We start from the raw sequence: 144,179 nt of genomic DNA on the forward strand, positions 1-144,179 counted from the left end.
GCACCCCAACCTCTCGTCTTTGAGTTTGGCGGCATGGCTCCTGAAATAGTGCAATATGGCCATCTGAATCTCCCAGAGGATTGTATGGGCATACTGAAGGAGGCTAAGCGACCTTCCACTAGGACTTCCTATGCTTACAAGTGGAAGAGGTTTTGCATCTGGTGCAAGTCTAAGAACTATGACCCTACGTCATGCAAGGAAGATGTCATCCTTCCATATCTGCTTCATCTGGCGCAGTCGGGCCTTAATGTCCATTCCATTAAGGTTCATCTGGCTGCTTTGACTGCCTACAGGAAAGGCCCTTCACAGACTTCCTTTTTCCAGATCCCTGTGATCAAAGATTTTTTGGAAGGCTTGAAGAAAGTGTTCCCTCCTGTCAGGCTTCCTTCGCCTTCATGGGACTTGAATGTGGTGCTGTCCAGATTGATGAAGGAGCCTTTTGAACCCATTCATAAGGCTTCGTTGCAGCACCTGTCCTGGAAGGCGGCGTTCCTCGTGGCCATTACATCGGCCCGCAGGGTGAGTGAGATTCAGGCATTGTGTTGCCAAGAACGTTATACTGTATTTCATAATGCTAAAGTTGTTATGCGTACTCACCCTAAGTTTCTTCCCAAGGTTGTTTCTGATTTTCATATCAATCAGACTATCACTTTGCCTACGTTCTTTCAGAATCCTTCATCTCCGGCGGAAAGGTCTTTACATTCCCTGGATGTGCGGAGGGTGCTGAAGTTTTATCTTGATAAGACTAAAGATATTCGTAGGTCAGACCAATTGTTCATCAATTATGGCTCAGTCAGGACGGGTCTTGCTACCTCTAAGCAGTCCATCTCTAGGTGGATTGTGTCCTGCATTCAGTTGTGTTACTGCAAAGCTAATAAGACCTTAGGGGGCAAACCTAAGGCTCATTCCACCAGGGGCAAGGCTGCTACGACAGCTATGCTCCGTAATGTTCCCATTGCAGAGATCTGCAAGGCGGCCACTTGGAAGTCGGTCCATACCTTTGCTAAGCATTACTGCCTGGACACTGATGCCAGGGCAGACGCTCAGGTTGGGCAGGCTTCGCTGCGGAATCTGTTCGCACAGTAGTGGCGTTATTTTATTCTCCACCGCCGCTTGGTGTGGGGATGGGCTTGCCATTCTATTCACTAGATTATGACTATACACAGAGATCCCCTACTACAGAAGGAGTAGTTTCTGTCCTGTAACTCCAGTTCTGTAGTAGGGGTATCTCTGTTATAGTCATAAGCGCCCTCCCGCCTCCCCGGTGGAGTGTTGTTCATGATCATAATGCTACAGGTCTGGCGTTTTCTGCGCCTTCAAAAAGAACTGAGGCTAAGTTGGACCTGCTATGCATTCTGGGATACTGAGAGAAGGTTCTGGAAGGTTCCTTAAAGGCACAGTATCCTAATTAAGCCACATAATGGCAGCCTATGGGGCTTGTCTGTCCAGGTTCTTCTCTCTATCATTCCTGAGGGATTTTGCTGTTAAGCAAGGGAAATCTGTACAGGCTTTGCTGTTTTGTGGATTTTATGGTGGAATTTCTAGTTGAAGTACTGGACAGTGTAGCCTTTTTGGCTGCATTATCTGTCTTTAAATTCTCTCTTAAGTGTCTATGCATTTTCTGCATTTTTTGACACTGTAAGAGATTATTTTTGATTGCTCCGGGGTCCACGCACATGGGCGGGACTATTCACTAGATTATGACTATAACAGAGATACCCCTACTACAGAACTGGAGTTACAGGACAGAAACTACTCCTTCTGGTGGTTCGCCGGGGAATGATGCACGATTTCCGGCCTTGGCCTTAGCTTTATTTGTAGTCTGTGTCCTACTTGGCAAAAGGCAGATCCGTTGCAAGGCATCCCTCTCACTAGGATGACCCCTCTCGTCGGTGTTCCCCTGCCACGGGATATCCTTGAGGTCCTCTTCTCGGATTCGCGCTGGGCTGGATGTGTCCACATCAGTTGTTCCTGCGCCGCCGTCAGTGGGGGTATGGAAGAGACGATGTGTCTCACCTCAGATTCCGCAGCCTCGTCCCAAGGTAGCTGTTGGTTTCTGTCTTTGCTTGCGATGTCTTCGCCCTCCCCGGACCTTTCGGATGGGCGTCGGAGGACCGTCTCTCGTCGCGGGGACTGCGTCCCGGAGGCCTCTGCCCCTGGGTCACCACGGCTGGCATGTGTCCAGTGTCCGTGTGACCCCAAAGGTGGATGTCACTAACGGTCTCGCTTGCTCCTCTCCGCAGATCCTGGGTGTGCGGAAACATCGTCTGTCAGCTGGTCTTCTTTGCCACTGGTGTTCTTCCGGCCTCGTGTTCCTCTCACCGTTGTCCTGGCACTTGTCACCTTACTTCTCTTCGGGAGTGAGCGGTCTTCGTCTTCCTGCACTCCTCTCTGTCTTTCCTTAGTTGTTTCCCTGTGAGGACGTTGCTTCGCACTGACTTCTCCTTCTACTCTTAATTGTGGCAACAGGCCACATGGATATGCTTCCTTCCTTTTCACGGTGGCAAACGTGCCACTCAGATCTCTCCTTTTCTTCCTTCCTTTTCACGGTGGCAAACGTGCCACTCAGATCTCTCCTTTTCTTCCTTCCTTTTCACGGTGGCAAACGTGCCACTCAGATCTCTCCTTTTCTTCCTTCCTTTTCGCAGTGGCAAACGTGCCACTCAGATCTCTCCTTTTCTTCCTTCCTTTTCACGGTGGCAAACGTGCCACTCAGATCTCTCCTTTTCTTCCTTCCTTTTCGCAGTGGCAAACGTGCCACTCAGATCTCTCCTTTTCTTCCTTCTGCATCGCGACATCACTTGGACCAATCTTGTGTCATCTCTTCTGACCTGGGTCCTCCATGCAGTGCGCGCACTCTGCATGTGCACCCCTGGTCTTGTCCTCGTCGGGGACACTTTCTCCTTCTTCCTCAGCAGCCAGAGTTGGTGTCGCGAACCTTCTTTTCTTGATGCTTTCTTTTCTTGATGGTTGTTGGTGACGTTCGGGGGTCCATGTTTGTAGACCTGTTCATGGTTGAACGTCCTGGACCGGTTGGTGGTCCACTTCTGCCGATGCCTGGCAGGTTGCTTTCGGTCGTCCTGTCGGACTTTGCGCTACAACAGTTCCTGAGGGACCCGTTGTGGGTCAGCACTTGATGGGCGATCATTCTGGGGATCGGCTCCTGGGAGGCGCCATGGATCTGTCGCGGGTCGGCACTTGAGGGGCGATCGCTCGCGAAGATTGTTCTGCGCGATGGCGCTGCATGCATTCTTCTTTCTGCTTGCGGTGGCTGTGCGTCGCCACGTGGCGCGTTGTTTGCGCACTTACTGTTCAGGGCTCTGGGACGCCTGTTGCAGGACGTTGGGTACTTGCTGCTTTGGCTATCGTCAGGTACTTGACGCTTTGGACCGTTGGCGGGAGTAGTTGATGCTGCGGTGAGCGCCTGTGGCCACAAGGCGTCGCTGCTCTCTCCGTCCTTTGATCGCGGCAGTCGTTTCCCTGGACGTTCTTTTAGTGCTTGGCAGTCGTTTCCTCCAAACGTCAGTGCTTGGATGCTTTCTGAGGCATTGGTGCCTTTTCCCACGTCGCGTTGGAAGTGGCAGTCGCCGACTCCTTGCTGGTGTGTGTGGGTGTCGCTGGCGCTGTTGCGCCGTTACTTGCTGCGTGAGGTTGGATGCTTTCTTGCTGCGGGAGTTTGGACGCTTTCGCTGTCACTTGCGCTGTGGAGAACTTACTTGCTGCGTGAGATTTCTTGCGTTGTGCAATGCTTGTTTCAGTTCATGTGGATGTAGGTGCACTTTTGCATTTGGCCACTGGGTGGCAGTGTTGCTGGATTTGTTAGCAGCCTGTCTTGTCTTCCCCTGATGTGCACTCTATTGTCACAGTGCACAGGGGGCTGGAGCTGCTGCTGCTGGGAGCTGGTGAGTCATCTTTTGTTTTTCACTTTTGGGGGCAGAAAGGCACAGGCGCCTCACAGTTGGTTGATTGCACCGGCACTTTCACTTTTAGAGATGTGGAACATAGGAGTGTCTGTGCGTGGCAGCCAGTGTCCCTAGGCACAGTTAGGGTTTCATTCAGCAGTGCTGGCCGCTTCTAAGCGTTTTCATTATTCTGGCAGGTGGGGGCATATTGGTGTCAGCGCCCGCGGCGTTCCGCTCCACTTTTCGCTTGCAGCCCACCCCCGCAGCTCCTCATTGCACACGCTGCGCGGGGCGGGGAAAGTCGACACTGTCCTCGGAGCTTACTGGCTCTGTTCCTAAGCCGTCCTGCTGCACTCCGGGGCTTGGGAGAGGGGCTGAAGATTGCGCCGGCAGTGTGGTGTGTCACTATGCGGGGTGAGCGCCCGCTTGTGGGGATGTTGGGGTGTAGATGCTTCCCTCAGGTGAGGGGGGGGGGGGAAAGCGCGTCGCTGCTCTCACTGTGCCTTCGGGCGGGGACGCTTGAGGCAGGCCGCGGGTAGGCTCCGCCGGCTCTGCTTGTTTACCGGCTGCTGCAGGCTCCACTTTCCGGTCTCCCGCCGCAGCAGCTTTTCCTCCCACACGCTGCGCGGCGGAGACTTGCCATTTCCCTCGCAGGCCGCGGGTAGGCTCCGCTGGCTCTGCAGTGTTCTTCGTCACTGGGGGTGCCGCCGGCAGGCCGCGGGTGGGCTCCGCTGGCGCTGCAGAGTCCTCCTTTGGGGTGTCGCTACCGGCGGGCCACGGGTGGGCTCCGCTGGCCCGGATCACATTGCGAGGGGGGTCGGGAGGCGGTTAGCTACTCCGCTCCCTCCCCCTCGTTGTTTCTGGTGATTGCGGGTCCGGCCGCACTGTCTCACACCGCCATTAGTCTCTGTGCCCCTGCCGCTTCCAAGCACACACGCGGCGGGGGACGACTCGGGCAGGCCGCGGGTAGGCTCCGCTGGCGCTGCTTATTGCTGGGCACAGTTCATGGCGGGCACTTCGCCCCTGGGGCTCACCTTCGGCCGGCGGGCCAGATGCTCCGTCGCGGTCGCGGCGGGTGGGCTCCGCCCGGCCCGTGCACCTCTCCGGTGGGGGTCCTCAGCCTCGCGGCCGTCGCAGGTGGGCTCTGGGCGGTCCGCAGCTGCTTGGTGGCACTCGGTGGTGACGGTCGACGCGGGTGGGCTCCGGTCGGCTTGCTGTGGGGCTCCCGGTCACTGCGGGGCTCCGACGTGCCCACCGGCTTCTCGGCGCGCTGCGCCTCGCCACAGGGGATGCCCTCTAGACGGGCAGCTCTCTTCCCCTTTTTCCTTGTTGATCAGCCAAGGGTAGTGGAACGCATGGGCTGCACTACCGGCCTCGTCGCCATTGTAGAGTTAGAGGTGGAGGGCCCTAGGCCCGCATGTTAGGCGCAGCAATGACCTGACACAGACACCAGATGAGGGTAGTGGGAATGGCCCCAAGCACGTGCGCTCGGCCCCTTTTATTGCCAGCGTCATGTGACACCATGACGTCTGTGGTGGGTGGGTGTAAAGTGTAATACAGACACTTGAACACTAGAACGTGTCCATGCTAGGACACTACAGGTGTGAGAGGGGGGGTTGTTTTCTTAAGTGTCCGTGGCACCTTTGCTAAGCCATTCTTCACTGTAAAGCAGTTTTAGAAAAGACAGATATATCGGGCGGTGTCGCCACTTGACCTCGAAGCACTGTAGATTTGAACCCCGAGGAAGGCAGCCAGGCATCTGAAAGTGCACGTGAACATCTGCACGTCTAAGGTGCTGCAGTGCCTGGTTCTCAGCTACAGCCCAGAGCCAAGCACAGCACCAAGGTTAGTTACAGGGTGGCAAAGGCAAGCATGCAGTTCAGGTCATTGGCACACTGGTGGATCGAGGTGCAGCGCTCTGCCCAAGCTGACGGAGTTCCCATGATGCAGTGATCACCTGGTAATGCAGCCTCTCCCTGGAAGAAATCAGGAATCTAATAGCCCTGTTTACGTTCCTTGATTTTCACTCAGCTTTATTTTCTTAGCCGCACAGCAGGAATTAAGTGACTTCTGTGGGGCTAAGAGTGGATGTAACCCTGCAATGGCAAAAGGATTGTGATGTCACCTTCACTACCCATAGCACTGGGGTGAATTAACAACCATAGATGTGAACATATAGGCTCAAGTCTCGGGTTTGCCTCACCATCCCATGATTCTGACCAAATCCCTTAATTTCCCAGTGTCTGTAAAAATGAAAAGGACCTTGTGTAATCAAACTGTTGCTCATGTTAAGCACTTCAGTACCTCTGGGGCAAAGTCACACTATAAAAAAACGGCAAAAAGTGTGCATTGTCTATTTAAATAAATGTGAAAAAATACAAGCTGCAGCGTCTTCTTTTACTTGCCACAGAAATAAATGCGGATAAATACAGATAAAATGATAAAAAAATAAATATGGATAAATACAGACGGAAATGTGTAAAAAATAAATACCATAAAACCGGGAGCCCTAAATATGAAGTAATTCGAGTGGTGGATATGTTATTCAGTTATTTGGATAGAGAAGGGTAGGTGGCGGGATAGAAGAGGGAAAGCGGTTTGTATTTATATAGCGCTTGCTAACCCTGATGGGGTTTTGAAGTACTTTTTTTGGGGAGTAGCACGCTACTCTGGAACCCATAAGGATTAGTGTTGAATTAGTATAGTGGAATATGAAAGTAATTTGAGTGGTGGCTATGTTAGTCAGGTATTTGAATTGATCAATCTATTATATTTAATAACTGCTGGGAGGGGTACAGTGATGAGAGGTCTGTACTGAAAATGCTGTTTCACTTGGCTGTGGCCAAGCAGTCTGTCCCTTCCCTTCTTTGTACACATTGGGGTTAGGCCTTTACCTTGCATGGATGGAGTGTGTGATTCTTGTTCACTTATTTATGGATTTTTTTTGGCTTTAGTAAGTGTGGCATGTAGATGGGGGCATCACTCACTTTCTGTAATAACATCCATCCCCGTCTTTGTTGCCCAGTTGTTGCAATAAGGCAACAATAGCAAACTGGCCATGAAGCCAGTCACTGCTCCATCTGAACATATTATAGGCCTGATGCTTCCCCAATTACCGCACAATTCTTTATTTATTTATTTATTTATATATTTTTTCAGGTTTTCACAATATTAGCCACTTCTGTCTGCAAATCCCATTTAGAACGTAGTTCTGTCTGTGAAGTGGTCACAGATGGGAGACAAGTTGACCTTTCTTAAAATGCCCTGTATTACCAATCTAAGCCTTCCAACCAATATCCTGCCCTTATGTTTTAGAATTCCATGACTTCATCCACCTTTAGTTGCTGTATCTATCTGTGGTGTCCACCAGGCTCTGTGAAGCAGAATGTTTTGCCCACCTTTAGAAACGGTGATGGCAGGGACAGCGTTGTGAATTTGTGCTCCATTCATGTAAAGCGATGCAAGATGCTGTGTTGAAATCTGCTGGCAGAGTATTCTATACAAACTGAGCAATCTGGCGCCTTGTTTTATTCACAAAGGTTCAGTGCATCAATGCCTGCCTACTTGAATCTGCAAAGGGAGTGTCATAAAGGTCCCCGCATTCGCTAAGCCATGAGTTATCACAACTACAGCTTTTCTGATGTGTTAAATTAATGTGGACAAAACGCAGTTAATGTGTTTTAAAAAAAGGGAACCTAGCAACCTTACCTCCTCCCTTATTAAGCTGCAGTAGGGAAGCAGTCCTCCATAAAATGATAGCCTTTGGCTTGTTAGAGGAGTTTAGTTAATTGAAAACCTAATGGCTTGGTGTTGATTATTGTAGGAGAGTAGGGTCTGCAATCCTATGATCACCCAGATTTTTGTTTTTTGCTGCACTGGTTTACGACTTTCCCTGGCTGTGGGCCTGCTAATCAGACCCACAGCCTAGCTGTTCTCTCTATCCAAATTGTACTCAGGTACTGAATTGGCACTGGGCCCTCTTCAAGTCCCTGTACCCAGGGCTGAGGTGTACTCAGAAGTCTCCCAGGGGCTGAAGCATGTATTATGCCACCCCTGGGCTGACTAACTAAACTGACACAACTGGCTGCACGACAGCTGGGGCAAGGTGGTGTACTCACCCTTTGCTTTAGATATAGTATACCTATATCTAACCCTAAAATGGACACACAGATCTCCTATCAGTCACTCCTATGGCAGGCCTTAACAATCCTGAAGGCAGAGTGCTTGGAATCGTGTGAGATGGTGCTCTGGCATGAGCCGAGCCTGTCTGCGGCTTTCGGGATCCATCCCTTAGCCGTTTCCATGATATCGCATACCATATACTCTTAAGTGCATTATAATCCTCGCGGTTATATGCCAACTCTGGTATCGCTTTATCAAAACATGTCGAGTAAGGTGTCATACGAATTGGAATACTAACCCCTCGCCAATTCTGGCGACGGGGTTAGCATTCCACCCTTCTAGAGGGACACGACATGTATGTAACCCCTAACCCCGGTTAAAGTCAGACAGAGCCTTAGCATCCACAAAATGGATGCTGCCACCGAGACACAAGTCTGCCCTCCTGCTGCTGGGAGTCCTCCCAGAGCAGGAGATAAGGACAAAGGGTTTCCTGCCAGGGGCGGTGCCAGCACCGTCCCAGACAGGATTTTGTGTATTGTAGGTAGGCAGGGCTTCAGAGGAAGGTGACTGCACGTGGCACCCCGGTGCTCACTGTGCATAGGCTGGCTTGAACCAGTTCCAGGGACACTCCAGACCCTGTGCTGGGGAAAAGCCCGCCAAGGAAGTGGGTGTAACCACCCCCCTCCTGGTCCCACCCCTAGGGCAGGACTTAGTCGCGTGCCAGCCCCCTTTTCCCAGATAAAGGTAGGGACTGGCCCCCTTCCAAATCAGATCATCTTTGAATCCTGAAACTACTTTCCACGAAAGGAACTCAAGACTTCTTCCTAAGATTTCGCCCTTGTGACTAAGGAGTAGTCACCCTGCATCCGCAGGCACCATCTAAAGAACACTGCGGTCTGCTGCAAGTCCTTCCTCCGGAATCCGACTGCCCAGCTCGACGAGAACCGGCTTCCCTGGCACCTCTGACCTCTACCCACCTCTACAGCCCAGCTGAGAACCGTGGGTGCGACGAGACCTCGAGGGACCGGCCATCTGCAAGACTGCACGACTTCTGCACAGCAAGCCCGCCGAGTAATTTCCTGGTGAGTGCTTTGGGGTCCGAGAAGCCCCGACCCTGAGCAGCTCCAGCACCGAAGTGCAGCCTCCCAGCATCTCCACGATCTGCGTGGGGCCCTTCTGCTTTTTGCTGCTCACCGCGTTGTTTGGCTACTAGCCCGCTGGCTTGTGGCCTTCTGAACGACGCCCGACGACATCACTGCTGCTGGTCTGGTTGCTCCAGACTGGCCCTTGCTCCCTTTCCGAAGAGGAGCGCCCCGGACCCTCCTGGTCCACTCAAGACGCCATTTTGAGTCCACCGCGTGGGCTTGAATTAGCCAAGGCTTGTTGCCCAATCCTGGGTAACTTCGACGCCGACAGCTTCATCCATCGTGGGACAGCTCGCCTCTCCATCCTGGTCGCCGACAACGCCTCCTGGTCCGTGAGATCTGCAGAGCCAGCGTCGCCCACTCACCTAGTCGAGGTGACTGCCATCCGGTGCCCTCCCGGTGCCCACTGACTACTGGCTAGTAGTCACGAACTTGGTCCCCTCTGCTTTCAGGTGTCATCCATCTTCCAGATCCAGGCTTGGATCAACTCGAACTATCTTCACTGGTCGCCTGCCAGCATCTTTTCTTCCAGGCTCCTGGTCCGGCAACGAGGATTCCCGACGTCTTTTGAGACCTATGCAGCTGCAGCCCCTGGGCTAGGTAACGTCGGCATTTCGGTGCCCCAGCATAGCCTCACTATCCAAGGGTCAGGATCCACTGTCGTTTTCTCCCTACCAGGTCGGGTTCGCCCGTGAACACTAACTTTAGCGTTACTAGCTTCCATAGACTTTGTCCCGCATCCCGCGTGAGAGTGCACACTCTGCACCCGAGTCCCCTAGGCTTCCTAGAAGTAATCTAACGATTCCATAGTCAAGTCCTAGCGATTCCAAAGCCTATTAGTACTGTACTTACCTGCTAGTAATTTCGCATTCCAGTTTTAGAGTATATGGTTTTTCGTGCCCCTCGGGCATTTGTGTATACCGTGCTAACTTAAGTATTTTCGTAAGAGTTTTGTTGTGTGCTTAGCACCCTGTCCTCATAAAGAGTACAGGGTTGTTGTGATTCTAATAAATACACTGTTTATTTTCATAACACTTGTGTGGTGTCCTTTCACTGGGTGTTCAAGGGGTAATGTGATGGTAAAACAGCTGGCTTAACACGCCCTCTAGAGTCTTAGCCTTAGACTGCTCGTATCCATGCTACTAGGATAGCTGGTCTATAAGGTTGACTTACAACCAATCATCAATAAGGGTTGTTTGGACTGATATATAGTGATCACTAGAATAGTGAACACTGCACATCAGGCCAACTTCTCACATTGGTGAGCAGCGGTTGGGATTTGAGCTTGCTGTTGTTTTACCACACATGCCCTAAGAATATCTTGTGAAAGATCACATAAGTACTAAAGGTACATATAACTTAGCTTAGAATACTCTGAGTTCTACTGAACCAGCTGTTGTAGCTCCTAGGGCCTAGCACACCCTAAACTACAACTCTAGCAAGGGATCAGTAGGCAAACACATAGTGTAGGTAAGTGCACCACTTACACCTCACTAGAAAAGCATGTCTACCCAGGGAGAATCTACTGAGACTCCCCTGGTCAGTGTTGACCCTCCACAGGTCACTTCAAGATATGCAGCTCTCAGTTTTCAGGAGATGAGACAAGTCTGTACCTCCAGGAAACTGAAGCAGGGGTCTAACCCCACCATTCCCTTTCTGATAGGTCTCTTAGAGACATATGATGCCAGAAAGATTTCTCAGTTACATGAGAATATGCCAGCCTTAGAGGGAACCTCTGGGGATCCAGACCTCCCCAACACTGCTACTGCAGTTGAGGAGGAGGATCAAGAGGAACTCTCTGGGGATGAGGTAGACAAAGGTCTTGAGGTAGTCAGAAGGCTAACCAGGGCCAACTTGGACTTACTTGGGCTAGGATCTGGGGGCCCCCCAGTACTAACCCGAAGTGGGCCTAACCTTGGAGTTAGGAGAGATAGATCTCTTTTTAGGGACTCCAATAGATCTCTGCACTCTAATGCCTCTTCCCAGAGGAGGAGAAACTCTCCACAGAGGAGAGTGACTTCCCCTCAGAGAATAGAGCATGAAGCTAGAATGAGACAGGCTGCTCTGAGGATTGAAAGGAAAGAACTTGCCCTGGCCAAAGAAAAGCTTGCTTTTGCTAGAGAGCAGCAGATGAGTGGGCTAGCTCCCACTGGTGGCAGCAATCTCCCAAGAGATAGAGAGAAGGATTTAGATACCAAACACCTGACTAAGATAGTGCCCCCCTTTAAGCAAGGGGATGATATCCAGAAATGGATGGCTGCTTTGGAGAGGGCCTGCACTGTGCAGTGCATTCCCCGAAGTCAGTGGGCAGCTATACTGTGGCTCTCCTTTGATGGTAAAGGTAGAGATAAGCGCCTCACTACAAGAGTGGAGGATGCTAATGATTACCAGGTCCTGAAAAATGCACTGATTGATGGGTTTGGTTTAACCACTGAGCAGTACAGGTTGCTGTTCAGAGACACCCAGAAAACTCAGTCTCAGGACTGGTCTGACTTTGTGGATAGTGCCACTAAGGCTTTGGAGGGCTGGTTGCTGGGTAGCAAGGTTACAGATTACACAGGATTGTATAATCTTATGGTGAGAGAACAGATTTTAAACAATTGTCAGAACCAGTTGTTGCACCAGCACCTTGTTGATTCAGATCTGACCTCTCCCCAAGAATTGGGAAAGAAGGCAGACAAATGGGTCAGGACAAGGATCAAGCAGAACCAGAACCAGGGTGGTCAGAAGAAAGCAGACCAGAAGGGTAATGCAAAGAGTGAACAAAATGACCAGAAGTCTTCACCAGGTCCCCAACAACCCAAAGAGGGTGGGGGTCAGGCTTCCCAGAAGAAGAAGACTCAAGAAGGCCAGTCAAAAAGGTGGTGCCAGTACTGCAAAAGTAAATCTCACTGGTTTAGTGAGTGCACCAAAAGAGGAGGACAAACTCCTGCCACTACAGCCCCTAAGGCAACTGCACCCCCTAGTACAGTCAGTAGTGGTAGTGTACCTCCCAAGGCATTAGTTGGGTTAACCCTGGGAACTGAGGGGTCTGACAACTTAGTTGGCACACTCACTCAGGCTGTCCTTGTCTGTACAGGGGATATGGATATATCCCCTGAGATAAGTCCCAATACTTTGGGCAAATACAGGCAGACGCCTTTAATTAATGGCAAAATGGCTCAGGCCTATAGGGACACTTGTGCCAGTGTCACCATGGTGACACCTAACTTTGTGGACCCTGGACAGATCATGCCAGGTACTGATTTCCTGGTGACCAATGCCAGCAATGTCACTACTAGTCATAGTGTGGCAATTGTGGCTTTCTCCTGGGGTGGAGTGAAGGGACAAAAGAAAGTTGTAGTCAGTTCAGACCTCCCAGTTGATTGTTTGTTGGGCAATACTTTGGAATCATCACAATGGTCAGAAGTGGAGCAGAGGACTCACATGGAAATGTTAGGCTTGCCAGCACATGTGCTTGCTGTGACTAGGTCACAGGCCAGAAAATGCCCCACTGAACAGGTGCTGGATCCTGAAATTATGGACCAGACACCTTCCAAGAAGAAGAGCAGTAAGGGTAAGGCTTTGCCTTCCCCCTTGCCCCAGGTTGAGGATCAAGTCTCTGAGGAGGCTGATCTGAGAGAACTGAGGGAAACTGAGCCTAAAGAGCTTGAACTTGATCAAGTTGAGTTTCTGGGCTCAGGGGGACCCTCCAGAGCAGACCTGGGGAAGGCACAGTTAGACTGCCCTTCCCTTGAACCCCTCAGACAGCAGGCTGCTGCTGAGGCTGCAGGGAATGCCACAGGTGCCCACAGGGTATACTGGGAAGATGGACTCCTGTACTCTGAGTCAAGAGACCCCAAGCCTGGTGCAACCAGGAGGCTGGTCATCCCCTTGTCTCTGAGAGGTTTCCTTCTCACCTTGGCCCATGAGATTCCCCTTGCAGGTCATTTAGGTCAGACAAAGACTTGGGACATGCTGGTCTCACACTTTCACTGGCCCCATATGAATGAGAATACCAAGGAGTTTTGTCGCTCCTGTGTCACTTGCCAAGCCAGTCGTAAGTCAGGTGGCACAACAAAGGCCCCCCTTATACCACTACCTGTGGTGGGGGTTCCCTTTGAAAGAGTGGGGATTGACATTGTTGGTCCAATGGAACCCCAGACAGCATCAGGGCACAAGTTTATACTGGTGGTAGTGGATCATGCCACCAGGTATCCTGAAGCTATACCACTTAGGACCACTACAGCACCTGTAGTGGCAAGAGCCCTAGTTGGAGTGTTCTCCAGAGTGGGTTTCCCTAAGGAGGTCGTTTCTGACAGAGGTACAAACTTCATGTCAGGATACCTGACTGCAATGTGGAAAGAGTGTGGTGTGAACTACAAGTTCACCACACCCTATCATCCACAATGCAATGGGCTTGTTGAGAGATTCAACAGGACCCTCAAAGGGATGATTCATGGGCTACCTGAAACTCTTAGGAGAAGATGGGATGTCCTGATCCCCTGCCTCTTGTTTGCTTACAGAGAGGTCCCACAGAAGGGGGTTGGCTACAGCCCTTTTGAGCTTCTGTATGGGCATCCTGTAAGAGGACCCCTGTGTTTGGTGAATGAAGGATGGGAGAGACCTCTCAAAAAGCCTGCAACCAACATAGTGGACTATGTACTTGGTCTCCGCTCCAGGATGGCTGAGTATATGGAAAAGGCATCCAAAAACCTTGAGGCCAGCCAAGAACTTCAAAAAGCTTGGCATGACCAAAAGTCTGTTCTGACTGTGTACCAGCCAGGACAGAAGGTGTGGGTGCTGGAGCCAGTGGCCCCAGCAGCTCTGAAAGACAAATGGTCTGGGCCCCACACCATCATTGAGCAAAAGGGAGAGGTTACCTACTTGGTGGACCTTGGAACTCCCAGGAGCCCTCTCAGAGTGCTCCATGTTAACAGGCTCAAGGCATATGTTGACAGGAAGGACATGAGCTTGCTCATGGCCACAGATGAGGGACAGGAGGAAGAGAGTGACCCTCTCCCAGACCTGCTCACTCAGAATCCTGATGATGGATCAGTTGATGGTGTTGTCTTTTGTGGCAGCCTCACTGAACATCAGCAACAGGATTGCAGGCAAGTTCTGCAATCCTTCAGACATATGTTCTCTCTGACACCCAGCCAAACTGATTGGTGTACCCATGATGTTGACACTGGAGACAGTCTGCCTGTCAAGAGTAAAATCTACAGACAGCCTGATCATGTTAGAGACTGCATCAAAACTGAAGTGCAGAAAATGTTGGAGCTGGGAGTCATTGAGCCCTCAGATAGCCCTTGGGCTAGCCCAGTAGTTCTAGTGCCAAAGCCTCACACCCAGGGTGGTAAGAAAGAGATGAGGTTTTGCGTAGACTACAGAGGCCTCAATGCAGTCACTAAGACTGATGCCCACCCAATACCAAGAGCAGATGAACTTATAGATAAATTGGCTTCTGCCAACTTCTTAAGTACATTTGATTTGACAGCTGGGTATTGGCAAATCAGGTTAGCTGAGGAGGCCAAACCCAAGACAGCATTTTCTACCCCTGGAGGGCATTATCAGTTTGTGGTAATGCCCTTTGGACTGAAAAATGCACCTGCCACCTTCCAAAGGTTGGTGAATCAAGTCCTCACTGGGCTGGATGACTTCTGTGCAGCATATCTAGACGATATTGCTGTCTTTAGCTCCACCTGGGAGGATCACCTGGTCCACCTGAGGAAAGTGTTAGAGGCTCTGCAAAAGGCAGGCCTCACTATCAAGGCCACAAAGTGCCAGATAGGGCAGACACAGGTTGTATACCTGGGCCACCTTGTAGGTGGAGGCCAGGTTCAGCCACTGGAGAGTAAGATACAGGCCATCAAGGACTGGACTCCTCCAATCACCCAGACTCAGGTTCGAGCTTTCTTGGGCCTGACTGGGTACTATAGGAAGTTTGTCAGAAATTATGGGTCCATAGTGACCCCTCTTAATGACCTGACAAGCAAAAAGATGCCAAAGAAAGTTCAGTGGACAGCAAGCTGTCAGAAAGCATTCAATGACCTAAAGCAGGCCATGTGCACAGCACCTATCCTAAAGAGTCCAGATTACTCCAAGCCATTCATTGTCCAAACAGATGCTTCTGAGTTGGGTGTGGGGGCTGTTCTGTCTCAACTGAATGTTGATGGTAATGATCAGCCTATTGCTTTCATTAGTAGGAGGTTGACACCCAGAGAGAAAAATTGGTCAGCTATTGAGAGGGAGGCCTTTGCTGTGGTCTGGGCCCTGAAGAAGCTGAGGGCCTACTTGTTTGGCACTCACTTCACCATTCAGACAGACCATAAGCCCCTCTTGTGGCTAAATCAGATGAAGGGTGAAAACCCCAAACTGCTTAGGTGGTCCATTTCCCTACAGGGGATGGATTTTACAGTGGAGCATAGACCTGGTACTGATCACAGCAATGCTGATGGGCTCTCCAGGTATTTCCACTTAGAGCAAGAAGACTCACCTGGTCAAGGTTAGTTTATTGTCCCAAAGTTTGGGGGGGGGGTCATGTAGGAGAGTAGGGTCTGCAATCCTATGATCACCCAGATTTTTGCTTTTTGCTGCACTGGTTTACGACTTTCCCTGGCTGTGGGCCTGCTAATCAGACCCACAGCCTAGCTGTTCTCTCTATCCAAATTGTACTCAGGTACTGAATTGGCACTGGGCCCTCTCCAAGTCCCTGTACCCAGGGCTGAGGTGTACTCAGAAGTCTCCCAGGGGCTGAAGCATGTATTATGCCACCCCTGGGCTGACTAACTAAACTGACACAACTGGCTGCACGACAGCTGGGGCAAGGTGGTGTACTCACCCTTTGCTTTAGATATAGTATACCTATATCTAACCCTAAAATGGACACACAGATCTCCTATCAGTCACTCCTATGGCAGGCCTTAACAATCCTGAAGGCAGAGTGCTTGGAATCGTGTGAGATGGTGCTCTGGCATGAGCTGAGCCTGTCTGCGGCTTTCGGGATCCATCCCTTAGCCGTTTCCATGATATCGCATACCATATACTCTTAAGTGCATTATAATCCTCGCGGTTATATGCCAACTCTGGTATCGCTTTATCAAAACATGTCGAGTAAGGTGTCATACGAATTGGAATACTAACCCCTCGCCAATTCTGGCGACGGGGTTAGCATTCCACCCTTCTAGAGGGACACGACATGTATGTAACCCCTAACCCCGGTTAAAGTCAGACAGAGCCTTAGCATCCACAAAATGGATGCTGCCACCGAGACACAAGTCTGCCCTCCTGCTGCTGGGAGTCCTCCCAGAGCAGGAGATAAGGACAAAGGGTTTCCTGCCAGGGGCGGTGCCAGCACCGTCCCAGACAGGATTTTGTGTATTGTAGGTAGGCAGGGCTTCAGAGGAAGGTGACTGCACGTGGCACCCCGGTGCTCACTGTGCATAGGCTGGCTTGAACCAGTTCCAGGGACACTCCAGACCCTGTGCTGGGGAAAAGCCCGCCAAGGAAGTGGGTGTAACCACCCCCCTCCTGGTCCCACCCCTAGGGCAGGACTTAGTCGCGTGCCAGCCCCCTTTTCCCAGATAAAGGTAGGGACTGGCCCCCTTCCAAATCAGATCATCTTTGAATCCTGAAACTACTTTCCACGAAAGGAACTCAAGACTTCTTCCTAAGATTTCTCCCTTGTGACTAAGGAGTAGTCACCCTGCATCCGCAGGCACCATCTAAAGAACACTGCGGTCTGCTGCAAGTCCTTCCTCCGGAATCCGACTGCCCAGCTCGACGAGAACCGGCTTCCCTGGCACCTCTGACCTCTACAGCCCAGCTGAGAACCGTGGGTGCGACGAGACCTCGAGGGACCGGCCATCTGCAAGACTGCACGACTTCTGCACAGCAAGCCCGCCGAGTAATTTCCTGGTGAGTGCTTTGGGGTCCGAGAAGCCCCGACCCTGAGCAGCTCCAGCACCGAAGTGCAGCCTCCCAGCATCTCCACGATCTGCGTGGGGCCCTTCTGCTTTTTGCTGCTCACCGCGTTGTTTGGCTACTAGCCCGCTGGCTTGTGGCCTTCTGAACGACGCCCGACGACATCACTGCTGCTGGTCTGGTTGCTCCAGACTGGCCCTTGCTCCCTTTCCGAAGAGGAGCGCCCCGTACCCTCCTGGTCCACTCAAGACGCCATTTTGAGTCCACCGCGTGGGCTTGAATTAGCCAAAGCTTGTTGCCCAATCCTGGGTAACTTCGACGCCGACAGCTTCATCCATCGTGGGACAGCTCGCCTCTCCATCCTGGTCGCCGACAACGCCTCCTGGTCCGTGAGATCTGCAGAGCCAGCGTCGCCCACTCACCTAGTCGAGGTGACTGCCATCCGGTGCCCTCCCGGTGCCCACTGACTACTGGCTAGTAGTCACGAACTTGGTCCCCTCTGCTTTCAGGTGTCATCCATCTTCCAGATCCAGGCTTGGATCAACTCGAACTATCTTCACTGGTCGCCTGCCAGCATCTTTTCTTCCAGGCTCCTGGTCCGGCAACGAGGATTCCCGACGTCTTTTGAGACCTATGCAGCTGCAGCCCCTGGGCTAGGTAACGTCGGCATTTCGGTGCCCCAGCATAGCCTCACTATCCAAGGGTCAGGATCCACTGTCGTTTTCTCCCTACCAGGTCGGGTTCGCCCGTGAACACTAACTTTAGCGTTACTAGCTTCCATAGACTTTGTCCCGCATCCCGCGTGAGAGTGCACACTCTGCACCCGAGTCCCCTAGGCTTCCTAGAGGTAATCTAACGATTCCATAGTCAAGTCCTAGCGATTCCAAAGCCTATTAGTACTGTACTTACCTGCTAGTAATTTCGCATTCCAGTTTTAGAGTATATGGTTTTTTGTGCCCCTCGGGCATTTGTGTATACCATGCTAACTTAAGTATTTTCGTAAGAGTTTTGTTGTGTGCTTAGCACCCTGTCCTCATAAAGAGTACAGGGTTGTTGTGATTCTAATAAATACACTGTTTATTTTCATAACACTTGTGTGGTGTCCTTTCACTGGGTGTTCAAGGGGTAATGTGATGGTAAAACAGCTGGCTTAACACGCCCTCTAGAGTCTTGGCCTTAGACTGCTCGTATCCATGCTACTAGGATAGCTGGTCTATAAGGTTGACTTACAACCAATCATCAATAAGGGTTGTTTGGACTGATATATAGTGATCACTAGAATAGTGACCACTGCACATCAGGCCAACTTCTCACAATTATCCTCAGATCTGAACTGTTCGCAAAATGAATATCACTTTCCATAAGTTATTAGTAATAGCATGAACAACTGTTCTGTAGTAGGGAATCTCTGTGTATAGTCATAATCTAGTGAATAGTCCCGCCCATGTGCGCGTACCCCGGAGCAATCAAAAATAATCTCTTAAGTTGTCAAAACATGCAGAACTGCACAGACACTTAAGAGAGAATTTAAAGACAGATAATGCAGCCTATATCCACAGGCTACACTGTCCAGTACTTCATCTAGGAATTCCACCAAAATCCACAAACAGCACAGCCTGTCCAGGGTTTTCTACAGAGAAAACCTTGCCTTTAACAGCAAAACCCTCTGGAATGATTGAGAGGAAGAAGTGGACAGACAAGCCCCATAGGCTGCCATTATGTGGCTCAAAACAGGATACTGTGCCTTTAAGAGAACTTTCCAGAAGCCTCACAGTATCCCAGAATGCACTGCAGGTCCCTTTTACTTTCAGTTCTTTTTTCCGGCTCCTGCTAGCAGGACCCTGGAGCATTAGCTCTTCTTTTCTGAGCTTTTTCTATATTATTTTTGTGATAAATTTGGATTTTTACAGCTTCACTCGATGTCTTTGGCCTTTATCTACATTCTGCTGTGTTTTTTTGGCAGAATTTCTGCAGTATTCTTGTCTTATACTACTTCTAGTCTGACAAGTGCTTTGTCTGCAGCTGTACTAAAGACCAAAGCTGGAGCTCACAGGTTTGTATTCTGTGTTTGCCTGTGTCTTTTGACACCTGTCTTCTCTGTGACTTCTTTTCTGGGAAGCTTCGGCTCCCAGGTTTAGAACAGAGGAGTTTGAAGGCATCTTCAGCCTCTGGGTAAGGAGAGGGTGGGTCCTCTACCGAGTCCCATGCTGTAACCTCTGGGGTTCTCCCCGGTAAGGGCACGTCTGAGCTATGACGCGGTTCCGGTCGGCTTCGAGGACGTTGTGTGCCTCGACGTCATGGAGTGCCTCGACGTCATGGAGTGCCTCGACGTCATGGAGATGCCTCGACGTCATGGAGATGCCTCGACGTCGATGGAGTGCCTCGACGTCGAGGCACTCCATCGACGTCGAGGCACTCCATCGACGTGCCTCGACGTCATGGAGTGCCTCGACGTCGATGGAGTGCCTCGACGTCGTTGGAGTGCCTCGACGTCGTGGAGTGCCTCGACGTCGTGGAGTGCCTCGACGTCATGGAGCGGTGATGCTCGACGTCATGGAGCGGTGATGCTCGACGTCATGGAGCGGTGATGCTCGACGTCATGGAGCGGTGATGCTCGACGTCATGGAGCGGTGATGCTCGACGTCATGGAGCGGTGATGCTCGACGTCATGGAGCGGTGATGCTCGACGTCATGGAGCGGTGATGCTCGACGTCAGGGAGCGGTGATGCTCGAAGTCAGGGAGCGGTGATGCTCGAAGTCAGGGAGCGGTGATGCTCGAAGTCAGGGAGCGGTGATGCTCGAAGTCAGGGAGCAGTGATGCTCGACGTCAGGGAGCGGTGATGCTCAACGTCATGGAGCGGTGAGGCTCGACGTCATGGAGCGGTGAGGCTCGACGTCATGGAGCGGTGAGGCTCGACGTCATGGAGCGGTGAGGCTCGACGTCATGGAGCAGTGATGCTCCTTTTGGGGCGTTGATAGCTTGGGCTCCGCTATCTTCCGTTGGGTCCAGACGTCACCGTTATGGATGGCTCGGCGTCTCGGTGGTTGACACCGTAGTGACATTTTGACGTCGGAGTGTTGGTTGTCGTAGAGACAGTCACTGTCTTAGTGATGGTGACGTCGTAGTGAGGTCGACGTCATGGGCCGGCGCTTGACGCCTGGGTCTTGTTCCAGGCCTCGCCCCTTGGTGAGCCTCTCTTCGTAGGAAGGGACTTTGTGTTCCCGGCACCGTCCACTCACGACGCCGAGCAGTTGATCAGCGTCGAGGAACCCTTCTGATGGGGAGTCTGTGGCTACTCACCTTGTGTAAGCGAGGGACGTTTGTCCTTTTGCTTAGTTTTGAGTATTCGCATACCTACTCATCGGCTAGGTCGCCTCCTGCTCTGCCACCACTGGTGAGACCACCGGGGATGTTTCGGAATTCTCTAGCTTTCCTCTCCCACCTATCACCCCGGGGGCCTTTGGCCCCTCAGTCTGCAAACCCCCGTGCCTTGATGCCAGGGATGTGTCTTCCATGAGTACGGGGAGTCTCTCTCCAACTCTTAACTGGTTGGCTGTACTTAACTTTCGTCCACTACCACCTGCCAGGAGGTTCTGGCTTCGAACGTACTCCTGACTTGGTCGCAGGGGTGGTGGCATGTAGACACCATGCTGTGGCCCGCTGTTGCTGGGCCGTTGTGGTAAGATCCCTGTGTGGGGGTGTTTTCTTCACAAATTAATGGTTCTCCTGCTGAGAGACAGGAGGGAAGCCTTACAAGAGATAGTCTAAAGGGACTGATAGTTTCAGATCTAAGCATCGGTGTCGGAGCGGAGTTTTCTCTCCTGCCGACCCCCAGGTATGGTGGGTTTGTCCTACGTTGCCGTACTTGTATTCGTCGGGCGTCTCTGCAGCCTGCGGCTCAGCAGTGTGCTTCTACTCTCCCGTTCTTTGGGCAACCCTTGGGCTGCCATGAGGGTAGTGAGTGACCTGCAAGAAGTCTGAATCGGAGACTTTTGGAAGGCTGTAGGTTTGGGGCGTGGAAAACGGCTTGAGGCCTTCTGCCCTTTATAGCGGCGTTTATCCTCCCAGGATTTGTCTGTGGTCCCGGGCCGCCATTTACTACTTTACAAATATATTGTGCGCATACGCGGGAGAGCTTGATGCTCCTCGGCGAACAAAGGCCGGCCGGGTCTAAGTCAGTCTTCGGTTCATCAGCCCTCTGCCAGCAATTCCTCCGGTCAGCTCGCGGTTTCAGCTGCGCGAGCTCCAGGCGGGGGCCGATATCGGGACCGGCCATCTTCACGACTGCACGACGCTTGCCCAGCACGACCACCGAGTGACCCTCGCCTAAGTGCTTTGGGGACCGAGAAGCCCCAACCCTGAGCAGCTCCAGCACCAAAGTACAGCCCCCTTGCATCCACGAGATCTGCGTGGGGCCCTTCTGCTCTTTGCTACTCACTGCGTTGTCCAGGTCACTTGCCCGTTGGCTAGTGGCCCTCCTGACGACGAACTACGACGACAACACCGCTGGTCTGGTTGCTCCAGACTGGCCCTTGCTCCCCTCCAACAGAGGAGCACCCCGGACCCTCCTGGTCCACTCCAGACGCCATTTTGAGTCCACCGCGTGGGCTTGCATTTGCCAAGAGTTGTTGCCCCAATCCTGGGTCCAGCGACGTCGACAGTAGATACCTTCGTGGGACAGCTCGCACCTCCATCCTGGTTGCCGACAACGGCTCCTGGTCCGAGAGACTGCAGAGCCCAGCGTCGCCCACTCACCTGGTCGAGGTGACTTCGTCCGGTGCCACTCTGGTGCCCACCTAATCACTGGCTAGTGATTCAGAACTTGGTCCCCTCTGCTTACAGGTCTCCTTCTTCATCGATCCAGGCTTGGATCACCACGAACTTCTTCACTGGTCGCCTGCCAGCAACTTCTTCTTTCAGGCTCCATAGACTGCAAAGAGGATTCCCAACGTCTTTTCAGACCTATGCAGCCGCAGCCCCTGGGCTAGGTAACCTAAGCATTTCGGTGCTCCAGCATAGCTTGACTATCTAAGTGTCAGGATCCTTTGTCGTTTCAGCTCTACCTAGTCGGGTTCGCCCGAGAACACTAACTTTGCTTTTACTAGCCTCCATAGACTTTTTCCCGCCTTACGCGTGAGAGTTCCCACTCTGCACACGACGTCCCTAGGCCTCCTGCTTATAATCTAAAGGTTCAGTAGTCCAGTCCTAGCGATCCCAAAGCCTATGAGAATAGTTACTTACCTGCTAGTAATTCGCATTCCACTTTTGTAGTATATGGTTTTTCGTGCCCCTCGGGCATTTGTGTAAATTGTGCGACTTTCAGTATTTCTTTAAGAGTTTTGTATTGTGCTTAGCTCCCTGACTCATAAAGAGTTCAGGGTAGTCTTGTTATAAAAAAATATACTTTATTTTCATAACAACTTGTGTGGTGTCCTTTCACTTGGTGTTCAAGGGGTAAATGTGATGGTAAAACAGCTGGCTTAACACGCCCTCTAGAGTTTAGCCTAAAGACTGCACGTGTCCATGCTACTAGGATAGCTGGTCTATCAGGTTGACTTACAACCAAACATCAATAAGGGTTGTTTGGACTGATACAAAGTGTTCACTAGAATAGTGAACATTATATATCAGGCCAACTTCTCACACGAGGGTGTCTCTGATAGATGACATTGGCACTTTCCAGGAGGTTCTCCTGAGGGGGGCGGCGAAGTTGGGGATCAAGGTGACGGCCCCTACGCCGACGACTTCTGTGATCTTCGAGACTTTGCACAAGAAGCACCTGTCTCGCCCCCTACTGCCTTTGGTGCCAGGACTGGTTGAGCCTGCTGAACAGCTCTTCCTTACACCGGCGGTGGTGAAAGCCGCTCCCTCCAAGCTTGTCAAGAAGTACAGGGCGCCAGAGTCAGACCCAGCCTTCTTACGGATGGACCCAGTGCCTGATTCGGTGATTGTGACGGCGGCTAGGAAACTACATGCTACCTCCCCGTCCTCCACTGTGCCTCCGGATAAGGAGAGCCGCTGGATTGATTCAGCTGGACGGAAGGCGTGTGGGACGTCTTCCACGACGATGAAGGCCTCCAGCGACTCGGCGTTGCTGGGGCGGTACGACCGTGCGCTGTGGGACTCCATGGAACAGTTTGCGGACCTTGTCCCGCGGGACAGGAAAGAGGACTTCATGGAGATCGTCCAGGAGGGGATGCTGGTTTCGAACCAAGCCATCAGCGCCGCGGCGGATATCTCCCTTTTGGCCGCACATGGATACTGCCACGGTATCAATCAGAGACGCCATGCTTGGCTCCGGCTGACGTCGCTCAAGCCTGAAGCGCAACAGCGAGTTGCAAATCTGCCGTTTTCCGGCAACACCCTCTTCGGGAAACACGCAGATGACGAAATGGCCAGGATGAAGGCCGAGGCTGAAACCCTGACGGCCGTGGGCTTGAAGAAGCCCAAAGACAAGAAACCCTACCGCCAGTTCCAACGACGGTTCGGGTCGCAGGGTAGAGGAAGGGGACAGTCTTCTGGGCAACAGCAGCAGCAGCAACAACAGCAGCAATACAGAAGACCCTTCCAGAAACGTCAGAGGGGTAGAGGTGGACAACAGTCCTCTACCGCGAACAAGGGCCCGGCTGGGTCTCGACCCTGAGCGGTTACTTCCCCTTCGTCCGTTACCCGCTCCGGTGGGGGGAAGCGTTCAATTTTTTCTGACAGAGTGGAGAAAAATTACTCAGGACAAGTGGGTGCTGAATATTGTTTGCAATGGATACAGTCTTCGGTTCATCAGCCCTCCTCCATCGATTCCGCCGGTCAGCTCGCGGTATCAGCTGCCCGAGCTCCAGGCGGAGGCAGACATCCTGTTAAGGAAAAGGGCGATAGAAGATGTACCTCTGTCTCAAAGAGGAAGAGGTCTGTACTCCCGGTTCTTTCTGGTTCGCAAGAAGGACAAGAACGAGTTCAGGCCCATTCTGGACTTGCGGCAGGCAAACAAATGGATTCGCAGAGAAAAGTTTTGCATGCTGTCGTTGCATCAGATTTATCCTCAGCTGCAACAGGGGGACTGGCTTTGCGCCATCGACCTACAGGATGCATACTTCCATGTGCCCATTGCACACAAACACAGGAAGTTCCTGCGATTTCAAGTCGGCACCAATCATTATCAGTACACGGTACTTCCGTTCGGGCTGAAGTCTGCGCCCAGAACGTTCTCGAAGTGCATGGCAGTGGTAGCTGCACACCTGAGGAAGAACAAGGTGTTTGTCTACCCGTACCTGGACGATTGGTTGATCAAGGCCTCCTCCTTCTCGGAAGCTCAAGCACACTTCTGGATGACGTGCGTTCTGCTGAACAAGCTGGGGTTGCACATCAACATGTCCAAGTCGGTTCCGACTCCGGTCCAGTGCATTCAGTACTTGGGAGCCTCCATCAATACGCTGTCCGCAAGCGTGTCTCCTTCGGAGGAGCGACGGTTATCACTCCTTCGGAAGGCTCAGGCTCTCATGTCCACTCCATCTACTACAGTGAGGACGGTGTCTTCTCTACTGGGATCGATGGCCTCTTGTATCTTCCTGACGCCACATGCGCGGCTGCACATGAGACCGCTGCAGGAGTGCTTGGAGGATCAGTGGGACCAGAGGAGAGGATCTTGGGACGACAAGATACGACTGTCTCTACATGCTCTTCAGTCTCTGAAGTGGTGGTGTTCAGCGGAGAATCTCCTCAAAGGGGTTCCCTTCCACAAGGACATTCCCACTCAGACTATCGTGACGGATGCCTCTCTCCAGGGCTGGGGAGCGCACTCCGAAGACCTACAGATTCAAGGGACGTGGTTCCCGACGGAGTCCACGTACCACATCAATTTCCTGGAACTCAGAGCTGTTCACTTGGCACTGAAGGCCTTTCATCCGTCCTTTCAGACCAACTCGCTGCTTGTACAGACGGACAACACGACAACGATGTATTACCTCAACAAGCAGGGGGGCTCGAGATCCTGCACTCTGTCACAGGAGGCGCAGGCGATCTGGCACTGGCTTCTGGCCCGAGGACTGTCGATAACGGCCACCCATCTGCCAGGTGTGCAGAATGTTCAGGCAGACGAACTGAGCAGACTGATTCAGGAAAACCACGAATGGGTCATAAACGACGAAGTACTAGGAGAAGTCTTCGCAAGGTGGGGAACTCCAGACGTGGATCTGTTCGCCACCGCCGAAAACAGCAAATGCCGAGACTTCGCCTCCAGGTACTACCAGCCAGGGACGCTGGGGAACGCGTTATGGATCGACTGGTCGAACAGCTTTCTGTACGCTTTTCCACCCATTCCCCTGATTCCGACGGTTCTCATAAAGCTGTCCCAGTCCAGGGCGTGGATGATACTGATTGCCCCGGAATGGCCCAGACAGTGGTGGTTCACGGACCTGCTTCACCGGTCGCTCCTTCCTCACATGAAGCTGCCGTGCAGACCGGACCTTCCCACGAAGTTCGGGGGTCGGATGGTGCACCCCAACCTCTCGTCTTTGAGTTTGGCGGCATGGCTCCTGAAATAGTGCAATATGGCCATCTGAATCTCCCAGAGGATTGTATGGACATACTGAAGGAGGCTAAGCGACCTTCCACTAGGACTTCTTATGCTTACAAGTGGAAGAGGTTTTGCATCTGGTGCAAGTCCAAGAACTATGACCCTACGACATGCAAGGAGGATGTCATCCTTCCATATCTACTGCATCTGGCGCAGTCTGGCCTTAATGTTCATTCCATTAAGGTTCATCTGGCTGCTTTGACTGCCTACAGGAAATGCCCTTCACAGACTTCCTTCTTTCAGATCCCTGTGATCAAGGATTTTTTGGAAGGCTTGAAGAAAGTGTTCCCTCCTGTCAGGCTTCCTTCGCCTTCGTGCGACTTGAATGTGGTGCTGTCCAGATTGATGAAGGAGCCTTTTGAACCTATTCATAAGGCTTCGTTGCAGCACCTGTCCTGGAAGGCGGCGTTCCTCGTGGCCATTACATCGGCCCGTAGGGTGAGTGAAATTCAGGCGTTGTGTTGCCAAGAACCGTATACTGTATTTCATGCTGCTCAGGTTGTTATGCGTACTCACCCTAAGTTTCTTCCCAAGGTTGTTTCTGATTTTCATATCAACCAGACTATAACTTTACCTACGTTCTTTCAGAATCCTTAATCTCCAGCGGAACGGTCTTTGCATTCCCTGGATGTTAGGAGGGTGCTGAAATTTTATCTGGATAAAACCAGTGATATTCGTAGGTCAGACCAATTGTTCATCAATTATGGATCGGTCAGGACGGGTCTTGCGACCTCTAAGCAGTCCATCTCTAGGTGGATTGTGTCCTGCATACAGCTGTGTTACCAAAAAGCTAATAAGACCTTAGGAGGTAAGCCTAAGGCTCATTCCACCAGGGGCAAGGCTGCCATGACAGCATTGCTCCGTAATGTTCCGATTGCAGAAATCTGCAAGGCGGCCACTTGGAAGTCGGTTCATACCTTTGCTAAGCATTACTGCCTGGACACTGATGCTAGGGCAGATGCTCAGGTTAGACAGGCTTCACTGCGAAATCTGTTCGCAAAATAGTGGTGTTGATTCTCTTTTCTCTACCGCCGCTTTGGTGTGGGGATGGGCTTGCCATTCTATTCACTAGATTATGACTATACACAGAGATCCCCTACTACAGAAGGAGTAGTTTCTGTCCTGTAACTCCAGTTCTGTAGTAGGGGTATCTCTGTTATAGTCATAAGCGCCCTCCCTCCTCCCCGGTGGAGAGAGACATATTCCTTTAAGGAATGCTACAGGTCTGGCGTGTTACGCCTTCAAAAAGAACTGAAAGTAAGTTGGACCTGCTATGCATTCTGGGATACTGGGAGAAGGTTCTGGAAGATTCTCTTAAAGGCACAGTATCCTGTTCTGAGCCACATAATGGCAGCCTATGGGGCTTGTCTGTCCAGGTTCTTCTCTCTATCATTCCTGAGGGAGTTTGCTGTTAAAGCAATGGAAATCTGTACAGGCTTTTGCTGTTTTGTGGATTTTATGGTGGAATTTCTAGTTGAAGTACTGGACAGTGTAGCCTTTTAGGCTGCATTATCTGTCTTTAAATCCTCTCTTAAGTGTCTATGCATTTCTGCATTTTTTGACACTGTAAGAGATTATTTTTGATTGCTCCGGGGTCCGCGCACATGGGCGGGACTATTCACTAGATTATGACTATAACAGAGATACCCCTACTACAGAACTGGAGTTACAGGACAGAAACTACTCCTTATCACTCCTTCGGAAGGCTCAGGCTCTTATGACCGCTCCATCTACAACAGTGAGGAAGGTGTCTTCTCTACTGGGGTCGATGGGCTCTTGTATCCTCCTCACGCCACACGCACGGCTGCACATGTGACCTTTGCAGGGGTGCTTGGAGGATCAGTGGGATCAGAGGAAAGGATCTTGGGACGACAAGATACGACTGTCTCTGCGTGCTCTTCCGTCTCTGAAGTGGTGGGGTTCAGCGGAGAATCTCCTCAGAGGGGTTCCCTTTCACAAGGACATTCCCACACAGACTATCGTGACGGATGCGTCTCTCCATGGCTGGGGGGCGCGTTCCGGAGAACTGACAGATACAAGGAACGTGGTCCCCGATGGAGTCCACGTATCACATCAATTTCCTGGAACTCAGAGCTTTTCACTTGGCACTGAAGGCGTTTCTTCCGTCCTTCCAGACCAACTCTCTACTTGTACAGACGGACAATACGACCACGATGTATTACCTCAACAAGCAGGGGGGTTCGAGATCGTGCACTCTGTCGCAGGAGGCGCAGGCGATCTGGCGCTGGCTTCTAGCCAGAGGACTGACGATAACGGCTACCCATCTGCCAGGTATGCAGAATGTTCAGACAGACGCACTGGGCAGACTGATTCAGGAAAACCACAAATGGGTCATAAACGACGAAGTACTAGGAGGAGTCTTCGGAAGGTGGGGGACTCCAGACGTAGATCTGTTCTCCACCGCCGAAAACAGCGAATGCCGAGACTTCGCCTCCAGGTACTACCAGCGGGGGACGCTGGGGAATACGTTATGGATTAACTGGCGAGCAGCTTTCTGTACGCTTCTCCACCCATTCCCCTGATTCCGGCGGTACTCATCGAGCTGTCCCAGTCCAGGGCGCGGATGATCCTGATTGCCCCGGAATGGCCCAGGCAGTGGTGGTTCACGGACCTGCTTCACCGGTCTCTCCTTCCTCACATACGGCTGCCATGCAGGTCGGACCTTCTCTCGAAGTTCGGGGGGGGCAGATGTTGCCCCCCGACTTCTCGTCTTTGAGTTTGGCGGCATGGCTCCAGAGATAGTGCAATATGGCCATTTGAATCTACCAGAAGATTGTATGGACATACTGGAGGAGGCTAAGCGACCTTCCACTAGGACTTCTTATGCTTACGAGTGGAAGAGGTTTTGCATCTGGTGCAAGTCCAAGGATTATGACCCAACGACGTGTAGGGAAGATGTCATCCTTCCGTATCTTCTACACCTGGCGCAGTCTGGCCTTAATGTCCATTTCATTAAGGTTCATTTTGCTGCGCTGACTGCCTACAGGAAATGGCCTTCGCAGACTTCCTTCTTTCAGATCCCTGTGATCAAACGTTTTTTGGAAGGCTTGAAGATAGTGTTCCCTCCTGTCCGGCTTCCTTCGCCTTCATGGGAATTGAACGTGGTGCTGTCCAGATTGATGAAGGAGCCTTTTGAACCTTTTCATAAGGCTTCGTTGCAGCACCTGTCCTGGAAGGCGGCGTTCCCCGTGGCCATTACATCGGCCCGCAGGGTGAGGGAGATTCAGGCGTTGTGTTGTCAAGCACCTTATACTGTATTTCATGCTGATAAGGTTGTTATGCGTACTCGCCCTAAATTTCTTCCAAAGGTTATATCTGATTTCCATGTTAACCAGACTATGACTTTACCTATGTTTTTCTCAGAATCCTTCATCTCCAGCGGAAAGATCTCTGCATTCCTTGGATGTTAGGAGAGTGTTGAAATTTTATCTGGATAGAACCAAGGATGTTCGTAGGTCAGACCAATTGTTTATCAATTAGGGATCAGTCAGGACCGGTCTCGCTACCTCTAAACATTCCATCTCGAGGTGGATTGTGTCCTATATACAATTGTGTTACCAAAAGGCTAATAAGACCTTAGGGGGTAAACCTAAGGCTCATTCCACCAGAGGCAAAGCTGCCACGACTGCTTTGCTCCGTAATGTTCCAATTGCAGAAATCTGCAAGGCGGCCTCTTGCACGTCGGTCCATACCTTTGTTAAGCATTACTGTCTGGACACTGATGCCAGGGCAGATGCTCAGGTTGGGCAGGCTTCGCTGCGTAATCTGTTCGCACGGTAGTGGTGTTATTTCTCTGTTCTCCACCGCCGCTTTGGTGTGGGGATGGGCTTGCCATTCTATTCACTAGATTATGACTATACACAGAGATCCCCTACTACAGAAGGAGTAGTTTCTGTCCTGTAACTCCAGTTCTGTAGTAGGGGTATCTCTGTTATAGTCATAAGCACCCGCCCTCCTCCCCGGTGGAGAGAGATATTCATGTAAGGAATGCTACAGGTCTGGCGTGTTACGCCTTCAAAAAGAACTGAAAGTAAAAGGGACCTGCAGTGCATTCTGGGATACTGTGAGGCTTCTGGAAAGTTCTCTTAAAGGCACAGTATCCTGTTTTGAGCCACATAATGGCAGCCTATGGGGCTTGTCTGTCCACTTCTTCCTCTCTATCATTCCAGAGGGTTTTGCTGTTAAAGGCAAGGTTTTCTCTGTAGAAATCCCTGGACAGGCTGTGCTGTTTGTGGATTTTGGTGGAATTCCTAGTTGAAGTACTGGACAGTGTAGCCTGTGGATATAGGCTGCATTATCTGTCTTTAAATTCTCTCTTAAGTGTCTGTGCAGTTCTGCATGTTTTGACAACTTAAGAGATTATTTTTGATTGCTCCGGGGTCCGCGCACATGGGCGGGACTATTCACTAGATTATGACTATAACAGAGATACCCCTACTACAGAACTGGAGTTACAGGACAGAAACTACTCCTTCTTTCTGGTCCGCAAGAAGGACAAGAACGAGTTCAGGCCCATTCTGGACTTAGGACAAGCAAACAAGTGGATTCGCAGAGAAACGTTTCGCATGCTGTCGTTGCATCAGATTTACCCTCAGTTGCAACAGGGAGGCTGGCTATGTGCAATAGACCTACAGGATGCGTACTTTCATGCGCCCATTGCACACAAACACAGGAAGTTCCTGCGATTTCTAGTCGGCACCAATCACTATCAGTACACGGTACTTCCATTCGGGCTGAAGTCCGCTCCCACGACTTTCTCGAAGTGCATGGCAGTTTTAGCGGCACACCTAAGGAAGAACAAGGTGTTTGTCTACCCGTACCTGGACGATTGGTTGATCAAGGCCTCCTCCTTCTCGGAAGCTCAAGCGCACTTCCGGAAGACGTGCGTTCTGTTGAACAAGCTGGGGTTGCACATCAACATGTCCAAGTCTGTCCCGACTCCGGTCCAGTGCATTCAGTACTTGGGGGCCACCATCGATACGATGTCTGCAAGCGTGTCTCCTTCGGAGGAGCGACGATTATCACTCCTTCAGAAGGCTCAGGCTCTTATGACTTATTTATTAATCAGCAAATGTCATCATTTCTGGAGACCTCTAACTCACTTCATCCCTCCCAGACTGGCTTTCGCCCGGGTCAAGGGACGGAGACGGCACTACTCAGGGTGGTAGAAGAGTCTAGGAGGATAATGGACACGGGTGGCAACGTGGCCATCATCCTCCTGGACCTCAGTGCCGCCTTCGATACGGTCAGTCACCGTATCCTCCTGTCCCGCCTTAAAGAAACTGGAGTCTCGGGAAAAGCTCTTTCCTGGCTCAGGGACAGATTTTTTCAAAGTATTTGAAGGAGATTGTCACTCTTCACCATTCCCTCTGCAGTGTGGGGTTCCTCAGGGCTCCTCCCTTAGCCCCACACTTTTTAACGTTTACATGGCCCCCCTTGCTAAGATTGTGGCCCCTTTTGTAATCGAATTCATCAGCTATGCTGATGATACTCAGCTTGTGGTGTCCCTCAATCAGGCTGAGTCATCGCACTCTAGTCTGAGTAGTTGCCTCGAAGAGGTATCAAAGTGGATGGGCCAGTCCCAGCTAAAACTAAACAGTCAAAAAACTGAACTGATGCTACTGGGAAGGAAGGCCTCGTTCAATTCCCCGACGCTGTGGCCCCCATCCATGGGTGCCAGCCCAACCCCAAAAAAAGCGATTAAAAGCCTGGGCTTCTGGCTAGATGATAACCTCACTTTCAAAGTACAAGCCAGAAAAACCGTGGCCACTTGCTTTGGGTTGCTTAAAACTACTCGCAAAATCCTCCCTCAACTCCCCGAAAAAGCCCAAAAAATTCTGATCCAGGCCATGATTCTATCAAGGCTGGATTACGGCAACGCGCTCTACTTGGGAGCCCCGATCTCCGTAATCCAAAAACTCCAGGTGGTGCAGAACTCCGCCGCCAGATTGCTGACAAACACCAGTCATCGCTCTTCAGCCAAACCAGCTCTGAGATCTCTTCATTGGTTACCCATAAAAGAACGGGTACACTTTAAGGCCCTCTGCATTGCCCATAGAAACCTTCAGGGCAATGGCCCTCCCATCTTGGCCAACCTAATTAAAAGGCACAAGGCCTCCAGAAATCTTCGCTCCAACAACCAGAATTTGGCTCAAGTCAGCAGAATTAATAAGGCCCGCACGGGTGGTCGCCTTTTTTCTCACAACACCGCGAGGCTGTGGAACTCTATGCCCTTCTCCCTTCGACAGGAGCCCAATCATCTCGTTTTCCGTAAGAAAATAAAAACCTGGCTTTTTCCTATCAATTAATCTATCTTTTCTGATTTACTTCGGTAGCTGCAAGCGCTGGGATGCCTCCGGGTAGCCATGCGCTATAAAAGTGATGTTTCATTCATTTCATTTCATGACCACTCCATCTACGACAGTGAGGACGGTGTCCTCTCTACTGGGATCGATGGCCTCTTGTATCTTCCTGACGCCACATGCGCGGCTGCACATGAGACCGCTGCAGGAGTGCTTGGAGGATCAGTGGGACCAGAGGAGAGGATCTTGGGACGACAAGATACGACTGTCTCTGCATGCTCTTCAGTCTCTGAAGTGGTGGTGTTCAGCGGAGAATCTCCTCAGAGGGGTTCCCTTCCACAAGGACATTCCCACTCAGACTATCGTGACGGATGCTTCTCTCCAGGGCTGGGGAGCGCACTCCGGAGACTTACAGATTCAAGGGATGTGGTCCCCGACGGATTCCACGTACCACATCAATTTCCTGGAACTCAGAGCTGTTCACTTGGCACTGAAGGCCTTTCACCCGTCCTTCCAGACCAACTCTCTGCTTGTACAGACGGACAATACGACCACGATGTATCACCTCAACAAGCAGGGGGGCTCGAGATCACGCACCCTGTCGCAGGAGGCGCAGGCGATCTGGCACTGGCTTCTGGCCCGAGGACTGACGATAACGGCTACCCATCTGCCAGGTGTGCAGAATGTTCAGGCAGACGCACTGAGCAGACTGATTCAGGAAAACCATGAATGGGTCATAAACGACGAAGTACTAGGAGAAGTCTTCGCAAGGTGGGGGACTCCAGACGTAGATCTGTTCGCCACCGCAGAAAACAGCAAATGCCGAGACTTCGCCTCCAGGTACTACCAGCCGGGGACGCTGGGGAATGCGTTATGGATCAACTGGTCGAACAGCTTTCTGTACGCTTTTCCACCCATTCCCCTGATTCCAACGGTTCTCATCATCCTGTCCCAGTCCAGGGCGCGGATGATACTGATTGCCCCGGAATGGCCCAGGCAGTGATGGTTCACGGACCTGCTTCACCGGTCGCTCCTTCCTCACATGAAGTTGCCGTGCAGGCCGGACCTTCTCACGAAGTTCGGGGGGCGGATGTTGCACCCCAACCTCTCGTCTTTGAGTTTGGCGGCATGGCTCCTGAGATAGTGCAATATGGCCATCTTAATCTCCCAGAAGATTGCATGGACATACTGAAGGAGGCTAAGCGACCTTCCACTAGGACTTCTTATGCTTACAAGTGGAAGAGGTTTTGCATCTGGTGCAAGTCCAAGAACTATGATCCGACGACATGCAAGGAAGATGTTATCCTTCCATATCTTCTACATCTGGCGCAGTCTGGCCTTAATGTCCATTCCATTAAGGTTCATCTGGCTGCATTGACTGCCTACAGGAAATGCCCTTCACAGACTTCCTTCTTCCAGAGCCCTGTGATCAAAGACTTTTTGGAAGGCTTGAAGAAAGTGTTCCCTCCTGTCAGGCTTCCTTCGCCTTCATGGGAATTGAATGTGGTGCTGTCCAGATTGATGAAGGAGCCTTTTGAACCTATTCATAAGGCTTCGTTGCAGCACCTGTCCTGGAAGGCGGCGTTCCTCGTGGCCATTACATCGGCCCGCAGGGTGAGTGAAATTCAGGCGTTGTGTTGCCAAGAACCTTATACTGTATTTCATGCTGCTAAGGTTGTTATGCGTACTCACCCTAAATTTCTTCCCAAGGTTATTTCTGATTTTCATGTCAACCAGACTATAACTTTGCATACGTTTTTTCAGAATCCTTCATCTCCAGCGGAAAGGTCTTTACATTCCCTGGATGTGCGGAGGGTGTTGAAATTTTATCTGGATAAAACCAAAGATATTCGTAGGTCGGACCAATTGTTTATCAATTATGGATCAGTCAGGACAGGTCTTGCTACCTCTAAGCAGTCCATCTCGAGGTGGATTGTGTCCTGCATACAATTGTGTTACCAAAAAGCTAATAAGACCTTAGGAGGTAAACCTAAGGCTCATTCCACCAGGGGCAAAGCTGCCACGACTGCTTTGCTCCGTAATGTTCCTATTGCAGAAATCTGCAAGGCGGCCACTTGGAAGTCGGTCCATACATTTGCTAAGCATTACTGCCTGGACACTGATGCCAGAGCAGACGCTCGGGTTGGGCAGGCTTCGCTGCGAAATCTGTTTGCACAATAGTGGTGTTATTTCTCGTTTCTCCACCGCCGCTTTGGTGTGGGGATGGGCTTGCCATTCTATTCACTAGATTATGACTATACACAGAGATCCCCTACTACAGAAGGAGTAGTTTCTGTCCTGTAACTCCAGTTCTGTAGTAGGGGTATCTCTGTTATAGTCATAAGCGTCAGCCCTCCTCCCCGGTGGAGAGAGATATTCATGTAAGGAATGCTACAGGTCTGGCGTGTTACGCCTTCAAAAAGAACTGAAAGTAAAAGGGACCTGCAGTGCATTCTGGGATACTGTGAAGTTCTGGAAAGTTCTCTTAAAGGCACAGTATCCTGTTCTGAGCCACATAATGGCAGCCTATGGGGCTTGTCTGTCCAGATCTTCCTCTCTATCATTCCAGAGGGTTTTGCTGCTGAAGCAAGGGAAATCTGTACAGGCTTTGCTGTTTTGTGGATTTTTTGGTGGAATTTCTAGTTGAAGTACTGGACAGTGTAGCCTGTGTTATAGGCTGCATTATCTGTCTTTAATTCTCTCTTAGGTGTCTGTGCAGGTCTGCATTTTTCGACACTTTAAGAGATTATTTTTGATTGCTCCGGGGTCCACGCACATGGGCGGGACTATTCACTAGATTATGACTATAACAGAGATACCCCTACTACAGAACTGGAGTAACAGGACAGAAACTACTCCTACTCTGAGTCCTACTCTCGCTCATTTCCATTACTGCCCTCCCTCCCTCCCGGTTGTCAGGCCAACTGTGTCTATGGTGGCTTGGGATGAACAGGAGATGTAAGGGGGACGTGAATATTTTATAATGGTAGGGGGTGTGTCTATGAGGCACAGGGGCCTCACGATGTAATGGAAATGAGGGAGAGTAGGACTCAGAGTAATGCAAATACCAGTAAGTAATAGAAGCATTGCAAGTTTTATGCAGATACCTCGATTTGATCAGAGGACGTAGAAGACTTTTGAAGTCCATTTTTAACAGAATCTGGGTCAGGCATCAATCTCCCTTTGTCTTGAGACCCGTAGCAGATTAAGATCAGGGACACAGATTTCAAGAGTTTTGTACAGCAACTCCGCTTTTTAATTATTTCAGATTGGTTTGAACATTTTAGGTTGAAGATTAATATGCAATGAACTGAAAAACTTATAATGTCCTGAACACGCTTTCCAATGGTTAATAATTTCACTTGTCAGTGCCCTCTTCAGCGGCTGATGAGTGATTCTTTGTATTCTGATTTTATTGTTTTTAGGTCTCGCCTACGCAGCGCTTGCGGGAGGGGACCTTTAGCAATCGATCAGCACTATTTCCTACAAGCGTGCATGTTTTGCATTGCTTTCTATTGCCACGCGTGCATGTTTGGCATTTCCTTTGCGGAAGCGAGCATCGGCGCCATCTGTTTGTAATTACCTTCAAACAGATGGAGCCGCTGCCGCAAGGGAAACGCTGTGTGTGTAAGCACTTTTGTTTCCCTGTGCCAGTCTCTTCCCTATACCCCTTCCCAACCCCCTCTTCTCCGTACACTCCCTGATCCTTGTATTTGTAAGAGGATAGGAGCGGGAGGGCTCAGCCGGGATTTCACCCTGGGCTCAAGATTTCCACTCAAAATGTCTGCTACTGCGAGTGATGCTCACAGGGAGAGCAGGTTTTCATAAACAGGAAGCAGACATTTATTTATGACCATCATTTGACTGTGGAAGTTGGTTGGAGCCCTCTCTTCAAAATCCGAAAGCGGACGTGTATTTCTGACCATCCCGTGATGCTGTGACTTCGAAGGCCACCGTCGGCGTCAGCACGAAGTCCTCACCCATGGCGGTGTCTCACAGGAGATGCCACGCGGGAGGTGCTAACACTGCAGATTCACGCGATTTCAGCAGGGAGCTGGGATCGCCCACTCACTGATTTTGTTACAGATCATGTTTGGGGCGTGCAGCCCAGTGTTACCTGCTTTGAACTACAAACATGCAGAGTCGTACGTTCGTCTTATTTAAAGATTGTTTCTTAATCTAAAAAAAATCTTAAATTTTTTTTTTTATTTAGCCTATATGATGACTTTTGATATTTAACTAATGTCAAAAGCTGAGACAGTTTGATGTAAACCGGGAATAGAGGAGAGTTCTTAAAATCGGCGTCATACGTGGAGACAATCAGCGGTCGATGTGCGTTACAAGTTTGGGAACTGTGATACTGTGCACAATGGGTGTGGGGTGAGTGTGGGGGCGGGGTCAAAGGCTTTGCTACAAAAAATCCAAATATTCGGTATCCTTTTTAGTATTTCACCTTCAGGTAACTACATGGATAGCGCCCTCAGAGAAATAATTTGGTTCACCCGCTGCTGCTGGTGAATAAAACCAGGCACCAGAGAGTCACTTTTGTATTCAGAGATCAGTGCCCGGCTGATTGCGTCAGACTTGCGACTTGTCTCTGAATACACACACACACAGGGCTTTAAGTAGGATGAAAAAACTGAGGTGTCTCTCAAAAGGGTGTGGATTAAAAACAACAAGCTAAAAATCTGTGCTTAGCATAGAGTGTGGCCCGACTGGTATTTTGGTGCTTCTGTCATTGCATCGAGATATGTAATACAACTTTTAAAATTACACCTACAACAAGTCAGGACTATGGACTTTGTCAGTGGCTGTTAGTTGCATAAGATAACAAGCATTGGCATAGCCAATGCCCGGTTACTCACCGGTAATAACCATTACTCCGAGTCCTGGACTCCCCGTCCCATTCCTGATACGTGAGCAGCTAGTCTGCTCTACAGAACCCCTACCTAGCTGAGCTGTTGGCACTTCCCCCTAGGATGACGTTACCATCACGTGACTACAAAAGGGGGAAGTGCCGGAAGAATCATCCTGAAAATACCAAAGACAACAGAACGAAACACATACAATCACCCACAGAAAACCCAAACCAGGGAGGGAGGGAAGGGCTCAGGAATGGGACGGGGAGTCCAGGACTCGGAGTAATGGTTATTACCGGTGAGTAACCGGGCATTACCTCCTCGTCCTGGACTCCCCGTCCCATTCCTGATACGTGAGCTCATACCCAAGCACATGGTGATTGTAAGAAAAAAACAGACCAGAAGAATGTCAGAAAAACAGGTCCATTTTAATCAATGTAAACAGTACAAAACTACAAATCAAGCACTGCAGACAGGACACTAGACCCAAAAGCAGCGGAGGCCGCCATCCCCAACTCCAGACGATAATGGGCAACAAAAGTGTGGGGAGAAGCCCACGTAGCAGCATTGCAAATGTCACGCAAAGAGGCACCCCTGAACATGGCCCAGGAGGACGAAACGCTCCGAGTCGACCGACCCTGAACAGAAGAAGGCAGGGGACATTGGACCGAATCATAAGCAGAAACCACTGCGCCCTTGACCCAACGAGATAAGGTGGACAAAGAAGGGCGAAGCCCCAGACCCGACAGGCCGTAGGTGACGAACAGGGAATCAACCTTACGGAAACCAGCCGTACGCTCCAAGTAGATGCGGAGAGCCCTCAACACATCCAAAGAATGGAGAAGCTCCTCCTCAGGAGAGGCAGGAGCCGGAAAAAACACAGGGAGAACAATATCCTCCTGACAGTGAAAAGTTGAAATCAGCTTAGGGAGAAAAAACTGACTCGGACAGAGAACGACTTTGTCAGCGCAGAAGCGCAAGAAGGGGGGAGAAGCCATCAGCGCACCAATCTCACCAACCCTACGCCCAGAGGTAATGGCCACCAGGAAGATAACCTTGGCAGAAAGGAACTTCAGGGCCACGGAGTCCAAAGGCTCAAACGGGGGACCCGTCAAAGCCCGTAGAACCAAGGGCAGATCCCAAGGAGGCACAGGGGAACGGGAGACAGGACGTTGAAGCAAGAAACTCCTCAGAAGGCGAGCCACCAACGGGGAGACAGATGAAACAGAGGAACCCCGAAAGGCAAGAACGGCAGCCCATTGCGCCCGCAGGGAAGAAACCGCCAGTCCCAAGACAAAACCATCCCGTAAGAAGTCCAACACCCGCACGGCCTCACAGGAGGCAGGAGAGAGACCCCTCCCAAGACACCAGGAGGAAAAATTCTTCCAGTGACGGGCATAAGACTTCAAGGTGGAAGGACGCCGGGAAAGCTGAAGACACTGGGCAACCTCTAACGAGCAACCCAGACCCAGCAAACTCAACCTCTCAAGTGCCAAACCCCCAGCCGGAGGCGACGCAGGGAGGCAAGACTGAGAAGAGGAGCCCGCAGGGGGGAGGGAGACAGGGGAAACCTCCAATGAGGGCAAACGGCAAAAGTCAGCAGAAGGGGAAACCAAGACTGCCGAGACCACTCTGGAACCACCAGGAGAACCTCCGCCCGATCCAAACGAATCTTCCGGAGGACCCTCGGAATTAAGGCAAAGGAAGGGAAGGCAAACAGCAGACCCCCCGACCAAGGAATCGAGAAAGCATCGGTCGCCCAAGCCAATGGAGACGGAATGATGCTGCAAAACAGAGGAAGAAGGGCGGAATCCTCCGAGGCAAAAAGATCCAGCCAAGGAAGGTGGAATCGGAGGACAATCTGCCCGAACAGAACCGGGGACAGACAGAGGGACACCGAGGAGGGGAACACCCTGCTCAAAGTATCCGCAGGCCCATTCTCCTTCCCCGGAAGATAGACCGCCGTCAGAGACAACAGATTCGACTCGGCCCAAAGGCCGATCTCCCGGGACAGGAGAAAGAGAGAATGACACATGCCCCCCAGGTGATTCACATAGGAGCGAACCACCTGATTGTCCGTCTGCACAGAGATCGCCCGACCCCGAAGGAGAGGAGCGAACCAAAGGAGAGCAAGCCAGACCGCCCTCAACTCCTTCCAGTTCGAGGACTGGAGGGACTCGAATCGGGACCACCGACCCTGACCCTTGGAAGAACCCAGAACAGCCCCCCATCCCAATGCACTCGCATCCGTGGACAACACGACCACAGGCTGAGGGGGAAGGAGATCGAACCCCCCCGGAAAGGGAGAGAGGAGACAACCACCACTGGAGATCCGCCCGAATCCCCGGAGTGACAGGGATCAGAGTCTCGTAGTCCAAGGAGGCGGGATCCCAGTGAGACAGGACATGATGCAACAGGGGGTACAGATGCAGTCTGGCCCAAGGAAGGAGATGTAGAGTGGACGCCATCTCCCCCTGACTCCGCAACCAGAGACGGGCAGACACCTGCGACTGGGAAAGAAGCCATGAAAGGTGGCGAAACAAAGTCAACTGGCGCTCCTGGGAGAGGAACACCATGCCCAGGTCCATCCGGAAGAAAGCCCCCAGGAACTTCAGGGACTGAGAGGGTACCAGGGAGGACTTCCGGTGGTTGATAAGGAACCCAAAGGAACCCAGCAGATGACACACCTGGGCCACATCCGACAGAGCCTGCGAAAAAGAGGGAGAGACAATCAACCAGTCATCCAGATATGGAAACACCAGCAGCCCCCTGGAATGAAGAATAGCCACCAGAGGGGCCAGGAGCTTGGTGAACACCCTGGGCGCAGAGGACAGGCCGAAAGGCAGCACCCGGAACTGGTAGTGATGGGTCCCCACAGCAAAGCGCAGAAAACGCTGGTCGGCAGGATGGACAGGAACATGCAGGTACGCATCCATCAAATCCAGGGACGCCAGGAAGCCACCCGGAAGGACCAGAGGCAGGATGGACTGGAGGGTCACCATCTTGAAAGGGCGATGGACGATGAAGCGGTTGACACGCTTCAGATCCAGAACAGGACGAAGATCCGAAGTGTCCTTCTTGGAAACCAGAAAGAGGATTGAGTAGCAACCCTCGCCCCTTTCCAGCGGTGGAACCTCCACAATAGCCATTTTCTCCAACAGGAGTCGAACACCTGCCAACAAAGACACTCTTCGAAAAGGAAGATGGGGCAGGGGAGTCTGAACAAAACCCGGAGGAGGAGGAGAGGAAAACTCTATCCGGCAACCCTCCGAAACAGTCTGAACCGCCCAGGCATCCGGAACCGACAACCACTGGGCGCGGAAGCACTGGAGTCGACCACCAACGGGTAAAGGCAGACAGTCATTGTGAAGAGGAGGAAGCGGGGGTGGCAACACCGGCAGCGGCCCGGGGCTTGGCACTTCCACGACCCCTGCCTCGAAAGGGCTGAGAAGCGCCACGAGCAGGAGGCCCAAAAGTGCGACGATAACCAAATCCACGCCCCCGAGCAGGAGGACGGATCGGAGCCACCAGCTAGCGGTTCTCCTTGACCGCTTGACCATGCCCTCCAGCCGAGGACCGAACACCTTAGAACCTTCAAAAGGCAACTTAAGGAGGACCGACTTCTGCGAAGAGTCCGCCTTCCAGGAACGCATCCAAATATGACGCCGGGCAGCAATGGAAGCACCAGAAGCGGCGGCCGCCGCCCCCAAATTGTCGAAGGAAATGTCCGACAGGAAACGCACCTGCAGCTCCATCAAAGACAGAAGAGGAGTGGCATCCTCGCCGTCGTTCAGCAGAACAGACAGAGACTGGAAGTCTTTAAGGAGTGACTGAACCATATAGTTGGAATATGCAGTCGCCCGGACAGAGAAATTAGAAGCAGCATAGGAACGCTTCACCACCCCCTCAACACGCTTATCCACAGCGTCCGCAGGAAGGGCGTCCTCAGAAACAACCAAACCCTGAGAGGAAAGGCCAGCCATTAAATTGTCCACTTTCACAGCCTGAGGGAATTCATCAGCAAAACCCTCAAGAGGGTAACGTCTGGACAGGAAACGAGGAAAAGAAGACTTGTCCACCTCCTTCCATTCGTGAGACAGCACATTACGCACAGCACCATGCAAAGGCAAAGAATCCGGAGCAGGCAGGACATACTGCGTAAAAAAGTCATCCTCAACAACAGCATCCGCAGGAGGAGAAAAACCCAAGTTGGACCTCACATGGGCAAACAGTTCAGTGAGCTCAGCACCCTGAACAAAACGACTACGGACACCCTCATCCTCATCAGGACCAAAGTCTTCCACAGGATCATCCTGCGCATCCAAAGAAACACGAGGCACCTTGGGAGGAGGCCCAGCCGCGTCCCTAGCCAGGAAAGCAGCAGCCACAGCCTCATTAATAATGAGGCGCAGGGCATCCAGAGGGGCCGCAGAAGAAGAAGCATCCGAATCCATAGCGGAAGCAAAAAAGGCCAAAGAACACTCCCAATCAGGCACAAACAAGGACAAAAAAGAACCCAACAAGGACCCCAGATATAGCTGAGGACCCGAACACCAGTGGGAGGAGAAAAAACTGGGCCGGTATAAGAAGCCCAGCCAGCTGCCAAAATCGCCCCTTGAAAACGATGCAGGACACCAAACTCCATAGAAAAGCCCCTGCCCGCTAGAGCAGGGCGAAATGGACCGGAGAATGCCCAGGAACGGCCGCTGGAGCAGGCCAACCCAAGCCAGGTGAGCACCACAAAGCACAGAAACGGCCGCTAACGCGAGCCGCGTGCAACAAAGCACCCCCAAAACAAAGCCGGCCGCTAACGCGAGCCGTGAGTAACAAAAATGCCCCCATGAGTAAAGGAAGCCTAATGTAGCTCGGGGGAAGCGGCAGTGAAAACAAAACAGAGGCGGCCGCTAGAGCAGGCCGCCGCATAAAACAAACAAACAGCAGGGAGACTTACCCGAGAAAAAGGAAGCCTCCAGGAAACAGCCCAGCCAGGAACGCGGTCGTAGACTGCAGAAAAAAGAAAACAGGATGATTCTTCCGGCACTTCCCCCTTTTGTAGTCACGTGATGGTGACGTCATCCTAGGGGGAAGTGCCAACAGCTCAGCTAGGTAGGGGTTCTGTAGAGCAGACTAGCTGCTCACGTATCAGGAATGGGGCGGGGAGTCCAGGACGAGGAGGTAATAGGTCTTGCCTTTGGGACCTTATAAGTGTTTAGCCATGCAATTGATGATGTTGTTGCACCAAGGATATTGTGCTGCATAACTAAATACTTATAAGGTCCCAAAAGCGAGACCTATTAGCTATGCCAATGCTTGTTTAAGTAACCGCACAATAAAGATTTGATGTGACATGTTCTCAATTTATATTGTTACCTGATATCAAATTAAACATTATCCGTTTCAAGTTTTCCATTTTCGAATCTCCAGTATACCATTTATAACTGTGCCCCATTTCATTTATTATTCTTTAGGTATTGTTGGTTACATTTATTGTGAGGGTCTGGCGTATTTTTTAAAGTGTTCAATTTTGTGGGAAATAATTCTGTAAGTGAAGAGGTGGCGCTAGAGTAGCAGTGCAGTCAATACGTGCGATAACGGAACCCGAATTTATCGATTAAGGAAGTAGGTTACCTTGAACTGACACATAGTACGAGAGCAGCTGCACATGCGTTCTACAAAGCCTGACTCGGTGGCGGAAATGACGTACGCAACCCGGAAGCGTTTCTGACCAGATTCTAGTCGTACCGTGAGCGGAATAGGATGGCGGACCCGGCGCGATGGAACCACGTGTGGGTAGGAACCGAGACCGGTATCTTAAAGGGTAAGAGGAGCAGTAGTTAGTTACATCATTGCAGCTGCGGCCAATTCTGTGCTCGGAATGCACACAGAAGGTGTTTCCACAGTTCAACTATTGTAATTGCATTTGTATGGAGCTTACACCAACGTAACAGGGGTTGAGCCATTTTTTTAGGCGAACTCTGTTTTAGTTGTTACTCTGGTATTTAATTAACGCCATCACACGTGGTCGATAGCTGTTCTCCAAATTGGTTAAAATATTGAAAGTTCTTTCATTGGTCACTAGAACTTTGGAAAGTGCGATTGGGCGAAGGTTACATATAAACTATGTGTAGTGACTTGGTGTATCGGCGGCAACATACATGGGCAAGTTGTAGAATGCTTAGTGTGGAGGCGGTGAGAACCTAGTGATTCATGGCATGTGTGTGCTGGATGATGCCTGGAAGTGGATTTAAGTTAGAGATATAATGCATGCAGCCTTCACAGGACCTGTCGGGCTATTCACTGCCCGTCAACTAAAACTTTTAATAAACCCCACGTTGACTTGTAGCAGGACTTTGGCAACATTGGGACCCTGGTCCTGACCGAGGAGGAGGGCTGCATAGTGATGGAGTGAGACCCTGTGAGCATGGAGGAGTGGTGTAGGGTCGCCCACTCTCCGATCCACCTGCTAGTGGTGTCAGATCTGGCTGCTGGGTAGGATGCACCCAGTAAGGAAGGTGGGCATGGCAAGATATCAGTTTAACAGAGTGAATACTGAGCTTCAGTTTCCAAAGGGCAGGGAGCAAGTGTTAAGGACTAGGAGCAAAGGAAGTGATGTATTCCCTTTACCACAGTGCCTTCATGAGCAGCAGCCCCTGTAGAGGCAACTGTAGCGGGAAAAGAAGCCATGAATCTGTTTTGACAAGCAGCATTGAAGCAGACGGAAGGTGCTACTGGTCTGTATATTTCAATGAATTTACGTTTACAGCGGAATGATGAGGCAGTGGAGTAAGCGTCCAAGATTAGGTAGCTCAGCTCTGGTGGAACAGCATTTGATTCTACATGTGTTTAGTATACTTGTGAGTCGCACCCAATGAATTGCCAAAGACAACTCTTTTGTTGGAATGGTTGGTGCACCGAAGCTACTCGCCATGTCAGTTTGTTCTTGTCAATGGTGTGATCTTGGGCAAGAATGTGTCGTGTTCTGCGCCTGCCCCGGATCCCAGAGACCACACAAGGACACGGGTAGGGATCTGCGCTTTGTTTATTGTTAGTCTTTGGCTCGTAGGCACGTCCTCGCTCTTCCATGGTCTCCCAATACTGCCCCTTCCCAAACCGGAAGTTGTGTCCGGAGGTTGGCCCCTCCCTTCATTCTTGTGCAGTGTCCTAGTGCCCTCTGCACCTTGGTACGACATCTCCCCCTTTTGTGGAATAGAGAGAGAAAAGAAAACCACAGGCAGGACGCGGGACAGAAGAAAACACTGTCATCATCATCATCCTGCTACACTCTGATGGTCCTTCTTTGCTTTGCTGCTGCTGATTGTTGCTTGCTGCCCCCGTCACTATAGTTCCTCGATAAGTCTCTTTGGCTTTCTGCTCACTCTCTTTGGGCAAGACATTTCGGTTCCCTCTTTCGGTATCTCTTCAACCTTGTCTTGTCTCTCACTTCTGTGTGGTATCCCTTCCATCGCTTCCTCTTTGATGGATGTTGCGTTGCTCTTAGGCGTTGTCTTCTTCCTCATCTGATGTCCTTAGTCCCTTGAAATGTGAGCTGTTTCTGGTGATCCGGTAGGGGCCTGCTGCATCAGTTATTATTGGCCCCTTGATTGTTATTATTGTTAGTGTTTCACTTGAGAAAGGGCTGTCCGACTTACTTGCTTGCTGTTGACGCACCAACACTGAATCTCCTTGCTCCAGCTTGGATGGTGTGGCATGTCGCTGTGCGTCTGCATACTGTTTCATTTTCCCCATTGATCTCTTTCAGCAATGGTGCTGTGTTCGGGTGGCGCTTTTGTCTCCAGCTGGGGCAATCTTGTCCTGCTTGTTCTTCTCAACATCAGTTCTGCTGGCTATCGTCCCGTGGAACTGTGTGGGGTGTTTCGGTAGGCTCTCAGTATTTGGCACAGTGCCTGTCCAGCTGAAATCTGCGCAAATTCGGCACGTTCAACTGATTTCTTGATGTTTCCCATGAATCTTTCCAGCATGCCGTTTGCTTGTGGCCACAGAGGCGTTATTTTCCTGAGATGTATGCCCAGGTACGCAATGAATCTGCAAAACTCCTCCCCTGAGAATGGTGGCCCATTGTCAGTCTCCATCGTTTGTGGGGAGCCCCATGCTTCAAATACGTCATCAAATATCAGCAAGGTCGCTACGGCTGACGATGACACTTGTCGGACTGTGTGGAACCTGGAGTATCCATCAATCACTACAAGCAAGTAGTTGCCAGTTTCCCGTGGCCCATTGAAGTCAGCTGCCAATGTCGTCCACACTGCCCAGTGGCGGTCGGACATATGTAGTTGTTCTGGCTTTGCTGCCCTTCCCGTTATTTGGCATGGGTGATAGTCAATTTTTGTGTCTTCCACCAGTCGATCCAGACCCGGGACCATACTTTTTTACTTGGCAACTTTTTTGTTGCCACTATGCCCACGTGGGACTCGTGAGATAGATTCACCGTCTGCCGCCGTAGTGTTATTGGTATTATTGTCCTTGTTCCTCGCAGGAGAACTCCTCTTTCTGTTTCCAACAGCTCTTCTTGTATGTGTTTAAACACTAGCATTTTCTCCCTTCTTATTCCTTCGCCCATGGGGCTGCTGTTGTTTACGTCTAATCCTTTGTTGTTGTTTTGACTGCTTGTAGTGTTACTCCTCCTGTTGTCTCTTGCTCCAGTTCTTCAAGTGTTATTGGAGCAGGGGTGTTTTATTGTAACATGAAGTTTAGGTACTCCTCCACCATGGACGTGTTCTCTGGTGCCCGTGGTAAGGGATGCTGTGATATGTAGTCAGCGTGGTTGTGTTCCTTTCCAGGTTTATGCACGATCTTAAAATCATAGTCCATGAGGCGTGTTCCCCACCTCTCAATGTGTGGCGGAAATTTAGGGTTGGGGTTCCCGTATATTGTTACTAGTGCCTGGTGGTCCGTCAAATTGTTGCCCATACTACTGCTAAGCTTTTCTTCTCTAGTTGCCAGTATGTCTTTCTATGTCCGATAGGCTCTTACTTGCATACACAACAATATGCCTGGGGGAGTCTCTTCCTGGTGTGTGTTGTGCTAGAATGGCTCCTAACCCCAATAGGCTGGCGTCAACAGTGAGCTCAGTGCATAGCAAAGGGTTGAAGTAGACGAGGTGGTCAACTGCTGTGACTGATTGTCTGATTGCTTAAAACGCCCTGTCGCATTCGACGGTCCAGAGAAATTTCTGACCCTGCGTTTTTAGTTCCCGAAATGGGGTGCTTACTGTGGCAAAGTCCTCGATTTATCGAGCCCAGTAGCTTGCAAGCCCAAACGCGCTCATTTTTCAATACATACAAAGTAAGCCCAAGCACATTTATTAACTGCTGTTATCAATTCAAGAATCATAGTGCAGCATGTGCTGAAGGTACAACTGCGAGAACCATACTTCGCAGCATGTGTATATGGTGATGGTGGTGATGTGTTGAATCATGGTTGTCAGTCTTACACTACAGCAGAACCTAGGTATAGCTGGCATAGTTTGAGAATTGTATGGCAAATGTAATCCAGTTTTCAAGTCAATCCTGCTTCCATGCTGTATGCTCTCACCTACAAACAAAAAACAACTGTGTGGGAGCGTCTATAGTGGAAACAAATTTAAAGACCTACTGAGTATCCTATCCCCCAATCTAACTGTAACAAACACACCAGGGATACTGTAGGTCTATAATGGGCTCAATATTGTGTGCCAATTCAAAAATGAAGCATGTATGAACAAGTGTCTGATCAGTGAAGAAAGAATAAAGTATGAGAGCAAGACAGAAAATACTCTTATCAGCCCACCGCTTGGCGGAAAATCGTCATCTGGGATTTTTTGTACATAAACTGGTATCTGTTAGGTCTCTCACCTGATGATATTGTGAGAAGACCTACAAACAGATCCTCCAGTGACTGAAAACAGCGATGCTCTCGCACACAAAAACACAAGGTTTAAAACTGGTAGGCAAGTAATTTTTAACACAAAATATATATAGCACAAGAAGGACAGATGCAGATTCTTGGATCTGTGTCTCAAGGTGGGTTGTTTAATAGGTCCACAAACGGCCTTATCAGTCCACAACCAGCCGACACGTGTTTCGTCGTGTGGAAATTGGTCACAACGACTCTTCAGGGCTTGTGGCACAGCCTGCACGTAAGCAGGTCTGGTAGAATAAAGAATCAATGTAGACACGATTCAGTATTTGCTGGATACTATTCAATCTCGCGGAAGGTGAATCAAAGTTAAGAGATCCAGAAAACAAGTGTATATGCCTCTGTCAAAGGTCAGCACCCCGTTTTGCCGGTTATTTGAGTAATACGCTTAATACGTGTAGGTATTAGGCAGTTACCGGGAGGGGATCCACTTCACATTCGTTTTGTAAAAGGAAATTATATCGCAGTCTTGTCGTTTCATTCAAATACGTGGTCTCCCTCCTCCGAAGTTTCCCGGTCGTTTTCGCAAAAAACCCTCATTGCTGCAGATCCTCCAGTGACAAAGAAAAAGTATGGATAACATGGCTAGATGGGAGGGGTTGCAGTGAAAAAAACAGTGAAAAGAAACAAATATTACTATCAATCAGATGGAGCTGGTCCATCTGATTGATAGTAATATTTGTTTAAATACTATCCACATACTGTTGCTTTTAATATTACCTCTGTGATGACCCCCCCTAATAAAGTACTTTGCCTTGGCATCACACTAGGTAATTTTATTTCTCTTTCTTTTCACTGTTTTTTTCACTGCAACCCCTCCCATCTAGCCATGTTATCCATACTTTTTCTTTGTCACTGGAGGATCTGTTTGTAGGTCTTCTCACAATATCATCAGGTGAGAGACCTAACAGATACCAGTTTATGTACAAAAAATCCCAGATGACGATTTTCCGCCAAGCGGTGGGCTGATGGGAGTATTTTCTGTCTTGCTCTCATACTTTATTCTTTCTTCACTGATCAGACACTTGTTCATACATGCTTCATTTTTGAATTGGCACACAATATTGAGCCCATTATAGACCTACAGTATCCCTGGTGTGTTTGTTGCTCTCACCTACAGACAAGTTCTGACAAGTTGAGGCTGCGAAAGTGGCTGTTTCTTTCGTGCCCTCTAGCCTTTTCATTGTTGTATCACTTGCTCCTTCAGCACTTCGGCGATATTGTAGTTTTGCACTTGTACCCATGTGCCCCTGTGCCCCTGACCCACTTCGGACCTGCTAACCCGCGGAGGACTCGCTCTCCTACCGCTTTGCAGTCTATTGCTGTTTCTCATTTGTTTGGCTGGCCGCCAGCATTTGGAAATTAGGAAATCTGCAGCTTTTGGAATGTAATATATGTAGTTCAAATCAACTAGGTCTTTCAAAGAGAAGAGTTAATGTTTGGATTTTAATCTGTTGGCTTAGACCATCTGGCATTGTTGTGGCTGGACTGTATGGATTTAATGGTGTGGATATGGATCCTGTTGTTGTTCTGCCCTGGTGTTCTGAAGGTCGAACTTGGACACCTGCAAGTGAAGGTGGCAACTGTGCAGCTTGAGGCTCCAGCATGGTAAATGGAATTGAATGGAAATGTAATTGGACCTGAGCTGTGCTTTTTTGGGAAATCTAATCTATTTTACTGAAATTATGTGGTGGCTTTAGCACAGTTTTCTGTTCCTTTATATAACTCTGCCTAGTGTTCTTGTGGCTGAATCATCGTGGTTGCTTTAGGTAACCTCTTCCCAGTCATTACATTCTTTATCTTGGAGTCGGTGACATGTCAGGCCTTTGCCAATTAGTTTTCAGTGACCCGTGGTCAACACATTTAAGGTTACTCCGCAAGTCATCCTGACATATCACACATTGATGTTCATTTTGATAGGAAAATGTGTTTTTAATTGTTACGTCCTGTCTTTTCATGAGCACTGTTATTCATATTGTTGGGAGTACATGTCCTGAAGTGTCACTGTGCTTCCATTCCTTCCAAATTAGGTGGGCAGGTGTTGCGAACCAGCAGCATGGGGCATATGGCCCTACTTCTTCTACTCTGTGAGCCCCAGGTCTTTATTCACTTCTCTCAAATTTCCAATTATGAATGTGTCTTGTTATCATGGAAGTACCCCTGTGATATATGGTAATCTAATATGATGTTTTGACCAAAGATCCAATGCACGTTTTCCAGTTTTTTTCAGAGAACATTATGCTTAATTCTACTAGGTTACTGTGAGAAAGTGCCATCTTTCTTGCATGGTATGCCCCCCACTTTTTGCTGAATTGCTGATGTGCTTTGACTGAGTGTGCCCTGGGCTCCTGCCAATCAGGTGCCCAGGTCCTGTGTTCCTTCCCTAAAACTGTATTGAAGCTAAAATCCAATTGACATCTCTGGCCACATGTCAACCCAATTGGCATCTCTGGCCACATGCCAGCCCCTGGTAAATGGTACCCTAGGTACCCAGGGCATTGTGACCAGAGAAGACCCCTAAGGGCTGCAGCACTTATTGTGCCAACCTTAGGGACCCTGCACCCTGACACCCACACTCTGCCTTTGCAGACTGAGTGTCCTGGCGCAGAACTAATCAAAGAGTCAACATGGCACACATCCCTGTGTGCCATGCCCACAAACCCACTGCCCAGGCATATATCAGTCACCCCTCTAGCTGGGTGCCCTATGCCAGTGGTGTGGGCACAGGTGCATGCACCCTGTGCCCCTACAGTACCCAGGGCCATTCCTGGGCAATGTAAGTGCAGTGATACCATTAAGAGTATATGGTGCTGGGAGGTTGTCATTACGAACTCCACAACACCATAATGGCTACACTGAAGACTGACAAGTTTGAAATCAAACTTCTCAGCACATTAAACCCACACTGATGCCAGTGTGGGATTTAATGTAAAATGCACCACAGAGGGCATCTTAGAGATGCCCCCTGAAACCTAAATTACAAACCACGTCCTGTCTGAGAGGCTGCCTATGCTGCCACACAGCAGACATGTTGCTGGACCCCTGGGTGGAGAGCCCCCCGCTCTCCTGGGCCTGCAACAATGCACATCCTGGGCGAGGTGCTAGGTCTCCTCCCCCAGGATGGGCAGGGGGACGCTTCATAGGCATGCCGCCTTTGTGAGCTTCTCCAGGCCACTTGCTGTACTCCGCAACTGGCCCCCACCAGTTCTGACCCCCACTCTGGCGGGAAACCCTATGTGAGGAAAGAGGGGTGTGCCAGCTTGTGCCAACTCCACCCCTCAGGTGGGAGAGGCGAGGTGAAGCACAACTTCGGGCTCCGGCCATCTTGAGGATGGGGAGCCCTGCCCAATCAGAGATAGGTTCCTGCACCCCTCCAACAGGAGAGGAGCAGGATAGGGTGTGTACTCACCCCAGGACAGGGACCTTTTGGACCCTGCCCTTCCCTACCTGTAACGCCCCTAAATTTAGTATTTAGGGGCACCCTGAACCTTCCTTACTCCGATCCCAATTTCGAAACAAGAAAGAAGACCAAGAAGAAGAAGACCTGTTGTGCAGCTGCTAACAAAAGGACGACACCAACTGACTTGGCCCCAGCCCTACCGGCCTGTTGATCCTTGAACCTGCTCCTTCTAAATCCTGGCGTTTTCTGCGAACAGCAGCCTCGAGAACCCCGGAGGACCTGCCTGCCATGACCCTCTTAGAGACTGGGACTCCCATGAGCAGTGGTTCTGTTCAAACAGCAATACCCCTGGTGCCAGCCAGGAACCGCAAATCCAGCCCACTCTGGACCCTCCGAGCCCGGCCTTTGCCTGAGTGGACAAAGACCCAGAGGACTTCCCCCCCCGGTGATTCTGACCTGGAATCCAGTGCCCAAGGACCCTCCTCGACGACCCAGACACCTGCCTGCAGCCTCAGAACCAGGAACCCCTGCAACCGCGACCAGCAGAGGGTAAGATTTCCCGACGTCCAAAGACACCCCTGCACCCGGCGCCCCCGGCCTCCTGTGCCCAACTCCGGGGTGCCTACCTATCCTCCAAGATCCCAACTTACCCCTCGAAGTTGTGGTCGCCCCTGAAGAATCTCCGTCCCGAGCCTGCAGCCTTTGTTCCCTTTTCAAGATCTCCATTGAATAACATTGAGCGCCCGCCGGCTCAAAAGCACCCTGCACCCAGCCACCCGAGTGCCTCTGGCAGTGCACCCTTTGCCCTAATCTACTTCCCCATTTGCCCTGAGCAAGTGACCAGGAGCCCAGCTCCCACAGCCGCGTGGCCTGCTAGCCAGCTGCCACCAACCGAAAGCCCCTGCTTCTCATTGGATAACATTGGGCCTAACTACCACTGCACCCGGCTGCCCCTGTGACGCTGAGTGTGTACCAACTGTACCTACCTGACCCTGGGAGACCCCTGAGTCTATGCCCAGAACTTTAACTCTGACAGTCGAGTACTTACCTAAAAGCCTATAACTCACTTTTCTTCCATAGGCTAACATTGACTTTCACTTGGCAATTCTTCTAAGTGTGTAGTTTTGGAACTTTAAAATATTCATCTAAGATCAGCCGAACAACGAATTCCGATTTACTCACCTGTTATCAGGAGAGACCTCAGTGCTCCATCTTGTAGCTCAGTACTGAACCTGAAAAGTAATTTTAACCGTACTTAGCAGTAACTTGAATTTCCTTCCATAGGATAACATTGGTAATTTCATCCAGAAAAGTTTTTAGGTGTCAACTTTTAATATACTATAATATTCCTTAGAAATCACTACTGTAACCATAACGTGTTTACTTAACTGTTTACAGCACATGTCCCGGGACTGAATCTAGGATCCAGTCCTGTGGTTAGAAAAGTAATCTACAAAGTAATTAATTGCATTTAACTAGAAATTCCCAATGAGCTCAATGTTGCATTGTGTTTGAAATTGTGTTGCCTATTGCAACAAACTGTATCTATTGTATTCAAAGAGTCTATTGCCTATTTGAAAAGTATTTAACCAAAGAAATTCATTCTGAGAAAGTATATTTTGATACCTTGCTGGTTCTAAAATAAAACAACTATATCTTCTGATACAAAACAATTGGCCTAGAGTTCAGTTCTTGAGTGTGTGAGACCATTTGCTGACTGAGTGTGTACAGCAAATGCTTTACACTGTCCTCTGATACTGCCTTCTGTAGTAGGGGATCTCTGTGTATAGTCATAATCTAGTGAATAGTCCCGCCCATGTGCGTGGACCCCGGAGCAATCAAAAATAATCTCTTACAGTGTCAAAAAATGCAGAAAATGCATAGACACTTAAGAGAGAATTTAAAGACAGATAATGCAGCCAAAAAGGCTACACTGTCCAGTACTTCAACTAGAAATTCCACCATAAAATCCACAAAACAGCAAAGCCTGTACAGATTTCCCTTGCTTAACAGCAAAATCCCTCAGGAATGATAGAGAGAAGAACCTGGACAGACAAGCCCCATAGGCTGCCATTATGTGGCTTAATTAGGATACTGTGCCTTTAAGGAACCTTCCAGAACCTTCTCTCAGTATCCCAGAATGCATTGCAGGTCCAACTTAGCCTCAGTTCTTTTTTCCGGCTCCTGCAAGCAGGACCCTGGAGCATTGAGCTCTCCCTTTTCAAGGGTTTTTTGTTAGTGTTTTACACTGATTTCGATTTTTGGTACTTTTAAAGTACTTTGGTGACTTTCTTTCTGTGTTTCTGCACTCTTTTTTGTCCATAATGCCTGCATTATTCGACAAATGCCCTGAGTGCTCAAGAAAGAAGGCCAGGTCAGACTCCCATGAGGTCTGTATTCTCTGCCTTCCCTCTTCCCACATTCCTGAGGAGTGTGTGATCTGCAGAAGCTTCTCTGGAAGGACCCTGAAGGAGAGGAAGAAGATCAGGCTTCAGGGACTTGAGGAGAGAAAGTTGAAGGCACGAGGTGGGTCAGGAGGGGCTCCTTCTACCCATGCTGAGGCCTCTGGGGGGCTCCCCAGGGGCAGGAAGACCAGCCCTCGCCCAAGGTCTCCGTCTGGGTCAGTTGCGCTGACCACGACGTCGAGGGGACGGTCAACGGCCAGTTCCAGGTCTCCCCAGGGCTCTGGGTCGAGAAAACGTCGCCCGTCGACGTCGAGGAACGTGTTCCGGCCGCCGTTGAAGCCGGTGTCGATATCCTCGTCGGCGTCGAGTGGTCGACATCGGAGGGCCCGGCGTCGGCGCTCGCCGTCGAGGCGACACCGCCGTTCGCCGTCGAGGGCATCGTCGTCGAGGGGATCCTCGTCGTCGAGGTCGCCGTCGAGACGGAAGGCGTCTCCGGCGCCGAAGAGGTCGACGTCGAAGCATTCCAAAAGACCGACGTCGAGACGGTCTAGGAGATCGACGTCGAGAAGGTCAGAGAGGTCGACGTCGAGAAGGTCCAAAGTGTCGACGTCGAAGCGATCCAAGAAGTCGACGTCGAGGCCGGCGAAGAGGTCGAGGTCGCCGTCGAGGCACCATCGCCCGTCGTCGAGGTTCCGTGGCTCGTCGATCTGGTCGGGGTCGACGTCGAGACGGAGACACGGTTCGACGTCGAGAAGTGTGATTCGGTCGACGCCGAAGGACCGTTCGACGTCGAGGGGACATCGGTCGTCGTCTGGACACCGGTCTTCAGCGTCTGGAGGTCCTAAGGACAGGCCCAGGACTGTGGGGGGCTCCCCACGCTCCGGAAGAGATGGTGGCTCGCCGGGAACGGCGCATTCCGGGGTGGATACTCCGATGAAGCCTTCTACGCCTCCTCCGCGGCCTGCTGTGCCGAAGGGCCCGCCTCCGAAGGCCCCTACCCCACCTCCGAAGCCGGCTCCGCAGAAACCGCGTCCGGTTGCTCCTCCACCCCCGGTCCAACCGAGGGCGGTGTCGATGCCTAAGTTTCCGACGCCTCCGAAGAAGACTCCTAAGAAGCCTAGGACTCCTGACCCTGGGAGGCCGAAGGAGCGCCCGAGGCCCAAGAGGTCTAGGTCTCGCTCGGGGAGACGGGACAGATCGAGGAGTGGCCGTGGATCTTCCTCACGATCCAGGCGTCATCACAAGAGACGTCGGTCCAGGTCACGTTCTCCATCTGGGACCCGTTCCTACTCGCCCACGCTGTCCGATTCGCCGGAGACTAGGGTGTCTCCGATAGACGATATAAGCACATTTCAGGAGGTTCTCCTGCGTGGAGCGGCGAAGTTGGGCATTGAAGTTGAAGCACCTACGGCTTCTACCTCGGTGATATTTGAGACATTACACAAAAGGCACTTGTCTCGCCCCCTGTTACCTCTGGTGCCGGGGCTCCTTGAGCCCGCCGAACAGCTATTCCTGACGCCGGCAACGGTGAAGTCTGTACCTTCCAGGATCCTAAAAAAGTACAGGGCTCCGGACTCAGACCCAGCCTTCTTGAGGAAGGACCCGGTACCGGATTCGGTCATCGTGACTGCTGCACGGAAGCTTCATGCCACCTCCCCTGCGTCCACGGTGCCTCCGGACAAGGAGAGCCGTTGGATCGATTCTGCTGGTCGCAAGGCGTGTGGGACATCCGCCTCGTCCATGAAGGCTGCCAGTGACTCGGCTTTGCTGGGACGTTACGACCGGTCCCTGTGGGACTCGATGGAGCAGTTCGCAGACCTTGTCCCTCGAGACCGCAAGGAGGACTTTGTGGAGATCGTCAAGGAGGGGATGCTGGTCTCTAATCAGGCCATCGGCGCCGCAGCGGACATCTCATTGCTGTCCGCGCACGGATATTGCCACGGGATTCACCAGAGACGCCACGCTTGGCTCAGGTTGACGTCCTTGAAACCGGAAGCACAGCAACGCGTGGCGAATCTCCCGTTTTCCGGAGATACCCTCTTCGGGAAACACGCGGATGATGAGATGGCCAGGATGAAGGCCGAAGCGGAGACCCTGACGGCAGTGGGCTTGGAGAAGCCCAAGGAAAAGAAACCCTTCCGACAGTACCAACGTCGGTTTGGGTCGCAGGGTCGTGGAAGGGGGCAGTCTGCTGGACAACATCAGCAGCAGTACAGGCGGCCCTTCCAGAAGCGACAGGGTGGTAGAGGTCGTCAACAGTCCTCTACCGCGACCAAGGGCCCGGCCGGGTCCCGTCCCTGAGCTGTTACTTCCCCCTCGTCCGTTACCCGCTCCGGTGGGGGGAAGCGTTCAATTTTTTCTGGCAGAGTGGAGAAAAATTACTCAGGACAAGTGGGTGCTGAATATTGTTTGCAATGGATACAGTCTACGTTTCACCAGCCCTCCTCCATCGATTCCTCCCGTCAGCTCGCAGTATCAACTGCGCGAGCTTCAGGCGGAGGCGGACATTCTGCTAAGGAAAAGGGCGATCGAAGACGTACCTCTGTCTCAAAGAGGAAGAGGTCTTTACTCTCGGTTCTTTCTTGTCCGCAAGAAGGACAAAAACGAGTTCAGGCCCATTCTGGATTTGCGACAGGCAAACAAGTGGATTCGCAGAGAAAAGTTTCGCATGCTGTCGTTGCATCAGATCTACCCTCAGCTGCAACGAGGAGATTGGATGTGTGCCATAGATCTACAGGACGCATACTTCCACGTGCCCATTGCATGCAAACACAGGAAATTTCTGCGCTTTCAAGTCAGCACCAATCATTATCAATACACGGTGCTACCCTTCGGACTGAAGTCTGCACCCAGGACATTCTCAAAATGTATGGCAGTGGTAGCGGCGCACCTGAGGAAGAACAAGGTGTTTGTCTACCCGTACCTGGACGATTGGTTGATCAAAGCCTCCTCCTTCTCGGAAGCTCAAGCACACTTCCAGAAGACGTGCGTTCTCTTGAACAAGCTGGGGTTGCACATCAACATGTCCAAGTCGGTCCCGATTCCGGTACAGTGCATCCAGTACTTGGGGGCCTCCATCGATACGCTGTCAGCAAGCGTGTCTCCTTCGGAAGAGCGACGTTTATCACTCGTTCGGAAGGCTCAGGCTCTCATGGAAACTCCGTCTACGACTGTGAGGACGGTGTCTTCTCTACTGGGATCGATGGCCTCTTGCATCTTTCTCACTCCACACGCACGGCTACAGATGAGACCTCTGCAGGAGTGCTTGGAGGATCAGTGGGACCAGAGGAGAGGTTCTTGGGACGACAGGATACGACTGTCTCTACATGCTCTTCAGTCTCTGAAGTGGTGGTGCTCGAAGGAGAATCTCCTCAGAGGCGTTCCCTTCCACAAGGACATTCCCACACAGACCATCGTGACGGATGCGTCTCTCCAAGGTTGGGGGGCGCATTCCGGAGACCTGCAGATTCAAGGGACGTGGTCCCCGACGGAGTCCACGTACCACATCAATTTCCTGGAACTGAGAGCTGTTCACTTGGCACTGAAGGCCTTTCATCCGTCCTTTCAGACCAACTCTCTGCTTGTTCAGACGGACAACACGACAACGATGTATTACCTCAACAAGCAGGGGGGCTCGAGATCGCGCACTCTGTCGCAGGAGGCGCAGGCGATCTGGCACTGGCTTCTGGCTCGAGGACTGTCGATAACGGCCACCCATCTGCCAGGTGTGCAGAATGTTCAGGCAGACGAACTGAGCAGAATCGTGCAGGAAAACCACGAATGGGTCATAAACGACGAAGTACTAGGAGAAGTCTTCGCAAGGTGGGGAACTCCAGACGTAGATCTGTTTGCCACCGCCGAAAACAGCAAATGCCGAGGCTTCGCCTCCAGGTACTACCAGCCGGGGACGCTGGGGAACGCGTTATGGATCAACTGGTCGAACAGCTTTCTGTACGCTTTTCCACCAATTCCCCTGATTCCGGCGGTTCTCATCAAGCTGTCTCAATCCAGGGCGAGGATGATTCTGATTGCCCCGGAATGGCCCAGACAGTGGTGGTTCACGGACCTACTTCACCGATCTCTCCTTCCTCACATGAAGCTGCCGTGCAGGCCGGACCTTCTCACGAAGTTCGGGGGGCGGATGGTGCACCCCAACCTCTCGTCTTTGAGTTTGGCGGCATGGCTCCTGAAATAGTGCAATATGGCCATCTGAATCTCCCAGAGGATTGTATGGGCATACTGAAGGAGGCTAAGCGACCTTCCACTAGGACTTCCTATGCTTACAAGTGGAAGAGGTTTTGCATCTGGTGCAAGTCTAAGAACTATGACCCTACGTCATGCAAGGAAGATGTCATCCTTCCATATCTGCTTCATCTAGCGCAGTCGGGCCTTAATGTCCATTCCATTAAGGTTCATCTGGCTGCTTTGACTGCCTACAGGAAAGGCCCTTCACAGACTTCCTTTTTCCAGATCCCTGTGATCAAAGATTTTTTGGAAGGCTTGAAGAAAGTGTTCCCTCCTGTCAGGCTTCCTTCGCCTTCATGGGACTTGAATGTGGTGCTGTCCAGATTGATGAAGGAGCCTTTTGAACCCATTCATAAGGCTTCGTTGCAGCACCTGTCCTGGAAGGCGGCGTTCCTCGTGGCCATTACATCGGCCCGCAGGGTGAGTGAGATTCAGGCATTGTGTTGCCAAGAACCTTATACTGTATTTCATAATGCTAAAGTTGTTATGCGTACTCACCCTAAGTTTCTTCCCAAGGTTGTTTCTGATTTTCATATCAATCAGACTATCACTTTGCCTACGTTCTTTCAGAATCCTTCATCTCCGGCGGAAAGGTCTTTACATTCCCTGGATGTGCGGAGGGTGCTGAAGTTTTATCTTGATAAGACTAAAGATATTCGTAGGTCAGACCAATTGTTCGTCAATTATGGCTCAGTCAGGACAGGTCTTGCTACCTCTAAACAGTCCATCTCGAGGTGGATTGTGTCCTGCATACAGTTGTGTTACTACAAAGCTAATAAGACCTTAGGAGGTAAGCCTAAGGCTCATTCCACCAGGGGCAAAGCTGCTACGACAGCTATGCTCCGTAATGTTCCCATTGCAGAGATCTGCAAGGCGGCCACTTGGAAGTCGGTCCATACCTTTGCTAAGCATTACTGCCTGGACACTGATGCCAGGGCAGACGCTCAGGTTGGGCAGGCTTCGCTGCGGAATCTGTTCGCACAGTAGTGGCGTTATTTTATTCTCCACCGCCGCTTGGTGTGGGGATGGGCTTGCCATTCTATTCACTAGATTATGACTATACACAGAGATCCCCTACTACAGAAGGAGTAGTTTCTGTCCTGTAACTCCAGTTCTGTAGTAGGGGTATCTCTGTTATAGTCATAAGCGCCCTCCCGCCTCCCCGGTGGAGTGTTGTTCATGATCATAATGCTACAGGTCTGGCGTTTTCTGCGCCTTCAAAAAGAACTGAGGCTAAGTTGGACCTGCAATGCATTCTGGGATACTGAGAGAAGGTTCTGGAAGGTTCCTTAAAGGCACAGTATCCTAATTAAGCCACATAATGGCAGCCTATGGGGCTTGTCTGTCCAGGTTCTTCTCTCTATCATTCCTGAGGGATTTTGCTGTTAAGCAAGGGAAATCTGTACAGGCTTTGCTGTTTTGTGGATTTTATGGTGGAATTTCTAGTTGAAGTACTGGACAGTGTAGCCTTTTTGGCTGCATTATCTGTCTTTAAATTCTCTCTTAAGTGTCTATGCATTTTCTGCATTTTTTGACACTGTAAGAGATTATTTTTGATTGCTCCGGGGTCCACGCACATGGGCGGGACTATTCACTAGATTATGACTATAACAGAGATACCCCTACTACAGAACTGGAGTTACAGGACAGAAACTACTCCTTACTGCTCGACCAAGCTACCACTTTAGAGAGTAAGGTTATATCTAACTTTAGCCTCTGCCAAACCTCTGGGCACTGTGGTCTCTGTACACACTGTACCTTACTATGGTCCAGTATATACCCAGTCACTTTCTTACAGTTACTGACACAAAATCTAAAGTAAAGTGAAGAGCAAACTATTCTAGATTACTTTTGTGGTCCTTTTGTATGTAATCCTTCCATAACTACGACCCCAACGACTGTCTGGGTAACTCAAAATGAAGTCTGAAATGAGGAACCAAAAGTTGGGATGATATTGAAACATCTAGTTAATATCAATGTCCCGACCTCGTCTTAGTTTTGGCAATGATGAACTTGATTTATCCCTGCAAAAAATAGTTACAGCTGAAGAAAATTCGGAATGGTCATCATTTGGTCTTAACTCCAGGTCTATCCTGCCTTCACTGAAATATGGGCTATCTGAGATGCATGAGGACATGTATCATTAACATATTTTCTCCATTCCTCAACCTGCAGTTTCTGATCCTCCCTTTTTGGTCTGGATTGCGACGATTCAAAACCTAATGGCCTCTGTGATAAAACTTCAGACGAAGCAACTCGCTTGCAAACTCACACTCTTGAAATGTTAACATCCATATTGCTCTCAGTTCCTACAAAGTGGCCTCTACACACAAATCTTAGAAAATCTATTTGGGCAAACGTTTATTGTCTGCGCATGAAGCCTTCACCACTTTTATTGAGCAAGCTTCAGAGTGCTCAGTTCATGATCCAGTGTGGGATTCAGTGGTTAAAGATGTTTGCACGTCGTTCCCTGATGTTATGTACCCTGCACAATCTCCAAATCTCTTTAGACAAGAATAAGACAAAGAATGGAAAAGTGTCGGGTAATTCAAAAATCTTACAGCAGAATTGAAGGGAGTTAAATGCCTCTAAGCAGATTAAAAGAGAAGAATAGCAGCCTATGGGTGAGCTATTAGCTTAGTCAGTGTAGTGTGTGGGAGTGGTGAATGGGAAGGCGGTGGGGGTGGTAAATGAGAAGGCGGGTGGGGGTGTTAAATGAGGAGGCGGGTAAACTGGTGGAGAGCAAACCGGTAAAAAAAAAAGCACTATTACGCGACCAGTGCTGGGCGAGTCCTGTCACTTTTTTAGGTCGAGCTTTGCCGGCGCATGCGCTGCTCTTCGAGGAATGCTGTATCTGGAATAGGGGCTTCCAGCATTTCCCATATTTTCCATTGGCCCCAGCTTCCGCTCTTCATAAATACCTGCTTTAGTTTGATCATTAACAGGCTTCGAAAAATGTACTCGCCCAGTAAAAGTTAATCACGTCGAGCTATATTTAGCACCTACTAGTCCCATCTGGCGAGTAAGCCAGGTCTGGAAAGGAACAGGTGTTCTGTTCATTCAGAAAGTGAATGAGCAATAAAGATGCCTTTAAATTTTGTTTTTATCTTTACACATTTTCTGTCTGTTTAAGGAAAGAGGTCAAATGTCAGTTTGTCTTTTAACTAATTGCTTCCTGGAAAATGAGGTTTATTTTTCTCTCTCTTACTAGAGTTAGATGTTTTTGTCAAGTGAGCTGTCTGAAGATATCAGTTATTTTTCTCTAACACATAACATTTATATAAATAGCCTGTAAATTAATATTACAAATATTTCAAAATATATCGGGAATTACAAAAGCACATTTTTTGGTAATTGAGTGTGACGCAAACAAGGAGTTAAATCCGAGCAAAACAAACCAGAACACTTTACTTAGTGATGTGTGAATGAGACACATTTGCAGAAACTCTATTTCCAGACATTATTGTTGGTACACTATATAGTTTTATCAGTAAAGCCCCATGTCAGTGGGAAAGTTTGTGGCCATATCAATGTAAAATCTGCTGATTACAAATGAGTGTGCTACCACTTCATGCTTATGCTATGTATTTATTAAAGGTGATAGATTTTAAAAGTGATTTGAGAAACATTCCTGCTCTGATGACAATGCTGTTAATGAACTAAGAGAGGTCATGTGTATGTTATATGTGACTAGATTTGTATTCTATAAATCAAACAAAAGTGTTTTTTGTACAGCACACATGCTGAACTGGCCCATTTGAAGGCGCTCTCATATGTGATAATGAAGAAAATGGCGGCTCAATGAATTAAAATATTTGCCCGCAATCACATCATTTGAGACCAGTTTATGGGTCAAGAGCATTGGAAATGGGTCAAGTAGAATACTTAAGTTAGTAGACCTGCAGGTTTAGTAAAATGTTTTTAGGATTTTTCGTGGCCTGTTTATGCTTAATTAGTTCTACCTTTTGGTCTTCCGCACCCTCCCAGGAGACTGCCCCTGTGACATTCTAGCGTACTCCTTCTTTATCATATTTTTATTTTTTTAGAGTGTTTCTCACTCTTTTATTGTTTGCCTCAGCTTGTGTGTCCGCACGGCCCACTCCTGTTTCCAATGGCTTGTATTTTGTTAAAATGTGGGCTTATGTATGTGTATGCACGTTCACCCGGTCCTGTATACATAATAATGTGCTGCATTGCTAAATACTTTTTTCCATTGACACCTAGCACTTCCAGCGGCACGCCACGTTTTTTTAGGCTCTTGCGGCGCCCGTTTCACAAGTGCCGCGCTTTAACCACTTTTTTTTCAATTATATACAGCTGGTTTTCCTGCAAAATGACGGCCCGGGACGCCCTGCTTTCGAGGCTCTTGCGTCGCCCGTTTCATGAGCGCCGCACTTTAACTACTTGTTTTAAATGCAAAGTGTCCTAATTGTGAAGCTCGCAACGTTTTTAAAGATAAATAGCGGAAAATATTGGCCCGGATGCAGATGAAACTTTCATGCTTATGCATGAAGCCTTGAGTGGCAGCTTAGTCTTAGTCTTCACTAGGGTCTCAGCCCTTTTCTGTTGCCCAAACCGAGAAGTCGCAAGATAAGACTCCCAGGATCGGGGAACAGAGGATTATGGCTATGAGTTTGCCTTTGTTTGCTTACTGACAGTCAAGTGACAGCGGGCAACAAATCGATGTAGACCTGATGCCCCATTCATGTTGTGTGCGTACTCCAACTGCACTGGGCTAGTTAATTAATTTTAAGTATTTCTCTCACCTCTCTTCCTTTCCCTTCTCCCCTTTCTCTTATGTCTTCGACTCTTGCTTGCTTCTTGTGTATTTCGGTCTATGTGCTTTTGATGGACTCGGCCTAATTTTTCCTGATTAGTTTTAACCAGCACACATCACAGATCAATATTATATGAACATACCAGTTGTTATAATCCTTACATGTGACAAATATTATATGTATATCCTGCAAATATTTAGTTCAAATTCTAGTACTTAAATATGTTTCACTTTCAGTTTTAAGTACAGCACTTTGCAACTCTGCTTTTTGAATTTCACGCTCATATATAAAGGAATACGAAGCGTGAAGTTCAGGCTGGAATACTATTCCCTCAACACACGTTTTCAGTGAGCACTGTGCTTGTATAACCCGAAGTAACCGATAACAGCAAACCCGAAGTAACCGATAACCGCAAACGCAGATGCTGACGAGAACAATGGCTGACTAACTGCAGTTGCATTTTCACATCTCTACTCCTGTATGGAAATGCGGAAGATTTACAATAAATGCATGCCACTGAACACAAGTTGAAGTGCTTTCAGTTCCTGCCCCCTCCTCGATATACTGCAGTGTCGTTACGACAAGGACTGTTAGGTAGAATATAATTATTCCACCCCCCTCTCCCCCAGTGTCGTTACGACAAGGAGTGTTAGGTAGAATCTAATTGTTCCACCCCCCCGTGAAGGAAACAGCTCTTCACTAACTGTACACTAGACACTGACAGTCCGGTACATACAGGAGACAGTAAGAGACCGAGTCTGAGTCTCATTGATAATAAACAGGCAGGAATTAAGGAAAGAGGGAACGCTTTGTGTGGTTTGTGCTGATGTGCCAACATCTGTGTTTTAGTGTAATATAAAAAGCCAAATTATGCAAGTACGTACTCAACGTGATGTTATATTACAACAGGGTTTTACACAGTAATTAAAGGATTGGCACCCCCTCTAAATGGAAAGTTTGAACAAGTGACACAACAATGCTCCTTTTTAGGGCTCGCCTGGCGTTGCAGCGCGAAGCGCTGCCGCTAGCGAGCCTTATTGTCGTTGTGTTTGCCTCCCAAGTGGTACAGCCGGGTGCACGAGCAGACTCCGGTCTGTGAACGCGCTTCAGCTTCCCAGAAACGGGCGAAGACTGCAGGCGCAGCCACTGGTACGAGCCGCAGGGAACGCCAACGTGCACGCTCACGGCGTCACGCTCCTGCCCTCCCGCATCTCTTCTGCGCTCCAGGCCGACTTGTCTGCTTCTGCTGCTGCTGGAGACCCAGCGAGTGCAGGGCCTCTGAAGACAAAGTGGCCCCTCTTTCCCAGCTCCGGGCTTTGGTGTCCGACGTAGAGGAGTACAGTTCCGATAACAGCTGCAGCAGGCGACAGGGTGAGCTCAAATATGAAGCCTCACTTTGAGTCACCACGCTCCCGTAAACTGCCCGCTCTCTGGAAGCAGCGGAGGTCCTTGCTGGCCCGGCCGCTCCACGGTAATCCCGCGCTGCAGCCCCCCGATGGACTCCGATACCATGTCAGAGTCAGATATGCTCTAAGGGGAGGCCGGACAGAAAGGTTGGATGCGAGGCTGTCTTTCCGGCAGCTCCGTCCATCCATGTCTTCTCTTCTTCTTCCGAGGAGCCGCATGTCTGTAGATTTCCGGCAGCTCCGTCCATCCATGTCTTCTCTTCTTCTTCCGAGGAGCCGCATGTCTGTAGATCACCATGCCCATTGCACTGCGCGTGGAGCCCAGACGGATTTGTGGGCATAAGTAAGTGTGTTGCTCTTACTTAGTCAAGATTGAAACAGCAGGTGCATTTTTTTCAGTATACGTTTGCTGGTTTCACTTTCATGATTACTTGCCCTGGGGCCGGTGATTTCTGCCCACCACGACTCTTTGAGGTAAAAAAAAAAAATGGAGCCCGGGTTAAAATGTTAAAAAGCGCCCCTCCTTATTTGTAACAGATATGCAAGATATTTAGGGTCAGAAATTGAAATTTGTGCATATAGGTTATATGTAAGGTAATTCATTCTAGCGGGAATGTAGGAGAACTGCACTTGTGTATGTGTTGCACGTGTGCTCATTCCACTTAGTTCCTGTAATCACCAGCAGGAACCACACAGAGCTAAGGCAGGGACTGCATGTAGCTCATGCAGGGACTACCCAAAGGTCACACATTGATTTAAAGAACTCACCCAGAATTGTGTAGAGCTTGTGCAATCAACACACAGAGCTCATGCAGGGACTACACGGAGCTTATGCAGAAATGACACTTCGTTCATGCAGGGACCGAACGAGCTAATGGAGGCCCCACACTGGGTCAGAGAGGGACTACACAGGGCTCATTCAAGCACCACATGGAGGTGAGGCAGGGATGACACAGACTTAACGCAGGCGCCACACTGTGCTCGTACCGAGACCACAAGGAGTTTGTGTAGAGACAGCTCAGACGCTCCAATAGTATCTTGTATTGGCCGAACTACGTTCCTGCTTCACCAGCAGAGGGTTAGGCAGGGCCTCCAGTGAGATCCTGCAGACATCCAATGCAGCTCGTAAGTGAGCACAGTTGAGCGCTGCAGGTACCCACTGAGCTCCTGCAGAAAGCGGCATCGGCTACAAGTGCTGCCAAGTACACAACACCTTCATTTCTTCACGCCTACTTTCTTAGTTCTGTCCAACTCTTTCCATTTACATACCGATTTCTTTGGTTTGATGTAGTATCCCTTCTCTACTGCTTTGTCTCTCTCTTCCCTCTTGTTGTGTCCAAGCTGATTTTCCAAAACTACATATTTCTTTCTCTCCTCCATATCTCTCAGCCTTTTCCCCTTCATGTTATTTCTCTTTTAAACACCCATCGTTCCTCCTTTTAACTATGCGCCTTTCTCTTTGTTTCTCATTCTGTGCCCTTCTGTTATATTGGGTTATAGTCAGTGTCACTGGAATGATGTGGTAGGGGAAGACCACATTATGCGGCAGGGTTGACTAAATTATGCAGCAAGAAAAGTCTATGGCTGCATGGATAATACTTGTAAGGTCCCAAAGGCGAGACCAGTTGCATTGCAAATGCTTGTTTAATTGGCTCACTAGTGATACGTGTTTGCCGTACAGGGAGAAAAAAAAAGAAAATATGATCTGCTTACGTAAAATTGCTTGAGGGCCCAAAAATATTTGTTTGTGGAAAAAGATGTCTAAAACAATCACATCATCATTTGTACGTTGTGCTTTTTCGGCCTCACCTGCAGACCGCTTTAACGTTTGCTTTTGCAAGAACTATTGTGGGCGGTACCAATACTGAAAGACTCATTTCAACTACTAACCCTTCGGATCAACCTATTACTTAGCACTAGTTGATTTTAATCTAAATCTCATTTAATTAGTTCTTATTAGATGGCTTTCCTTCCTCTTTCTCTCCTCTTCCCCCCACTTCCTATTCTTTTGATTAGATGACTTGTATCCTTCCATTGCTTACGTTTAGCAAACTACTTTTTAGGTCGAGCCTAGCAATGGGCATGCGCTGCTCTGCGAGGCATGCAGTATTCACTTCTACGGGCTTTGGCCACGCCCTTGCTGCTGATTGGTTAAAGATTGCGTCATTCTGAAAAGCTTTCTTCGCTATTGTTTCTTGTGGGTATATGTCCCACCTTCTCGTGACTTACTCATCCCCTGGAGTATTGGCCTATTACAGTATCCTTTCTCTGAAGTATTTTTCTGTAGTGTCTTGCACTCTTTGCATCTGCCTCCTCCTCCCTCCTGCTTTTTGTTTTGTGCTTTACAACTACTCCGTGCTTATGTAAATAAAAAAACAAAAGTAAAAAACATTGTCATTTTCAACGCCAATAGCGCTAACTTTCACAAATGTGAGACCGATTGCATTGCATATATCTGTTGGAAGAAGAAATGGATGGGGCTGGTGTTGGGAGGAGAAGAAACAGTGACTAGACAGGCGGGGATTAGGTGAAACGGGGACTGGGCAGGTGGGGGATAGAAGAAAGAGGTACAGTGCAGAAGAGAAGAAACTGGAACGGCCACAGACGGGAGGAGAAAAAACAGGGAATTTCTCCATTGTCTGCGCTTTGGGCATTTGAGAAGACCGCCCTGTTTAGAAGGTTGATCTCCTGAAAGCTGGCAAGTTCACATGATGTAAGAAAGTATCAGTCGTGTTAGAAATCCTCAGGCTGCTGGACATATGTAGATTAAGTTGAAAGATATAGTTAAACGCAGAAATTAGACCATCTGTTCATGGTTATTGGTGTAGTACATAAAGTGCAGCGGTCGAAAGTCTCCACCACATGTGCTCTGTCGTGAACCCTGCCTGGTCCTTGTGAAATTTGGCAGTAAAGAGATTTGAGGGGCAGCTTGATAAACTCCTGCTACATATTTATAGTAGAGAAAGTAGGCGCTGCTTCACGAAACCTGAAAAACTGGATGTTTCCTTTCTCCTGAGAGAGCTGGAAGTTGCTACCTTTGTGCTTTAATTATTTAGCAATGTTTGATTTCTCCAGTTGCCGTTTTTAATTGTGCACTTAAACAAGTGTTCTCTGCGGCGCGTAAATGATTTCCGAGGAATAACATGGGTAAAAATTGGTTGTGATTCTCTAAATTCTTTTATGCCAAACATCTGTATGACAAATGTTGCTTTCACCATGGTGAAGGGTAACAAGCGCAAGAAAACACGCACCCAGCTGCAATTAGGGAAATTAAAACAATGCTTCTCAGTACAGCAGAAATAACTACTTTTGCATATGCCATATTGGTGCAGCTCAAATCAGTGAAAGCACACTGAGCATATGCAAAATATCATAGTAACATTTGACAAAAAAACTACAATAAATGGTTCAGTGCCAAGGTCACAGGGTCCGTATTTAGTTAGAAATTCTAGTTCATCCATGATTTTGCCAACTAAGGCTCTCATTAGGATGGCGGCGGACTTTGCCCGCCCGCCATCCTCACGGTACTTGGGACCGCCCGCCATAAGTGCGGGGGTCCCGTGGGGGGGTATTAGGATGCGCCCGCTACAGTGGCGAGCGCATCCTGCATTATTAACATTGTGGCGGGCGATGCTCTCAGCACCGCCCGCCACAATGCTAAAAATGCATGTATGCATTTGCATACACAAAGCGGCAGGCACCACGCGGTGCCTGCCGCATTGTGCATGCAAATGCGGGGGGGTACCACAGGTACTCCCCATGTGCACCCCCCACCTCGCCTTCACTTCGGTGGCCCGCAGGGGCCACCCGAAGTGAAGACCGCCTGCCTGAAAGGCATCTGTTTCAGCCCATGCTAATATGGCTGGCGGTCTGATAGACACCGCCATCATATTAAACCTTTTCCTTGCGACCGGGGTGGAAAAGCGGCGGCCGGTCTTTCCGCCGTGCCCCCCCCCCGCCATGGTAATATGGCGGGGGGGAAATGGGTGGCGGGCGGACCAGGATGTCGGGCGGATCGCCACTGCCCGCATGGCGGTGGCGATCCGCCTGACATCCCAATGGGCCCCTAAGTTTGCAAGGTTGGTACTTTTCATTGTACACTGCCGATCTTCCACAGTGTGTTGAAACCTAAAATGAGTGGTAACAAATAAACGTATTCATGTATGTTGATGACTTTGTACTTTTCGGTCTCACCCCGGTTGGCCTCCAGAGCAAATTGTTTTTCAACTTATTTGGAAAATTTGCATTTGTTAATGTTTCCAAAATAAATATTATGATCTTTGAACATTCGTTCTCATTTAATCATTACAAATGGTCTGCTGATAATCATTTACAGAAAATAGTGACCCAATACCATAATTTAAGGGTCTTAATCAGAAGAAATCTTCCACAAAGAAGTTTGCTAAAAGCCAAGGCCACTGGTGTGGCTATTGGTTTACATTCATTCTTTAGCTTTATAGACATTCAAAAAAGTAAGCTCTCCTAAAGGTTTGCACCACTAAGGTCACCAGAATTTTACTGTATAAATTTGACATAAATCTATCTTTTATAGCACTGTAACAATGTGGCTACTAATCTAGCAATAGATCTAGATTTGTGGAATTACTAAATCATCTTTGAGGAATTGGATTTAAAAAGAACAATCAAAATTCAAAGCTGCATAAATGGTTTGATCACTGTGTAAGAATAAAGAGACTCACATTATTGTGTAGATTTTTCCCTAATTATTGTCTGAAATGTTATCCTGAAGTGAATGTTGACATTCATGGGCATCGTTTTTATATACATTTTAAAACTGGAGATCTACAGATTGTGGATAAGTAGTGGACTCATTTCTTCTTAGGACTGCAATCTTTGTTTCAGTTGTCTTCAAGATTTGATGCATCTACCCCATGCTAGCGAAACTAGGGACTGTGACTTGATTCTGGGGTTTTTTGCCAGTGAAAATTAATATTTCTTTTCGACATTGTATTTCAAAATTATTTTGATCTGTGAAATATTGAATTGTATTTCTGTGGAATATACAATGTTAATACATGAATAGAATATTCCATATGAATGAATCCATACGATCAGAGTGACTACATTAATTATACCAGATGGGAGAAAGACCTTACTCTTTTATATTTCCACAGATTGAAAACCAACATACAGTGTAATTGTTTTGCCAGGAATGCCCGTATCCACTGGAGGGCTTTGTGGTAATTGTCAAAATGGCGTAACCTGGTCTGGATGTCACCCTATACATTCTGACAGATCTTGGAGCACACCCTATAGGCCCACTCAAGATTATTGCACAGGTCAAAGTTGCAATGTTGTTCATTTCAGAATATTACGTTGCTTTTATTTAGAGCTTGCCACCCCCTACTTGCTATATTTTAGTTCCCAAGGCGGAAACGTCGGGCTAAGGGGGCAGTTGTGTGTGTAAGGGCAGCAGTGAATGCCTGGCATTGGGTATCTCCTTAAGCAGGACATCAGCAACTCACAGGTTTCATAGCGCCTTACTGTCCATGACCCAGGTGAAGGTTCCTGCTCTGTGCTGACAAGGTCTTTCAGATCCCAAAGGTAGTGAGGCAAGCCCCATAAAGATTTGCCCACCCACTGTATTTTAAATTGAGGTGTGGTTCTGTGGGAATTTTGTCAGAGCTAGGTTATTGTTAGAGTTGCACTGGTAACATGTAAGTCATACGGTGGCATCGCCTCACTCGGTATGTGAATGGGGCTTGTAAGACTGACAGATGATTAATGCTCAGAGGTCTCACTTTGCTATGGGGCCATGACTGCTGGCATACCAGAAAGTTGGTATTTTTTAATTATTTGCTTAAAACCTTTACAGAGTGCACCCTACACCACAAAGATGACCTTATGACACTAAGCAGAAGTAGGCTGGAAGAAAACACAAATTGTATTGCAAAGTTAGAAGTAAAGTCATGAAAGCTTTGTGCATGGGTAGGTAAACTCTAATGCCCTTGATAGACTGATGAGTTTTACAGGTGAATAATAAATATTGCGATTACATAACCGCAGCCCATTTTTAGTTGAAGTGTGGTACACAAATGAAGATAATTCACGGCCGAGTAGTGAGTGTGTTTATAGATGAAGAAAGAGGGGAGGGAATTGGTAGTAGATCTAGCGTCATACTTGGGTAGATAAATTGAGTTGGCTTGAAGGAAATTATCCAGGCAGTGTGATATTTTCATTGTTTCTTTAATTTCCAAAGGCTCCATATGAGCAGTGGAGGGAAATTGAGCTCGAGGTCTGGCTTTGAGAAGACACAGAAATTGACTTAGTTAAGGAAGGAGCCATTTGGCAGGCTGTGAGGAAGGCAAGAGTGACACCGTTCAGCACCAGGGAGAGGTTGGTGTTGAAACTCAAGCCAAAGACTTTGATCTCAGGGGAGGGTAGGAGGTGAGGCCTTTGGTATTTATGCCAGGTGAAAGAGTTACAAACATCAGTGCAGCTGTTGAAAATTACAATTTTCGTCTTCTCTCCATTAGACATGAATAGGTTTTGTGTATGATAAGGACTGAATGGAGGAATATGAAAGTTGACATGAAGCCTGAGAAGAATTTGTTTGTATCATTTGCATAGCAGTAGAATTTGAAACTGAATTTCCTAATAAAAAAGGCTTGGGTGAGCCATGTTAGATAATGAGAAGGAGGAATGAGAATAAGCCATTCTAAATACCACAGACCTGAGTCTAGTTATGACATGTTGAGAGAAATCAATTTGATTCTGTTGGCGTGTGAGGAAGAGATAAATGTGAGTGTTTGCTCACCAAAATAGCAGATTTAAGGAGGTGTGGTTCTAGAAAGGTGCTAACTCTTTAATGTTCAGGAAAAGGAATCTCGTTATCCTAATAGGCAGAAATGGATTTGGTTGTTGTTTAAGAGTTCAAAGAATATCTCCAATTGGGAGATGACCGTTCACTTCAGAATTTTGGCAGTTAAGCATTGCATAACTAAGGACATAAATGGAGCAATGTTGTTACACAAGGTGAAGGTAATCTAAGTAGCTAACGGTGGTTTGAGCGAAGTTATGTTGTAGATCCAAGGCTCAACAATGACTATGGCTCACACATTGCTATGTCAGTCATCAAAAGTGATATCATGAGATGATGAACTGGGAGTTCTGAACATTTATGTACAAGTCAGAGGGCCTGCTTGATGGTAACAAAGCAGTCTCTTGTTTGGAAGGGAGCTTGAAGGTGCTTAAAGGCCCCTTTAATGGGAGCCTTCCAAACACATATTTTAGAATTAAATAGAATATACAAGGGATGCATGAGGAGTAATGAGGTGCAAATGAAGGGATTTTTTTCGAAGCTCATGCGTCTGACCCATGTGGACATAACGTTGCCCCCCCCCCCCCGCCCTCTCTCTCCCGGAGCACAGACACTGTAGCACTAAGAGGCTAAATGAAGGTACATACCACATGTTCATTGCCAAGAAATATGTAGCTATATAATCATGAGTTTGCACTTCATTGCACAGAAAGCAACAATTAGCTTTCACTTACACCAAGCCTGCCTTTCTTTCTCAGGTGTAAATCTGCACAGAAAGCAAGCCACCAACTACACAGAGGTGAGCAGTCTGTCCCGTGACCAGGAGGTCTGTGCAATGTGCTGGGGAGATGAGCAGGAGTCTGAGGTAAGGATACCCTACATTCTAATGCCTGGCTATTTTAGACGAATATGCATTACCATGAAAGTTAGCAACCCCAGATGGGAAATAGTCTTTACCACGCAGCCGAACCACATAGTGCCTTTACAAAACGGGCAATACAACTAACGCTTTGTTACCACACGTTTCTTGACCACACAAGTTTTTACAATGACTTACTTTAGGGAATGCGTTGTTGGACTGGAACCCCAAATATGTGAGCTGGGATGTTGCCATTGGTGTCCATTGTGTTTCAAAAAGGCTAGCTGAAAAGACTTCACCCATATTGATTCTTGTCAGATGTGGAATGTACATCCATGTTTTTTTCTCATCTCACATCAGACTGTCCTTGATTTGTCTTTGGTTGTGTAAGTTTCTCGATTTCTCTCTGCTTGGTAGTGCTCGCCGGTCCCCTCTCTCTACCTGTTGGTGCTTCCTGGTCCAGTCTTTGTGTTATTGTATACGCTGGTTCAGTCTCTGCTTTGGAATGCTCACTGGCTCCCTCTTTGCCCTGGAACATTTTTGGTCCCCTTTCTTGGATGGCTGACAGCCCTGTCTGTCTCTCTCTGTGTAGTTGTTAGTACCGGAGGCTCTCCAGCCTCCTCTCTGCCAAAGGGACGCTTGTCTGTTCCCACTCTGCCAAAGGGACACTTGCGGGTCCCCTCTCAGCTATTCGATTTATGTATTCATTTTTATCAGCCCTCTCTGTTACTTCGAGTACTCCTGGGCCCCTCTGTCACTCCAAACGCTTGTGGTGCCAGTCTGGCACTTGTCTTCGCCATCTTTTACTTCATGTGATCATCAGTTCTCTCTTGATCCCTGCTTATGAGCTCTGGGTAGTCTCTCTGTCTCGGAGTGTTGACAATTGCTGTAGGTCTTAGAGAAGTTGATAGTCAGTTGACCACCCCTAAATACCCATTCTGACTACATTAATTGGCTGCAAAGGTCTGGCCCTTTTACATAGCAGATGTTATATCCACGTTTACCCTCTTCCAGACGTCCTGTAGTAGTAATGCAGCCTCCTGAGCCAGTTCTTCCAGCCTACCACTTCAGACAGGGTTTTCATCTTCTATCATTGTAGGTGCTCTTGGGGTGCCGAAATGGAACAGTGAAGGTTTTCAACACCGAAAAAGGCAAATACACAGAGTTCCGGGATTGTGCTGGCGGTGAGGGACCCTTCCGAGGATTGGCTGTCAATAACAGGTGGGTCTGGCAGGGGCCGCCAAGGCGCTGCCATTACTCCCTGCACACATTTGCGCCTAGCACAAAAGATATTTGACAATCTTAACCTAAACTGTGTTCTTGTTAAAATAATAATTGTAAATGTTACCTTTTGTTTGTTTTCACATCAGTGCTCTTATCACATGTGTGGAGTCTGGTCTTCTCAAGGTATGGAGAGAAGCCGCTTCAGAAAATGTAAGTACGGCAAAATATTCAAATCTGATTTGTTACACCTTCTGAGAATATAGCACTGGAAATATATATAGCACTGGGAATATAGCACTGGAAATCTACAACTGTGCCTACTTTTTTACATGCAGCTTTATCTTATAATTTCATATCCCAACCCATATGCTGCTGTGCCAGTCAAGATCAGACCTGAAGTATTGCATGCTCTGATATTCTAGAACGAAGAACCCAACACATATTTGCCGGTGCACCTTTATCCTGCTCTGCACCACCCTATGGCATTCAAGCTATCAGACACACACCTAATTCTGCCATTAAATATCTGTTCTAACCCATGGCGCTCTCTGCAAATCCAAGTACCAGAGCCCACACAAAAATCATCCAAAGCACCACATTTATTCCCTTTAAGAATATTTTGGATTCTAGCACTGAGGCACACAAACTTTTCAGCTAGTGGATCTCGCTTATTTCCCAGTGTACTCCTTCTATGCCAGTACTGCAAACCTCACGCTGAGCTGTGCCAGTGCACACAAGTCCTACCCTGCATTGTCCACTGATATTCCAGTACTGGAAACCACAGACTTTTGTGACTGTACAACAGTCCTAACATTCACGGCCCTGTTCTAATACATTGGGATCACACACATTTTTTTGTGGTAATCTTTCATTTGTTAATGCAATCCTCTCACGGTTCCACCTGCAGGTAGAGGTAAATGTGGGCCCTGGAGTCTATAAGATGCGTCAGAACCCAAGCAAGCCTCACTGTGTGTCTACTGGAGGGAAGGAGAACTGCCTAAAAGTTTGGGACCTGGAGAATCCACAGAACCCTGTATTCAAAGCAAAGAATGTGAGTGCTGCACCCCTGATGACTGCTGTATATCCAATCCAGATCACTGCTATGCACCACTGAGCCCAGAAAACCTGTCGCACAGATCCAAGACTTTTCCTTCACCCCTGAACTAACACGTCCAGTACCCTTGAGAGGTGTCCGTTAATCTGCTACTGTTCCCTATATACTCCTGGTGCCTCTACTAATCTTGGGCGCTCCTGGGCTTTTTTTATCCTTCCTTTGTCTTTCTTCTTGTGCATTTCATATGGTTCCTCTCTTTCTTCTCCCTGTGTCTATCTGCTGTCTTTTTCATGTCAAAGCTAAAGACAGTTTTAGCTGGTTATTCGCCAGACCGGTCATATTCAGTATATACAGAGGGGGCTTTGGGTCAGCTCCTTGCTCATGATTGGTTGAGTTTGTTATCTCTCTCACTTGTCTCCCTTGGATTTTATTTCTCGCCTCCCCACTTTTATGTTTGTCATGCCCAGGAGCATTTCGTCTCAGGATTCGATTAGCTGACTTGTATCCTTTCACTGCTGACATTCTTGTGTTCAGAAAACTGCTTTTTTAGACATTTTCTCCCCACTTAGCTATAGGCAGGCATCCATTTCAAAATTAGATATTATCCATTTCAGGATTGCCACCTACGAGTATACATGCGTGGCGGACACAAGGAAATGGATTTTTATTATTTGGACAAACTCATTCAGAGATGGCTGCTGTAAATGCGCACTTATCCTCTACGGCTATCTTTAAATAGCTTTGTTCAAACATTACAAATACATTCAAAGATGGCTGCCGTTGTTACGCTCACATCCATGGTGGCCATGTTTAAAGGCATTTGTAATGTTTAACATGCCCATTTCAAGATGGCTGATGCAGATACAAGCTCATCCAGTGTGGCTAACAAAAAAAAAGCCCAGGCAAAGCCAATAAGGTTCTCTTGCAAGACATACTGGCTTTGCCAACGCTTGATTTTCAAATGCAGCCATGCTGAACAAATGCCTGGAATTTGCACTACAACTAGAATGAGTTTCATCCTAGGAAAATCATAGGCATGTCTCTTAACAAAAAGTTTACTTTACAGCTCTCACTTTAGCAATATGTACCTTTTAAAAGCAGCAGTACGGCTTCATGTTTTTTTTTGTTTGTTTGTTTTTTACAAAGATCTGGGAGCTCCAATTTCTGCCAGGCTACTTATTTCATTTATTTGCACCAGCACACACGTTTTCACATGTTTTCACTTGATTTTCCTTTTTATTTATCATTGTAAAATGGCCATATGCTGTGCTTAAACAATACATTAAAAATGGCCTCTGCATGTCATGGTGCATGGACATCCACCAGTATCCATCTTGGAAACTGTTTTCTTTAATACAAAACCCATAGCAAGATTGGCTATGTGTGCATCATAATGAATGCATTTGCAAGCAGCTACTGGTCAAAAAGCATTGGCCAAGCAAATAACTCTGCCTTTTAGAGCAGAGACCCATAGGCTTCACCAATGTTTGTTTCTTCTTCATGTACATCGATCTATTCTCCCTTCAAAATGTAGATTCTTAGTTCTCCGTTTCTGTGTCTTCCCCCACTGCCTCTTCTCCCTCCACTTCTCTGACTCGTCTTTCTCGACGACTCTGCTTCTTTTCCCCCTGCCTCTTTTTCCTGCTCCTGTCTCATCTGTTTCTTCTCCCTGCACTCCCTCAAGCACCCTTTTGACCTTGGAGCAGACAGTTGGGACTAGTGATGAATGAAAACATTTAAAAGGCAGATCTTGAGTGTTCAAGCACACTCCTTATCAGCCATGGGTAACTTTATCTTCAAGTCCATACATTTTTAGGTCTCGTCCTTTACCATTGCGAAGCAATGGGCAATGGGGGAGAATTCAAGTGCTCAAACGGATTGTCAAACCACCGCTTTTTTCCGTGGCGTTTTCTTTGAGTGCACGTACAGGCACGCGCATTTGGCCCATACACTTTCATGGCCATCTGTTCCTGTTCCTAATGGCCCTCTCCCCTCCCCCAGCACAGAGCGCGCATCGCGGCCGCACAGCACATCAAAGGGCTTCTCCCAGCGTGTGCTGTGCGGCTTCTCCTCCCCTAATTATGTGGCCGGCCGTACTTGTGTTTCCTGGCCGCTTCCCGGCCGCTCTTGTATTTAATTAGCAGCAGCAGCATTTCTCCTGCGCCAGGCCACATCAAAGGCTCTGTGCCATTAAAACTTAACTTATCTGCGAGGTAAAAGACTGCGAAGTACTGAAATCCTAACCTGGAAGTAAAACTCCTGATGTACTCACTTGCAATGTAACATCCCACGATGGAAAACCTATGATGCAATGGTGACGTACATACACCCACACCCTACTGCCCTGCATATCTGTGAATCCCAAAGCCGAGTCCAAGTGATCTTACACTCAGGTCTTGCATCAATCATCATTCCGTGTAAGGTGCATGTTTATTTCCCGCCATGCCGCACGCTGAATCACAGTCTTCAAAACTTGACAGATTTATAAACCTTGTGTAAAAGTTCCGCAGTGTCAGCAGGAGCAGCCCGTAATACCATGGTTACACATTTTACAGATTAAATTCATTTTCATGCCCTGAATTGCGCATTTGTTCTGGACAGTAATCCTTCAAGAAAGAGCTGAAACCTGTATTGCGCTTATCTTTCTCCATACTCTTCCAGCAAGAAGTGTATCCTAAAGGAAGCCAGACACACACAAAGGTCTCAGTAGCCTCGGGGGACCGGATGTGTTGGGGATGCCACTCATACATTATTGGCTCGAGAGCATCCTTCTTAGACAGACTGCAGCAATGAAGAGGCTCACACAGAGAGAGAACAGAATGTAAATCTCCAGAATATGATTGCAGAAGCACTGACTAATGCTCTGGCGGGTCCGTCGCTTTGATAATTTGTGCACACCCGGTGGAAACATAAAATATTAAGACATACGCGGTTCTTGTGCTATTCGCCGTTTTACTTCCCGGTAATTGAATACGGGTTGGCTTGCCCAGGCGGTTTCAGCTCCCTTCCCTCCTTGTCTTCAAGGACAAGCCTGGTACATTTTACAGGACAAGCCTGGTTATTCCTTGCATAACTACTTAAGATATGAGGTTAATACACATTTTATCTTGTTTTATTTTGATAGATGTCTTTTTTGTTTAGTTTCTTTATAATTTCAACTGACATTTAATCCAGTGTTGGATTCGGGATTCTGAGTTCTGCAACAAAATACAGACACCGTCTATATTTTCCTTTCACATTTCAGGAGGAAACACTGGGTGAAATGTCACATCAAAGGCTCTGTGCCACTTTCACCCACACAGCAACACTTACAGACACGCAACGCCACTCACACCCACGCAAGCCCACTATCATCCACGCAACACAACACTCACCCAAGCAACACCACTCACACGCGCAACGCCACTGACACGCGCAACGCCACTGACACGCGCAACGCCACTGACACGCGCAACGCCACTGACACGCGCAACGCCACTGACACGCGCAACGCCACTGACACGCGCAACGCCACTGACACGCGCAACGCCACTGACACGCGCAACGCCACTGACACGCGCAACGCCACTGACACGCGCAACGCCACTCGCACACGCAACGCCACTCGCACACGCAACGCCACTCGCACACGCAACGCCACTCGCACACGGGTGCAGATTGTGGGTGCAGATTCAGAGAAAACTCAGCAGCACCACCACCATTGCAATGCAATAGGTCTCGTTTTAACGCAAATTTAAGCTATAGGCCTTGTAAATGGCAAAGCCTTTTATTTATGTTCCAAAAACCAGAACGCAAAAATAAAGGGCATAATCATTTACAATGCTAATAGTTCAGACTCGCGTTATTGCGAGACCTATTGCATTTTCAATGCTTGTTTTTTAGAGAGATTGTGTACAAAAATCTATTAAAAAAACAATGTGACAGAATTACAAACCCAAAGTTATTCAATATTGATGCTGCAACTAGGCACATGCCCGTTTAACATGATAGTTCAGCTCGTATACACATTGTATTGTCCACTGAGCCTACAACAGGGAGAATGAATACTTGCTATCATTGTAATGTGCAATAAAAGTTTAGGACAATAGTCAACAAGACTAGGCTTTAAGCGATCACCTGATCCCTTACCTTACAAACTAGAGCAGCTTGGAGAGCAGAGCGCTCCGAGTACAGTAACTTGCTCTGGTTAAATGAATCCCTCAGAAAAATGTAGCATCTACTAGCCACAAGAGGTCCCTCGCTACCAAATTGGCATCAGGGTAAGGACAGCTGTCAATGGCAAGGTAGAATATTATAAGACCCAAATTCCCACTGAGAAACGTTATGCTGGGGCAACCTATGCCCCACTCGGTCACAAGACCCGCCGTCCCATATACCCTTATGAAACATCTGCAAAAGGATAGCCAACTCCCTATATAAACCAGTCGTCCTCACTGTATGTGGTTCAGGATAGAATTTTCTCCTGAAAGAAATGTACACTTGATGAATCACTATCTTTAGACTGACGTCTGCACAAAGCGCTAAGAGATTGACAGACCTTGCAATGTACACATACCAAATAACGTATCAGATGAACATCACACTGGACTGTTTCTAGGCTTGTGTGACGTGGACGAAAAAATGTGACTCATCCTAGAATGTATAAGAGCCTCTGCCTTTCTACCTATTGATGGGTTTCGACATCTGTGAGAGAGTCCCCTCAGAATTGAGAGCAGTCTCTGGATTGTAGAGTAGGTTTTCCATGGTAAACTACTTTTCTACTTCCGCTGTCCTCTGCATAGCAACACAACGCTCTGAGGGTATACTGGGCAAAAGAAAGGAAGCAGCATTTTGGAACCTAACTCCAACAGTAATATCCTGGGAGGGGTATTGATGCTACTGCTTAACTGTTTATGAAGCTAGTCTTCTGTAGTTCAGGGCTACCTCAACCTTGCTAATTCGCCCAGGAGCTTTTTAATGTTAAGGATTGTCTGGAACACATTAACCCATCATGCAGCCTCAGGAGTTTCCTCACATACAGTCTGACTCTGAACTTAAAGGTGTAAGTGATATGAGGCGGTTCATAAATCCGATCTGCAGCCTCAATACCTTTCTTAAACTAACCTTGCCTTTGGGGTTGGCGTTCACGGAGTGTGAAGAAGTACAGGTAGTCAGTCTACTGCTAACCTCACATACACCATGTCTATGCCCCACAGGTCCTGGAGTATCTTTTGCATACTGCAGTCTCAATACCCAGATGCTTGTAAGCTGCTAAGCTGTGCTGTGCTATGGCAGATATGTTTTTCTTGCTATGTAGAAGCTCTGTGGGGGAGAGGGCCCTGCCCAGTTTTGTGCTGCTCTCTCTTGCACAGATAGATCGGAATTCAATAACCCATCTGCTATTTAGCGTGCTGTTAAAATAGCTACCTCTGGTTTCTTTGTCTGCTTCATTGTGTTGCTGTTTTCTCACATTCTGAAAATCCCTAGGCACTGTTTCCTGTGATGCATCCATATAATCTAACTAACGCCAGGCCCAGATGCTATACCCCTTGTCAACCCACTGATTTAGCTGCTCTAATGTGCTTTATTGGGTGCATAGCAGGCATACCCTATTCTGTTTAGTCCTGCTCTCCTGATGCTCTCAATGGTCACTGTTTGTTGCATTACTTTCCTATGTTTTTATATAGCTGCTTTCAATTAATCCATGCTGGCCTCCTTCCACCTTTTTCATTTTCTGGAACTTTTATGCTTATTTAGCACCTTTTTATAACTGTTCCTGTGCCCTCCTAGCAGAGTGAGGAAATGTGCTGCGCAGCACAAGCTTATTTGTACCCAAAAGATAAAGAACCAATATACAGGTTGAATTATAACGTATTCTTCAAAATAGTGTTAGTTAGTGCTCTGCTATGTGACCTGTAAAATAATGCGTGTCCTGAAATAATATGGGAATTGCCAGATAAATGTAATACACCATCTATTACAACTTGTTTACATCCAGATGTAGAAAGAAAACTCCCCATTCTGAAATAGAAATGTCAGATTTAACAGACCAATAAACCTGAGGACTACTCAATAAAAAAACAACTTGTGCGTGCTGTAAGTTTGTTACCTTTCTCAATTACTAAGCAACTCCCTCCTGTTTACTCGCTCTTCTCCCCACCAATGTAACCATCCCATGTTTTATTCTCCCTGGTTTACCTCCAGCAGCAGTCCCCAAAAGTATAAATTGGAGAAGGAGGGCAAGCATTCTGTTACACAGTGGCTTATTGGTCACCATGTTGGATTATGTGAATGTGCTATAAACAAATTATTGATCAGCAAAGAAGTAGCAGTGGAGTTCTGTTTGCTTTAGACCAGTAGTAAATCTCATGAAAAATGTTCTCCTGCATAATTAATTTTGATGGACTTATTCTTTGATGCAGTGTATTTGTCAGCCGTTATGTCTCCCGCAGCAGGGTGTAGATTTCTATTTTTCCTGGCTTGCTAGAAATATTTACCCTGTGATATTTTTCCGATACATATGGTTTCTCTGGTACCACAGACCTGTTCTGCTGTGCATTGGAGCAGAATGTGACTTGTAAAAGTGTATAATAGACTATTCCAACATCTTCTGCAGAGAAGTGATGTTTGAGTACTTTCCCAGATTTTGAAGTATAGGACAGTTTAACCAAACAAGTCTTCTGGCTTTCAAAACATGAGGCTTCCGATAGATTATTTTATGTTAGGACTTCTGGTAAAGCACCAAATATATGATTAAAGTTGTATTTTGAAGCTGGTATAGAGTTGGCAGAATAGGCTTTAAAATGCATAATACAATACCACGTTTAGAAAATTCCTTTGCAGTGATCCTTCCCAGCCTCCCATTGGATCCTGTTGTGTAGTGAGCCCTCTTTTCATTTAGCTATGCACACAAATATTTCCTTAGCTCACAAAGACAAACCAGAGCGGGAATAGCTGAGACTAGCATCACCAGTTATGCTCCAGGTTTTAGTTTTTGAACTGCTAGATGCTGTGGTAGTTGATCTGAGAGTGTGCTGGGTTCTGCTAACCTGGCCCAGCACAAGTGCTCTTTCCTTTAAACTGTAAATGTGGATTGGTACATCCAATTGGCAAGTACTTTTACACCCCTGTAAGGCCTGAGTATACAGTACCAGTGGTGCCCAAGGCAGGGACGTAAAAGGGGTACCAGGGCTGCAGCACTTATTGTGCCACCCTGAGTGACCCGGGTAAAGCCGAAGCCTGCAGGTCTGCTATGTCGGCCCTACATGAGCAGCTTTCCTACTTGAGTTCACTGCACACACCTTGTCTGACCGGGTCACCTCACTGCATTTAATATGTCAGTCACCCCGAAAGGCAGGCCTCCTATAGCCCAGGAGGTAGGCTGTATTATATTATATGTGTGGGGATATATGTGCAAGCTTATATTGCCCTGTGGTAACACTCTGATCTTAATTCTAAAGCAGGTTACAGGCAGTCCATTGGATAACATGGCCTGGCATGTAGTCATTACCTATATGTCGGCTCCATGATGGCCTGGCTGATTTCTTTTGTGTTTGGTGTCAAACACCAAGCTTTTTAATTTCTGACACGATGGTGATGTCGAGGTTTATCCTGAATGTAACTGTGTGGCGCTTTAGACTGTGCCCACCAAGTTAACCCAGTGTTCTCATGCCTTGGCAGGTTTCTTTAAAGCCTTGCCGCCAAGACACAAGTCTAAGCTCATGCTGGGGAGTGTGTGCTGCTCCCAGAGGTCAGAGACAAAGGACCTGTGTGAGCACGAGGTGACACCTCCGCTCACACAAGATGGCTAGTGAATTACACCGGTTTGGCAGTGAGCCTCAAAGGCTTCACTGTCTCCCCTAGACAAAGGAATTGTCTGGCACTATGGGACAAAGCCTCCACCTGGCACTGTTTTTCGTGGGCAGACCGAAAATTAGCTTTGCAGGAGCCATCCACCTCTACAAGGCTGACCACCCCTCTAGGGACTGGCAGCTGAGGTGTACGGCCGAGGATGGTTCTGGATCTCTTGAATTTAGATTTAGAAACCGGTTCCGACTAGTTTTAGTGACATATACTCACAGGATGTCACTACTGAGGCAGATTAGCCGCAGGACTAGATACTCATTGGCTGCTAGTCCTCACACCCTCTTAACACCTGCTAAATCTAGGCTTTAAGGGACACACCAGACACAAGAACCTAAGATTTGACGTGATACCAAGAAGAAACCTATTTCCACGACAAGGCAGGATTCCACGTAGATGGGCACTAAGCTGTGCAACTGTGACAGCCACCCTGCATTCCATGGATTTCAACTCAACCAAGGCAAGAGACTGGTTCCAAATGGAAGGTGAACCCCTCTAGAAATTCCAAACTTCTCTAGAACTCTCTTTGGCAACAGGAACTAGTCCCCTGCAGTCGACAGGCACAAACTGCAAAATCCATTACCTTGAAGTCTTGTACCCCGAGCCACCCACCGTGGACGCTCAAAGTCCTTGGGAAGGTGGCATCTGGGAACTGAAGTCGCGACCCTCAACTTCCTTCAACAATCTTCTGGTACTCTGGATAAAGATTTCCTCTGGATAAACATTTCCTCAACAAGTGCTTGCAGGTACTAAGGCTTGTTGGTGGTCAGTCCAACTACTACCTGCTTTATTCAGCGCTTCAAGAGACCAGATTAATCTACTCGAACAACCAACCACTCCTGTGACTCCATCGTAAAGATCTTGCATTTAATGTTTTTTCCATTACAAAGTGTTGATTTATTTATTTGCTAACTCCAACCCATCCACTTTCTACTCACAGGTCGGGAAATTAATCTGGACCACATGGTAATGGACTGTGTTCGCAGCACTAATCGCGTATTAATGGTTTGATGCATGCAACAGTAGTTATTTGTAGTTAGGAGGAGACCATCCATCCATAACTGGGTACAGCAGTGATTAGTATGGTTATATGAGTAGGAATGCTAAATAATACCCTAACCAGATTCACAGCTTTTCTAAGTCCTCTACCTTCAATTCACAGGTGAGCAATGACTGGCTAGATTTGCGGGTTCCGGTGTGGGTTCGAGACATGCAGTTCCTTCCGGGATCAGAAAAAATTGTGACCTGCACCAGCTACCACCAGGTAAGTAGGTGGAGAGGAGGGTTGTGTGTGTGAGTCATATCTGGCAGCAACAGTTGAAAAGGAGGGGAATGTGATGCACTGTTCGAGGGGAGACCTCAGGGTGCCAATAGTCTTGGGTGTGGGTCCTAGCCACCAGTACTTTGAAAAAGACTTCATTAAGCAGTCCTACCCTGTTCACTTAATGCATACACTCTTACAGGTGCGGCTGTATGACCCCAGCTGCCCAAAACGCCGTCCTGTGCTGGAGACCTCCTTCGATGAGCACCCGTTAACTGCCCTGTCACTGACTGCCGATGCCAGGTGAGTTGCTGTAGGGTCCCTCTCTGTCATTGGTCAGGCCATGCTGCTGTCAATATGAATCCCTATCCTGAAGAAAAAAGTTCTGGAGCTTGCCCTGGTATCAGGAACTAGGATTACAATTTGGGGCTATGTTCAAAGGCATGGCACAGGTGGCTTAATAAAGTAGGCATCAACTTTTTTCAAAAATAAAAAATATTGTTTATTACCATACGTGGGCACATTTTCAGATTACTTCACAGATCGCTGTTTTCTACCTAATCTTGAAAATCATCCTCGCTATTTATTGGTTCCTTTGATCATACTGCAGGAGAACCTTTGACATTTAAACCTGCACTAGAATCCTTTCCAGTTTGTGTAGCTCACACTCTGCAACTGTGCTAGATCTTTTTCAGCTGCCAACATCCCACTTCATCCTCTTGGCTCCTTTGCCCCCTCAATAGCTTGTGGATTTTCTATATTATGTTCATATAATACATTTTATATTTAAGAGCAGAAAGCAAACGAAGTATTAGTATCAGCTTCATTAGTTCAGTTATAGGGCTCTGTCAACTACTAAATCCTATCTTTCGTAATGTGCCAGGGCACTTGGCTGACACCTACCAATCATAGGGCATCCCATTCCTACATCTAAAAATGCAAGAGTTATTACAGTAAATGGCTTTGCTCTACACATCCTTCAGTCCCTTACCCTTCACAGTATAGTGGATATAGTTGGACTCCTCTTCCCATCCTTTCTCCAAAGTTAAGTCCTTTTCTTGTCACCCCCACCCCCTAAAACATTTTGGCACTCGAGTTTTTGACACAGTTATTCAGTTGCATTCTCTTTCTGACGATAATGATTCTTCTGTTTCTTTTCGTTTTTTTATTTGCCAAAAATTGGTTGGTGGTTTACACTGTGGGGAGTATCCCTACCCTCCAACGGCCCAACAGCCATAGCCTAACCTTGTTTAATGTTGTGTACCATCCTGTCTATTTTCAGTGCAGTTGTGGTAGGAAACACGCATGGGAATATGGCTGTCATCGACCTGCGACAAGGTGAGCTTGAAGGTTACATGCCTTTTATAAATTGCTCTGAGCATGTTTGGCTGTGCTTGCATGGAGAATGAAACTGGGGTTCTCTTTTTTGAGGGAAGATGTTACTTTTGTGTGCATGCAAATGAAGGTAATCGCTCTAAAGAAAATTAAAATCAAGGTGTGAAAACATGCCTATTGTAAGCAAGCATTGGCTATGGAACGGTTTGAGGTCCAGGGAAGCTAGAAATGTGTTCTTGCTAAGTTTAGGGAAAAGGAGGGGTTTAGAGGGTTGTGGAATGGTTTGTCATCCCCCAGCTCAGTACACAGTGGCCCTCTGATCTCTTTACTACTCCCTCTTCCACAGGTCGTTTGCTGAAGACACTGAAGGGCCTTGCGGGCAGCATTCGCAGCATACAGTGTCACCCCACGTTGCCACTGGTGGCTTCCTGCGGCCTTGACCGATTTCTGCGGGTGCACAGCATTGAGGAAAAAAAGCTGATGTACAAGGTGAGGCGGGAGGTGGGCAACACTTCATGACAGCAGGGGCTTACCCTCTACAAAGGCCACAGCTGTCACTCCCACACTGTATCCACAGCCAACACTCCTAGACTGTATCCACAGCCATCACTCCTACATCACCCGCACATCCAGCTCTCCCACACTATACTCCACCACCAGCCTTCCTACATAACCCTCAACAGCAATCAGCCCTACAGTAGACCCTGCTCTCTCTTGACCTGCTTTACCCTGTCGCACCCACCAGTGCACCTAAACCAAGCACCTTCCACAAGCCCCTTCCAGAGCCCCTATTGTGCCCCCAACAGCTTATACACTTACACAATCTCCCATAGGCAACACACCTGTTTATCCACCGCATTCAGTGCTCCTATATAAACCTCTGTGATTTTTTTCCCACCACTGCATGGCCCCTGATCTTTACCTCTTTTGTCTCTCTCAGGTCTATCTGAAATCTCGCCTCAATTGCCTTCTCATGACCCGACGTGAAAAGTGGGAGGTGAGTGTTTACTCTACACTTCAACCTGTCAGTAGGGAGTCTCTGCGAGGTAGCAGGAGTAGTTTTAGAGAGTCTTCCTTTGATGTTGGTTGCAATACTATTGTGTTGCCTTTTTTCTGCTTTGTTTTTGGTTGAACCGACAAGACAATACAAGCTCTCTGGTTGCAAAATACCTATTTTCAGCTTACAAAGAACTTAATGAACATGTAGCTCACCCATTGCGTATCATTGGTTGAGTTTATTGTCACTCTAATTTGCTTGCTTCTTATTCTGTGGTAAATAAATAATTAATTACCGGTTCTATTTTTCAGGATACTCGTATAAACAGATAGCTCAATAAATAAGAGACAGGATTCGAGGTATCTTGAGTCTACAGGCTTTAATCAGGCATAAAGGACAGGAACAGGACAGCCTGCATGGGAATAGGATGGCAGCTGCCGGGGGCAGGAATGGGATGAGCAGGATCGCTGTATCATATTAACAGTACATGATATATATATCAAAGCAATTGCATTACATTCAATACAGTAGGCGTAGCAGTAGGCGTGACTATTAGCAGTCGCGAAAGATAAGGCATAAAATAGGTGTAACAAGAGGCGTGTACATAGACATGTGATGTAAACGTAACAGAAGTGTCATAAATGGGGCGGAAACATGGAGGGGGCTACCTGAGCAGCCGGGACCTTTAACCTAGTGGTGCGCGCAAACGGGCAATGACGTGTTACCAGGGAGAACTGGGGCTATGACTTCTGTGCTAGAAGAGGAGACTAAAGTCTGGAGTGTCTGGAGTGTCAGAGCGACAAGTACCTAAGGCATATCTGGTATCTGCTGTTTAGAGAACATGTTGATAGAATCCAAAAGTTATCAGGGCAAAGGCTACTTGACACTAAGGCTGGTGCATGCATTATTCTACATGTATTTCGTGTGCGAGGAATATTCTATGAATATTAGTACAGTATTTCTCTTACATGGAGACAGGAAGGCTAGACTATGGCTGAAACTATTGATGCGATTCAGTAGCTTAGGAATGCAGAGAAGGAGGGCTGGACTGATAACTAGAAGCATAACATACTCTTGGCAGACAGGCAGGCAGAGCCAGGCCGGGCCGGGCACTGTGCGGCAGGAAGTAAGTGAAGGGTCAGGGATGCAGGTGGGGGCTGTATCGCTCCTCGGAGAGGGTTCAGGAGACAGGAGCTGAATCTGGTGTCCGGGCCCTTTTGAGGCCTAGAAACGGGGACAATTCAATGGATTAACGTGCACACTGTAAAACATGGCAACATAGGTTTACATAGGCCTGATATTCGTTGTTTTCACGAAGACTGGAAACTGGCTTACTAGAGTTGGACACAACTATGATTGCGTCTTTAATCGATCATAGGGGGATACATGCATATCGATCATGCACATATAACATAAGATGGGGAACACGTAGGCACATACAACATGGCAAAATTTACTTTTCCACATTCCCTCCTTGTGCCCTACGTTTCCATCAGGAAACATCAATATTCATGATACCATCTATTATTTCATATAGCATCATTTGCTCGTCTCGAATTGTCTTGGAACGGGATTTAGGACTAGAACTAGGAATACAAGAGGTAGCACACATGCCGCAAATCGCAGGGCCACATTGTAAACAGAGGCAGCAACTGAATATGATCATTACTGCAATACCTAGGTATGACAATACTTTCCATCCCCAGGCAGAAATTATACTCCAGAGCCAACCGGACCATGTCCAGGTGCCTGGATTCTGGTGTAACTGATGGGCAATTTTATGAAGTCTGGTTATAGCTGAATAAACAGACGGCGCGTTATTAGGAATGAAAATGCAGCAACTAGATCCGATGACTCTACATGCTCCTCCTCTATCGGCCAGTATGACGTCAAGAACGAGACGATTTTGGAGCACGACAAATCTCATAGCAGATTGCTCTTCAGTTAAGTTACCTAGAGCAGAAGTAGTCTCATTCACTACTGCTTCAAGGGTTCTGGTTAACCTACGTATTAACTTACTATTCTGGATAGGTCCTATAAAGAAGAAGAAACCTCTATTGAAGTCTGTATACTGTTCTAAAGCAGTTTCAGTTTGATCGACAATTGGGGACTCGATCTCCCTTCTATGTCTAATGTGTACTAGATGTGTGTTTCTATGATAATCGGATGGAGCTAGAAAAACTGGTGGCAGTAGGAAGGCAATGTAACATGTTCCATCCCAATCGAGGGGCAGACGAACATATGCGGTCTGACCACAAACAAAATAAGAATGACGTGAGGCTTTGAAAATAAATTTCCCACTGTCACTATACTCGACCATAGTAGTACAATCACTATGTCCTACATGTGCGGAACCATTCTTTCTGACACATAATTCGCCTTTGACTGGTAGTACTGAAATAGCAGGTAGATCTGGAGTAGTATCGGACTGAACATTCAGAACCATAAAATTCGAGGAATAATTACCTAAATCATACACTTCATTTTCTAGATCTAACCCTGTTCTATGGGTGAGACCTTGCTTGTCTGGGAAACATGTTCTATTCAGGAAGGACATATCAATTGAGGATGACGTTAACGTGGACCACGCTCCACATGAACCATTATGTGAAAATGGATAAGGAAAAAGTGGCAGAACTCCCTTTGGTGTCTGAAAAGGGGGGAGTCGACCACACACCCAACAATTAGTAGCATTGCTGGTCTGGTGTGAATAGTGTAACATTCGGATGAATGTATTATTTCGCATGGCAAGACGATAGGATAACTCGTGAGGAGGCAGATCACTAAATGTGTGCTCTACTGTAGCATTAGAAAACATATGTACATGTGAAATTGGAAAACATAAATGTAAAGCATAACTTGTGCAGGTAACCATAAGACTCAAAAATAATAGAAAACATAGAATAATAATACATCTTTTAGAGTTTTGACTAACTCTCTCACTGTGGGGGTCTATCTCATACATGTCAGGAACCTGTCTAACCGTTTCACCCGAGAGGGACTTAGACAATTAAACTGGCTGACTTATTTTACTAGACCTGAGTTTCTGTTTATACTCCTGCTGCGGAGTTTTCTCTAACAGGGGAGGCTCGAGTTCAGAGTCTGTATCTGGGCAGTCCTTGAGAATAGGGCAGTCTTTAAGTCCGTGAAATTTCTTTATATGGCTCAGATGGACCCATCCTTTTCTTCCCTCTAGCTTGACTGCGGTCCTTGTTGTTAGTAAGATCATGCGGGGCTCCTTCCAGCGGGGCTCCAGCGGACTTGAACGATCAAAATTCCGGACAAATACGAGGTCACCGGGAACGACTTCATGCGGTTTCACCTCGGTGTTGTCTGGAAATGCGGCGGCAACATGTGAACGACAAGAGTGTAGGGCAGACATCAAGGAAGCTAGGTAATCTGTCAGCATATTACTGGAAACATCTGTAATACTACGGGGTCTAGGTGTACCCCACATGTTTGGGGGGGCGGCCGAATACGACCTCATACGGGGACAGACCTGATCTGGAATGTGCAACCATTCGCATGTAAAATAGAGCAACTGGCAAAGCTACTAGCCAGTCTACACCTTTTTCTTTAGAAACTTTTGCAATGCGGATTTTCAGAGTCTGGTTATGTCTCTCTACGAGACCGGCTGCTTCAGGATGGCGTACACAATGGAACTTCCACTGGTACCCTAACAGAAGGGAAATTTGTTTCATGAGTTCAGATGAGAATGGCTGGCCGTTATCTGAATACAGACCCTAGGTAATCCATAGCGGGGAAAGAATTCACGAACCAACTGCCTGGCAGTGGTCGCAGCTGTGTAATCTGGGACTGGATATGCTTCTGTCCACCTGGACAGAGCGCATACAACTACGAGGACATACTTGAAACCTCGACATCGCTCCATCTGAAAATAATCCATCTGGAGGACTTCAAAAGGGTGGTCAGGAGGTTGGAATCCACCTTGTTCCACCGGGACACTTTTACCTGGATTGAACTGACAACATATCATACAGGTACGGACTTTCTGTTTGGCTGCAGCTCGTAAATGCTTGTTGAACCAGAGGTTCTGGATACTGTCTAGCATAGCTTTTTCTCCTAGATGTGCTGGACTATGTGCGGTATTAATAATGACTTGAACCATAGAGTCGGGGAGAAACCATGTGGCTTTTCCCTTCGTCAACCATCCCTGATCTGTCTGGACCCCTCCTTGTTTGGACCATTTCTTGATTTCTTCGGGAGTAGCATGTAACTGTATGTCTATGACATCCTGTGTAGGGTCCTTAACAGTCATACAAGTAGTCTGATCTGGAGTGTGTGTCAGTGTTGTGTTAACTGGAACATCTGGAGTCTGAGCTGTAAGCTTGGCTGTTCGATCGGCTAGATCGTTACCTTGGGAAATGATATCAGTGACTTTCGTATGTGCTTTGCACTTCATGATAGCGATAGCTGTCGGTAAATGTATTGCATCTAACAAAGCTTGAATGAGGAGACCATGCTGAATCTTGGTTCCATGAGAAGTCATGAAACCTCTCTCCTGCCAGAGCACTCCAAAGTAGTGTACGACTCCGAATGCATAACGTGAATCTGTGTATATGTTTACTTTCAGGTTCTTGGCACGTATGCAGGCTTGGGTCAGAGCAACTAGCTCTGCTGCTTGAGCAGACAGGGTGTCAATACGATGTGTTTCTATAACTTCAGTTTCAGTAGTCACTGCATACGCGGCTACTATTTCTCCTGTACTTGTTCTCATACATGAACCATCCACATAAAGTGTCAGGTCAGGATCAGGTAATGCAATATCTGTCAGATCTTGTCTTGGCTTAGTCATGGTGTTAACAACTTCCACACAGTCATGTGTGGCAGGATTTGAAGTAACTGACGGTAACAGTGTAGCAGGATTCAGAATGTTGCAGCGTCTGATTTCTATGTGTGGCTGGAACAGTGTCAGTTCATAACCTGTTAAACGTGCAATTGTCAAGTGCTGAGTCTGTGTTCGGTTCAAAAGAACTTCCACGGAGTGTGGGACTTGTACTGTCAGGGAATGTCCTAACACTATGGAATCACTTTGTCTGATAGCTAGTGCAGTGGCTGCAACTGACTTGAGGCACGCAGGTAGAGCCTGGGCCACTGGATCTAATGTGCTCGAAAAATAAGCACAGGGCTTGTATTGTCCTGCTTGATCTTGTGTGAGAACAGATAATGCAGTACCTTCGCGTTCAGTAACAAAAAGTGTAAAAGGCTTACTGTAGTTAGGTGTTGCTAGAACAGGTGCTTGACATAAGGCTTTCTTTAACTCATTAAAGACAAGTGTATGTTCCTGGGTCCAAGGGAGGACAGTCGATACGGCTGCCTCCTGTGTCGTTAACTGTATCAGTGGCTTGGCTAGAAATGCATACTGAGGAATCCATTGTCTGCAGTAAGAAGTGAGGCCAATAAAAGCTCGTACCTCCTTCTGGGTCTTGGGCTGTGGAAGACTCGCTATTAACTGGATACGGTCAGGTGTCAACTGCCTACCCCTCTTGGACAGTAAGTGTCCTAAGTAGACCACTTGCTGGACACAGAATTGTAATTTGGAAGGGGACACCTTGTGCCCCATCTCGGCCAGAAAATACAGGACTTTAAGTGACGCTCGCTCGCAGTCACGTTCAGAACGGGCTGTGATCAGTAGATCATCGACATACTGGAGCAGGGCAGTGTCAGTTGGCATGTGAATATTGTCTAGTTGTCTCTTAAGTGCTTGACTGTAAATGCTAGGACTTTCTGTGAAACCTTGAGGAGCTCGTGTAAATTTATAGCTCCTTCCATTTAAACAAAAACCGAAAAGGTACTGGCTGTCTGGATGAATGGGAACACTGAAAAATGCGTTCTTGAGATCGATGACTGTAAAGAACGTAGCTTCAGAATCAATAGCTGTCAATAGGGATGAAATATCTGGGACTACTGGGTACTGAGGAATAATACATTTATTAAGTTCTCGAAGGTCAATCACTAATCGATATACTGGAGGTGCATTTGGATCAGTACGTTTCATGACTGGAATGATAGGAGAATTGCATACATTGGAGTCAGTTTCTACAACCACTCCTTGAGCAATAAGTTCGTCAATAATTTTGGATAAGGCTGCTACAGCCTCAGGTGGCAATCTGTACTGTCTGATTCGTGGCAAAACTATACCTTGCTTCAGAGTCACACGATGGGGTGTGATCTGCATACAACCTACATCAGTTGGACCTTGCGCCCATAAATGCTGTGGTACATTCAATAATCTTGGATCAAAATCGCGTAATACATAATGACCTTTAAAGTCTCTAAGGAACAATCGCACTCCTTCTGGGGAGCAGCATATAACTGCTCCTAACTCTTTCAATGTCTTAATGCCTAACAAATTTTCTGGACATGACTTTGTAAGTAACAAATCAGTAGTTCGGGACAATGGACCAACTTCTAGAGAAACTGGTTTCGAAATGTCATTAACAATAGGCTTTCCTGAAAATCCAAGGGAAACATTTCTAGAGCCTGAGAGCGGAGCCCCTGGAACCTCGTCATGACTGATGGTAGTCCTACTTGCCCCTGTATCAATCAAAAACTTTCTGTCTTTCCCTAATACTTGACTGTGTACATAGGGACCCTCTTGATCTACAGGTATCTCGATGAGAGGCAAGCCTACCTCCCTCTCTAGGCTGTTTCATGAATACTGCTGATAATCTGGATACTCGGACTGTGCATACTGGTACATCTGCTGTGTAACGTGTTGTGTTGCAGCTATAGGCTGCGGTACTGTAACTGTCTGTTGTGCATTCTGTGGTGGCTGAGAAGTCTGTGAAACTTGTTCTTGCCTAGGCGGACGTGGTCTTTCTTTAGTCTCCTTTCGTGTTCTTGCTCTTCCCTGATTCTGTTCTGGTGGTACTGGAGCATTTGTAACATTTGTGACGGAGTATTAGCTTGCCAGGGACTTTCGACTTTCAGTACTCGATTTTTAACTTGTGGACTTGAATTCTCTACTAGTTTGGTAACAAAAAGGTGAGGGTATGATTCACTACTCGTTCTCAGACCACTGTTAATAATAAAACATTTCTCAAATCTAGAATAAAAATCACTGGTATCTTCGTCTTGTTTCTGTTTACAGGCTGAGATGGCATCCCAGTCTTCCTTTTTCGTGGCTAGTAATCTTGGCAAAACTTGTATCAATAACTCGGGCAATTCTTTAGCTTTATCCCCAAGACCGGTACCTGGTACTCGTGTATTATCTTCAGCTTCTAGAGCTGTCCAATCTATCTTTTTCTCTCCCACCTCCCATTCTTTTTCTTTGAGTTTTTCATATATGCCCGCAGGCAACAGGACCTTTAACATTTTAATGATATCAGGATACGTGTATTCTCCCATACGGAGCATGTCTTTTAATTCTCGATGGAACCCTGCTGGATCTTTGTCGTGACAGGGAATTAATTTCTTCATCTCTAAGAGTTCCATCTTTGTGATAGGGGTGTAAACAAATACTCGTTCTAGATCACCACCCGTTCCTCTAACTGGGTGTACTTCTCGTAACGGATGCTGTCTATCTATGTAGAATGATTTACTTTCTGGGGGTGAGACGTGAACAAAATGCGGATTCAGAAACGTTCGGTATTTGTGGCGCTGTTCTAGAATGATACTAATCAAATCGGTACCTAGACCTCTCCATCTATACTGGAGTAACTCGTTCAAAACATCATGTAACGGACCTGGATCAGAATGCTGTCCCTCATACAGTGTAATGAGGTGCTGGATCATATACATACCCACCAGTCGCTGCTCGGCTGGGGGCAATTTCAGAAACATTTGTGCCACTATTTCGTCTGGAAAAGTGGCAGAATCCGTAGTCCATCGGACTGCTGATCGGGCTAGTTCTTGTTCATGCATTGTACTCAGCTCACTATAGCCTATTCGTGATTTCAGGATTTTATCTGTAGCCTGGAATACTTGTTCTAGAGAACCTTGTTCTGCTGCTGGAGAGGGAAAAACTTTCTTGTGATCTAGGCGTGAAGGTCGGTCGGAAAGTCTAGTTCTACCTACATACGCTATTCTGGAGGGATTCTCGTCGTCTACCTCTTCCGTAGAAGAGTCATTCTCTTTCTCGGTTGCTCTACTTACTCTTTCTTTCTCGTGTATACTTACAATTTCTTTTCTTATTTTCTTGTACATACTCTCTATACTGTTCTGTGTCTTGTGTTTTCCCTCGGCTATGTGGTCACTCCACCTGGTCAGGACTTTCATTTCTTCCGGATCTTTATCTGGATAGTCTTGTTCCCTTATTAAACAATTAATTAGGAATTTTAAAAGCATGAGCTGAATCTCGACTTTTCTTTGGACCATGGCGTCGCCAATACTTTCTGGATCTACTCCTGTACGGATAAAACGATATATTCTGTCTAGATAACCTTTCATATCGGGCAGGGTGTCCAAATAATCGGTCACCCGTCTTAAACGTAATGAATATATGACCATGTGGCCATCGCCTGGAACTGGATCATAACGACATTCGGTAAGAGCTCGCTTGATATCTGCAAATGTCTGAATTTTTGGCGAACGCTGTAACGCTCGTTCATGTAACTCAAGTATCGTCATACGTCTGTGTTGAGGCGGGGTTCCAGGAGGACTTCCCCCCGTGGCCCCTAGACTAGAATCGTTGACAGGTATTGTACGTGCTGGCAGAGTGACTGATGTAGCGGGTACATGTACTGTAGGCTGGACCGGGGGTACCGTGACAGGTACTGCAACGGGTGCCCCGGTGGCTGGAGGAACAGGAATTACATTATTTACAGGAGCTGGCGGAACAGGATTTGCATATTCTGGGACTGTGTCGTCCAAATAGGACGAGAGAAAAATATCAGCTGCGGTCGGTTTATGACGTAGCTTAATCGGAACTAATGGTGGCGGTAAATTACATGGTGCTTCCGGGGTTGCTTTTGGCAAGCCCTCGGCGAGAAGAGGATACATACCCTTAATAAGGGCATTTCTCTGTCTGTCTGACTGTTCTGCTTTGACTCGTTCACCTACTTCGATTAATTCCCTTTCTTGGGCTTTTTCTGAGGATTCCCTACTTAATTCTGTTTTTCTGATTTCTTTTTCTATTCTTCTATGAGATTCTTTGCGCCATAACTCGATGGCATCTTTCTGGGACTGTCTGGCTTTCTTTTTCCATAATGCTTCTTCTACTCGCATGATGCACTCGGCATCCCATGTGCCTGATACAGGCCATCTATATTTTTCTTCGAGATGTCTGGTATAATCAGACCATAAGTCTAGATATATTATGGCACTTAAGCCATGCTTGTGATACATAAAATGTCCTGGACTGTCCCTAGGAGGGACAGGGACTGCTTCCTCGAGCAGCCCTTTTCTGGTTTTTAACTGACGTAATTTGGAGAATAGAGGCATTCTGTACTTGAATCTGAACACAATACAATACACGATAAACACAATAATAACTGGAAGAACAAATCACTCATACCACGACATTGAAAACACATTGAAATAACATTTAAAATAACAGTTCGGACAGAATATTACCTGGAATACTGAGAACAGAAACACATGAATTTCTCGAGAACGGAACTTACTAGAATTACTAGATGCACTGCTGAAACAGTACGAAACATACCGGTCCCATAAAGAGACACGTCAGGACCCGCATCCACCTAGATGGACACTTCGTGTTGGATCTGTGTACCCAAACCCACGGACCAGAGACAAATTAATTGACCCTGTCTAGATACTACCCCAGCAACGGTACTCACCGGGCAGCAAGAACGGAAGGCCTCGGACTGGACTGGACTGCTACGACGACGGACTACGAACTTCGGACTTCAGTTACAGGTGGGCCTCCGGATACCTCGGACCTTGTACTCTCGGCTTGGGCTCTGGTCGGGACTCGCCGCGTTCCACACCGCCTCGTCTGGATGCTGGACCGCAACCTCCGTCTCCTCCGTGGGCCTGAGGGATACTTGAAGCAGAAATATCTGCACGTGCACGGTATGGTTCCGTCACGGCTGCAGAGGGTCAGGGGGCCTGCGTGGCTTCGCTGGCGCGTGGGGAAAGGGCAAGTCCCTATTCGGGCGCCATTATGTGGTAAATAAATAATTAATTACCGGTTCTATTTTTCAGGATACTCGTATAAACAGATAGCTCAATAAATAAGAGACAGGATTCGAGGTATCTTGAGTCTACAGGCTTTAATCAGGCATAAAGGACAGGAACAGGACAGCCTGCATGGGAATGGGATGGCAGCTGCCGGGGGCAGGAATGGGATGAGCAGGATCGCTGTATCATATTAACAGTACTTGATATATATATCAAAGCAATTGCATTACATTCAATACAGTAGGTGTAGCAGTAGGCGTGACTATTAGCAGTCGCGAAAGATAAGGCATAAAATAGGTGTAACAAGAGGCGTGTACATAGACATGTGATGTAAACGTAACAGAAGTGTCATAAATGGGGCGGAAACATGGAGGGGGCTACCTGAGCAGCCGGGACCTTTAACCTAGTGGTGCGCGCAAACGGGCAATGACGTGTTACCAGGGAGAACTGGGGCTATGACTTCTGTGCTAGAAGAGGAGACTAAAGTCTGGAGTGTCTGGAGTGTCAGAGCGACATGTACCTAAGGCATATCTGGTATCTGGTGTTTAGAGAACATGTTGATAGAATCCAAAAGTTATCAGGGCAAAGGCTACTTGACACTAAGGCTGGTGCATGCATTATTCTACATGTATTTCGTGTGCGAGGAATATTCTATGAATATTAGTACAGTATTTCTCTTACATGGAGACAGGAAGGCTAGACTATGGCTGAAACTATTGATGCGATTCAGTAGCTCAGGAATGCAGAGAAGGAGGGCTGGACTGATAACTAGAAGCATAACATACTCTTGGCAGACAGGCAGGCAGAGCCAGGCCGGGCACTGTGCGGCAGGAAGTAAGTGAAGGGTCAGGGATGCAGGTGGGGGCTGTATCGCTCCTCGGAGAGGGTTCAGGAGACAGGAGCTGAATCTGGTGTCCGGGCCCTTTTGAGGCCTAGAAACGGGGACAATTCAATGGATTAACGTGCACACCGTAAAACATGGCAACATAGGTTTACATAGGCCTGATATTCGTTGTTTTCACGAAGACTGGAAACTGGCTTACTAGAGTTGGACACAACTATGATTGCGTCTTTAATCGATCATAGGGGGATACATGCATATCGATCATGCACATATAACATAAGATGGGGAACACGACTATGATTGCGTCTTTAATCGATCATAGGGGGATACATGCATATCGATCATGCACATATAACATAAGATGGGGAACACGTAGGCACATACAACATGGCAAAATTTACTTTTCCACAATTCAGTGGCTTGCCTTGTCGTTTGTGTGTTCACCGCTAACCTGGAGCATAATTTCTTTACCTTTCTTTCTACTGCTCCTTTTAGGGAACGACTTTTTGTCTTTTTGCTTAAGCACCTGATAAGAGTGCATGTGTTTTCCTGCGATTTCCCTTGTGTTTTTCTCTCTGCCCCACTGGGCCCCTTGTTGCTCTCACACCTGTATTCTTCTCTTCCTTCTCCAATCTCCCTGATGCTGCCTCCCTTATGTTCATCTCCACCCACCTTCCTTGTTTTGGTGGGCCAAGCAGCAAATTACTTCCAGCCTTTCGGCTATATAAATACAAATGCTTTCGAGCTACTTTACTTGAATGTTTATTTTTTCTATTTGCCTATCCATTTCAGATCGGTTTACAAAAAAAACAAGCATTGGAAATGCAATAGGTCTCGCATTAGAAAAGTTGGAGCTATTTGTTTTGTAAATGACAATTTTTTTTTTTATGTGTTGGTCTTGAAAATAGCAAAAATTAATATCTTTGTCATTTACAATGCCAATACTTTTAACTTTTTCAAATGGGACACCTATAGCATTTGTAATGCAACATGTTATGTATGTACGTGACTTACATGTATTCATATAACAAATACAAATGGCTTTTAATTTTTTTAAATAATTAATACTTAAATAAAAGTTCTTGTAATTTATAATAGCAATAGCTTAAACTATTGTAAATAACTTTTGTGAAGAATATGTTCAGTGTATTTTATTATGACGAAAATGCAAGAACAGAGGTGAAATATTAATTGATTTTACAAATAACAATGGCTTTTAAATTTTTTTCAAATAATTAATACTTAAATGAAAGTTATTGTAATTTATAAAGGCACTAGCTTAAAGTAAATCCAAAAAAAACAAGTTATGGGTGAGGCAGTTTGCTGCCAGTTGCTGCTGCCACTCTGATAGCAGCCGCAATTTTCTTTATTAATTTCTCCATCGGACCATAAACTGTATGTAAATGGGTAGAAATAGAGTTGGAGTCGCGGCGATTGGGAGGTGCACTGTAGTGGAGTATTCCTTAAATACCGGAGCTGACGAAGTGTGCTCAGTGTACGAAGATAGATGTCCCTTTTGAAAGCTGCTGTAACGCCTGCAATACTACTGCTGGTCCCTAGATGGAGTGTTAGGTGGAAAATAGCAGCCACAATAAAAACAAGGTTAATTAACGTGAATAAATTACAACCAATACACTTGAAGACGGAGGTCAAGGAAGGGAGGACGAGGGGGCAAACAAAGGCAAGAGCGAGGGAGAGGAAATAAGAAACCCCACCCCTCTGAAATAGAACAATATACAATTGCATGAAATAAATAAATACCCGATTGTTTCTAAGAAGTGCTGGTACTGTCCAAGTAAAAGTATCAGAAGGAGAGCTTCTTACATAACCGAGGGCAGGACAAGAGAGGTGGTGGTGGGGGGGGGGGGGAAGAGACTGACAGAAGAAGAGAGACCGACATACGAGGAGAGAAGGGGGTATCTTGAGGGAGAGAAAAAAGAAGGGAAAGAATCAGAGGAGCGAGCAAGTTGTATAAATATGAGAGCGAGAAAGAACGAGGGTGAACTATAGAAAGAAAGAGGGCTGACAGACAGATATAGACGGAAAACGAGAGTACGAGTGAAAGGGAGAGAGAGATAATGAGTGAATGGGAGAGAAGGGAAAATATATAGAAAAAAAAAAAGAAAAGACACGGCCGGCCGTGAAACTGAAAGCACGGCCAGCCGTGAATAAGCCTTTGATGCAGCAGGGGGTAATTAGGGGAGGAGAATGGCTGGGCTGAGGCAGAGCGCAAAGCCTTTGATGCAGCAGGGGGCGGAGCGGGAAGAGCTGCTGGCGGCACCAAGCTGACGATTTGATGCTGTGCACGCGCATTTTAACTAATTGCGCTTGCGCATTGAGTTAAAAGTACACATGCACTGCATCAAATCGCCAGTGTAGGTAAGCTCTGTTTAAGCCCCTATAGTCTCGCTCTGCTCAATGCGCATGCACATTTACAGGCGAGACCTAAAAAGGAGCTCAACACTAATATCGAAAAATAACAGGTATCTTTATATATATATATATATATATATATTTTGAACCTTCGAGCTTCGTTATCAAGCAAGTACATTTTCATAATAGACTTCACAGTTTTAGCAGTTAACCAACAGTGCGTTTTTAGTTGTAATGCTTTCCTATGGGGGAAAGAACATTTACTGCATGTATATATATACTTGCGAGGCGTTTCTGTGGCACCCCTTTCAGTCATGAGGTGGTAGAGGGGCGAGCACCATAGTTCCATCAACAGATCGGTTGTATCTGCCCTGGCAAGTGAGTGCAGAGGTGCTGGACTGGTTGTAAAGCTTGCACGCTACGCGGTAGAAAGGAAGGGGCCAGCCACCTGGAAATAGGCTGCGGGGGAGGCAGTCTGTTTCTTAAGACCTAGGTGACTCTGGTGCAGAGTGCTCACTGGAATCAGTCAGGCAGTAAACGGGACAAAAACAGGACAGCCAGGCCACTCTGCGCTGGCCTCTGCGATGCACAAGTCCCTCAGCGACTGGTAGTCTGATGCCACTGAGAATCCAGACTGGACTTTCATCAGGCATTGGTTGCTGCAAGGGTCTGGTACCCCGGATATTGGTGGAGGAGGGCTTGTGGAGGTCCTGCCGTCTTAAGGTTTGGCAGGAAGACTGCTCTGACCTCCTTGAATGCGCTGACCGTCACCTGGGTGGCTACTGCTTGGTGGACAGCAGCTTCTTTAAACCAGACGTATCTTGATTCCAGATGTTGGTGCCTGCTGGCTGCAGGGGAGGACAGTCTCTACCCCAAGGGAGATGCTGGCTTCTGGGAGTGCTGACAATGTTGCGGGCAATGTGGAGGTTGCACAGCAGCAGGACGAGTCGGGTCTTTGCAAAATATCTGCGCAGCAGGCAGCGTTTGGCACTAAAAGTCCACAGCAGTCTTAAGTTCTCGCAGGTTCGGCTCTTCAGGGTCCTCTTATTTTTAGTCAGTGGAATCTGAAATTCTGGAAGCCCCTTTAATACTACATTTAGGGGAGTTAGGAGAGTAGTAGCCTACTTACCTTTGGGGTCTCTATGCCCTGGATATGACACCTTCCAGCAGAAAGTGGGCATAATCCTGTCCCAGTGTTCTAAATTCTGCCATCACCAAAAGAACTCTTCAGTTAGTAATAAATGGAAAGTCTATCAGCATTTCTTTGAAAGCTTAATGCAGAATAACTATTCCTGTGCAGCTGAAAAGGGAGAAGTGTCTGAAGCTCACTGCCTGGGTCTAAGGCTGGATAAATACTGCCCACTCTGCAACCATCATGTCACCATTGAGGAGATCCTACACATCGGTGTTGGCCAGATCCACTGGGAGGGACAAAATGCTTGTTAGAATCTGTCCCCAAGCGTGAGAGTAAGCCTGGTGCTTTGAAATCCTCTTTACAAAGGTATATAGCAAGGCTTGAGCTAGATTTCTAGGTGATAAAAGGGCCAAAAGAGAATAAGGAACAACTGTACAAGGCAAAGCGGACTAGCGGAGAATGCCTCACAGACCCATGATTGTCCAGATGCCATCAGGTCCCAGTAGCCAAGCCAACTTGTAAGAACCGGTGACCAAAGATCACAGATTAACAATTGTGGAGACGCAGCAGTATACCTGCAACTGAAATCTTCCACAACATGGCCCAGTACCCTCAACTGCTCTTTGATTGGTGTATTTTGGGGAGTTGGGGGGTTGGATTATTTTGGCTGATAAGTCAACAGATAGGCTTCAGACCTCGGTGCCTGACAGAATTTCAACTAAAGCCACATAACAAGGAACCAGGGCCCTAAACCTACCACATTAGAGATGCTATTTAGTATTTAATTAAATAGCCACTATGACCTACAGGCAGAGATTTTGTGGATAAACACAATATTTAGGCCACTGAATCTTAAAGTTAAAGTTCATCCGAGTGCCGTTCCATACGAGTAAACTCAGTGCAAGGACAAATTTATCAAATCTAGAGCTTTGAGTGGAAACATTAAAAGTATGTTTCACTTAGAGTCTCTAACCCAGAAATCGTTTTTTAGATGCATATTACAATATGTTATTTTTATTGTGGAGATTGATTAATATGTGTGTGGTACCTCACACTTAAGCCTTCGTAACTTTTTTCCAACAAAAAGCTATTTAGGTCAAACTTGCACCAGACTCCCACTTCACTCACCTCCATTCCCTCGTTAGGAAATCTAAAAGTACCCAAGGTTGTGGATTCTGCTGGATGGAAAGAAGAAAACAGGCAAACTATACAATACTGATATTTTACTTGGGAAGGGGGGAGCGAATATGCCTTGAAAGAAGGTGCACAGTTGTAAAAAGTCATGGTCAGCTTACAGTAAGCTTAGAGCCCATCCACGGCTTACCATTTTACTATTGATTGACTTTGGTATAACTCATTTAGTTGCTTATGTGGGCTTCCCTTCCTCGTGTTTGACTGCTCTCCCATCCATGATTTATGTTGCGCTCTCTCTCTCTCTCTCATGTGCTTCTCTCCCCCGCCCCTGGTGTGCATCTCCTCTGTGTGATTTTACACCCAGCGCCAAGTTGCTCTGTCTTGCCAGTTTGCTTATCTTCTGTCACCCCGTGCTCCACATTGCTCTCTCCGTGGTGTCCCGCTGCCTACCATGTTGCTTGCCCCCACTCTTGGACTCTATGTTTGTTCTGCACCTCCTCATCCTGTGTTGCTACCCTCACCCATGCTTTCAGTGTTGTCTCTCATCCCAAACCATGTGTTGCTCCCTTCCTCCACTTGCATAAAAAAACAAGGGAAAGGTATAATATCTCCCAAAAACGACAATGCCTGAGCAGAAACCAAATACCTGTACTGTGAACTGTGGTCTAGTACTCTATCGACTTCATTACAGAGTGCCTACATTAATGCCAGAGACCCAGTTGGCATGGAGAAACAAGCCATGAACATCAAAACTAATAAAGGTCTTTAAAACTAACACAGACAAAACTGGCAAAGCTGTTTACACAATCTGAAAGGCTCCATCAGCAGAGCATGTGAAATCACACTAGTAGACTAAGGCCTTGAAACCCTTCACCTTCGTTTCACAAAACTTAAACTGTACCGGAAACTTAACAATAATTAGCCTAACGGAGTGATTTACCTGGTTCTGACTTCAGTGTTACTTGTGATTGACACATCTTTGACTGGTGAGGAGGAGATAAGACACCTGTTTCTGTGGTGCATACATGTAGAACGTTAGTAGGACTACACGAGCACAGGACACATATATAGGGGAACTACATTTGTCAATTGGGGTTGTACTAACACATACCCTAATCTGTCACTTCACTGTAGAATTTAAATGTCCCTATTAGTTATGTGAATATACACTGGCACTCTTTACGGCACTTCCGCAGAGATCATCCTGGTATATCTACACATACCCATACCCAGTACAAATGCCAACATGTACAGCAAACAGCAGCCTCTTAGAGTGTGTGTTACACTGTGCCACATTTACAAACTTGTAATCTTGTTTTCTTGATAGAAATCAACTGGCCTACAAATACCAGAATGCACATGTACATTCTGAACCAAATGCGTCACGCACACATAAATATGGGACTCTTAAGACCTCTATATCACTGGCAACCAAGTGACCAACCCCTAAGCCATATGACGATGTGAGCTACTCTGAGCTGTTAGATTACCAATGTAAAATAATCTGCTAACCTCCTGGCATTGGCTCTTTGCATGGCTTGTAATGTCTGTATGTCAATCAGGCCCTGTTTTCACACACTTTGCTGCTGCTCAAACAGTGCTGGAATCTCTGGACTGTGGGATATTCAGATTTGTGAGGCACACTGGAAACGTATTGCCAACCATGGTCTCCTCTGCTCCCACTCCATGCAAACCTCGAGGATGGCGGGTCACAGCAGGTCATCCAGGCACTGGTGAAGTCATTAATCAGTCCAGGCCTGGTATCCTGATGCCCAATGTTCGTTCCCCTTGCCCAGCTCAGCAATTGAAGTGCGCGGCAGCGGCTTAACGCTAAATTGATGGTGCCCGACTGCAGAATATGCGAAGAGACTCACCAGTTCTTCCATATGTTACAGATTGTTTAGGCCTAGATAAATGGGGAGCCGCACAAGGTGTGAGGCCAGCAGGCACAGCCCTAAGCAGAATGCTAATAGGAGGAGTGGGGGTGCTGTGAACCATGAACACCACATGTCGCTGGCAGTTGTAGGCAGCAAAGCGAAAGAAAAGTTTGCGTTTTTACTTTTTCCTCACATGCCTTTACGTTACATTTGCCTGTGGTCTCACAGCCTACCTTGCCTACGTTTAGCAATGATCCAGCCCTCATCTGAAATCTTCCAATAGGAGGGCGAAGACAGGCTGTATCAAGCAAGGGCATGGATGATTGGATGCGCAAACCCTGCTCTGTTTATTCACTAATTGACGAGGGCCGAGACAATCACAGAATACAAATACACACTCATAATGCCGGAACAGTAACGCCGTGGTGGGCCAGTCAGTGAAAGCGGTGGGCCAGTCTGTGGAGACATATTAGGAATTCCCTCAGGCAGTTATATTCGCAGGTATGTTTATTTTATTTTAAACAGTTATCCGAAATTTTGACCGCAAAAGAAGGAATTTATACTCCCGGCCCTCTGAATTAACTGCCGGTGCTGAGCACCGGCACAAATTAAGCACTGAAAATGTGTTTCAAACTGGGCATTTCTGGGCAATAGGCTACTAACATCACACCAGTCCATGCACACTCCTGCCAGGTACCGTATCCCAACCACACATACAGCGCACTCCACCCCTGCACCCCAGAAATCCTCAGCCAGGCCAGGACTGCAGGTGTAGTCTTAATATCAGCACTACATCAACCGTGCAAGGGCAACCAGTCAACATGTCACATGCACAATCAGCATACCACCAGCACAGCCGCCAGCTTCTCACGAGGACAGTCAACATGTCACACACACAGCTAGCATGTTACGGGTGCAGAGAAAGCAAGTCACAGGTGTAGACACAGCATGTCGGGTGCAGACACAGCCCTCTTCTCACAAGTCAATTGAAAGCCGAGATTCAGGGGTGCAAGGACAACCAGCATCTCGCAGGTGCAGACCTAGAGAGCGCCTCGCAAGTGCTGCAAAGCCTAGATCTCACAACTGTAGGCACAGGCAACATCTCAATTTCCAGCAAACCTTCACAAATGCAGAAGCAGAAAGCATCTCAAAGTGCAGAGACAGCTAGCACCTGACAGGCGCAGAGACAGCTAGCACCTGGCAGAGACAGCTAGCATCTACTAGCATCCTGCACATTGATTTATATACTTGCATAATAACGCCCAAAACCTTTAAGAGAACATCAGGCCAACGAATGTTGTTCGCAACAGCACAGTGAACCCATCCGCCGAACACCGGACATTTTGCAACTTGCTTTTCTATGGTGTATGCATAATTATACATGTGCCACACTTGCCCCATACCATCATCTCCTGAATATTTTTCCTTTTCTCGCAAAATTTAGCCAACCCTGCCACTTAGACTATAATAAAGTAAACAAACTAAACAGTTCACAGAACTTACCCCAGTAAAACAAGCGTCTTCAAATAGGTCGTGCCTCCAATTCTCTCAAAATTTAGCCAACCCTGCCACTTAGATTATAATAAAGTAAACAAACTAAACAGTTCACAGAACTTACCCCAGTAAAACAAGCGTCTTCAAATAGGTCGTGCCTCCGCTGATTCGCCTTCTAAAATGTTCAGTGCTGCACGTTTAAATAGAGCATGCCGCCCTAATTATGCAGCCTTTATGACTAATGAAGGGTGGTGGTGGCGCCAGTAATATGCCTGCTCAATTATCACAGCATGCCGAGAGGCGCCCCACACTGCTGGAGCACTCAACTGTGCATTAATTATAGTTGAGTGCTCCAGCAGCCTGAGGCGCCTGTTGACATGCTGGGATAAGTGGGCCTCATGCTGTGATAATTGTTGCTGGCGCCAGAGGAAGTGGTGACTCATGCTGGGATAATTGGTCTTGCTGGCGCCTGAGGAAGTGAAGTCTCACGCTGTGATAATTGGTCTGGCTGTGCTTGGGACGTCTGAAGTGCAACAAACGTGCACAAGCTGCTCCACTTTCAAGCACGGCGCGTTCACAGACCTGGGTCGGCTCGTGCCCAGGTCTGTATCTGCTCGCTCACTGCTCTGACTCCCTTGGCAGGGAGCAAGGCAGCTATAAGTCTCGTTGGCGGCAGGGCTTCGCCCTGCAACGCCAGCGAGACCTAAAAATCACCCACATCATCTGCAGACATCTTGAAGCATGCAATTGCTTACACAATGACACAGCTGCCTGCAACCTTTCCCCGCCCCCTTATGCTCATGTCGTACAGCATCGGTATTTTTGCTGATCAATTACAGCGTGAACAAATGTATAGGCAAAGCCAGTAGGTCTCAAAGGAGACACCCATTGGCTTTGCCAATGCTTGTTCTCCCCTGGCAGTCTCTTAACAATGCACAGTCTTTGGTTCTCTTCCAGTGATCAGCAAATTCACACACAACCATACCTCCTCTTGACAGACTCTACGCAGTGTCAGTAATTTGTAATCAGCACTTTGTGTTACAGTCTGTTTTTTGGGGGGTTTTGAGAACTCTTTGAGTGTTCTGCCTCGGCTGCATCTGTATTTTTCATATTTCTTGTTCAAATTGAAGGTTGGCAGGTATCTCGAAGTCTCGGTCACAAAGGTGCTGCCATGAGAAGTTCACTTCCCAGTCAGTTTTCCTTAAAGTCTAAACAAAAGTGGAAAATTAACAAATAGGATCCATGTCTATTGCGCTGTAAAATTACAAAAGCACAAATGGAAATCATTCATCCAGATTTAATTCCAGTTCTTCTGCCCCACCATTGGTGCCAGCAGATAACTCGTGCTATTTTTTGCTCAGATTCAGGAACATCCTTTGTCCTATGATGAGGAAGGGAGCAGAACACCCCCCCCCCCCCACACACACACCTTTCATGACAAAATGCTAGGGGGCTCCACTCCTGTCCTGAAACAGATCTATATTTTCTCACCTTAACCACGGAAGAAAAAACTTCCTTTGCAGTAGGAGAGCACCTAAGGCACTAGAACTGCCGTTGCCCAATGTATAGATGATATCAAATGTGTAGACTGAGATTCTTAAACCAGGTCCATCTTCCTCTGAGCCCTTACTGCCATGTAATGCAGCCCTCACTGATGCCCTTCTGGTTGCATGGTCTAAAGTACGCTCATGTCCGACAGTCCATCAACCTGTAGTTTTGGGTAACCTAGACTGGCTTCCGGTGACGTGGATTTCCTCACCAAGCACCCTACATCGTAGAGGCTGATTGTTCACGCCTCAATAGGCAAGGTTAATCTAAATTCCTTACCTACAAATTCCCTGGATACCGAGTGTAAATTATGCTTTCGGAAAGAGAATGTTTTCTTCAGTCAGTTTGGCCCTCAGATCTATTGACACAGTTTGCCTTGAAGTGGAGGGGTAGATCCATGCACTATGGGACTTGGCCAGTGATATCTTGTCAGCTGTCCAGTAGGACTTCATGGCGGCCTCTGTAGAGCAGATTATACATGACGGCCAGGAAGGAGCCAAGTATATGCTATGAGCTGGTCTAGACATTATGGATTGCATCAGCAGAGTTATTGGCATTAGTGTTGTGCTCAGAAGGCACGCCTGGATGAGATCCGCTGGGTTTTCTGAAGGCGTGCATGCGTCCTTAATGAACATGTCCTTCGATGGCTCCAGGCCAGGTAGAGAAAAGGGTGACTTAACGCTAGAATTTTTCAGGAACAGATGCACCAAAGCACAGTTGTTCAGCTATTGATGCCAGCTAAACAATTTCCTCACCAATACGGAAAATTCACAGGCTTTTCTAGGGAGTTAGCTTGCAGCCAGTAGCAGCCTGCTCCACTCACACAACTGCAGCCAGCACAGTTGTTTTTGAGGTCACAGCCTTAGCACCACCAGAAATCACTTCAACCTGCAGGAACAGCAGGCCTCCAGTATGTCCTCCCTTCTACAGTGGCTTCGTACCTGCTTTAGTTTGCCCTCTCAAGCTCTTCCCCATCCCATCTTCCTCCCACAAGGGAGTGACTTTCATAAGAACATTCTGCAATCATGATGCAAGAAGTCCACCTTTTGTTGTCCAAGAGTGCAGTAGAGCAGTTGATGGAATTGGAGAATGGGTAAGGACACCATTTACATTACTCACTCGTCCCAAAGAAGGACAGAGGCCTATTGTGGTCCTCCAGCTATTGAGCACCTTTTTGAGGATGTTGGATCTCCTATCTGCTCAAAAATACATGGACCTGTATCTGAGCCTCCTCAGCCTACACCTCCATGTGTGGAGAATAAGCAGCGACAGCTAAAAATGTTTGCTTGCCAACCGAGGTGGTTGATGTCATCCTTGCAGATCAACACTCTTCCACAAAGTTGACCTATGCTGGGCCTAACTTGTTGCCTAAAGCACCAACCACTTAAAACAAAATTATCTTTAGTTAGTTCCATCATCAGCCCAGTAATACCTTGCGGTGGGCAATTTGACGGGTTATTTGCTTGTCTCTGTTTGCCTGTCCAACTGTCTTTGGTTAGGTCACCTCTTGTGATGCGGTTAATAACCGGTTTGACTGTTATGTTTCTCCCAAAATATTTACTGTGCCTCAATGGAACCTGATCTTGGTCTTGACATTTTCATGTGGATACCTTTCAAGCCTATGCACAGCTGTTCTCAAAGGCTCTTAACACTGAAAACTGTCTCCTTTTTTGCAGTTATGTCAACTGCAGATGCTTTCAGTGCAACCACCCTACACCACCTTTTTTTCCAGACAAATTGTTGCTGAGGACCTGAGCAGCCTTGCGAAAGGTTCTAACTCCTTTCCATGACAACCAATTGATCACTCTGCCAGTTTTCTTTTCCTCGCCTCACTCCTTGAGTCACGATGAGAAGCTCCATTGTCTTGAACCTAAGAGAGCACCACGCTTTAACATTGATCACACAAAGGACCATTGTTTGGATGATCAGCTTTCTGGGATTCTCTGGTGCAAAGAAAGAAAAAGCGCTGCAGATGAGGCCTATGTCAAGGTCGCTAGTCCTGTGCTTCAAAATCTACGCACTGGCCAAGAAACAGCAGGCTCATTCTTCCAGGGCCAAGACCGCTACAGTGGCATTGATGCGAGGGGTGCTTATTCTAAACAACTGTCAGGCTGCAGTATGGGCGTTGGTGCATACGTTCACAAAGTACTAGCGCCTTGACAGTCGGGCCCAGTTGGAAGGTCACTTCACGTGCTCCATTCTACAAGTCTTTTTAATTGAGCCTACTTCCCATACACTGCTCCTTTAAGAAATACTATGGAGTTTCTTTTCTAAACACCGATATCAGTGATTATAAGTATCCATCAGGTGAACAAGTTACTTACCTTCAGTAATGTTCTTTCTGGTGGATACTTTATCTAACCACAGATTCCTCACTTCCTTCCCATTATTGGGAGTGGCATGTTTAACATCTAAAAAGATCCCAAGTTCGAAACTCAGCACACTGACAATTTGTTTTACGCTTCTCATCTCTGGGTGCAAAAGGATAAAGATACAAATATTTAACATCCGTATGCAGGGATGGTGATTTTATTCAATCTGGTTCCTGGGGCTTTTCTTAAGGTGAAGAATATGAAGTTAGAGTATCCACCAGAAAGAGAATTACTGAAGGTAAGTAAGTTGCTCTTTTTTACATTTCTATTCCATCTTTGTCACCTCAGCTGCTTCTTTATTCAGCTTAAGAATTTGTCATTAGGAAGCTGTTTTGCTTCATGGTGTGTGCCCTGAGCACCTTTTCACATTATTTTCAAGTGTCTTATTATTTTAATTGTACATATCTGCAATTTATGATTTCTTTCTCTGACCCTTTGCTCTTGACCTGTGTCTAGTTTTGAAATCGGATTCGTTTCGAATTAGGTGATATTGTTTTCGATGGTCATTCTGCCATTGATGCAACGGCTAGTCTAGATTAACACTGCTGTGTCATCCTATGGTGCAAGTGTGTTTTTGAAGCGAATGTTCATCTGCATGGCCTCCATCCCTGTGTATATGTTCTTGCTTGAATGGAAAATGTTTATGGTTAGGGGTTTTTAAGTGATCTTTTTTTCACAGCCCTTACTCCCACTTGTGTAATTTGAAGAATTGTGCAATTTTCTGAAGTTTTAGGCTGAAATGGTAAGAACTTTATTGGGGGTTTATGGGGATGTGTTATTAAGCTAAAGGCAAGATATTGGTTGGTGTGGTTGTCAGTGTGTGCAATGGTGTTGATAATGCTTACCTGTTTGTCAACGAGAATGGAGTTCACTGTGATGCACAATGGCAAAATTACAAACATTATTTCCCTGTGCCTGGTGCTAATAGTGGCAACCCCCTCTATATTGTCCTGTCCTTGTCACTAGGAAATTCATACCCGCCTGTTCTGGAGTTTGTAATACAGGCCAGGGAAAGCTGGTTCAACACTTTCAAAGCATTCCTTTACCTGAGGGGCACTGCTCTCTACACAGACACAGTAAACCTTTTCCTCTGGATAACACGGTCAATGTCTTCTCTCAATGCAAGCATCCGATATAGTAGCATGATTTGGGTTATTTTGATGGGAGATGCAGGAAGGGATCATCAAGGCTTTTATGTATGTATGTGTGTGTGCCTGCCCATGCACCCCCTTCTGTCCATGATCCCAGTCTCTGCGTGTCAACTATTCTAATTTCCGCTAATGTACTCACACTTTAATTGTTCTTGGATCAATACATTGGCTATTGGTGCTGGATAATGGTGAAACCAGTGTCCGGCCTATTTGCCAGGTGGGGCTTAGTTGCTTTTAAAACTCCTGTCTTATGGCTGAAACTTGTATCCATATCAGGGTCCCTATCTGCAGACTTTCATAAATGAGACTGGGAATGCCTGCTTTAGAGTACATGGCATTGATAGTCTGGAAGGATCAGAGGGGCTACTGTGACCTCAGTCTGCTCATGAAGTGCTGAGGGGGTCATTCAGGGCTACCAGATTTGAGGTCTGTTAACTTGTCCAATCTGTTTTCTACTCTCTCCAGGAGGAGGAGATTCTACTATCCGGTGCAGCTCAGGACGAGGTGAAGGAGGAGGATGATGAGGTTTGGACTTTGATGGAGACTGTGACAGAAGTAACAAATACACAAAAGGCTAAGCTGACACCTGTAGAGGATGAAAAGACTGCAAAGGCTCAGAAGAGACCAAAGGTTCAAGGCACCAGGAAAGGCAAAAAAACAAAGAGGACATTGTGATCTTCATCGGCCACATTGCACACAAGACTGAGCTGGGAATAAATGGTCATGCAGTCTGCTGAGTGAGCACACAGCGGCACCGCCTAGCATTATCAGCTGCTGCCAAGAAGGAACACAGAAGCTTCCCACAACACCAACAGTTCCTAACCTTACAGGGCTGCTGCTGCTGCTGCTTCACCTGATGCAAACAGCCTCTACTGTCATTGAGCACTGATGTGCTTCACCACAAAACAAGGGCTCCTATTATTGGTTGTTCCCAGAGGCAACTTCTACAGAGCAGCGGCGCTCTGCTTTACCCCACAATAATACCCATAGTGAGCAGAAGCAAAACCACTTCATGTGCCACTTTTCAGAATGGTTGCCCCTCCTTCGTCTTACAGTTACCATCACTGGGAGCAAGGAAATCGCTGTCTCCTTTCAATAACAGCAGGAACTGAGCATCGGCTCAACAGATTAACTTCACTATCACAGCCCTTTCAGGAAAGGAAGGTGCTAAAGAAAGACCAGGAGGGTTTGTAGATAGTTTGCCTGTCTTGGTAAACATGGGGAAAGAGAAATTCTTATGTTTGCTTTTGTGTTATAGACACCTCTGTGCCTGTTTAGACAGTTGGTGGATTATTATTCATATAATTTAAATACAACTCTACCCGTGCCTGTCTCATGAGCGCTCTCAGCACCATTAACTTAAAGAACCCTCTCAGAACTACAGGGCAGCTCTCAATCTGGCTCTGCTCCAGTTATTCCTTGTATACTTTTTTAATGTATTTTTGTGCATATCATCTTTCAGGAAATCTGATCAAATTTGCGAAAATTGACAAATGAAATAAAAATTTGATATCTCTTCAAAAAAAAACATGATGAAAACCTTTGAATTCAGTCTCCTTTAGGCTATAGCATTGCAACAGGTAATGGTTAAGGACAGCATGAAAGGGTACTGAAATACAGATTTGTTTTATTTACTGCACACATAGGCTGAATCACCCCCAAATTATAATTAGTTGTCTATCTTTACCTGTCATTCTTGTACAGCAACAGTAGAACTTGGTAGTCCTCTGTTGGCCGTGTCTTCTCTCAATCCAAGTTCACCAAACCCCAGGTGAATACGCATCTATTCTCTTCCTAGATTCCTTGAGAAGCCAGCTACTCGCCTGGTACCGCATACGTTTCAGACTCCAGTGTAGAAAGAGAAATTTATATTTTATAACCCTTGTAGAGAGGAAAGTTCTGCTGTGCTGTGTATTTCATGCTTGGCCTGTTTTTCCTTCAGTGGACTTGGAATTTGTGGGCCCACTGGTGATGCTCCACTTTGTTTTTTTAAATCTTTCAGCGGACACATTATATTCAGGTAAAAAGTTCCTCCAACCGTACTGTAGGGTGATTAATGTCCCCTCGCTAGACTTAGACTCATAGGAGACAGTGACTTTTGTTGGTGGCTAAATCAATAGTGCAGAGATATTGTGGTATGTCTGCTTTGTCTCCCGTATCCGTGGGCTTTCACATGTCCTATTGTGCATGTTATGAGTTGTGGCAAGTGATGTTCAGGTTTTGGTTCATGTTTGGGATTACATTTGATTGCTGACAGATTGCATTTGCTCCTTTTGTGTAAGTGATAATCTTGCACCCCCCTAACCCCGCCCGACCCCCTCCTCCAAACACACCCCCTATAAATAGATGATCTAGGAGAGTGGAGGGATACACATTACATTCTGCTGGGCCAGAACTGATACAAACTCTTGGGGTGCCTAGCAGCTCTAATTCAGTGTCTGTGCACTGACCGCTTAACACTGCTCAGTATGTCTAGAATGTGCTTCCTCAAATATATTTATTGCTGTGGCCATCTGTTTAATTTTCCTTTGTGTTGTGCCTGTAAACAGGAGAGGCCCCAAATTGGAGCTCTCTTGTGTTTCTTGACCCTGAATCTACTTTGACCATTTGGTGCTACTGGCTCCCTTTCAGTGAGGAAGACCTACTTTATATTTTGAAACTAAACTGCAGGATTGTGTAAAGCATGTGAATCTATCGGAATCAACAACCCCCCCAATGTGCCTAAACAACCTATCAATCTCCTTGGAAACTGGAGATACCTAATTACTTACTCTTACATCTAACAGGTTGTTTTCCTTATTGTGACAAAACTACCAAACACGTTTCCGAGGTGTCCTGAACACAACTGTCAGCTAATTATTAATTGCAAAATTGTCATTAAAAAAGTTCAAATTCATACATTGAACCTCCAATAAGAACACGTTCTAAATTCATTCATACCTACTAGAGCAGCCGCTCATTCAGCTTTCAGCGAGGTGTGCTGCTCTGCTGTCTTCACGACGAAGGGAAAGTCCGCCCAACTTCAAACACTGTTTGTCTGGCCGCCGCCTCCCCTCTACGAGGACTCGCAGGTGTGAGCGAGTCCTGCAATCGGCAGGACCATCCAAACGCTCCCAGCTAGAGTCCCCAGGGTAGAGGCTTGGGGCAAATACCATCTGTAAGCCGGGGGACTGCGAGGACCAGCATTCTCCACGCACCTTAGCTGGTTCCTCTTCCCCCGGCGGACACGCCCACGGACACGCCCACCGCCTACCTGCTCTTAACTTTTAGCGACAACCGCTCCGCGGGTGCCGCTCATTCAGCTTTCAGCGAGGTGTGCTGCTCTGCTGTCTTCACGACGAAGGGAAAGTCCGCCCAACTTCAAACCCTGTTTGTCTGGCCGCCGCCTCCCCTCTACGAGGACTCGCTGGTGTGAGCGAGTCCTGCAATCGGCAGGACCATCCAAACGCTCCCAGCTAGAGTCCCCAGGGTAGAGGCTTGGGGCAAATACCATCTGTAAGCCGGGGGACTGCGAGGACCAGCATTCTCCACGCACCTTAGCTGGTTCCTCTTCCCCCGGCGGACACGCCCACGGACACGCCCACCGCCTACAAGTATATAATTAATACCATTTTACCGGGACGCGCGCGGGGCGGAGACCGGGCAAAGAGCGGGCCGTTTGAGGCCGTTCGAGAACGTAAGAGACAGGTCCAGGCCCGGCCCCTCCCCTAACTTTTACATTTATGCCCCTCTATCACAGGAACCTACACAAGTTATTTCTCGGCATTCAACTATCCATCTAATAATATCAACTAAAGTCCTGGTACAGCCATATTAGTGAAAATGAACACGAGGGGAAGCAAACAAAAAAACCTGAAAAAGACAGGGATAGGAGAACAACTGTTGGGTCCAATGGATGACTTTATCACTAAAGCTAATACATTCATTGACCAAAGTATCAGCTTGATTGAGGGTAGAGTATCAACTGAACTTGCGATTGAAAGGCGATCCTCATTGGGCCTACTAGCAATTGCAAGAACACCAGAAACACACTCTCCCCCAATTCAAACCATAGTGGCCAACAATAGGCTTAGCCTCCCAAATGTCGTAGACCTTTCAGCCTCAAAACTCTCTGTAACTTTCTCAGAAAGCGAGTTAGAGAAAACACCTGAGAATACCCCGGAAGAAGTAAGAGAAGCAAGAGGGAGGAGGGAGGGAGCTGTAAAAAAAAGGAAAGATACGGAAAAGGTAGATAACACTGCAAATAAGGACACGGACGATCAGACTGATTTGATTGACATCACAAATTCGGTAGGTCCATCTTACCAAATCCCTGATCCAGCCAATAACTGCGTAACGATCCACCAACCACCACAGAACATCATAGATACTATCACCCAAGAATCCCCCTCCTCTTTAATAATTGGTAAGGATAACGGAGCATCAAGGCTAATAAAGGAAATAGCTTCCCTGCTAGATTCCTACAATCGCCCAATAGAAACAAGACTGCTTAACATCGAGTCGCAATTGACAAAACTCGCTGGCTGTCATAATCCAAAAATCATTCAGGGACTGCAAAAAGCGGGGATAAATAAATCGTTCACATTAGGCCCACAAAAGAAAGCTACAACTTTTGCCTGCCCGTCGCCTAAACAACAACTGACAGCAAAGGGTCCTATAATAGCAAAAGTTCCCACAGTACCGAAACCCTCTCCCAATGTTCTTACAATTCCCCCTCAGATTAATACGGCACCAAAAACACCGTCACCAAATACCCCATCTATAAAAACACCGGCCCCCAAATCTCCCGCTATCAAAAAAACAAATCCCCCACTAAACAAAGTAGTTATGAGAGGGACCATTGGTAGCAGGCCCCCCTTAAACCTGCCACCTGAGGCATGTCCATACGTGGTAGTGATGACAGGGGTACCTGAACTAACGGGGGAGGGGGCAGAACCAAACTGGTCGTTAAAAAATAAGGTACAACATTGGTTGAACACAAATCGACCCACTCCGCCAACCTGGATAAGTAGGATAACATCAGTACGCAGGACCCCTTGGGTGGGATATAGGAAAAAAACCATACAGGGAGATTGTATAGTGATCACCTTTGAGGACCCAAGCGTAGTAGAGCACATTTGCTCTTGGGAATACCACAATACAAGTGGTGGGATTCACACAAAAACCCTTTCCTTCTTCTACCCAAAAAGACATAATAACAACTACTCCCAAGAATTTGATAATATTTGGCGTAAAGCAGTCCCACAACCATGGGAACAAGACTTTGCTGGGTATAAAACATCTCAACGTGAGAGAGACCACGATAATTCTTGGTGGTCAGCGAATCAGAACTACCAACCCTATGAGGGTTCGTGGCAGACCGTGGGACCACAGAATAGAGGCAGAAACTGGGAACTGTGGGGTAGATCGCGTTACCAACCATACAGATCTATCTATAGAGAAACCCCACACTGGGAAAAGTGGTCGGGTATTCCCACCATGAATCGGTTCAGCAGCCTGGAAATGGTCGACTGACCACCAGCCGAAACCCCGAACCCCCCACAGGCTTCTCCTGCCCTAGCCCCAGATCCACCAAGGGGTGAGACGGCAGACCCATTAAAGAATACATTACGGATCCCCGTTATTTTCTGGAACATCGCAGGCCTTCGACCGAAAATAGAGGATGGTTCTGCTGCCCACTTTTTGGAGGAAGGTAAAATTATGTGCCTACAGGAAACATGGGCCATGACGGCCCTACATCTTGTGGGTTATAAGACATACTTTTCCCCTGCCCTACCAAGTACTGCAGGCAGACCCAGGGGGGGTCTGGTAACTTATATAGCCAACACAATAACAGACCTAAAGGTACTAAAGGTAGAATCTTTCCCAAATTTCCAACTGTTCTCACTCATGATAGGGAAAAACACACCATTATCCTAATAAATCTGTATAATAATCTAGAGGATGACCATTTACTTAACATTCTCTCCTCAATCCATGAAAAAACTGCCCACCAGAGACAACTACATGAAAAAAAGGGCAATTTTCATATATTATGGGGAGGGGATTTTAATTTACACCCCTGCCCTCTATCAGGTAATCAGATCTGTGGAATGGTGGACGAACACGAGAATCCTCTCGTACATTTCCTCCATTCACGGACGGGGCTAGCTCTGAACAACCTACTCTCAGATCTGGAATTATCAATAATAAACCCAATACAACTAACAAAGAATCTACTAGAACCGACCTACCGGGGGAGGGGGCATGAGACTACAGTTGACTATATAGTCTTGACAGAAGGTCTGAAACATCTAAGTAGGGACTTTAAAATTATGGAAAACATCCTAAGTGATCACTCTGCTCTCAGGCTGAATCTACAGCTGAACCACCCAGAATCTCACCTGACAGAAATAGCAAACACTCTCTCCCAAAATAGGCTTGAATTGGGCAAAAGAAACGGATACACCATAAAATGGGAAAAGGCGGACCCCAACAAGCTGACTAGCACACTAATAAAGATTGCTTACAACAACATAATGACATGCTTAGATCCATTATCAGATGATAATCTAATTTTGAAAATTTTTAAGTTAATACTAGATCAAATAAAAACACTGTTGACCAGAACCCCTAAACAAAACAGCTGTACTACTACGGGTTGGTTCAACCATGAATGCACCAAGGCACAAACCAACTTAAGACAGGCGCTTGGTAAAGCGAGCAGAGATCAGCTAGAGATACAACATCTCAGGCGAGAGTATAATAAGGCCAGAAAGACAAGGAAAAAGGAGCTGAAACTGACTCTATGGGATAATTTGCATAAAAGCGCACTCATGAAAGACAGTCAGTCCTTTTGGCGAATAGTGAAGTCTCCCCTCCTATCGGATTCCACTCCCCAGATCGACGTTGCTATCGACGAGGTAACCTGGGTAAACCACTTTTCAAAAATTTTCGAACTAACACCCTTAACAGGAGAACTCCAACACAGTGTCCCTCCGGTAGTATACCCAATAGCGATAGCTTTCGAGCTACAAGATCTCGAAATGGCACTCCAGTTGAGTAAGAGCGGCAAGGCACCTGGCCCCGACAGGGTCCCAGTAGACCTATTTAAACATCTTCCTGATCTCTGGGCCCCCATACTCACCCGAGTTTGCACCGCAGCGGCGAAAATGGGTTTGTTGGAGTCATGGTCAAGCTCCATCATGGTTCCCATCTTTAAAAAAGGGGATCGCCAAGAACCGAAATGTTATCGCCCTATTTCGCTGCTAGACTCTCTGGGCAAGGTAGTTGGCAGAGTAGTACTAGAAAAATTACAGCAATGGGCAAAAGATAAAAACATCCTTTCGGATCTACAATTCGGATTTAGGGAAGGATTCGGAACTGTGGAACAGGCCCTTAACCTAAGCATGATAGTTTCTAAATACATCCACGCAAAGCCAGGGACAATGTACATGGTATACGTGGACTTGTCCTCCGCGTTTGATTGCGTGTCTCATGCGAAGCTTTGGACCCTGCTTGGAAAAATAGGGGTGGACCTGCCCCTTCTGGATTTTCTAAGGGAGCTATATGGTGAAGCTTCTGCAAGAGTACGTTACGGAATAAAAGGAGAGCTGACTGCATCATTCAGAGTAGAGCGAGGAGTAAGACAGGGATGCGTCTTAGCCCCTTTCCTCTTCTCCCTGTATACCAACGGATTGGAGGAGACGATGCTGAGGGGGGGGCAGGACCTACCCAGAGTGAAACATCGCCTGATCCCCGCACTGCTTTACGCGGACGATGCAGTTATTCTAGCACTTACCCCTATCGAGCTCCAGAAATCTCTATCCAAGTACGCCGATTTCATGGGCGCCCTGGACCTACATATAAATGTAAAAAAAACATTTGTTATGGTAGCTGGCGGACAACGAAAACCCACAAAGTCTATTTATTTAAAAGACCAAAAAGTTGAAAGGACCTCACAGTATCCATACTTGGGCATCATGATAGATGAAAGTCTAAACTGGAAGGCTGCTATCGAAGCCAGGAGACATCAGTTCAAAAGAGCAATTGTAGCTCTGATGAATTTTTCACAAAGACTCGGAAAGCGACCACCGGTCGAATTGTTAAAGATCTATGCTGCAAAATGCCAAGCCATTTCCCTCTATGGGGCAGGGATTTGGGGACACACACCCATTGGTTCACTGCAAATAGAAGAAAATACTTTTATGAGATTCCTCTTATCTACACCAAAAGGCACTTCCATCTATGCTTCCCATATGGAACTGAGAATCCCATATATAGAAGACCTGATAAAGATTCAGCCACTGCTACTTTGGAGACGAATCTGGTTGTCGGACAATAACCTGTTGACCAAAAACATCTTACAGGACTCCATGGCACTGGACGGCGTACATAAAATAGCATGGCTTACCTATATCAGACATTTTTTTTCCGATCTGGGCTTACAGAAGTACTATTCCACTCCAGAAAAATTAACTGAAATATCTAAGAAAGATCTGAAACTAATAGCGTTGAGCCATTTAGAGTCCCTGAGGCTGACTCTGCTATCGACCAAAAGATCTGCGATCCTTGCAAATACGATACAGCATAATCCGAAAATCCAGCTCTATTTGACATTAGAATTTACAACATAGGAAAAAATGCTCCTGACAAGGTTCAGACTGAATCTTTTTCACAGACTAGTGGCTTTTCCAGAAAAGAACACTTGGGACTCAAACTTGGTCCTCTGCCCATGTGACGATAGGTCTCACCAGTCATGTATCCATACAATTTTGTTTTGCAAATTTTTCCATACCCATAGAAAAATCTGGCTATTTCCTTTGTTAAAGGGCTGGGGTTACAAACAATGCCGCCCAGCCATGCTAGCACTTCAGATGTTGGACTCGGAACGTACCTGCTATCATGTACTTAACTTCCTAAAGTGCATTATGAGACATAGGGACAACCTGTAAAAGATTAAAGAAAATTACATGAGATCCATTATTTCATATCTCGTTTAAGAATCATACAGGACTCCGGTCATATTATTGTTTTAAAGTATTAACTTGTTTTTCCTTTTTTATACAAATGTGTATGTATATTGTGATTACTTTTATGGTTTTCCATTGGCAAAAAACTGAATAAAGAAATATATTATTATTATTACTAGAGCAGTTTTGTATGCACATAGTTTTCGTGTAAATGACAACCCTTTAATTTAAGTTTCATAAGGAGGTAACAAATAAGTACCTCATATGTAGCCCTCTTTATGGTCTTAAACAGTATGTTTGTAGGTATATGGTATTTGTATGGTGTGAACCTAGCCAAAAAGGCAGGGAAGCGCTATACAGGGTCAGATTAAGCATAAATCCATGAGCGATAGGCAAGGTAGCTGGTTAGTTGGTTATTACTGTGTTTTTTATATAGTGTTCTTTAAAGAGATTTGTCTCCAACTCTTTCCGAAATTGGAGCAGCATTGGGGCTGCCCTTATGGATCCTGGGTGCATGGATGGAAAACGCCAGGTGCCATATGTTTTCTTTCTTACACTTCTTAGTTTCTAGTCTGGCCGTGCAGCAGATATGCCTAAATACTATAGCTGAAGGTGCTTCAAATTACCATAGCTGAAGGTGTTTTAAAAGCTAGCATTTTAATCTCCGCTTACAAAAGCAAACTTGCTGAGTTAAATAGTGAAGTCACCGAACATAAGGATTATCTAATAATACTGAAAATTACAAAACTTCTAAAAGACATAAAGAAGTTCAGTAAAGAGAAGATCTACCCCTTCTTAAAAGAGGATTTCCAACCTACAGCAGATGAAGAATCCTCTGACAAAAGTCGGTCATTTAGGAAGAGGAATTCCTCTTACAGTAGCAACACAAACTCAGATAGCTGGGGGAGTAATGAGGGTAGAAGGGTCCTCAACTGGCCATGTTCGGTTATGGTATGGCTCCTTCCAAGGCTACCAGTGTGGCAATACCAAATGTTCCCAAAGACCCCCATCAACCATTTTCTCCCTCACCTAATCCCCCCTGCTACAAGCCTGCTTTTTTAGACAGAGGTTCAGGGAGAGGAAGAAGACGAGGGGGCCAACAATAGAATCAAATACAATGGCAAGAACACCTGCCCCACCGATGCAACTCAGGAGCCATGTGGGGATGAAAAACTCATAGTTAATCTCTCTATGAGAGATCTGATACAGAGAAAAAGGGGTTAGGTTTTGTACCCACGCCTAAAACTGACACATTCCGGACCAATTGTGAGTTGCACAATTGTTTGTGCCAAGATATGGTGAAAAACATTCTTTGCAGACAAACCCTATCAGGAAATAACGGATTCAAGGCTGAATAAACCCTCTACATTCAGACTGCCTCGAGCATGATCCCGAATGTACTCCTGACATTTAAGCAGGCAATATTAAAAGAGGTTGAAAGAAGTTACAAAACCAATAGCTTTCACAATATGTGCAACATGGAACTTGAGGCTGTACAACCCCTGGATAATGACACGAAAATCGAGATAAAACAGGCAGATAAGGGGGAGGGGGGGGGGGGGCAGAATCATTGTGATCATGTTCACTCCTGACTGACAGTGAATGCCTCTGCCAGTTATCAGATCGAAAATATTATACTCCGATAACTGGAGAACCCACTAATCGTCTTAGTACATTTGTTGTTTCTATGGTTATCTCTGCAGAAAGTACCGGTTGTGTCTCTAAGAATGCGGCGGACTTTCTTGTGAATAAACATCTGAGAATCCCCTATTTTTTTAAAACCCTCTAAAAGTTCCTATGGGGATCCTTCCACCGCTGGGATATTGCCACCATTTCCTTCAACCTTTGGTCAAAAAGACACCCTCCTTTGTACAGGATACAAGGAATATAATTGAATCTCATTGAGGTGACCAATAATGACATACACCAGGTAGACCTCTTGGTCACTCTTGATGTGAAGGCGCATTATACCAACATTCCCCAGGCAGCCACATTAGAGGTGATCGAAAGAATCATGCAATCTGCAGAATTGGTTTCTCCCACTCTGATTAGTTTTGTCATGGAGTGCACTTCTGTTTCTCTCACTGAAAATTTATTTTAATATGGCAACAAACTATTTACTCAAACCCAAGGAACTTCAATGGGCAGTACCTTCGTCCCAAGTCTTGCCTGTCTTTATATGTCCAACTTCAAAAAGGAAGACATTCTGTTCCCTCCCAACCCCTACAATATGAACATCCTCAGCTGGCGTCATTATATTGACAACATTCTTATCCTTTGGAGAGGGGGTCAAACCAATCTGTATCTTTTTCATTGAATGGATCAATACACTGAACCCTGTCATACATTTTACAGCCAATGCCTCTGCACTGGGGCTGCCATTTCTGAACCTCCTGATTCATCTCAACTAATGGCAGATTACATACTACCACCTTTAAAAAGCCAACAGATAGCAATAGCTTGCTTCTTTATGGAAGCCATCACCCCCAAAGCCTTACATGACAATGTGCCCCATGGGCAGCTTTTAAGGCTAAGCCGTAATTTCAGTAATGCACATGATTACAACATGCAAGCTAAAGAATTAGCAGACATCCTAGAAGCCTGACAATTCCCCTTTATATGTATTCAGACTGCACAGAAACTAGTAAGGAATAACAATAGGGATACCCTACTGGAACCACAAGTTAGACCTAGTTCAAATGTTCTAACTTATGTCACCACTTTTACACTTGAGTTCAACACTATTCAAACAATTATTGAGGAGCTTTGGACTATCCTACAAACAGGCAACCTCTTGCTACCTCCACCAAGGTTTACATAGAAGTGAACTGCCAACCTGAAAGATATTTTGATCCACACTAGACCCTAAAAATCTGCTAAATTTACTCAGGTCGTTGTGGGATCTTCCTCTGGTAGTGGGAGGATTTCTTCAATGGTTATTGTAATGTGTGTGCCTACACAGAGGCCACAAACATAACCCAGCTGAAGGATACTTTCTCATAGTTACAGAAAAAAACATGAATTTTAATCCAAATAATTGTATATCCATGATCACTTGTCCTTGCCAAATGAATTACATAGAAAAACCAAAGGTGATGATGGACAATACAAACACTCACCCCCAGTCAACTGATCTGGGTTTAATCCATCACTGTTCTTTAGCTCACTCCGCCACCCCAGTTCAGACATGGCCATATGCAAATCAGTCTGACCCTGTGCCTCATGGGAACAGTCCAGCCCGAACTGCCAAGCCATGTCTTCCCTGGACCGGAATCAAGCTTCCCAGGACCGGTTTCTGGCATTACAGCCGTCTTCAGCCGGGCATGCTTGACTCCAGTGGCAAAGTGAGCAAGGGACTCACGTCTGAGCATACCCTGCCAACTTATGGCGAACAAAGCGGTACAAAAGGGGGTGGTGATGGACGGAGCATCTGAACAAATCAAACACTCACACCCAGTCAACAGATCTGGGTTTAATCCATCACCGTTCTTTAGCCCACTCTGCAACCCCAGTTCAGACATGGCCATATGCAAATCAGTCTGACCCTGTGCCTCATTTGGGTTTCCAAATGAATTACATAGGCATGACCACCAGAGCAGCGAATCACCGAACACTGTAGCAATATACGGTGTGGGAAGAAAAAAAACGGCACAAAAATGATCACTCACTTTCTTAATGTAGGTCACTCCCTAGTAGACCTAAGATGGACTATATTAGAGGCCCACCAACGTCTGAGCAAGGACATTCATTCTATTTAGAAAATAACAATATTTGATTTTCTGCCTTTCCATGCATATTTTGGGCCTCAATGACTGCATTCCACGAGCAGAATTAAATAATTTCAAAACTAATACACCCCATGTTGCAATCTTCCTGTACTTTGATGGAACATTTGCCTCTGAATTCCTGTAACTCTTGTTGGGGCTCTTCTTGATGGGCTACAGTTTAAATCCCAGAGTGCCCATTATTACACATTCAGCTAATACTATAGTGTCATTGTAAACTTGGGCATTTAACGCTGCTGCCTGCTAAATGTTTTTCTTTTTGCCATCTGCCCCCACAACACACAAGTTTGAGGTTAATTTGATTTTGAACAATTGGTGAAACCACCTTTTAATCAAGTATAGCATGACTTTTTATGGTGTGGTAATGTAAACAATGTGCTTTAGTGCAGCACGGCATAAACGCTGTCAGCACCGGCCTGGGAACAGAAACCGGCCGCCGCAAACTGCTCGGCCGCCCCCCTTGGGAGGGGTGGGGCGGTTGCGGCCGAGCTGTTTGTTGCGGCCGGTTTCGTCTGATTTTGTTACAGGGGGGCGATATTGCTGACCCCTGGTAACAAAACGGCACCCAGGGGCCGAAAACTGGCCCCCACCCTGGCGGGCCACCGGGGAAACGCCCAGTGTCTGCTATGGCCAGTCCGGCCCTGAATGCTGTCCTTACCACGCTGAAACAGATTGTTCCCAAAATGGCACTCTTAGCATAAGTAAAAGCAAGAATACTACATTCCATTACTGAACTATCATTGCCCCATTTAACTGTTTGTAACCGGCGCACTTAATACCTCCAAAATGGTGCCTGCGGTCACACAAATTACGATGATTGTTGCAAGTGTAATTTGGCATGTACACCCTCCGGCCGCACATAAATAGCTCCCGCCTCGACTCGCTTCCCTTTGAGAAAGCAGAGCTAAAGGTAGGTCTTGCGGCGGATGCCTCTCCGTATCCTTGTAAGTATCGAGACCGGAGCATTTTCCTAGCCACTCTGTAAGATGAGCCCAGCTGACTTTTTTCTTCCTTTAGGACGTTAAAAGGCGTTTCTTCTACTTTGGCCTCATGGGGCTTGATCCAATACCCTAATTGGGCGAGTCTGGCTCAATTTGTATCTGCTCACCATGTAGAGTGAGTGCAATTTTAGCATGTTGTTGTGAGTGTTTGGTGGTGTTAATTTCACGTTGCAATCTCTATCTGTCACTTGGGGCATGCTGATTACAGTTGCTCCACATGCCTTAGTCATAAAACTGTTTATTTGTGAATTACAAATATGCATATATATTTTTATTTCTCTTTGTGTTCCAGGATGACTTTACTTCTTTTAAGGTAAATATTGTACCATGTTACTTGTTGAGCGACTGGTTATCTTGGTCACTCACTGTAACCAGACACAGTGTAGTTTAGGGTAGTTTCTGTCCTGAAGATTTGCCACTTGACATAACTAGGCGAGAAACAAGTTGACCATTTAGACCAATTAATACACCAGGCTATCTAGGACAATTATATCCCATGGTAGCGCATACATTTGTAGGTCTCGCCTACGAAGCGCCCATGCGCTGCATAGGAGACCATTAGCCGTCGTGCAGCTCATTTTAGAAGCACATACTCGTGGCGGCATACACCTTGCGGGAGTGCGCAGGGGCTCGCCACAAGCACAAGTATGTGCTTCTAAAAAGAGGCTGGGCACGCAAGCACCACTCGCATGCTTGTTCCTAAGGGGATTGTATTTGTTTACTCTCACTCTGCGTGTGCATTTTCTGTGACTCCTCGGCCATTTTCTCGTTGTTCTCCAGGATCTGCTGAAGCTCGTAGATGGTGCTGAGGAGGACGTGGAACTGTTTGCGCTTCAGCTCCAAGCGGTCCTCTGTATCCCCCTTGTTAATTTAATTATAATATGCATTTTTTATGTATTTCAATAATTAAAATCTGCACGCATTGTTTGTTTAAATCACGACATATAGATGTTGAAGAACAATGTTGGCTTGTGTGCTCGAATTATCACGTAGGTTGGCCGAATTTAATGCTTTCCCTTTTCTCCCCCGCGGTGAATTCACAGTTTAGTAGGGGTCAGCCCCTCTCCATCACACAACGGCTGCATGGCAGTTAAGCTGAGAGTCAATCGATAACTATAAATATTGAAAAGCACATGTACCACTCCACCTTCGAAATAAGATCGACCGCGTCTGCCCTGAGACAACCGGTACTCCAGGCGCTACTTCAAAATTCACCACACACCACTCAGCCATTTCAGCAGCAACTCTGTGTTCCTGCATTCTCTGCCGATGTGTACCTAGGCTGTGCCCACCCAAGCCCTACCAGGCTGGTCAACGACTACGCTTGAGAGGGAGGAACGTGACCAAAGCCGGTGCCTGGAAGTCTGTTCTGAAGAAAGGCGCGTGCACGCACTGCTGGCTGCTCTGTGGCTGCATCCGCCAATTAAGTAGTGTTGTTCTCAGATCTGCTGCTCAAAAGAGACTGCTAGGCTGCTTGTGACAGCTCCCTTGAAGGCAGCACGGAAAGTGCATAGCACACAAGAGTGTCATGGTGCAAAGTTCATCAGGGTGACGTCAGAGGGAATACTGGGAAACAAACTGGCTGCATTGCTTCATTCATTGAGGTACTCCGCTTTATTTGAAACCCCTAAATACAGCAGTCCTTAAATCAGGGCTGAGTTCCCCTCAAAAACCAGCACACCGGGTGGGTCCAACTCTAAAGCCCTCTCCTGGAAATTCAACTCCTTCAATGTTAGGTTCATCATGTGTGCGGCTGGAATATCAATGATTTTGGAAATTGTAAGTACAACACGGTTTTGCACCTCATCTTGTGATGTGTTTTGCTATGTTCGAGTGATCTAGGCTGAAACTGTAATATTACATTAATAGTAAAACATGTATGTGTTCAGACAACATTAGGACTCAGTCAGCCGTGTACAAGTATTTGCAATGCAATAGATCTTGCATTCACACGAGTTTGAGCTATTAATATTGTAAATGACTGCCTTTTATTTATGTTTTAAAACCCAAAACATAAATAAAAGGCATTGTCCTTTACAATGCTAACAGCTTAAACTTGCGTTAATGCGAGACCTATTGCATTGCATTGCAAATGCTTGTTAATTAGGTAAGTGAGCTCATTCATTAAATTGACTGATCCAGTGTACCACTGCACCAGTTTTAATCCAATGGCATCACCATTCTACACGACACCTTTTTAGCCCAAACACTTCCACTTCACCATTCAGCTAACTAAAAGATCTCCAGCAAAGAGCCCCCTTGTGGGTGCCCATTGGGCATTGGAGCACCGGCCCGACGAGAAGCTAGCCCAATGATGAAGCATGACACCCATTTGGGTGTGTGAAGGCCCAAGCTCCTATTGGAGCACATTCCTTTCCCTGGAACCATTGACTTTAGTCTTCTTTCATGAGGAACTGCACACCTAATTTATATTTTGGCTTTGTATACGATGCAGCTGGTTTTGAACATGGTGTGGGCTGGCAAGGGGAGCCAATAAACTTTTGTCTGGATGGCGAGGTGGCAATAGGTCATAAACGTCAATGCTGCATTCCGATTGCTCACCAAACTCATTCCACATTTCTCTAGAGGAACTGTATATTATTTTCGTAATAATACTGTAATTATAAAGTACGTTTCTCGAAGAGTTATTTGTAAAGATGGTGATATCTATCTCTACAATTGTAGTGTGGCTCAGGGGTTAGAGGCAGCAGACCCGGAAGCTGAGATCGGTCCTGGACCAGGGTTCAATTCCCCGCCTCGGCGGGGTCTTGGGCTAAAAATTCCACGGACTCGATAATTCTCGCCCCGGTGCCTCCTCGACTCACGGGTTCACACTCTGCGACTCTGGGCAATAGCTTGCTTAATCTCCACAACGGCCCCTCGCGGCGGGATGCCTGACTTTCACCTTGTGGATACCCTGCTATCTCACAGGGGAATACCAGGAAGGGTTCCCTAAGCAAGCGCCGGGAAACCCACTGCGGGTAGCTGTGCGCTATATAAGCTCAACTACATTTACATTTATCTCACACCATTGGAGATAATGTCATAACTCAAACTGCTTCGTACTTTACTCTTACTTGTTTTATGTTCAGTATTAAAAATCTGCACTTATTTTAGAAGACACCCATTGTCCGGGTACCCATTGCGTATATCCTACATAGCACATAAGTTTAGGACTTATCTCTCCTAATCAATAGTAATGGGAACTGGTTTTATACTATCTTATTTGCAAAAATATTGTTTTCTCTTTTAGTTAATTACAAAGCATACCTTAATTTAGGAGAACAGACATTCCCAAAAACCACACTTTTATTCCGAGTATTTTCCTCCACTGCAAATCTAACAAATACATGGTACCATACGTCATTTGGTGTATTCATGAATACTTATTTTAGCTGGGCAGCTTACCCGTACAGAATATGACCGTAATTAAAGTGATTCCATTGTTTTGTTTTCTTCTATTCGTTATTGCAATTCATTGACTTTTCGCAAAGGGGAATTGTTGCACACAATTCAGTTGCGGCACAAGGCTGACCACACAATCAATGTAAATAAATCCCAAATCTTCTAGAACTCTGTCAATTCTGTTGAATCAAAAGACTTACCTAACAATGGAGAGCATATTGGTGTTTCACGCATTAGATTCATTTGACCAGATATGGTATCCTCTGAAACTAAGGAAGGTGATGAAATTGTTGGGAATGATGGCTTCATATTTTGCTGTGCTCAAATGCAAAAGTACTTGTTGCAGGAATGCCTAGTAAACCAGTGATCTCGGGCAACTGGAGCCTACTAGAAATGAAGATTAAAGGCAAGTTGTAGGAAAGTGTGCCTTTTTGACTTGGCCATGCCCACTTTTTGTCTGGTAAAGGGTGTGATTTTGACTGAAAGTGCACTGGATTCCTACTAACCAGATCCCCAGTGCCCAAGCTCTTTCTCAAAACTGTACACTTGTTCCCTCAATCGGAATAACCTTTTGCACCCTCTGTAAGCCCCAAGTAAATGGTACCCTGGTACCTAGGGCATAAGGTACTAAAGAGGGCCCCTATGAGCATCAGCACGAATTGTGGCACCCTAAGGGACCCCTCTCAAGGCACACACAGGGACTACTATCGCATACTGCGTGTCTTGGTGCAGACCAAAGTGAAAACACATGTCACACATCCCTGTGTGCCATGTCCCCTAACACTGCATGCAATGTTTGTAAGTCACCCCTATAGCAGACATGACAGCCCTAAGGCAGGGTGTTGAATATTACATATGAGGGCATACCTGCATGAGCAGATATTCGCTTGTGCTGGTCAGTCCTATTACTGCCAGTACAAGTGACCAGGGAAGCCATTTTAAAACATGTGTTGGACACTGGTGAAAACGAGTTCCTCAGCTACATGTTGGCCTCACTGAAAATAGGGATGTTTACTACCAAACATCTTGTATTGGTGAACCCACACTGATAAACAAACAAAACAATATGATAGATGTAGGGTCTTAGGGAGAGGTTTAAAGACCTGTGCGGATGAAATCCCCAGCACAATTATGTATCAAACAACAAATCCGCAGGTCTATCAGACTCCATAAAGAGGGAACTTGAGCACAACCAGTACAAGCAAAAAACTCCTACTAAAACATGGAAGAAGTCTTATTTAAGAGGACAGAATCCCATTACCCACCAAGGTGGAATGCTTCATCATGTGGGATCTCCTCTTCTTTGCAAATCCTAGTGCAACCAAGGGCTACAACCCCCTCACTGTGAGGGCGGAGCACAGGGTTGTTTTATTGACCAGTTGATTGGATCTACTCAAATCTGTTTGATGCGAAGCATGAAAATGTTATGGGGGATGGTTGCAGTGCAAGGGATGTGTAAAGTGATATCGTCATCACTCTATATTTCGATCTATTAAGATCATAAAAGACAGTTAACAGTAAAAAGGCACTCGTCCCCGTCATTACAAGATCATTTTGTGATATATGGGTAATTAAAATTACTGCACAATCAGTATGGAATTCCAAATATTAAACATTTCATGTAGTTTGCTAAAAACATTACAATTCATATTAATATAAAAAGTCATTAAATGAGTCTGTGATACAATTTACATTTCTAAACAAGAAAGAAACCTAGAAATCTTATACCATAGGCGGCACAAAAGATCTGGAACAGGGTTTATCGACTAGACGCCAATTATGTACGGAGAGTGTGCTTACAAATAATAAGGAAACTCCACCTTATGTTGGAATAATAGCTATGATCCGGTATGACACCAGCCTACCCAATTCTACATCATTCAGTTTCCTTTACTACCTCTGGTTTGGATAGGCTTAGATGGATGTGACCGCCTTTGTCATAGCTCTTTCCCGGATTGACCACTTCCAACTCAAGAATTTGGCAATAGCTATTACACATAATGCACTAGTGTCCGGCAGCAATAGTCTCATTGCAATAGCACTGCTTCTAATGCCCATGTTCTTACATAATGGGGGCAACCATTTTTTCGTGGAGCCTGTTATGCCGAACAAATAAAGTGATATTAAAATTGTCTGCCAAGAAAGAAAAAAAGAGTTTAATGATTAACTCTTGGTGTCCAGGTTAAAAAACAGTGCAAGCGCAGTCTGAAAAGATTGTCGAACGCGTTGGTCTAAACAAAGGGTCTATATGTTTCCGCCATTATGATCAATTTCTGATCACGGCCTTCCTCAGGACCTAGATGGATATTGCTACTGCAAAACTATGCGAACAAAAAAAATGTAATAGTGTTGTGTATAGAACGATACAACCTACAAACACCTGTGGTCTCCTTTGTGAAGAATCTACAGGGTAGTTGTCATCCGTATGTGCACGGGTGGACACCTCGCCTCACCTGGCAACAGCTCATGATTTGAGGCACCGCTCTCTTCCCAGGTATCCCGGACTTCGCTCTAGCTGCCACCGGATACCAGTATTGAATTTACCAACACATGCACCTAGAGGGCACCATAGAGGTGCTCCCTGAAAACTTACCAGCCTCTGGTGTCCTTGCTGACTGGTTTCTGACACACTGTTCTGACCTCATAGGGTGAGAGCCTTTTGCTCTCAGGAGACAAGAACAAAAGTCTGTCCCGGAAGGGATTGTAACACCAGCTCCCACAGGATGACCTGCTGATTAGCCTCCTTGGGCCGGCAAGCTTCAAAGAGTTGCTGCCTATGGAATGCGAATCTGGCTCCCCTCACAGGAGACGAAGCCACCCCGCTTTGTCCAGGACCCCTTGGGATTAGCTAATCAGATAGGTGTGCTGCCTCCAGGCTAGTACCACACCTAAGGTGGGCTACTGTGAGGTGGATACAATTTTTCAGAAGTAGCCATCTTTGTGATGGCATAGTTAGGAATTCTGGGGGCAGGGTTATGCCCACTCTCAACAGGAGGTGGTCATACAGGGGGCGTAGTGCCCCCAAGGGTCAGTGGCCCATTCACTAATACCCTACACTTCCAATAAGCCCCTAAATTCAATATTTAGGGCGAGCCACTGGCATTAGAGAAGCAGATCCTGAGGACCTAAGAGAGGACACAGAAGAGCCGGAAAAGCAGAGAGGAGAGAAAAAGGAACTGACCTTGGACCAACCCTGCCAGCCTGTCAGCACCCAACGTCGAAATCTACGCCAAAGTCGATTCGTCCTGCAGCTGCTGACTTCAGAACCTTGGGAGGAATGCCTGCCTCCGATGAAGAGCCAAGACCTCTTGTGAAAAGCAGACCTGTTCTCTTGCAGAATCTCCAAAGCAAAGCCTCTGAGTCCTCCGAGACTGCCAAAACCAAACACCTGAAATCACCACTGCACCCGTCTCCTCTGGCCGGAGTTGAAGTGGGCCACCAGTGTCAGTGAGGTCCTCCAGATCTGGAGCCCATTGTAGTTTCACCCCTTGTTGCCTCCCCGATGTTCCCTGCAGCCTCTGCGCACAGGCCACCTTGACCGCGACTTCTCCTGGTAAGAAAATCAGAAGCCTAAAGACACCTCTGCATCCGTCACCCCCAGGCCATGGAGAAGGGGACCCCAGGTGAGCCTACGGTCCCGAGCTTCGCAAGCCTTGAATACCCATTGGTTCATCCCGACTGGCCTTCCAGCCAGTGCCTGAAGCCTTTTTCCGCAGTGACCAATCTCTATAGAAACCTATCAGGCTCCTGATGTTGTGTTGTACCCTTCACCCAGCGGCCCTCGTGTCGCTGGTAGTGTTCTGTTGGTGCTGCCTTCGACCTTGCCCACCACTCACCTTAACTCTTGGAGATTGGTCTTGTAAGTCGCTGTACTATACCTTTTTGCAAAACATGTTCTTCCTTCCATAGGATAACATTGCAGAACTCAGAAATTGCAGTGTCCACTTTTTAAAGTGAAAATAATTTATATTTAAAAACGTACTTACCGAAACAATTTTTCTCTAATGCTTAAAAATATGTAAAGATACTTGCTATTTTTTATAAATTGTTGTGGCTCTCCTTGAGTCGTGTGTGTCATTTATTGATCATTGTGTGTATTTGCAAATGTGTTGCACTCCTCTGTGTTGAACCTAAGGCTGCTTGACCACACTAACCCCAATAGAGCACTTTGGTTACTGATACACCCAGGAAGTTATGTGAATGCCTATATGATGGTTAGAGGAGGTGGTTGGCGGGGGGCTGCGATCCTACTGAGTAGGCTGAGTGTTTAGGCCTCACCACTCATGGAGTGTTGGGCTCATTGCTACAAGCGACAGTTGGGGAGGAGACCATTGTTTCCTGGGGGGAGTGGGCGGCAGATTCTTGAAAGGGGCCTAGTCGAGGAAGGCTATCCAGTTTGGACTCACTGCCTGGGGGGAAGGGGCGGTGGGGCTTTCACCCAAGATAATTGTTATAAAGGGACGGGGCTGGATCGGGTGGAAGGATGTGCTACATTAATTTTGCAGAGTTGTGGTGCTGCAGGACAGGGCGGTGAGCAGGCCTCCCACTTGGGGGGACTACTTCTAGATCATATATAAGATTCCATCGGATTGGAAGTGGATGGCTTGGAACGTAAGGGGACTGGGTCATGTGGTCAAGAGACAAGGGTGCACTCCTACTTGCGTAGATATGGAGTCTCTGTGGCTTTTCTGCAGGAGACTCATAATTGGGGCCCTTGCCTATCTGCCCTCAGATGTAGATGATGATTTGAGTGGCATCCGGGATCCCCTTTGTAGCAAAAGAGATTAAAATTGAACCTAAAGTTTGGTATGTACTTGTAGCAGATGCTTTGGATGCCCGAGAGATATGTATGTTGAGTGTGTATGCCCCCACAACAAACGATCAACCATTTTACGGGAGTATACTGAGAGTTTTGGTGGAGCATGTGCGGGAGGCCGTGATTGTGGCTGGGGACTTGCACTGTCCGCTAGATGGAACTCTAGACTGACACCTCCCCCCCCAAAGCAGATAATTAACCCACGATGACAGAGGCATTGCGAGAAATGACGAGGGACACGGGCTCCAAGATGTTTGGAAGCTACGTCACCTTCGGAGTGGGCAATATTCCTGCTATCTGCATGCATAGTCGTATTGAATACTACCTAATGACAGATGCGGCGCCCTGCAGTGGGTTGTGGGTGTAGGGTACCTGGTACGCTGTACATCAGATCACTTCCCCCCCTTACTTGTTTCACTACGCATGCACGCACAGCCCCCTGCGGCGCCACTATGCAGACTGAAGTCGGAGGCACTGACAGATCAAGTATTCGCTTATGAGGTTTCTTGAACACTAGATGGCTACTTCAGAGATAACTGGAGTAGTGCCTCGTCCCGGGCTGTCGAGTGGGACTCCATGAAGGTAGTACTGAAGGGGGAATGTCTAAAAATATCATACGAAGTTAGACAGCAACTCCACAAACAGCTTGATAGCCCTGAAAAGCTAATGTTAGTGCTGGAGGAACTTCTAGAGAAGCCACTCAGTATTCAGTCCTGGCAGGACTGCAGGAGGGAACTAACAGATACATGGGATAGGCATGATAAATTTGTACGGTCTAATTATAGGAAGAAGCTACATAGAGAAGGGGGACAAAGCGAGCCATATGCTCGCCACGCTCATCAAGGGCAAAATATATAGCGCCAATTACGGGACTCTGTGATCACCAGGGTTAGAGGGTTGCTACGCAACATGAGATAGTGGAAGTGTTTGCAAAGCATTTGCTAAATTTATACACAGCCCAGCCCTTACAACTGTATCAGAGATATGTACCTATCTTGACTCGATACGTATGCCATGTATATCATGAGAGGGTAGAGATAATCTAGATCCCCTTTAACTAAATACAAGTTCATGGGGGCAATTAAAACATTGAGAAATGGGAAGACACGAGGGATGGACTCCCGACTGAATTCTACCTCACTAGACAGGAGGATCTGGCTGAAGGGTTGTTTGAAACATACCGTATAAGAAGGGGCCTGGGTCGATGAGAGAGGCATTAATAGTGATGATCCCGAAACATGATAAGGACAGTTCAGTGGCCTCTTCGTACCAACCTTTATCTATGTTAAATGTCGACCTGAAAATTCTAAGCAGGATCCTGTCCATAAGACTTTTAACCCACTTGCCGCAATTGATAGCTGACGATCAAGGCGGGGTAATCCCGAACAGGAATTCGATACAAAACCTGCAGCGGCTGTCCCTGGTAATACACTTCCCTACTTTACAGCTTGACCAATATGCGATGGCACTACTGGATATCGAGCAAGCGTTCGATTCAGTATCATGGGACTTTTTGTGGGAGGTACTGTGTAAAGCAGGAACTGGAGACTCCTACATTAAATGGGTTCAGTCGATCTATAGTGATTTTTCGGCCAGTGTCCGGGTAGGTAAAACCGTATTGCAGAGCTTAAGTCTGAGTAGGGGGGCACGCCAGGGGTGCTCCCTATCCCCGCTACTTTTTGCAATGGCCATGGAGCCACTTGCCTGCCGCCTCAGGACGTAGCTAAAGTAATGGGGCATACAGATGGGAGAGGCCACCCACATGGTCTCCCTTTATGCAGACGATGCATTGATATATCTTAGAAACCCTAGTCGCTCTGTACCGATTATGTTGAATATCCTATCTGAATTTGGAGGGAATACTGGACTTCACGTCAACCACTATAAATCCAAGCTGTTTCCTCTGGGGGTCTTGGTGAGACAGCTAGAAAAAGACTTGCCACTCCTGGGCATCCCTTGGGAAAACAAGGTGGTCTGATATCTGGTGATCATGGTCAAGCGCGATGAGCATCGCTTCGAAGGGGCAAACTTGGACAGGATTATGGATAGCTTGAAAAAGAGCATAAAACTTTGGAATATGCTTAAACTCTCATTGATGGGTAAAATGGCTTTAACCAAGGTGGTTGTACTCCCTAGATGTCTGTATCTCTTTCAGGGACCCCTTTTTGATCTACCAAGAAGGGTCTTTACGGTCCTGGATAAGCTTATAATAGAACTCCTAAGGGACCCTGGGAGAAGAAGAGTCAGTTTCGCAACACTGAAGCGTACACGGAGCTGGGGAGACCTAGAGCTCTCCTGCCTGCGGTATTATTTCCTGGCCTCACAACTCCAGCATACAGTACATTGGCTGGAAAAAGAACAAAAACTGGAAGCGCAGACTACTGGAGGGTCTCTGTGGCGAATATTTCCTGCCTGAGGTACCAATGCTGGGATCAAAGGTGCCTACATGGATGCCCAACATGGTCGGTATGGTTAGTAGAGTGTGGAAGTGGACGGTCAAAACGGTCCTGAAGGAAGCTCTGTTTGCATCAGAATTGAACATCTGAACTCTACACCCGTTTGGGCCATTGGAGACACCATGTCACCTCGTAAGTGGAGGGAAGGAAGATGTTAAGTACTGGGGGACCTTTACCAAACAATCAGTTCATAACTAGAGCGGAAGCCGCGGAGACGTTCCAGCTAGGGCAATGGCAGTATTTAGTATTTACAATATGCCAATCTGGCCGGGGTTTTCAGGGGTGCCTAGTGCCTTTTGAATGCTAGAAACAATGCTGTCAATGGCCGGAAGCGGAAGACTGATCTCACACCTCTATAGGGCCACGTGGGAGGATACCACTGCCACGGTGCTATAGAGACGGGAGAGACGAGATACTGATTGAGCAAGGTTTCATATGTAAAGAGACTTGCTCAGATTCAATCCTCTTGAAATAACATATAATTTATTAATCAATATGTTTTGTCTAACTTATAATTGCACTACACAACATTTTTAGTATCTAGGGGAAGCTTGACAATGTGCTTTTATTAACTGTAACCTGAATGCATTAAAATGGCTGCCGGAAACGCAGGAACTTCATTGTGCATGTGTCTGCCACACTCACGTGGTATGACGTATCTTTCGCTTGGTGGGAATTTCTTGCCGCTGCGCACTAGATTTAAGATGGCCGCTTCATGTTTTACATACTTAAGCACCTGCTGCTGCTTTAACTAAACCGTGTTTGTTCTGCTTAACAATTAATGCTATAGTTAAAATAAAGTAATGGAAGTAGGGTAGAGATAAGTGAGATACAGTGTATTCATTTATTTCCTTGTTCTAAATAGTTTCTCTTTGACTTTGCTGCTAGCTTGTATTTGGGCCTGAAGGGTGTTTCTGAACTCCATCTTGAAAGAGCTGCGTCTGCGCAGAGGAACTCTAAATCTCTGAAGCATTGGCATTGAAACGCAGCCAAGTCCTGACTTACTCGCAATGTTCGTGAGAAGATGAACATTTGACCCCACAAGAGGAAGACAACCTACCCAATAGTGATAACAATGTATAAATTGAAACTAATATTGCTGGGTGGAATTAAAATTCATGGGAAAGTAAATTATGGGCGGGAACGTTGATCTAAATTATTGAATGGAAATGATCTCATACTGGTATGGTGTGATGACCTCAACTTGCCTTTCTGACCAATCAAACCAAGGGAATACACGAATTTGCAACACTGGACTGTGGTACATTGCCCTGGAAAATGGTATAACAAAGGTCGGCTTAGCTAGTTAGATTATCCGACTTGTCCGAGTAGCTGACCTGTCACTGACCCAACGTATGCTGTAGGAGATCGAGAGCAGAGGTGCTGGCAGAGAACTCTGTCAGAAGAATCTGGAATTGCTGAGGGAGAAGAATCGATAACCCAATCGGGGTCCGATAGTTAGCCGTAGAGAGGGGTGTGACGCTGGCGTTGCACTTGGCTGAGGGCACCTGTCCTGACCTGCATCTGTCCTGATCTGATCATCATTTGTCCTGAGCTGCACCTGACCTGTCCTATTGACACCTGAATTATCAGGATCCCTGTTTATCTTTGACCCAGCCCGTGGCCAGGGTTGGTCTTCACACCATTCTAGGTAAATGTATTTCTGTGGGGGTATGTCCTTTTATCGTTTTCCTTTTCTCGCCCGTCCCAGATATCAATGCTTAAAAGAAATCTCTGAATATTTCTACATATCATTGCATTAGTTATTATTTTCTTAATTGAAAAGGCTTTAATTGCGCTTGTATGGACTCTGACATTTAAGACTTTGCATAGATAAAGAGTTACACATTTTCCTGAGTCTGTGGTTATTTTATGAAGGTAAATGTTATTGTCTACCTATTATGCTAACTCCCTTTTCGATCCATTAGGACTTTAAATACAGGTGACCAGGATTGGTAAGTCAATGTGTATAGGTATTAAGTCATAAAGTGAAACAAAATCCTGATAGGAGAAAGTAAAAGCAGGATTACCTGTTCAAAGTGTGTATGTTTATGGGCCCAAGTGTGAGTATGGTAATGGAGCAGGTAACTCAGCGGGCCATCAATACTAACCAGAAGTGGGATTACATGTGGCTCGAGATTGCTGTATGCTGTTTATGTTTATAAAAACCAATACAAATTATTTAAAAAAAATTATGAGAAAGTAACCAGACCCGCAAGAGTTTATTATACCAAAAAACGACTTGGGGCAGATATAGGCCTACCATAACTTTTCAGTGAAATGCAAATCCCCTTAAACCATCTTAAATTGTTATTATGAAAAAATGGCAAACAATGAATCCGCTCGTACAAAACAAGAATTCAGTCAAACATAAATTGATTTTTCAGGAAAGAACATGATAGGTGAGAAAAATAATTTTATGACTGAAACAATTAATATGTTTAAATAAAAATGCTACATGTGAAGGAAAACATCGCTTAATTTGCAATATGAGGAAAAACTGACTTTTTTTGGGCTTCCCATCTTCTCCAAATATTGATAATTTAAAAAGAAAATCCTCCTGTCATTGTACTGACAGAGCGTGTATCCCCATGATGTCCCAAAAAGAGTGCATATTGTATTGGAAGTATTAACAAATGATAAAATTCTGGATGTGTGTCATCTGATAGTTTAGAAACATTGCAATAGTGGATTAGTTTTGTCACTATGGACGGTCACGTGCAAAGAAGTAGAATTGTGAATTTTGAAAGTAGCTTACATTTTGCTTTAGTATTGTATGATGTTACCAAATGCGATGATTAATGACAAATGCACATGTATATTTTATTTCTTTGTCTCCATTTTATTACATTATCTCTGTTTGTTTGTGCATGCATTTAGGTAGCTTCAAAAATAGTGTGTGAATTTGATGGGTTCCTTATTTAAACGCTTTTCAAAAAACTGCTGTAAATAGTAATTTATCTGCAGGAAAATACAAGCATTTACAATGCAATGGTCTCAGCATTCTTAAAGTTAGAGCTATTGGCATTGCTCATGACATTATTTTTATGTATGTTTTTGTTTTTAAAACATAAATAAATGGCATTGTCATTTACAATGCCAATAGCAGGGCAGGAGAGCAAGCACAGGCAACGATGGGGCAGGAGAGCAAGCACAAGCAACGAGGGGGCAGGAGAGCAAGCACAAGCAACGAGGGGGCAGGAGAGCTAGCACAAGCAACGAGGGGGCAGGAGAACAAGCAACGAGGGGGCAGGACAGCAAGCACAAGCAACGAGGGGGCAGGACAGCAAGCACAAGCAACGAGGGGGCAGGAGAGTAAGCACAAGCAACGAGGGGGCAGGAGAGCAAGCACAAGCAATGAGGGGGCAGGACAGCAAGCACAAGGAACGAGGGGGCAGGACAGCAAGCACAAGCAACAAGGGGGCAGGAGAGCAAGCACAAGCAACGAGGGGGCAGGACAGCAAGCACAAGCAACGAGGGGGCAGGACAGCAAGCACAAGCAACGAGGGGGCAGGAGAGCAAGCACAAGCAACAAGGGGGCAGGACAGCACACACAGAGCCAGCCACACACACACACACAGAGCCAGCCATACACACAAACACACGGAGCCAGCCACACACACACAGCCAGACAAATACACACACACACACACACACCCACACACACACACACACAGAGCCAGACACACACACAGAGCCAGACACACACACAGATCCAGCCACACACACACAGAGCCAGCCACACACACACAGAGCCAGCCACACACACACAGAGCCAGCCACACACACACAGAGCCAGACACACACACAGAGCCAGACACACACACAGAGCCAGACACACACACACACACAGAGCCAGACACACACACACAGAGCCAGACACACACAGAGCCCCACACACACACACACACAGAGCCCCACACACTCGACGCATTCACTACAGGAGATGTCAGATAGACAGCACCGTGTGCAGTAACCACCTCTCCCTTCATCAGAGTCCCCAGAGACCCCACACCTTGTTGTTGTACTCCTCGACGAAGCTACCCAGGGCCAGCCAGAAGCGCTTGTCGGGACGGACGCTCCAATTCATGGCGTAGACTGTCCACAGTGCCTCATACTTGTAGATTTCCTTCCGTTTCCCGTGCAGGGACATTGTGAGCTCTTAAGCCACCAGCAAGGCCCCTTGATCTCGGAAAGGGCGACTGGGAGGCCTGTTTGGTTGATAACTCCGGGGTGGGGCGACAGACGCGATATCCAAATGTCGCAAGCACCGTAAGGTTGGTGTTAGAAGGTGGTTCTGACACTATGGGCCGCCCGGATTTTTTTGCTTTTTGAGCACCTAATTGTTGAGGTTTTACTGTGGGGGAGCCTCATAATCTGGGACTCACCCACAGTGAACTCATACTGAAGGAGACTGCATGGAGATTTTACGGGTGTCCCCCTGGCTTGACTAGGCCGCTGCGCAGCAGCTGGAGTATGGGGCACCGTGCTGGTTACATGCAGACACAGGTGTACATGCGTGTGCACCCGTGTAGGGGCTGCGCAGGGGAGATTCCTAGCTTGCGCAGTCCAGGAGCAGCTACAGAGTGAATGGCGTGGCCAGCTTATGCAGAATTGGGCGGTGACATGGAATAGGCTTTATACCCTGGGAAGGAACATGCCAGGGAAAGTCAGTGTGTTTTACTGTGTTTTTACATCATTATTTCCCTATGGGGATGTGGGGCCCATGGCTAAAATGACTTCCACAAAGCCTACAGATTCCAGACACGCACGAATGTCCAGTGTAGCAGATGTCAAAATGAGTATTCTGCAAAGTCCAAAGTCATATTTGTACTGCTTTTGGGTCGTCCAGAAATGTCATATTTCTCTGAGTCCCTGGCTGGGGTCTGGCCATGGCAGGTTAGATTAATGACCTTTCTTCCCAGAGCAAGATCTTCCCTCCAAGGAGAAAAGATAGGTGGAGCTAAAGCCAATCCATCAACTGCTGTCGCTGGGTGTCAGGCACCAGGTTGCACCCAGGAGAGAAGGCAGTGAAGGGGGAAGGAGTTGGGTTTCAGAGGCCATGTGGCCAGAGACACTGGACGACTCCATTTTGAACAACCCAGAGGCTGGACAAGAAGGAGGGAGGGGGCAGGGAAGTGATGTGTCGCTGTGTGATAGGACACACAGAGACTTCCTGCCAGCCCCCTACTCAACTTTTAAAAAGTACTTGCACAAGAATAGAAGCTCTCTCTGGGGTGTGGTCTGCGGAGGCGAAAGGTGCTGAAGCCTGGTGCAATGGGCAGTTGGAAGGAGGAAACCCCTGATTGCCCCCCAGGCCCCTAACAGCGCCAAAAGAAGAGCCCAGGATCGTGGCGCAGAAGAGGAGGCCTCTGCGCAGGGAGAAGAGAGGCGCAAGGAGCACGTGAAAACTGCTCCCTGCAGAATGCACCCTCTTGGAGACCCCGAGGATGAAGGAGAGTGCTCCCAGTGGCTGGGGGACGCAACCAGGAGCGAAAAGACGCAAAAATGGGGCAGATCGGACCTCCAGGGGCTGAGATATGGCCCCCGGAAGGTAGGCGACCTTTGACCCCTAAGAAGACCGACGACGAAGCGTGTGGGGCTCCGCCGCCGGTCTCAGAGATGCCCCCGGGGTGGGTCAGGTCCCGGGGGCTGCCCCCCAAAAGAAGTAAAGCCGGGGTGCGCCGTCGCGCACCCCGTGAAGATGCCCCCGCGGGGTGCCCCCCCCCCCGCAAACATGAGTCCAAGGGGCCCGGGACCCCATCTCCGGGCCCCGAGGTGCCAGGATGAGAGGAGCGCCGTCGGGCCCCCCCCCCCAAGATGTCCGGGGGCCCGAGACCCCATCCCCGGGCCCCAGCGAAGATGAGGCGGCCGGGGGAGTGTGACCGCACGCCCCCGAGGTCCCGCGAGGGCTGCGGGAGTCCTCGCGTCTGCCCGCTGGGCAGGCCAGAGGAGATCGGCCGGCTCCCGCAGCAGCACGGAAGAGTGCTGGCCGCGTGGGGAGCCGGTGGGGGCAGCTGGGGGTGGGCTCCACAGGCTGCCCTCCCACAAAGGAGGACAGTGGGGGTCCCGGGGACCCCAGAGAAGGCAGTTGGAGGTGCGAGGGGCCTGGGTGGGACCGGGCCCCAGAAAGGAGGAGGAGCGGCCGGGGGTTGGCTCCCCGGGCCGTCTATGCGTACCTGGGGGTCCGGGTGGGACCGGACCCCCCACCGAGGCCGGGAAAAGCGGCGAAGCGCCAGCGCGGCTCTCCCCGGAGCAGCGGGAGAACTGCTCATCTATTATGCAGCCCAGCCCATAATGCTTTGCAGGCCCGGACCGGCCTGCAAGGGCAATACAGCGTTTTCTTGGCTCGTGGTGGCCCCAGAAGAACGGGGTCACCACTATACAGGTGCAAAGGTGCTGGGGAGCTGCAGGAGAAGCGCATTCTCCCCACAGCACGAGTAAAGTCCCACCCCAAGTGTCTTGGGGATTCCAAGGAAGCAACCCCTCCAGGGCTCGTCTGGCAGTTAATACCTTCTGGGCAGGAACTTTTGTTCTTCAGCTGAGGGTGTTGTGGATAATTGCATCAAGGAGTGAAGGGCTTAGGTGGGGATGTCTAGAAGGGCATCCCCTGGAGGTGAAGAGGTGTAATTGCACTGAACTGCGATTATTAATGGTTATTTCTTGTAGAGGGACTGAATTTCACCTGGTTAATGTGAAGTGCTGGTGCAAGGTGATGCCATAAGAAAAATGGATTTAAATGGCTAGACATTCCTGCTAGGGTGTCTGGCTGTAGATACTTAAACCTGTGATTTTATCTGTGATGCCTTTAGGGGCTGTAATTGCAATGCATTCTAATGATATCCAATGTGCTGAGTACTGTCATTCTAAAGTGTGCGTAGACATGTATTCTTGCTGCTGCGCTTAGGTGAAGACCCCAGACTGCTAGCCCTTAAGATGAAGAGGTGAATACTGTATGGTCAGGAGGAGATGCTCAGTCAGGGTCATGTGTCACCAAGGCAGGTGTAGCCCGTTTAATGCTTGTTGAGGTAATGGGGGGGGGGGGTCGCCACTGGGATGGTGCAAGTGCAGAGGGCCCTCACTCCAGGTTAAGACCAATTCACCGCATTGGGGGCAAGATGATGTGCATACATGGGAGTGGTGGTACTAGACCCCACCCCCCCTGCGGGAGGGGTGGAGATGTTATGCAATGTCACAAAGTAATTCCAACAGCTTATGTATATTTGTAAATTGGTGTATAGTATTGAGTGGTGTGTGTGTTTAATAAATGTACTCTTACTTTTATAAAGCAAAGTACAGACTGGACAATCAATTATTGAGTGTTATTTTTGCGCACCTGCAAATGGCGATTACTAGCCCACACCACCTCCCTTGAGTAAGCCTCAGACTGCTCTGCAACGCTACTCTCTGAGAGTCAGGCGCTGCCCTAGGGTGTTTGGTTCCCAGTGAAGGACAAATGTGTCATGTTATTTGTGCAGGCCTCACAGATGCTGCCTCGTTTTCCAACATTGGTGGCAGCGGTGGGATACATAGTATCCCATTCTGGTGTGCATTTATAGCATTTGATAAGTCCAGTTTAGCCACACATTACCTATGCAGTAATGAGCAAATGGAAGAGCGCAAGGCTCTGGGAAGGGTTCAAAGTTTTGGTTATGTGAACTAGAAGTATATGAAAGTAAAGCCCGGTGCCCATATGTGTCATGTGAAGATATTATAGTTTAAATGTAAACTGTATTGATATGACCGCGCTATGTTGATTATCATGTGCTAGCGGAATGGTGCTTTCAAGGAAATTATTACAAACAAATGTTCTAAACCAGATTGTACACCTTTGAACCCTAACACTACACGCACTACACCTGCATGAGGAGGGTGTCTCCTCAAGAGATAGGGACAGCAACTGATACCTACATCACAGAGGGGGGTGTAGGGGTGGATTGACCTTGTAGAGTTGAGTGTCCAGCAGGCCCCCAGGGTAACTGGTGGGGAGGTGAGCGACCCAGGGGTGGCCCCAAAGTAGGGTAGTTCTTGAGTGATGGTGTGTAGTGGTAGCCCCTAGGTGGGATAGGTAACTGACCCAGTGAAGATCTGAGGGGGGGGGATGTGCTCCCTAGTTTTCAGTTGAAGGTTTAGTGGTGGACGGTGATCAGTCCGGTAGTTCCTGTGGGACTTGAACCCCAGGACCTGGAGCTGGTGGAGGGAACCTGAAGTGGTGGCTTGGGCGATGCCTAGCCGGTAACCAGTCAGGTAGGTCCTGTGGGACTTGGACCCATGGACCAGGGGCATGGGGATGTTCCCCTAGCTCGAGGCAGGAGGTGGACTTCTGCATGGTAGTACCACCCTGAACACAGGTGGGGCCTATCTTCAGTGAAGGGACCCTCTGTTTCGCGAAGGGGTGGTGCAGGCCTAGCCGGGATCTTTAGGGTCCCTGGCTGAGGGTAGTAGTACTACCCTGAAGGCAGGTGGGGCCTATCTTAAGTGAAGGGACCCTGCTCTTCAGAAGGGGTGGTGCAGGCCTTCCAGGGACCATGTAGGTCCCTGGACGGTCTCCCAGGGCGCTGCCGGGAGACTGGAGAGAGCCAGGAGAAGTGGGCCTGGGTCTAGCTAACTCGGGGCCCTCAGGCTCTCTAAGGGTACTCCGGGAGGAGAGCGCACCTCTCGGAGGGAAGGGTGCATAGGCCCTGTTCTCGCAGCGGAGAACAAGAAGGGGGTCTAGGTTCCCGGGGTAGTTTCCGTGTGGAGCTACTGACGGGGGGAATGAGCTGTAGGGGGGTCTGTCAAGGCACCCTCAGTGTTCTTCCTTAGCACTGCCAGTGTGGTAGTGATACCGGTCTGAGGTCCTATTTTTGGAGTTAGACTAGTGGTCAGAGGAGCTTTTGGGTGGGAAAAGCATGAGTGGCTGTGCTTTCTTTAGGGAAGCCAGTCATCCCGAAAGGGTGGTGGCAGCAAATTGACCTCAGCCGCAGGCTGAGGGTGAGGGTCCAGAGAGGTTGCATCTTTAGGGTGCAAGGACCAAAACGGAGAGAGGGTACTGGTTGGAACAAACTCTGGAAGGGAGACCAGCTAGTGACCCGGGGATGGGAGTAGACCTATCCCGGGAGACCGCATCAGTGCTGAGGTATTGTACCCTTGTCCAGAGAATGGGTAGGCATAGTGTTGCATGCCCACGGGCAAAGGTGGGTCTAGTTAGGCTGAGTCCATGTAGACCAGTGTTCTTCAATCTGTGGGGCGCGCCCCCCTGGGGGGGCGCGACACCATCCCAGGGGGGGCGCGCACTCCACACCAATCTGACCTTTGTTCCCTGCAAGTCTTCTTGGAGGACTCCGGTGTTTGGAAGGGGGAGGGAGGGGAGATCGATGAGGCACGGGGTGCTAGTACTTATGTCTTGTTAACTGTCCCAGGAAGGGGTTAATTACAGAGCTGACGGCTTCAGCTGCAGTGGGAGGCAAGGAGTCTCCCTGTGATCCTTTAGCTGATTTGGGTTTTTAACGAAGTACAAGAGCAATACAGCGGATTTTAATTCTTTATTTGAGTCTGTACAAAGAAGTCATTTTGTTTTTTTATTTCTTCAGAAACTCGTTTCCTGGTGCACCGTCCTTTAAACTGCTCCGTAAAAAACAAAGTATGCAAGTGTATTGCCGTATATGAGTTCCTGGCACAGCCAAATGACGTATATTTCTGCTTTGTTTTTCATTACACCAATTTCAATTGAGTGCTGTGAATTGTATTTTTCATTTTAAGTTTTGTTTGCGGCATGCTACACAGACTATCAAAGAGTAGCCACAAAATGCATGCTTTTGCACCTGATTCTAGTAGTATCAATCAGACTCTGGGATGCATGCTGGGACAGACACAGATACGTTTCCGGAATGATGGTCACTTGCTGTTATGGGAGATCTGGAAGGCTTTCTAAAATAAAACAGTTACCATTTCTTGCTGTCGAAACGTTTATGGTCTTTTTTGAAAGACAACTTTATGTCGAAGGCCTTAAACTTGGAGGGATGGAGGGGATCCCTGAGGTAGCTGGGAAAAGGGTAGGGCAGCATCTCTCAAGCTGGGGGGCAGCGGACACTAGTTTGTAGCTTCAACAGTGTTTCACTTAAGTATTACAATCACAAGTCTAAACATGTTCAAGCCATTTCATTTTGTGGTCGTCTAAGTGCTTCAATACTTAAAATTTAGAAGTAAATTACTTAACAGAGCATGCAATTCTGTAGCTAGTCGAGTTGCTAGGTACGACCTCCCTGGCTTCCATATATTGTCAGCAATCGGACAGTTCATCAAGAGCCTCGGACTGCATTGCCCGCACCCTTAGCTGGGTGTGCTTGGTGCAGATCAGGATAGTGAGCCTTATTATAGTGAATGCACTATTTAGCCTGAAAGCTAGGGTGGTCGACCTCAAATCTGGGGATTCGGGTTCGAGCCTCGACAAGGACACCAACATCCTGTGATTCTGAGCAAATCACTTAATCTCCCTGTGCCTAACAAAAAAAAAATGAATGTGTCCTCATGTAATTCTTGGGGATAAGGAGGTGGCCCCCGCAATCACCAGCACCTGTACCGCATCCCTGCCACTCTGTCATTTCACCACACCCACTCCCAAACCTGCAGTTTACTAAACACTCTTATTGTATTGAATGTTATTTGCTGAATATGCCCGGAATGTGCGCGTGGCGAAATTTCTGTCAGGTGGTGGGGGGGCCCAACATCTAAATAAATTCAGCTGGGGGGGCTCAACCTACAAAAGTTTGAAGACCTCTGATGTAGACCATGAGTGACCTGGAGGTATCTAACCTAGAGCCTGGAAGGTTCTTAGGGTAGTCTGGGATCCCTGTCATGGGTGGAAATTTTATGGGTGGGAGAAGCAGGTGGTCTGAGCGGATAACTGGTGAGTAAGGGGGGTCTGGTCAGAACCCCTTATAACTAGTTATCGCTGACTACGGGAAGTGTACCCATGTAAGAGTGGCTACTTCTTCCCTGTAGGAATCAGCTGGGCGCGGCGTGTGTTACAAGGTGGTTCTGACACTATGGGCCGCCCGGATTCGTTCGCTTTTTGAGCACCTAATTGTTGAGGTTTTACTGTGGGGGAGCCTCATAATCTGGGACTCACCCACAGTGAACTCATACTGAAGGAGACTGCATGGAAATTTTACGGGTGTCCCCCTGGCTTGACTAGGCAGCTGCGCAGCAGCTGGAGTATGGGGCACCGTGCTGGTTACATGCAGACACAGGTGTACATGCGTGTGCACCCGTGTAGGGGCTGCGCAGGGGAGATTCCTAGCGTACGCAGTCCAGGAGCAGCTACAGAGTGAATGGCGGGGCCAGCTTATGCAGAATTGGGCGGTGACATGGAATAGGCTTTATACCCTGGGAAGGAACATGCCAGGGAAAGTCAGTGTGTT

General features: G+C 47.5%; 1 protein-coding gene across 2 annotated transcripts; it reads left to right on the top strand.

The window, feature by feature from the left end:
- The first annotated feature begins 42,491 nt into the window (after window positions 1-42,491).
- Window positions 42,492-109,891, top strand: WDR74 (WD repeat domain 74). 2 transcript variants are annotated; one of them, XM_078660498.1, is made up of 11 exons: window positions 42,492-42,644; window positions 70,515-70,621; window positions 71,715-71,836; window positions 71,986-72,049; window positions 72,747-72,890; window positions 81,898-81,999; window positions 82,199-82,299; window positions 83,279-83,334; window positions 83,678-83,820; window positions 84,272-84,328; window positions 108,829-109,891. In XM_078660498.1, exons 1-11 carry the CDS (start codon window positions 42,584-42,586, stop codon window positions 109,036-109,038), a joined length of 1,167 nt encoding a protein of 388 aa, XP_078516624.1. In that variant the 5' UTR covers window positions 42,492-42,583; the 3' UTR covers window positions 109,039-109,891. The 2 variants fall into 2 exon arrangements, with proteins under 2 accessions (XP_078516624.1, XP_078516625.1); XM_078660499.1 differs by lacking the exon at window positions 42,492-42,644 and adding an exon at window positions 43,320-43,338 and having other exon boundaries at window positions 108,829-109,179.
- The last annotated feature ends 34,288 nt before the right edge of the window (window positions 109,892-144,179 follow it).

The sequence above is a fragment of the Lissotriton helveticus genome, chromosome 9 (genome assembly GCF_964261635.1).
Source record: "Lissotriton helveticus chromosome 9, aLisHel1.1, whole genome shotgun sequence".
In the NCBI taxonomy this organism is placed as follows: domain Eukaryota; kingdom Metazoa; phylum Chordata; class Amphibia; order Caudata; family Salamandridae; genus Lissotriton; species Lissotriton helveticus.

What these genes read in the sequence shown, in the direction of transcription:
- WDR74 (XM_078660498.1), top strand. Translation starts at nt 42,584, where the DNA reads ATGGCGGACCCGGCGCGATGGAACCACGTGTGGGTAGGAACCGAGACC. An exon ending in CGAGACCGGTATCTTAAAGG is followed by an intron (nt 42,645 to 70,514) that starts GTAAGAGGAGCA and finishes TTTCTTTCTCAG; the next exon opens with GTGTAAATCTGCACAGAAAG. An exon ending in CCCGACGTGAAAAGTGGGAG is followed by an intron (nt 84,329 to 108,828) that starts GTGAGTGTTTAC and finishes TACTCTCTCCAG; the next exon opens with GAGGAGGAGATTCTACTATC.